This window comes from Helianthus annuus, chromosome 17, assembly GCF_002127325.2.
Source record: "Helianthus annuus cultivar XRQ/B chromosome 17, HanXRQr2.0-SUNRISE, whole genome shotgun sequence".
Classification (NCBI taxonomy): Eukaryota; Viridiplantae; Streptophyta; class Magnoliopsida; order Asterales; family Asteraceae; genus Helianthus; species Helianthus annuus.
The window spans coordinates 110,131,674-110,275,852 of NC_035449.2; the positions used below are offsets into that span (position 1 = coordinate 110,131,674).

The 144,179-nt window shown below is 39.7% G+C and overlaps 5 protein-coding genes and 3 long non-coding RNA genes across 8 annotated transcripts; 7 read left to right on the forward strand and 1 right to left on the reverse strand.

Moving 5' to 3' along the window:
• Positions 1–5,958: 5,958 nt before the first annotated feature.
• On the forward strand, positions 5,959–6,611 carry LOC110921477 (dirigent protein 23). The gene has a single exon (XM_022165804.2). The coding sequence runs from the start codon at positions 5,963–5,965 to the stop codon at positions 6,509–6,511; it is 549 nt and encodes a 182-aa protein (XP_022021496.1). The 5' UTR covers positions 5,959–5,962; the 3' UTR covers positions 6,512–6,611.
• Positions 6,612–7,881: 1,270 nt separating this feature from the next.
• Positions 7,882–8,119, reverse strand: LOC118489167. Its single transcript, XR_004886605.1, has 2 exons — positions 8,056–8,119; positions 7,882–7,929 (listed from the first exon to the last, which is right to left on the reverse strand). It is a non-coding gene; the product is annotated as an uncharacterized LOC118489167 (long non-coding RNA).
• An 8,427-nt stretch (positions 8,120–16,546) lies between these two features.
• On the forward strand, positions 16,547–17,787 carry LOC110922209. Its single transcript, XM_022166517.2, has one exon. It carries the CDS (start codon positions 16,548–16,550, stop codon positions 17,529–17,531), a length of 984 nt encoding a protein of 327 aa, XP_022022209.1. The 5' UTR covers position 16,547; the 3' UTR covers positions 17,532–17,787.
• Positions 17,788–57,892: 40,105 nt separating this feature from the next.
• Positions 57,893–60,530, forward strand: LOC110922524 (peptidyl-prolyl cis-trans isomerase CYP21-1). Its single transcript, XM_022166814.2, has 7 exons — positions 57,893–58,188; positions 58,785–58,863; positions 58,967–59,014; positions 59,153–59,176; positions 59,369–59,551; positions 59,646–59,721; positions 60,199–60,530. The coding sequence occupies exons 1-7, from the start codon at positions 58,087–58,089 to the stop codon at positions 60,374–60,376; spliced, it is 690 nt and encodes a 229-aa protein (XP_022022506.1). The 5' UTR covers positions 57,893–58,086; the 3' UTR covers positions 60,377–60,530.
• Positions 60,531–79,143: 18,613 nt separating this feature from the next.
• On the forward strand, positions 79,144–79,973 carry LOC110923296. Its single transcript, XR_002583940.2, has 2 exons — positions 79,144–79,219; positions 79,696–79,973. It is a non-coding gene; the product is annotated as an uncharacterized LOC110923296 (long non-coding RNA).
• Positions 79,974–89,738: 9,765 nt separating this feature from the next.
• LOC110922906 lies at positions 89,739–90,568 on the forward strand. The gene is made up of 2 exons (XR_002583560.2): positions 89,739–89,814; positions 90,291–90,568. It is a non-coding gene; the product is annotated as an uncharacterized LOC110922906 (long non-coding RNA).
• A 1,348-nt stretch (positions 90,569–91,916) lies between these two features.
• Positions 91,917–94,382, forward strand: LOC110924659. Its single transcript, XM_022168651.1, has 11 exons — positions 91,917–92,069; positions 92,158–92,425; positions 92,544–92,643; positions 92,745–92,851; positions 92,969–93,053; positions 93,128–93,263; positions 93,377–93,564; positions 93,671–93,797; positions 93,911–94,039; positions 94,184–94,252; positions 94,335–94,382. The coding sequence occupies exons 1-11, from the start codon at positions 91,917–91,919 to the stop codon at positions 94,380–94,382; spliced, it is 1,410 nt and encodes a 469-aa protein (XP_022024343.1).
• Positions 94,383–95,297: 915 nt separating this feature from the next.
• LOC110920618 (protein EARLY-RESPONSIVE TO DEHYDRATION 7, chloroplastic) lies at positions 95,298–97,949 on the forward strand. Its single transcript, XM_022164792.2, has 4 exons — positions 95,298–96,281; positions 96,926–97,092; positions 97,190–97,274; positions 97,630–97,949. The coding sequence occupies exons 1-4, from the start codon at positions 95,512–95,514 to the stop codon at positions 97,811–97,813; spliced, it is 1,206 nt and encodes a 401-aa protein (XP_022020484.1). The 5' UTR covers positions 95,298–95,511; the 3' UTR covers positions 97,814–97,949.
• The last annotated feature ends 46,230 nt before the right edge of the window (positions 97,950–144,179 follow it).

Sequence of the window (144,179 nt, forward strand, 5' to 3'; positions counted from 1 at the left end):
GGAACTAAACGGATCTGGCAGGGTGTATGCATGTGTCTACCAGCTGCGTGTTAAATAAAGAATGTCATCCATGGTCGAAGAGTTTAAAAGATGTATCCTATTCTTGGACGGGATACATGTTTCTAAACTCAGGATTATATAAAGTCTTTTGTTGAGTCCATGGGAACTCATTTGAACATGTTATGGTTTGTAACTAATTGGCGACAATGTTTTCAAGACAATGGCATTGTGGTATTTTCTAAACTTTTTTAATGGATGAAAATCTTTTGGTTTTATCATATAGCATTGTTATGATTGATTGCTATGGTATTAAGAAGTCACACCAAATAACCATGCTTCCGCAAAAGTCAGGGTGTGACAGAAATAATGATCATAAGTTGTAAAGATCCATATTCTTTAAAAATGGAGTTTTTAAAAAAGCAATCACACTTTAAAGGGTAACAAGACTTGTACACTAGTAAGTTACTACACGTTTTTATAAATTTTCAAGTTCATGAGGTGGTAATTTATGATTGTTTTAGCAAGATTGGTAAGTAAAGATTGTATAATGTTGATTGAGGATTGATTGTTGTTGATTGTTGAATGAGTTTTGGAAAAGAAAATGATATGCTTATTAGCATGGACGCCTCCGTTTATAAAGGAAACTCTGGTGAAATTTTCTAAAAACTCCAACACATAGAAAATATTTTCTAACAAGTGTTACAAGTGTATTTTTTTAACTATGATCTTTCCACAAAACTCAGAGTGTGACATTTGAATTGTGTGGTAAGTGATAGAAATAGTAAGTAGATAAACCGTACATAGGATACATGTTATGCATGCACGAAAAACTAATTGTTATCTGTACCTTATTAGGACGTGCCATCCTCCATGGGTAGGATACCAATATTAATCCTGCGTATTCTCCTTGGGTAGAATACGTACGTTCTTCCTCCTTGGGTAGGACAACACCTTAAAACTTACTAGACAAAACTCTATCATTAAGTCCCTCATTTTATATCGACTTAATCGCCGAGGCCAATGGCGAGCGAGTCATTAGTTAATAGCGCTATTAGATTTAACAAACCTCACACCGTGCCAGTCGGACGGGCGTGTACTAATGGACTATGGCAAACTGTCAATGATGATAGACATTGACGTAGGGCACAACTTATTTTCGTTAGTAGTCGATATGGTAACGGTCTAGTGGTTCACATGGGGAAGCCCCCACCGATTATGGATATGGTTTGGGTAATAAAGAAGGAACTGGTTAATCATATTTTCAACTATGGAGTAACCCCCACGGCAAGTAAGCCAGCAAAAGACAAACCATGTTTTCGGAAACAACTTAAAACTAAACAACCAACTGTGAACTCACTCAACTTTGTTGTTGACTCGTTGTTACATGCCTTACAGGTTGTTAGATGCTTATGGAGCTTGCACGAGGAAGAGGTCGTTGTGGGATATGGACTGTTATGTTCCGTGCTTAACATTTGAACTTTATGAACTTATAAGACTTATGTTTTGATTTCACGTTTTATGCTTTCGCTGTTTAATTTGAACTTGGTTAACTAGCTTTTGATCACCAATTATATTGTGTGGTTGGATTTTATCTATCTTAAATACATTGTTCAATATGGTTGGTGGCTTGATCCTGGTCATGTCACGCCTCCAAGCGGTGATACTCCGCATGGTGGATTTTGGGGGTGTGACACAAAATGTGGCATGTCCCTCTTTTAGAGGCAACGCTACCCTCGGCCATATTGGTCTGAGTCTGCAGAGATACAGTCCCGTATGGCCGGTTTAAAGTTTTAATAGTAGTTTGTTTATAAGTGATTACAATTCGTTCTTACTTCGCTCGATATGATGCTATCAGATTCAAGGGAAGTCCTAATAAGCTTGAATCAGGTCCTCGCAGGATCTATATATTGAACGAGGCAAGAACTTTACCCAAACCATCCTTCTAACCCCCTTCCAGGCAGTTAACACGCTTTATATAGACCGTAAAGACACGAATGAGTGAATCAACAAAACATGAAGAATGATAGAATAAAAATTCACCTTCAATATAAAAAAAAAACTAGTTATTAAAGTCATTAATACATACCCAATTAAAAAGTGACCAAAGGTCGGAAATCAAAAGTAATACACAAAATATTTTCGTATTCACCAAGTGATATAAGAGATTAGCCAAGCATGGCCATAGTTTGAAAAAAGCTCTTCTTATCGATCTTGGATCCAGAGACTACTCTAACTCTAACTAAAGTGGTGGAAGATGATGATATTGTGGAGGTAGAAGTGAGAGAAATGGTTTGCCAAGGGATGGTTTGCAAGTGAGCCAAGCACCTCTATTTATAGTTGGAAACAGGAGACTCACACGGCCCCGTGCCTGGTGAGCACGACCCCATGTCCTTCATCTTCTATGTCTTCATTTAATGCTCTTGTCAGTTCTTTTGTACATACGGCCCCGTGCTGAGGTGACACGGCCCCGTGTCCCTTGTCGTTTTCTTTTTGTCTTTATTCTCTAAGGAATCTTGACTGGGGCACGACCCATGCCTGGTAGGCACGGCCCCGTGCTGGGCTTCTGAATTGTTACTTTTATTCTTGGGATGAAGCTTGGAGGGTCGATACAGTGTGTCAACTTCCTTTCTTCGTATTTATGTTGGTTTTTTTTCTTTAACTTGTTCCTTTCGTTTATTTGAGCTTATTTCATCCTAAAAATCAAAAGTAAACAAAGAAACACACTTTTTTCCAATATTAGTACTGAAAAGGGTTATTTTTATACCGTATTTGATACAATTTATATGTTACATTTTGTGCATATCAACCACTGACCTGAATCACATATCTGCAATACAATCTATCATACATGCAAAAGAAAGCTACGTTGAGTGAGTTCTAAGAGTTAATTTTAAACAATACAGTTAACATCGAATCACTTTTATTTAAAGATACCGTAACCATATAAGAGCATCTTAAACTCCAGCCCAAGATACAACACACTCGAGCCGGAAAAACGTCTGATGTGGAGGTTTCCAACCAAACCGACCCATTACAAAACTCAACCACTTCATACACGTGACCCGCTTATTACCCTTTCTTAACACTTGTCGTCGTCACAAGCGACTACGCTTCTAGACCTGACTTTCTACCTCACAATGTCGACTCAAGTGCAATACAAGCAAGAATTCAAATCACCAACAATTATGCCATACGATACTTTACCCGCCATAAGTTTGAAAAGGGTGTGATGGGTTTAAAAATGTTGACTGAAGCGGTTAAAGAATGTGATGGGGCCATAAGGTTGGATTCTTGTAATGTGAAAGCTCATCATCGATTGGGGTCTCTACTTGTTTGGTAAGTTTAAGATTATAAAAAAACTTTTTTTTTCGTGTTATGTTTTTCAAGAAGTCTTGAAACCCATTTTTCTGCTAGTGGTGATGGCTGATGGGGGTGGTGGTGATCAGATGGTGGAGGCTGGTTGGAGAAGAAGATGGAGGACATATCAGTAATTTCACACATATACAAACAGAAAAGTTAATAATGTTAACCTCTAGGGACGTCAAGCGTGAAAAAAAATCAAATGACAAGGACTCAAGAAGTGAAGGCGGGATTGAACATGTTAATTGAGGCAAACCTCAAGTACGAAAATTGCAATTTACACTATCAATTAGGTATGTGTTTGACTTAACGTATTTTCCTTCTTTTTAGCAAATTTGCAGGGAACATTACCATTTGGATGTGAGAAGTGGGCACTCCTCGTTAATTGAACTCAAGAAATCCATCAAGGAACTACCACCTAATTTCATCATTTATTTATATATTAAGAGAATAGAAAAAGAAACGAAAAACTAAAGAGCTCTAAGTTCTCACACGTGAAGTTTTATTGGGCCTTAGTTAAGCATATTATGAGCGATCTTATCACATCTTTCTATACTAATAAATAAAATATTTTTGGATACATGTCACTTTCTGGTGCTTTCTCACTTTATTTTTTTATATATCTCTTATATGAAATAATAATAATAATAATAATAATAATAATAATAATAATAATAATTTTAAACAAAAATCAGATAAGAGTAAATATTTGTTTTCCTATAAATAATTTTAAACAAATATTTAGATAAGGATAAACGTTTGTTTTTATTTAATTATAAAGTTATATCCCGAGTATTATGAGTAGATATAGATACTTTGGAGTTCGGTGATTGAAATTATGGTAAATTAGGAATCAAAGGTTCCCGTTTGATATATAGTTAATAATTATATTTTTTTACTAGAATAGATAATTATTTTAGGTTAGGGGCATATGCTACTATCAAATTATACATGTTTTTAGATGCATTGCTATAATGGTTTGAACTCACTATTTAGTTGCACAATTCTTTCAAATGTCAATTCTAGACAACTTAGTTTCATCTTTGTAATGTTAGGCGTACTGTTATAATTGGTTTAAACCTATCATTTATCGTACATTGCATTAACATCTAGGATCAATTTTACGGTATAATTCATAAAAAGATGATGAAATATATAAAAACGCAAGGATCGATCTCCACCTTTTTGTACCGTAAACTATTTTGCATACAAATTTGAGACGGGTGTTTTATGAATAAAATAAACAACTAAACATGAAGATGCATAAAACTAACTAAAATCAGTGTATCTTATAATTTGAATGTATCATAAAAACAGGATTCAACTCCATGTAATACATGTGTTTTTTACCTAATATTAAAAATAAAAAAAAAACAAACTAAAATTTTATAATAAGTAAATAGTACATCACAGTTCGTTTTTAAAAGATAAATCTTGATTACTGTATGTGTTAACATATGACATTATATTTTATTCAACATGTGCAATACACGAGTTTTTTTAAAGATATATCTTTTTTTATTATTTATTATATAAAATTACATTTATACAGTGCGTGTAATACACGAGATTCAAACCATTCATATATAAAAAAAAGACATAGAAGTAGTTAAACAAATTGATAGTTTTTTTTTTTTAACTTTTATTATTGTTAAAATAATAAGGGGACCTAGTAACCAGCCAACAAACCATTGATGTTTTTGACTTTCTGTATATTGGTTCCGGTTAAAGTTTAGTGACCAGTTTCAGTTGACCTACTTTGATCATATATTTGACTTTTTAAACAAAGTGCAAATCTCACGAAGTGATTATTCTACGGTCGAGCTTTAAGGAAAAGATCATACCAGATGTTTCCATCAACAGAAATTTTGACCGATTTCATGGTCAATGGCGGGACCTCAAACCACCACCTTAGTATATTTCATTGCAAATCTTACGTATACACCGTTAACATGGGAGGCTCTTATGGTGTGTGGGGAGACATCCGCAAAAGGCCCGTAATTTCGAGGGGCACAGGATTTAAAAAAAAAAAAATCGATATATATATGTTATTTAAAAAAAATTGTAAACTCATACAAATCCAATATAGTGGCCTATTATCAAATATCTTTTTATTCTTTATAGTTTACCCAATTTAACAGTTAGATTTATTGGGTCCAACCTAATACTAATATGATTTTAAAAAATAAAAATAAAAAAAAAACAATTTTCGTTAAAGCATATGAGCACATTTTTCAAGCTCGAACAGGGTACGTGAATTCTCAGATACGCCACTACGCCACTGACCGTTAAGTATAACATACAATTCATACACCCGATATAATTTATTGTATACCGATCACAACATTAGTATGTGAACATTAGTGAAATAATATTTAATCTAACCTTTCATAATTTAATCATAATCGTGAGCGAAGAGCAAGCTTATGAGGGAAACACGCATCTTAAACTCCAATTGACTCACTTTGAGGACTCCTGATTGTATTGTAGCTGAACCACTATTGAATATACTGAACCAACCGCGGACCAACCCCCTGGCAAGACCACTATAAATAAACAACTTATGGAACTCCATGACACAAAACAAACAATGGTCCAACTCATGGTTACAATTTTCCTCTTTATTCTAGCAACCGGATCATCCTGGGCTCAATCCACCGATGACGTGAGTTGGGCCAAACGCGTAGACACGGGCTCACAAGTCGTGACCACCATGCAATTCTACTTTCATGATACCTTAAGCGGTCGCAATCCAAGTGCAGTCAAAGTGGCTCAACCGCAGTCGTCCACCAACTCACTTGGAGGGTTTGGTAGCCTATTGATGGTCGATGACCCATTGACCGAAGGACCCAACAAGAATTCCAAGCTCATTGGACATGCACGTGGGATGTACGGTCAAGCGGCACAAAATGATCTCGGGTTGATCATGGTTTTAAACTATGGTTTCACTGATGGAGTGTATAAAGATAGCTCGTTTAGCCTCTTGAGTTTGAACCCTGCCATGCAGACGGTTCGCGAGATGGCGATTGTTGGTGGTACCGGACTTTTTCGACTAGCACGTGGTTATGCATTGGCTCGAACATATTGGATTGACCCTAGTACCGGCGATGCAATTGTAGGGTACAATGTTACGATTACTACTTATATTTAATTTTTGTTGATGTTGGTTACCCTTTTAGTACCACGTGTATGTAAGATTACTATTTATACGTATTTAGGATATAGTAAAATGTTGTCAATGTTGTTTGTCACATCTGATTATCAAACATATTTTAAACGGGGACAACGATAAAAAGGTAAAAAAAGAGTTACACCAGACTAGAACCGGCGGGAACGGAGCACATTTACCACTACACCAAAGCCAAATTCATGTTAACACTTCTAATCGAAAACTAATATATTTAATACCATAAGGGGTAGGGGCGCCCATCACTGATCACTCATCACTCACTCACAACTTCCAATTAAATTTCGTCATGTCATAAAACATTATTCAATCATTAGTGATGGATTTTAGTGGAAATGTCCATCACTCACCACACACCCATCTCCATTTAAAAATAACTCACCATGTGATAAATTCAACGTTTTATGAAATCCACGCGTTGTGGAAACCCCCGGCGGTGGTGTATCACGCGGTAAAACGCGTTGTTCCCCCTCCATAACGGTACTACAGAAATGATTTGTCTAGGCGGTGGAAACGAAGGTTATGAGCGGTTTCTGACCGCCCAAACAAAGGTCGCAGGAAAAAATGGGTCACTTAATCTGGGCGGTTAACAACCCGCCCAAAATAAAACCAAGACGCCCAAAAAACCTTGTAAATGTTTAGCACTTTTGTATCATTTTGGGCTACAGTCAAACCGCCCAAAAATATTCAAATGATTCAAGGCTACAATCAATCGCTCAGAAAGAATTAAAAAGGAATTTAAAAATAAATTATAATAATTTCACCAAAACAATATCAATCTAGCCAAAAAGAAAGAAACCCAAACAAATTCATATATAAAATCTGTTTAATTACATTATAACTTGCATAGTTTACAAAACTTGTTCAATCACAATACAGTACAATACAAAACTAACCTAACCGTATCTAGCTACTATCATTAAACTAGCGGATTCAGCCCGCACGTTGCACCCCTTCATAGAGGATTGTTCACCCAAGAAATTGCTTTCCACAGATCAACTAACTGGACATCAAGGTTCTTGTTAGCTAACTCTTCAACTTACCACTAGTGTCGTTGCCAGCCCTGTGCGGCGAATTTAAAGTGCGATGTGCAATGATAAATAGTATGAGCGCGTTGTGGCGATTCTTTGACACTATGCATACATACCTGTTAACCCAAGTTATAAGTTGTTCAAGTGTAAAAAAATGAGCTAGGATTTTGCTTTTGAGAGTTAAAAAGTAAATATATCATTATATGAACTCTTTAGTACTAATTTTAACCTGAGTTCAGTATTGAGTTGAGCTACTCGTTCTCACTTGTTTTGTTTTAGCCTTTTGCTCAGCTTCCTTTTGCAGTTGTTTTTAAGTGCAATCCCATGTTCTGCAGCTATGTAATCTCTTTCCTGTGCATAATCACTATGAAAATCTTATCTTCCAAATCATGAAATCCAATTTAAAAAATAAAATATAAGATATAGACTATAGAGCAAGTATATGTTTATCTGATGTTGAAACTCTTTTACACATACCTTTGCTTTCAGTGCCATGCCAATATATTACTTATCTTAATATCTTGACGGACATAACGGGTCTTTGTATACTATAATACAATATTAAACATCACTTATTTATAAAACCAATGCAAGGAAAGACAATAATTTTTTTTTTTTTTTTGAACGGCAAATTTCTTTTAATAAAAGTCAATAAATGATAACAGGTTGGCCAGACTCCTTTGACCCACAACAACACAATTCGCCACCTCTATTCAAATAATTTAGAGAAGAGGGTCTTAGGAAACAGTTACCTATGCGTCAAAAGCATCTCCTCGTGCGTCTCTTTTTCTACATGGATCTTAGTCTGATTTTCCTCCAAATCTTTTGTCATCAAAATATGTAAACAAATAACTATGAAGAATATAATGGTGTAAGATAACAAAATTAATATACACAGATATAAATCACATTACAGTTCAAATTTAGATCAAACTAACAACAATTGAGCAGCTAATTTGTCTATGTAACTTTTTAATAATAGTCTAATCGATAAGTATCTAGATGAAAACATTAGCATAGTTCAAAGTATGTGAGATATTCGTAGGAATTCAGATTCAAGTTAGCATAGTTCATGTGGGCACTAGGGTAGGAATTCAGAATCAAATTAAAAGCAAAAGGAGGTAAAGAACACATAATGTGTGGGTAAGTCCTGAACTTTGCACCGAAAACCGAGTGAAATAACTAAAGTTCTTCCTAGAATAATTGCAGTTTTGAAAATAATATTAGCGTCAAAGTGAGGCAACAAAACTTAGAGCATGCATTTTGTTTATGGTGCGCGTAACATTATTGTGTGGCAAAAATGTAAACTACTGGATTGTTGCACCGTTAAGCATACATTTGTTAACTTTGTGTTGCAAAAAGCTACAGTACAGTGACTTGTTTATCTACGTAGGAACCAATTAGTGTACTTATATGATTTTTGTATAGCATATGTTAGGGAATGTATAAGAGTAGCAAGTGGATACATAGGATTTTTTTTACTACATCAACCTCACATGATTAATCAAGTGTCCATCCATAAAACACAATATGCTTGTAGTCTTTTGGCGCCAAATGGATTATGGGTTTGCATAATCATAAGCACTAAGCGGGTCATGGATCGCCTTTTGGTTTGGTCGGACGGACCCATACCGATGCCAAACCGTATGGCCATCTTTAACTTTAACTTGATTGTACCGACGACGGCTAGCAATTCCGGGGCGCAATTGCTATCAGTAAGCATATTAACTATAACACTTATAGTTATGTCCAATAGAAAATATATAGAAAAACCAACTATATGCTTAATCAAGATCTAACTCTCTAATATGCAGAAAATTAAAAACAAGACGTTGATAATTAAAAAACAAACATGACTTTTGTCATCAAAAACATATCCATCTGGGGTTTCAAGAGACTTATTTAAGCAATAGAACTATAATAAACTTAAATTTAGTGGCTTTAAAATGTAAAGCTATCTATATGAAATAAGAATGAAAGATCACCTATCAAATTACTAGTATAAAAAGGGCATAATATAATAATAATAAGCCACAAACGAAGATTAAAAGAAAACTTTATTGAATTGAATAAGGAATAACAATGCACTGATACACACATACGTATATTATATCAAAATCAATCAACAAATATAAGAGACCACATGAGATACTGATAAACCCCTAAAAAATATATCAAAATCTGACATAAAGGACCACACATGGAATTATATTCTAGCAAAATCAAACACATTATCGATTTAGGATTCATAAACCGCTAAAAAAGGAACACAAATGAATAAATAGAATATAAATAGAGGTAGATAACATAACCTACAAAACTACTAAAACATCACAAATCTCTTCAAAATAAGCTCCAACACGGATCAACAAACTAAAATTCTAGAACAATAATCAATTTCATTCAAAAGATTACACTAGAAAGGAAAGATATAAGGAAAAAAAGTAGGGTTGTTACCAGTTTCTTCTGCGCTGCGATTTGGGGAAGAGAGGTTAGGGTCTCAAGTCTCTAAGTTTTTTGGAGGATCCATTTTGAGGTAATTATTTTTTAGTGAAATGTTTGGCGGTATCATTTGCCGCATAAAAAATCTTATTTTTCTGGGCTTTCACCAAATTTGGCCCAAAATAAAATAGTTGTTTCGGCGTTCACTGTACACCGCCCAGAATGAGATTTTTTAAGCGATTATTTTTTGGGCTATTAATTGGCAAGAAAATAAATAAAGCAATGTTTTAGGCGGTTTTAGGTTATGAACCGCCCAAAACAAAATATTGAACCGCCCAAACTCTTTCGTTTTCTACTAGTGGCCCCAAGTCCCCTAATGAGATGTATGGGATTAAAATATAATAGCCAATAGTGTTCTGACTTGTGGCCAAAATACTAGATTGATAATGATAATAATAATAATGATAATTGATAATAGATTGATAATGATAATGATAATTGATACATGAAAAAATAAAAATCAAAATATTAACTTTAAAGTTTATTATTTTCTGTTCTGAAATCAAAATATTAACTTATTTAAAAACTCTTAAACAGGCTAACAAGTTAACCCATTTTTAACACGTCATGTTTGTATTGACCTATTTTTTAAACGGTTGTGTTCGAGTTTTACCTATTTTAGAAAACGGATCATATCAGTCGACACAAAACCTGTTTTTTTTCATGTTGTGTCATGAATTACCATCCCAACTATAAAGAATTATTTTGCTGCACAAATTCTGGCGTTTTCGAAACTTGGGGTTCCAAACTACGGTTGGATGATTCTTAAACAAGAAATGAAGGCCTGTAAGATACGTTCGTGTTGCTATATCTCATCTAAAACCGGAGCTGCTAACCGCGATTGTGGGGCCTTTTCTTTAATCAACACTCCTTACGAAACTTGTTTTGTTAAAATTCGTGCTTCCCAACACCTAAGTCACTATTATTGAAAACGAATGATTTTTTTGTTTCATGAAAATGCCTTCTATAAGGTTGGTGTATGTTTAAATCTTTACAAATAAAAGGCTAGATGGTATTTATATGTAAAAATTTATTTAAAAAAATGAAGAAACATTTTTGACACCATTTATGAAAAATATTAGAATCACATCAAACCCCGTAGTAATCTTGTAGTTCTTTGAATCTCTTTTTTTTTTCTTTAATAGTAGTAATCTTGTAGTTCTTTGAATCTCTTTTTTTTTTCTTTAATAAATTACTAGTTTAAGAACCCGCGAGGTTCGCGGGTGGACTAAAACACAAATGAATAACTTTAATTTATTGAAGTAATCGTTTGAATTAAATAACCGTTCAAGTAATAATAAATTAGTAAACTACAATGAGACAACTAATGTAATATCTCGAGATACATGATGATGCAAATTTGTGTAATATTGTGTTTATGGAAGATAATGGATAGCGAATTATAAGTAAACGTACTGTTTATTTATGTATAATTTTAGGTTAATATTTAAGTATGTGTATGAGTATACATGTTTTTTATTACATTAACAAAATTGAGTAAAAAACAACAAAAAATAAACATTAAATGACTTCAAAAAAATGTTATTATGATTTTTTTAGGGAACAGTTACATGGAATGAATGATCGAACGATGATGTATGTAGTTTAATGATTTTACAGGCTGGCGGGTATTTAGTCTTAAAAATATTTCATCTAATTCCAATACAAAATAATAAAAAAAAAAACAATCAAATTTATATAAACTACACCAAAATCTTGATATTTAGACATGGTCTACCTCTAAAGCTTTGCTAGTTATTGCCTTCAACTCCTGCAATTTTACATATTACAGTAGAACCATATAATGAGAAATCGAGAACAAATATACGTATATAAACCAAATATTATCTTTATTACTCTTGACAATTGATGATCGTGATTTACCTCATATGAGTTCGATATACATCACATCTATTCTTGATGGCAATGAAACTTGCGAGCTTTGGTCTCCCTGTTGTTGAGATCGGGGAAAAGGACGCGATAGAGAGTAAATTATTGCATGTCAGTTAAATAGAGTTTCATAACCTGTTCAAGCCGAAAAAAAGGCATATTCAAATACTATCCCATACAAAATGTTTTACTGACAATTATTCAAATAACCAGTTTAAGACATGTAAATAGTCTATATTCTTAATACAATGATCTTCAGCATGCTTTTTTGATATGCCATATTTAAAGAAAAGACCAAAATCCATCTTTACCCATTATCAGATTCATCATCCAAAAGACCAAAACAATAAAAGAAACCATAAATCCTAACCATAACTGAAAATCAATTTCATAGAGAGAAATTCTATTAGAAAATAACAAATTCATCGGGTATCCTCCATAAAGATTCATTAATCGGGTAAGGCTTTTGATACAACTTCGAAGCCCGAGTGAGACACCGTCTCCATGGCAATGGGTCATAGCCCTTGATCATAAGACTTTGCGCTACATTCCAAACATCTTTACAAAACGACCCGATATCATAATCCATATACACTTGAAGCTCTTTCTTAACTGACACACACCCATGCCCTATACTATTATATATCTTCTCACTCCCATATATGTTCTTTTTCCCTACACGATTCTCCTTCGGGGTTATATACTTCCTAATTTCCTCCGTAACAAACGTGTTGATAAACGGATCCTCATTGGTCGTCCCATTTTCAACAGTAGGTAACCGAATCTGCCTAAGAGCGATATAAGCACTATACAGAGGCTGAATCACCTCTTCTTCTATAAACCTTTTATACTCCAACATCGAAACATTCGTTTTCGCCAAAGCAACAAAACCTTGAGCGAAATTCCATAAGCCGACAATCTGCGTTTTGATTTGTTATCACTTAAACATCGCTTAGGTTAATAGTATACTTTAACAGGTCAATCCCCTGATATAGGGAAGACAATTGGCGGTGTAAAACAATCTATTTCCCCCTCAAATTGCAACTTTCTTCATTAAAACACGTAAAACACCCATGAAATCACTCTTCCTAAACACTAAGACCTAGCTTCAGATAAAATAAAAAAAATAATTTCACTTTCAAACAATTATTAAATGATTAAAATATATGCAAAGATGGTCAGGTAATCTGAATAATATGAACATCCACATTTAACACAAGTAGGATTAGTCTACCCCGAAACAATCTAAACATCTACATCACATTCATAACCACGTTTTGCCAAGAACTCATTACTAAAAATACTGGACGTTGAACTAACATCTTCTATGCAAATTATTTAAAAAACAAAAATCTCACCTTTTTTTTTGCTTGACCATGGCTAGAATGAGATCAAATTCTTAAAACTCCAAAGGCCTCATCGAACTTGATATTGATTTGATTTTAATGCCCATTCTTTTAGAGGAAGCTCTGATTCGCGATCTACAGGACCCAAAGACACACAATATGAACCAAATTAAATGATGCTCAAATACCGCACAACTACGACAACTCTACAAACAAACCATTCGAATCTGCAGCGCATAATAACTAAAGATGTGAATAAACAAAAAATAGACATCTTCATGTATAAAACAGAGAAGTACGTTTAGAGAGCGAAAGAGAATAAGTAAACCCGAATGCCATGCTCGAGGCAGTTAAGTTCCCAGTAGGTGTTTCCGACCTAAAGACAATCAAACTGCGTAGATATTAAAAATAAATAAAAAACAATCTTTTAATATAATTTAGTATTATAATTGAAAGCCAATTCCGTCTTCATATCGATATCACTTTAGGGATTCCAGAACTGGGTTATCAGCGTATGAAACGGGTAATCATTATATATAACACTTTAAACAAATGTAATATTTATATAAACAAACCTCCAATCTCTACAAAGATCGATCCGGTTGGATTGAATGAAAGTATGCATTCGGTGACATTAGGATTTTAGAATAGAAGAAAGAAAAAGCAAGAATGAAATCAGGGAAAAAGAAGGTAGCAGGGTTTATATATGGATCCGAATTAGGTGTGTCACTGAAAAAAAGCGGACCCGGAAGTTTGAAGCTTCTACAATTAACTTTTATATAATCTGAACAATATGAATAATCATTTAAAATAAAGGCACCAAATCATAGCAATATTGAAGACGATGGGGTTATTATTGTCTCTCGATAAAAAGTTACATGTACCAACTGATTCTGTTGAATAGGAGGCCTGAAACAGGCTTGATGAAACTGTGTTTGCTCTCATAAAAACCAATCTGTCTTCATATCTTCTACATTTGGCTAGAGCTACAGTCTTTGCTTCTGATTCAGGAAAACGAATAGAAAATACACTTTATCATTATGTTTGTGCCCTAAAAAATTGAATAAGAAACCTTTTACTTACTCGTTCTAGGATAGAATTCACATTTAAACTCAAAATTAAAAAAAAAAAACCGCAATCAATGAATGAAGTGGAAGGTTTGAGATTACAGTTTGTTATATATGATCTTCATATTTGTCTTGCAAAAGAGGGGATCTTCAGCTCTCCCAAGTTCAACAATTTTCTCTTCTGTAGACTTTCCCTTTATCACCCAACCATCACGACTTCTTTGTTCACCAAACATACCTCAACATATGGTTTTTATTTGCGATTGATCTCCCTTTGTTGCCTAACCATCACAAGAATCAGAGTATCAGGCAATTCGTCAAACAACTGGTCTGCAACAAAAACAAAACACCCTTAGATGCAGTTGAAAACACTCAGACATGGAATTCAAGCAGTTTATGAGTATAATAAGGTCAAATAAACGTTAATGAAACCAAAAATCAATTTCATGGAGAGAAATTCTATTAGAAAATAACAAATTCAGAGTTTAAGCTACAACTTTGAGATCGTTTGTTAATATTGGTCTAAATAGTCAAATCCGTATAATTGGACCGAAATCTGAAAGTGAAATCGGAACCTTAAAATATGACTGGCTTATTAAGAAAAGCTTTTAATTGGAAATTTCCTTTCCGTTCACACATTATGTCAACCAGTTGGTATGCAGTAGGTAAGGGTTAGCTTATAATGGCAAATATCATAAATATATAATTCAAATAGAATCCTTCAATACAAAATCACACGGTCAATCAATCATCAAACCATAACTAAACAAAATCTCGAAACGAAACAAACGGAATTATCAAAATTAGGGTTTAAGCTCTTCCTAAATCAACTTCTCACTCAGTCAATTTCACTAACACATAAACTCAACATCCATAAACCGATCAATCAATCATCAAACCCTAACTAAACAGAATCTCAAAAACATATCAGCAATGCCACTGATAAAAACAGAGAGGGTCGCATGCCACTGATAGGTTAGAGCTAAAAATTAAGAACAAACTAAAAAACCCTGAACATTAGTGTTACGGATTTGTAAAAAAAAACCCACAAAATCTACAATTAGGGTTTTAGAACTTTTATAATTCACCAAAATTTATACATACGTACAACGATTAAAGCAATATAACGTAAATGATGTGTGTGTTATAGTCAAGGAAATCAAATAACATATATCGATCAATCATTAGGGTTACAGATTTGTATAACCCCGACAAAATCCACAACGATTGATCAAATCAAAAAGTAATTTGACCTAAAACTAACAAATAAGATGGATTGAGAGCACCTGATAAATTCTGCCTCTAATTCTATAAACCCTAGTTTTTGCTTTCAATCAATTTCTCCATAAAGACGGGTTGCTTTCAATCGCGATTGAAATGAAGAAAGCTTGGGGTCTGGAGATTGCAAATAACAGATTATCTATGGAATGAAGATCTTAGAATATTTGTAAAGAGGCGACAGAGGGACAGAGGAAAAAGAGAGAAACCCTAGAAATATGAGGGAAAGAATAAGAGAATTAGGGTTTTTGAATGATTGAGAAGCCGTGTTTGAGAAGCCGTGTTTGAGAAAATAAAATGCCGCTCAAAATCAATAGAGGAGGAATATCACATTGCCACGTGGCAGAGATTGGCTTAAGTTACTGCCAAGTGACACCAAAGTGTTTTGTTTTAATATAGATAATAGATTACCCATGCTAGGCTCATGACTATTGACTTATGCTCCTATTCATGGTTGTAAAAATCCCGACTAGGCACCGATTAATCCCCGATCAATGACCGATTAATCTCGATTAATTTCCGATTAATTACAATTAATTCCGATTATATCCGATTAATCCCCGGTTAATCCCGATTAATCGCTAGTCCCCACCCCACCGACCGACTAGCAACTAACAATTTCTACAACCATCTACTATTAAAGTGGGAATTTGACATTCTCAAAGTGCCAACCATACAAATAACAAAAATAGATTTTATCTCCCAACCAATAGTTAAATTTAACACCAACCCCACAAAACAAAAACTTCAGCACTCAACTCCCTAGTTTATATCATTCAATAAACTAATCGGTTTTTTTTTTACCAAACATAAATTATAATACCGTAATCCAAACAAGTAATATTATAAAGATGTACCATGTACACAAACCAAATCATCTACCTAAATGTTTTCACCCTCTGTAATTCTAACAATGGGAGCTCAGTGGTCTAAACAGATCGACCGACAAAAGGCGGTCATTGCTGAGAAGAAAATATTGCGAGAGCTGCAAGAAAGATGCGGGTCTGATTACCCCGGATCCAATTGGCATCCAACTGACCGTAAAAACTGGATGTTCGGCCTCGACCATAATAAAGTCCATATCAACATGATAGTGTGGCCCGGAACCCACAACTCCGCCACCAACAAGATTGGAATCAAGATGATTACCCGCCCGTTTGCCCAATGCCAGTCTCTGTCCATTTACCAACAACTTGTATGTGGGGCCCGTGTTCTTGATATTCGGGTCGAAGAGACCGGAAAAGTGTGTCATGGGATATTGACAACGTATAGCGTTGATGTCGTTATAGAAGATGTCAAACGGTTTGTTTCAGAAACCAAGTCAGAAATTGTAATTCTAGAGATCCGGACCGAGTGGGGCCGGAAGGATCCACCTGAGTTCCAGAAATACTTGTGGGAACAACTAGGTGAGATGTTGATCCATCAAGATGATAATGTCTTTGACAAAACAATAGCAGAGATCTTACCAAGAAGAGTTATATGTGTCTGGAAGCCTCGGGTATCACCCGAGGTAAATGTAAAAAGCCCGTTTTGGAATTCGGGTTACTTGAGAGATAACTGGATCGACACGGATTTACCAGCAACGAAGTTTGAGAGTAATATGAAGTATCTGAGTCAGCAGCAGCCCGTTATGGCCCGAAACTACTTTTACAGAGTGGAGAATACGGTAACCCCTCAAGCGGATAACCCGATTGTGTGTGTAAAACCGGTTACAAAGCGGATTCATGGGTACGGAAGACTGTTTATAGCACAATGTTTTCAACAGAATTGTGTTAATCGATTGCAGATATTTTCTATAGATTTCATAAACGCGGATTTTGTTGATGCTTGTGTCGGGCTTACTTGGGCTAAACTTGAAGGGAAAGCTTGAAAACCGTAACAGGTCACCAAAACCAAACTTCCCTTAGAGAGGTGTCACCTTCATTAACTAGTTTAATACCTGTTCGGTGGACGGGTTATTCATTGTCATAATCTCAAAACTACACTTCCTTGCTTTTCAAATGAAAAGAGAACATGTTAAATATGATATTAAGATATTTAACTAAGGTGGGGTTTGGTTTTTAAATGTACTGGCAATGTGTACACAAAAAAGGTATAAATGTTTATGAAACTGTTTGTTTTACAAAGTTTGCAGTTAACACTTAACTTGATCAAATATATAAAGAATAATGTTACAGCTTTCAACCCTCTAAACCCATTGCTCTCACGTGTGTCCGTCTTCCTTTTTCATCCTTGCTTCTAGCGACCCCTTCACTCTCTCAATTGTGCTTTCTAAATTCTTCATTTGTTCCATCCATGTATCATGCCAGTCTCGTAAATAAATCCCTCACAACACTAGATATACAATGCTTAAGAAACTACTGTTTGCAATCCTCTTGTGTATAAATCACGACACTTTCTTTTCTTTATGTATGTGGCCATCTCGAGTTAACTATTTCACATTTATACAAAAAGAATATATGTTATGTATTGAAATTATATATCAAGAATAGATTGATCATACCATGGAGTTTTTGCAAGAAGGTGGAACCTGCCTACTGCGTGAATAACAAATTGACTTTGAGCAGCTAGTCTGTGATGCTCTTCGGAAGTCATTTTCCATCATTTTGCACCCATAAATTTGGGAATTTATAATAAGAAAGTGTGATGTAAACTCATGACATTGTATGCCATGTTTTACCTCAGTTTCAAAAATCTTACGAAAAGATGAGCAATCTATAATTGTTTAAAATTTATGAATGTGTTCTTCAGGTATCTTTACTATTGATATTTGTATCAGGTGTCCTTGATATATGCAAATGTATCTCCTAAATAAGCCTTTCGTTCATGTACCAGGGCATTCTGAAACGCCGAATTAGTCAATCAGAAATGCGTTTTTATATGATTTGGAATGAATTTGGTCACAATCAGGTACGACCAAACTTTCCAATCCGGATCGTGAACCTGTAGCGTTCAGTTCGATTCTATACCCGATTCCGATACGAACGATCTGGTTCGCGGTACGTGGGGGGTTCAACGAATCCTGTGACTACATATAATATTTATGTTCTTGTGTGTTGAGTTACTTTAGTAGTCAATAGTCCACTTACATTAATAGATATTAGAGTAAATTACAAGTTTTGTCCTTTATGTTTACACCAAATTGCAGACGTTGTCCTTTAGCGCAAAAGTTTACAGGCGGTGTCCTTTACCTTTCAAAATCTTGCACGTTTTGTCCTTTAGCCTAAACCCAGTTAGATTTTTTGGTTAAATCTAGTCATGTGCAAGGCACATGAGGGTAGTTGAAGGGGTATGGTCCCAGATCTCGCGTCAGCATGGACCGCGAGTGACCATTACCCTTATCAAAACCCCCACTAACTAACAACCTACTTGTGCCCATGCGGGAACGCGTCGACACAAGGGTTGAATCCAATCTATCTAGTAACAAAGAAGGACTTACATGGAACATGAGAACGGTAGAGTGATGCGACATAGCATCACATCTGGTGTATGAAAACGGAAGGATTCACAGCGAGGCGGCATCGCACCGCATCCAGTGAACACTTCTATCAATACAGGAAAGCCTTACCTTAGGCATAGAAAAAGATGAACGTAGCGGTACGGCTGACACCGCACCATACGGACATTTTCGTCATGACAAGGGATGCAGGCAAGACGACGATGCGGCTAGCACCGCATCTCGCGTATTCCTTGATCACAAGTAGGAGACGCGGTAACTTCAGATGTTACCGCATGTAGCGATGCGGCTTGCACCGCATCCTATGTACTCAATCAAGTGGTACTGACACCACAGTGCAAGTGGCACCAATGGCAGTTACCTGTCAGAGCTACGTAAGCAATGGACTGACGTGGCGTAACCTCCATAACCGACGAGCCTGACACACCTGAAAGGGTGCAGCACGTCGTCAGTCCATCCATCATCATCCTCCTTCACTCCTCGGCTATAAATACCAACCCCAAACCAGGTTTGAGGTATCTTCTCACAACTCTCTCACTACTACTACTATCTTACTTTGCTTCCCAAGCAAACTACTGATTCTCACGCCGGAGAGTGGTAACAAGGAGCACCCCCCACCCCATCCTCCTTGTTACGAGTCACGGCTTGTTTCCTTGTGCAGGAGATCAACCACAGGTGATCCAGCCAGCGATCCTCGAGAGGAAGGGATTAACCCTTCTTGACGAGACCAGTGTGTTAACCCTGCCCGGTTAACCATTGTTTCATCATTGGCGCCCACCGCTACTCTTAGCATTTTCTAAACCATCCTTTTTCCTCTCTCACGATCATGACTGATCACCAAAACAACACTGCGGATAACCAAAATCCTCCAGTCCCAAACCCGGTAGGGGTCAATGCCTCGACCTCCCAACCCGGACACATTGGCACGTCCACACAAAGGAGCCCCTCCTTTATGTTCGGACATGACTTATCACAGTTCCCATCTGTGATCCCACCAGGCATGACCGTTCATGCTTGGTACGAGCAGCAGGCAGCCACGCTGACTGCAGCATACAACCGCGCTTGTACTGAAGCGAATATACGAGCTGGGCTTCCCCCAGCACCGCACACCCCTGTTGAGCGTATTTTACAATACGACGGCAGGATACATTCACGCCCGGCTTCAAGAAGCCGACGTGAAGAACGGGGATCGTCTTACTGTTCGGTCCACACCCTCAACGAGGATGATTCCTCATACGGGTCCCACACCAGAGGACCGGTACATACCCGCCTTGGCCCCCATGGCGAGGACAGGAGGCGATCAACCTCCAGACGCGGCCCAGGCATTCAGAGCCGATTGGGCCCACAACCATACACCGAAGGGTACGGTCATACCGACCCTGACGACCACAGCTACCGCGGTGATTCGCATGACACCAGTAGCAGACCGGGAGGACGCAACTATGTTCCTCCCAGTCATCCCCGCAACACATACCTTAGGGCGGCAAAGCGCCCTGCGAACGAACCATACAGGCCAAAGGCAGCGGCCGAAAATTCCAAGTTCGGCACGCGGATTGCCAACGCCCATGTCACCACGACAAAGTTCCCATTCAACGTTGGGAAATACAGTGGTTCGACCGACCCGGACGACCACATGAACGTCTTCATGGGCGCGGGCATCAACGGCCAGTGGGACGAACCCACTTGGTGTAATTTTTTCCCCCAGACCCTTACGGGCCTGGCCAGGGCATGGTTCGATTCTTTGCCAGTGGGATCACTGGATTCATTCGAGGACTTGCGTACCAAGTTCCTCGCACATTTTTACCAGCAGCGACGCCACGAACGAGATTCGTGTGACGTCATGAACATTTGGCGAAGAAACGACGAATCGCTCGAAGCATTCGTCGTCCGATATAATAAAGAGTGCCTGGAGATAGGTGACGTGGCAGACCAGATGGCACGAAACCACTTCATCCGGGCCGTCAAAGACAGAGAGATGATCATGACCATCTCTGGCAAGGAGGGCTTGCCCAAAAAATGGGAAGACGTCATGACTGCGGTCAAGAAATACGCCTAGACACAGCGGTCACTCGAACCGCATGTGACAAAGGCAAAACCCCAAGCCGAAACATCCCAACAAGGGTCCAAGCGTAACAATAAACGCAACCGGGACGTTGGAAATCGCGATATTTCCAAACCATACTTCCCGCAAACCAACACGTTCGACCCAAAGAACTACAACCCCGCCCGAGACAGTCGGGCGTCAAAAAAAGAATCTCGGGACCGCAACTGGACCGAGATCACCATGTCGCCAAGTGAGGTCCTCCTTGCGGACCCACAGTTCTTGCGACCGGCCCAACCAATGAAGTCCAAGAAAAATCAAGACCTCACACTCTACTGTGAGTACCACAAGAACTCGGGCCACACCACCAACAGCTGCATCAGTCTCCGACTGGAGATTGAGCGCGCCCTAAAGGAGGGGAAACTGCAACATCTTTTGCCAGGTGGGCAAAAACCCACCAAGCGCATTACCCCTCATGGCGAAGGTACCTCCTCCGGGAAGAGAACCATGCACGTGGCTTCCACCCACATGATCCACGGAGGCAAGGGCAGGCCGCGAAAAGCGGCAAGAAGGCCGGAATGTGACTGGAAGGACGAGCAAGTCGTCTTTCCAAAAGTCCGAGGCGGACCGCGCGATAGGCGCGCTGTCGTCATTTCAGGCCAACTGGCACACTACTGCACCGAGCGTCTATTCATCGACCCGGGCAGTACATCTGATATAATCTACGAACAATGCTTCAACCAGTTCGACCAGGAGGACAAAGATCGGTTGCAAGCAGTAGATTACCCGTTAACCGGGTTCGCAGGGGAAACTGTCTTTCCCCTAGGCCAGATTACTTTCCCTGTGCGTCTTTCCAGCGGAAACCGCACAAGGACAGAAGAGGTAAACTTCATGGTTTTACCTCACACCTCCAGATATGACGTACTCCTCTGGAGAGAATCCCAAGGAGATTTCAATATGATTACGTCGGTCCCCCACTCTGCGGTTGGTTTCCCAACCGAATCGGGGGTCGCGATAATCTATGCCCGCAGGGACGTCATGATGTCGGACGAAGTACGTCCGACCAAGGTCACAAGGCCCACCCCAATGACCAGCCAGAAAAATGGGTTCTCAACGCGAGATACCCAGATAAAAAGGTCACATTGGGTCACGCCTTGTCCCCGACCACCAAAGCGCAACATCACTTGAATACCATGCCAGGTATCAAGCCAGTGATCCAAGGCCAACGCCACCTTGGGTCAGCTAAAAATCAGGCGATGCAAGAGCAGATCGAAGAACTGCTCTCCGCAGGCATCCTGCGGGAAGTTAAATACCAGACTTGGTTGTCCAACCCAGTCATGGTAGAAAAACCGTCCGGGGGCTGGCGCATGTGCGTCGATTACAAAGACCTTAACAAAGCCTGCCCCAAGGATTGTTACGCGCTTCCAGAAATCGACGAAAAGGTCGATAATCTCGCACCATTCAGGTGGAAGTGTTTCCTCGATTGCTACAAAGGATACCATCAAGTACAAATGGCAATCGAGGATGAAGACAAAACGGCATTCCGGACTCCCACCGGAAATTACTGCTATACAAAAATGCCGTTTGGGTTGCGCAACGCGGGCTCAACCTACCAAAAGTTGATGAACGACACTTTCCGCGGCCAAATAAGCAAAAGTGTCGAAATCTACATGGACGACCTGGTCGTCATGAGCATGGAAGAAGATACCATGCTCACAGATATTGAAAGAACATTCCAAACTCTGCGAAGCGTTAACATAAAGCTCAATCCAGGGAAATGCTCGTTTGGAATGGAAGAAGGCAAATTCCTTGGGTTCATCGTAACTAAAGATGGATTCAAGGTAAACCCGGAGAAAGTCCAGGCGATCGAGCGCATGCCATCGCCTTCGTCGATGAAGGATATGCAACGGCTAGCCGGCAGGCTAGCGGCACTCAACAGATTCTTAGCCAACCACGCAGCTAAGTCTTATCCGTTCATCAAGACCCTGCGGAGCTGTTCAAAGAAAGAACAATTCCAGTGGACCGCAGAGGCTGAACAGGCCTTCCGGGAAATGAAGGAGTGTTTGATACAACTCCCAACTTTAACCGCACCACGCAAGGATGAGCCACTCATACTATACCTATCCGCCGCGGACAACGCGGTGGGTGCGGTACTAATTGTGGAGCGAAAGGGGGTTCAAACACCCATCTACTACATCAGCAAGATGCTCAACAACCCAGAGACGAGGTACTCAATAATGGAGAAATTGGTGCTAGCATTAGTGCACGCTTCAAGACGGTTGCGACGCTACTTCGTAAACCACGTCATCACAGTGCTAACCAATTACAGGATCGGCCCGATCCTCTCCAAACCCGACATCTCTGGGAGATTAGCGAAATGGGCAATCGAGCTGGGCGCGCACACGATACATTATAAGCCGCGCCCCGCGATTAAAGGCCAGATCTTAGCTGATTTCGCCGCCGAAGTACCGGTGAATCGCATCCAAGAATGCGAAGAAGCACAAACTCCTGCACCAACGCCACCCTCCTCAGAGACATGGGCACTCTTCACAGATGGTGCCTCCAACGACGAAGGGGCGGGTGCAGGTCTGCGACTCGTCAGCCCTGACGGCCAAGAACTTACATATGCAATCCGCCTCGAATTCAAAAGCACAAACAACGAGGCAGAATATGAGGCTCTGTTAGCGGGGCTACGTTTAGCAGTCAAAATCGGCGTGCAACATCTGGAAGCCCACGTCGACTCTTTGTTAGTGGCAGGCCAAGTACGCGGCGACTATGCCGCAAAGGGGGATATCATGATCCTCTACCTCGAGCAAGTCCTGCAACTAAAATCCAAATTCGCTTCGTTCAATATTCGCCATATTAATCGAAGCGAAAACAAGTCCGCAGATGCACTATCAAAACTTGCATCTACCAGCTTCCAACACTTGGCAAAGGAGATACGCATCGAAATCCTGCAAAATCCTTCGGTACCCCTGCGCCAAGTCAACGTCATTCAATACGGTTCAACATCATGGATGACACCTATTATCGCATATCTACAATCAGGTGTGACTCCCGAAAGCAAATCAGAAGCACGCAAACTACAATACAAAGCGTGCCATTATCAAATGGGAGACGGTATCTTATACCGCAAATCATACCTCGGGCCACTACTACGATGCGTCAACCCCCAGGATGCCACATACCTCATTCGAGAGATACACGAGGGCATATGTGGCATACACGCTGGACCACGCATGGTAGTGGCCAAAATCATGAATGCCGGGTATTACTGGCCCGGCATGCACCTGGACGCCGTCAAAGAGTTGCGCAAGTGCATCGACTGTCAACGTCATGCTCCAAAAACCTTGCGGCCAAAAAACAACTTAGTCCCCGTCACAACCGCATGGCCCTTTCAGAAATGGGCAATTGACGTTGTGGGACCTTTCCCTGACGCTCCAGGTGCGGTTAAATTTATCATAGTGGCGGTTGATTACTTCACCAAATGGGTAGAAGCAAAACCACTCGCCTCAACCACTGCTATGATAACAAGAAAGTTCATTTGGGAACACATCATCTGCCGTTTCGGATTACCAATGTGCATTGTCACCGATAACGGCACCAACTTCGCTGCCGACGAATTTCAAAAATGACTAGAGGAACTACATATTGAGCACATATTCTCATCAGTCGCACACCCGCAAGGGAACGGCCAAGTCGAGAGTATCAATAAAAGCCTAGTCGAAGGGATCAAGGCACGGTTGGGAACGGCCAGGCGTGGCTGGGTCGATGAACTCCCAAGTATCTTATGGGCTCACCGTACAAGCCCAAAAACAAGCAATGGGGAAACACCCTTCAGCCTAGTCTACGGTTCAGAAGCGGTGATCCCCGCATAAGTAGGTCTCCCCTCTCCTAGAATGTTGGCTATTGAAAAACTAGACAACAACATGGAACGCAGGATCGATTTGGACCTCTTGGAAGAAAGGCGCGAAAACGCTGCCATCAATGAGGCCAAATATAAATCCAAACTTGAAAAGTACTACAACGCGCGCGTCCGCGTTTGTACTTTCAACCCAGGAGACTACGTCCTACGCGACAATGAGGCATCTAATGCCGAGCGCCCAGGCAAACTCTCCCCCAAGTGGGAAGGACCCTACCTCATCAAAGAGGTCTTAGGGAAAGGCGCATACAGATTGCAAACACTAGAAGGTGAACCTATCGCACGCACATGGAATGCGCAACAGCTTCGACGCTGTTATATGTAAGCCATGTTCTTACATTTCTCTATGTAACCTATCGGGCCGCAGGCCATTTGCAAATAAATAAATACGCAATTTTATACATTATTGTTTGTTATTACTATTACAAATGCGTGTTCCACTTTGCGGTATCCCAAAAACAGATTGGCAAAATCTTCATTCGAGATACCCATACAAAGTGGTAACCACACACAAATATTGTAATAGGCCAGCAAAAGGCAAAAAGACTTGCATGTTCATCCGGCCGGATACACAAGTTTTTGTTAAACACTTGACACAATTCCTGAGCCCAAAAAGGCAAACAATGGAATTGACGCGGACTCATACGACAAAGGTATGGAGTACACTTGACCCCATTCACAAATGGGTAGAGTTCCGGTAATATAAGCTTTTACAAAGCTTAAGCAATTCTAAAACCCTCACACGGTAAATAACAGAATTGATGCATACTCATACAACAAAAGTATGGAGTATACTTGACCCCGTTCATAAATGGGTAAAGTTACGCATACATACGTTCAGACATGCAAGAATTAAAAACACTTGTACAAACTGAACAAAGAAACTTTATATTCAAAAAATTCAAGTGTCCACAGGATGCTTAGTGAATTTACATAAAGTTCCTATGCTATACAAGAGGAATACAAAAAGGAGGCACACTCGCCAACCTAAACCCTATTTTGTACCGCTGGTCCCCGCATCTCCTCCGGCACCACCAGCGGGTTCTTCCTCTTCCACATCCGGATAAAGCATCCGCAAGCGGTCAACATAATCCGCAACCTCCAAACAGTCGTCCAGCTCCCCTACACAGGCAAGGGGCGTATCATAAAAGGAGGCTACGGCCGCTTTCAGACGACCTTCGGTATCCACATCACGGAACCCGGATGCCTGATCAGTATAACCGCCTGCGGATAATACATTGATATGCCCAATGCAGCGGTTATAACCAGCCTTGAATCCAGCATCGCGCGCACATTCCTTAACCAGGTCCAAACCAGATGCGGTCTCAGGGGCATTCATTATAGCCTCAACAATCTGCAATAAAGGGATCATAAGTCTTGGATACTAGCCCAAGCAAATGCAAAGACAACGGATACTTACACGCGCGATGCCGTGAGTCCGCAACCACTCACGGTCAGCTTCCAGCTGGTTAAAAGAGGACACCAAGGCATCCTTGGCCTCAGCAGCGGCGTCAGCCCGTTTCTCCGCAACAGACACGCGGGCAGTAAGGTCTGCAACCGCGACCTCCCGGGCCTGAACCTCAGCCTGTTACAAAAACAGCAAACAGTTCACTCGATAAATATTTTCAAAACAATAAAGGAAATATACAACAGAGGTAAAGAAATATACCTGCAGGCTGGCAACAACTTTGTCCAAACGAATGCGCTCCGCATTCGCCTCTTCAAGAGCCTTAGAAGCACGGCTCTCCTTCTATGCGGCCTCTTCAAGAGCCTTTGAGGCACGAGCCCCGGTTTCTTTGGCCTCTCCAAGCGCCTTCAGGGCGTCGGCCTTCGCCTGCAGCGCTTTAACAGAAATGGCCTCAGCCGCAGCCTTCTCCTGGCTCAAGGTAGCGTTCGCTGCCTTGGCATTTGTCAGCTCCTGCCGAGCATGAAACAGAATGTCATTCTGCTTAGCCCACGATGCATTCCACTTCTTGCGCTCATTGGACATTTTTTCATTCCAACTCTTGCGCTCATCAGCAAGAAGTTTAGCAAGGGTACGCACCTGTTTCAGCTGGGCAGCGGCAGCCCATTTAGAAGTCTGTTTCTGCTGCTCAAAAGCAGCCTTGTCCTTCTCGAGCTGCTCCGCACCCACACGAGCTGCCTCGACCAACTTCTCCGCCTCAGCCCGCATGCGAGCTGCTTCCTCCTCGCGGCGACCCAACACCTTGTAGTCTTCCAAGATGGCATTCGCCACAATAGAAGACCCTACTAACATTGTTGAGAGCTGGTTTATGCGCAGCTCACGGGGCGCAGCGCGGGCTCGCTCAACCTCAAAAGGGGTGCCTAGACCACCCAGAATCTCCTTGCATGCCGACGGGTCATTAGAAATATCATCCCCCTGCATAACAGTCCAGGGGGGTCGATGATACACAGTACTACGACCCTGGGTATAGGTGCGGTAGTAGTACTCCAACTCAGACTCCCCAGGCTGAATTGGAGGCCCATCGTACCCCGCACCACCGGCAGACGAGCTGGTACCCTTATCAACAGGAGACTTCTGCGGCTCAGCATCATGCTGCCGCGTTTCAGCGCCAGTTTTTTCCGGTTCGGCATCAGACCGTTGCTTCCCGGTATCAGCAAACCGCACACTCACATTGTCTCCCTCATTGGGAGAAATCAGATTGTTGGACGAGTCAACAATGTCAAAAATCTGGGTCGCAGCATTCTCTGCGGTACCCTCTGTCCGCACCGTCGACTCCGACACCACCTTGGCAGGGGGTGTCGATGGCACTTCAGTTGCACCCGCATCCGTGGCACGCGGGGGCGACTCCGGAGCATCAAAGATAGAAAAATCTTCATCTTGAGGCTCTACAAAAAACAACGTCAAATAGCTATCAAAACAAGTTACACATAACAGTTAAGACAAGCTAGCATACACTTACCAATAACAACCGCAGGTTTTTTCTGCGTCGGAGCAGACCTTTTGGTTACCAGTCTCCGACGTTTGGTTTCAACACCACCAGCAGCTTTCGGCTCTGGCTTTCTCTTCTCACCAATCACAGGGGGACCCGCAGCTGTCCCTCCCGCGGCCGTCTCCTCTGCCTGCTTCTTCGCAGCACCAGAACGCGACCCCGCGGCTGTACCCAAACCCTCAAGGGTATCAGATACTATCACATAATCCTTGTGGCGACGAAAAGAGGAGTGAGAGATACCTGCCACCTACGGCACCAGATGAGGCACAGTTGTGACCTCCTTTATCTTCTTTTGGCGAAAGCGCACGCCCTTCACAGTTTGCCTCTTTGGCACACCTTTCGCATCGGGGTCCCCTAAGGCCCCAAGATCACCTGCATAAAATCAATCCAAAGGGTGAATCAATAAACCAACATTATCATCACAAGTGAAAAACCTTCCAAATTATACCTTTGCCTGGCGGCAACTCAACTGCCAGTGCGGCCTCAGTAGGCACCCGGAAGTTACTACGGATGATAGCATTATGATCCTCCTCACCATCCGCACAAACTACGGTCTCAACCGTACCAAGAAAATCCAGGGCAAACATCCTCCATGCGGGAGCATCCTCTGATAACAAACATAAAGTCAGTACCGCAAAAAAGAATAGGGAACTCAAACACATGAAAAGTACGTACCACCGCTTTTCTCCCGCACCACGGGCCTCGAGTTTTTGTTCCTCCTCGTCAACATCATACGTAACAACCACAGTTGCGTGTTGGTCAGCTTCACAGACTCAATAGTCTGAAGCTGCGGAAACCACTGCACTGATTTCAAACTGGGCATCGCAATGGTCTCCCCTATGATCGTCTCGGTGACGTCATGTCTGCAACAATGGCAGCAGCCTTGACATCGAAGAATTTCTTTTTCCACATCGTCATCCCCTTGGGAGGAGTCATCAGCTTGGGGTTACCGTCTCGTTGACGGAAAGAAAAGAAACCCAATGACACAGTCATCTGATAAAACCGTCGGAAATCTCCGACGGTAGGCTCTATACCAAGAGCACGGAAGGTGAACTCAAAATTACGAATCCGAATCATACCAAACGGACTCATTTGAGAAATGTGGACCTTGTACCACTCCAAGACATCCACAACGAACACCGTCAACGGTAACCGGAGATTACAGTCACCAAAAAAGTCGGCCCACATGGTCACATAACCAGCCGGAGCGTCAGCACCAGTATCACCCTCCGATGGATACTGAGCCCCATACTCAGGGGGCATTTGGACGTCAAGCATAAGACGATCAAAGGTTTTTCTGGTCCACTTTAACGCCGGTAATCCACTACCGGCAGCCCCCTCCTCTTCTTCTTCAACCACTACCGGTTGTTCAGGGTTTTCACCCTCCACATTGTGTGGATTAGATGGTTCAGCCATCAAGAATATCAAAGAAACAGAAGATAGTGAACAGAAAAACTAGAAACCCTCACTGGAACTTCAAGAAATTTCGTCGGAGAAGACAAAGAACAAGTTTCTCTCACCGGCAAATTTTTGAAAATTTCAAACAAGTGAGGGGAAACCACGAACGGTTTCCCCTTATATACCCATCGCAATTAATGCGGAGGGAGAAAACAAATGATCACGTTCAAAAAGGGCGAATCGTATGACACCACGTGTCGAGCGCCGTTTCCGCTGACGGTTATCACGCGCGCGTGGCCACCCACGCGCCTGACACAAGAGACGTTTACACTCTTCGCTACAGTGCATTTAATGCCTCGGGCAGTGCAAACGTCCTTTCATTTCAGCACATGCCAGGAAGATCTCACCAACTTCCACCAACTCACACGTGCGTCCAGCCACGTATGCAACAAAAAGCGACTACATTATCCAATTATAAGCGGCATGCGGTTTCTCTGGTATACCGCACCATAACCCATACCGCATGTCGTTTTTTAACATACCCCTAAAAATAGGTAAAAATATATATCTCTACACTATAAGGGGGTATAATACCTATCCGCACTACCCACGAGCACACGTGGAATATGCGGACATGTCACACACGAGCCCGTTCAGGTGTGTCAGATGCTCAGAACCAGCGCTGGCCGTTGGACTGAACCGCATCTCAGACACAGGGGAACCGCATTGCCTTCATTCTCTTCAAGCTTCAAATCCCTCCTGTCCGGTTCACAACCGCAGAGGGTACATGAACACCTTCTTTAACAAAAGGAAGGAAGGGAATGCACGCGAACGCACATCAGCAACCCTGTCTCCTGAACCTTCAAGAGCTACATCCGAGCCACACCCGCTTTGAGCAAATGTGGTAATGCAAAACCACAGACACTCACGAGGAGCTACGGACATAACCATAGCTTCCGCAGAGTGGTTGCTACGGAAGAGCCAAGCTCACTCCACATCACCGAACAATGCTACTGCAAAGCAAACTCGGTATTGGAGCGGGAAGGTAAGTGGCTCCAAAACGAACGCAGAACAGCGCTCTAAATAAACCCTCGTCGAATAACAAGCATCCGAACAGCGGTAACAAGTCTGCTTATGACTTTGTTAGCCCGACTATGGGCCGCATAGAATAAACAATGGTGGGCATACCCTTGCCTATAACCATGTTTATTTACCCATAGTACGAATATACATTGTTCGACCAAACATGGCCAACAATGACGCAACGAGGTAACCGCAAAGAACGTGCGGTTACTAGAGAGCTATGACGATAAACACGAAAACCCAACAAAAAAGGGATCGTCGTCTCATAACTCGATGCTGAACATAGAGCTTGAGCAAAGCACTTGCAAGCATCAACAACTTTTGATCCCAGTCTCAAAGATTGGTCCAAAAGTTTCTTTTCTTCTTCATGAACCAATTCAACAATTGGTATGAATAAAAGACCACCTTTAAAGGATGGGAAACCTCCACATACCTTCGAACCACCATCTCAGAGGTTGGTTCGAAGTTTGTGCAGCATTACTAACAAGGTCTCCAAGAGACCTTCGGCACAACAACAGGTGGCAGGCCACCTGGTGACATAAATCGGCTGAGAATCTCGCATCAGACGAGATCCCTTCACCGATACGGAAGAGGCGTCAGATGACCCTTCCGGACCTCCAGCTTCATTTACATACAGAAAAGACCACACATGGTCTAGGATCTTCTCCAGACTCCAAACTACCTTCCAAACACCATAGTCCAGTACTCCTCCCACATACACCTTGTATGTGGCAGCAACACTAGACTGGGGGGACTTGAAGGGGTATGGTCCCAGATCTCGCGTCAGCATGGACCGCGAGTGACCATTACCCTTATCAAAACCCCCACTAACTAACAACCTACTTGTGCCCATGCGGGAACGCGTCGACACAAGGGTTGAATCCAATCTATCTAGTAACAAAGAAGGACTTACATGGAACATGAGAACGGTAGAGTGATGCGACATAGCATCACATCTGGTGTATGAAAACGGAAGGATTCACAGCGAGGCGGTATCGCACCGCATCCAGTGAACACTTCTATCAATACAGGAAAGCCTTACCTTAGGCATAGAAGAAGATGAACGTAGCGGTACGGCTGACACCGCACCATACGGACATTTTCGTCATGACAAGGGATGCAGGCAAGACGACGATGCGGCTAGCACCGCATCTCGCGTATTCCTTGATCACAAGTAGGAGACGCGGTAACTTCAGATGTTACCGCATGTAGCGATGCGGCTTGCACCGCATCCTATGTACTCAAGCAAGTGGTACTGACACCACAGTGCAAGTGGCACCAATGGCAGTTACCTGTCAGAGCTACGTAAGCAATGGACTGACGTGGCGTAACCTCCATAACCGACGAGCCTGACACACCTGAAAGGGTGCAGCACGTCGTCAGTCCATCCATCATCATCCTCCTTCACTCCTCGGCTATAAATACCAACCCCAAACCAGGTTTGAGGTATCTTCTCACAACTCTCTCACTACTACTACTATCTTACTTTGCTTCCCAAGCAAACTACTGATTCTCACGCCGGAGAGTGGTAACAAGGAGCACCCCCCACCCCATCCTCCTTGTTACGAGTCACGGCTTGTTTCCTTGTGCAGGAGATCAACCACAGGTGATCCAGCCAGCGATCCTCGAGAGGAAGGGATTAACCCTTCTTGACGAGACCAGTGTGTTAACCCTGCCCGGTTAACCATTGTTTCATCAGTAGTATTGTAATTTCACCTCCCAAGGACTATTGTGTAAGATAAATTATATCAAGGGACTATTATATAAAAATAAAACAAAATAATTTAAAATATTACTTTTATAACCATATATATATATATATATATATATATATATATATATATATATATATATATATATATATATATATATTTCTGAAATTAGCAATCACCTATCACCACCATCCTCCACCTCCACCACCATAACCAGCCTTCACCGCCACCACTACCACCTCTCATCATCTACAATCACCATCTTCAAATCAACTCACCAACCAAAAATCCCCAAAACTAATAATCCTCAAAACCCCAAAAAATTAAATGAATCATCACTATAAATCTAAACACCTGAGAGAAAGATTATAAACCTAAACTCTTTCTTCAATAGTCTATGCACTTGTAATTTCTACCCATGACATCATATTCTTAAACAAGATTTTTGGTGTTTTTCAGACCAGATATACGAAGTCAAAGAAGACACATTTCTAATTTCTTGCATAGACTATTGAAGTAGATTCGTAATTGACCCAGTCAAAACACCGTTGCTTCTACACACCTTCCACCGTCACAATCAAACACAATTCAACACCAAACACAGTTGACCACAGATTCAACCCCAAAGCACTGCAGATCCCCCCCACTTCTCATCCCCCAATCTTCCCCTTCAATTTCACCCACCGATGGGTTGCATCTGTAGCACCTCATCCAGCACCCACCACCACCAACCCTCCTCATCACACACACCTTAATCTCCCCATCAGATCTAACCTCATACGAGCACGCATGCCCCTCAGATCCCGACATCCAGTCCTTCGACTCATCCCTCCACTATCGCACCACCCGCGTCATCAACTCACTCGCTGTCGATGTTGTGCCATTGGGTTCGATGGGGAAATGGGTGAATTCGTTGTGGAAGAAGTATGAGAACGAGTTGAAAGCGCAGAGGGGGGCGATTAGTTCAATGCGGGTTGGGAATCGGATTGTGATCAAGGATTTGGAAAATATTAAGGTGTTGGTGGATAAGTTGGGGAATGAGATGGAGGAGTTGGTGCAGAACGCCAAGTTTGCGATTAGGGAGGAGGAGTAAGAGGCGGTGGCGGTTGCGGTTGATGAGATGAGGAAAGTTGTGAGTGATTTTGTGTTGAAGAAACCCTAATTTGATGCTCTGCAGAGAGATGATTTTGTGTTGGTGGCTGGTGTGCGATATAAATGAGGAATTAAATGGGGAATTAAATGATTTAAGAGGGAATGACCATTTTATCCTCATGTGCCTTGCACATGAGGTATTTTAACTGAGAATTCTAACCTAGTTTGGCTTAAAGGACAAAACTTGTAAGATTCTGAAACGTAAAGGACACCGCCTGTCAACTTTTTGGCTAAAGGACAGCGCCTGAAATTTGATGTAAAGATAAAGGACAAAACTTGTAATTTACTTTAGATATTAACATGATTAAGATAATTTTTTAGGACTCGGATTTGGTTTGTACTCATCCTTTGTGTGGATAGTGTGCCAGGGGAATGCTATGTTGAGCACATCAATGAGTTCGTATGCGTCTATTGAATTTAGTTGTAAGCAAAAAAGAGTCAAAGTCAGCAACAATTTCCAACATCTATTTATGCAAACAAAATAAAGTCAAAATCAGCAACAATTTTTAACATCTATTGATTTGATGCATAACAAAAGTAAGAATTCGAAAACCGTACCCCTCTCTGTATCCTCCTGTCCTAAGCCTGCTGCTCTATCCAAATGATCGTCTTTATCAAACAAACGCAACATTCCATCTTCCTTAGCGAAAACATCCCCATAAACATTCACGGTTCATCGAACTTCAATAAATTAATCATAGGATTCGGAAACACAAACATAAAATTAAAATTATAAGAAAACCCAATTTATATCTAGATGCTTACTGTATATCAATGTGAATGTAGAAGATAGACAAGCAGGGACCGGTTAGTTCGCTCCATCCTTTGTTCAATGATAAACAACTGGATATGATTGCCTGCTGAGTAAAGCTACCAATGTTTTTTAGAATTTGATTAATATAAACCTCCATTTGTTCATCTACAGGTGGATCTGAGAAAGAAGAAAAAAAGATTGGGGATTCTGAAGAAAGAAGAGTAAGGATGGAGATGATCGACGCATACTGTAAAGATTTAAGATTTAAGGATGGAGGTTACCTACGACCTGGGAGGAAGAAATGATGAGTTTAAATGGCTAAGATTTAATTTCAGCTTGATCTAACGGATGGATGAGAACGATTTGAAGAGTAGTTAGACTTAATGGGATCATTAAAATATATAGAGTTAAATGTGCGGATAGTCCCTGTGGTTTGACATTTTTTCACCTTTATTTCCTAACTTTCTAAAATTACCTCTATACTCTCCAACTTTTCAATTTTCGTTCCCGGATAGTCCCTGAAATGGATGTCAGTTAGTTTGTCCAGTTAAATGTGTGTGAAATGACTAAAGTACACTTACTAATTAAATATAATAAATTAAAACATTAAAATAAATATTATTTTTATAGACCCGCCTTCATTACCCCAACCCACCCCCAATTACCCCCACTTTCATCAACCCATCTTCATCTTCTTTCCTGTGCATACGTATGTCTTCTCGTTAGTTTCAAATCAATTCAACAATCACTTAACCAATTTCTTATTCTCTCGATCAACGGGTACCAACAACAAGGAGTCCTACTACCATGATTTTTTACCTCTGATGGAGGACAAACTGAGAGTGGATTGAAACAAGAACAAGTAAATTTAAGATGATTTCTATTGATTGAATGACAGTACAAAACCATGAAATCAATCGGACAGAGCTTCTCCACTCAAGTCCAAAGTTCAAGTTCAAATGAAAACATAAGACACCTATTTATAGGAATACTAGAACCGCACCAAGTATATGCGGATGGACTAAGTATTTACGGATCAACTTTCATACGGATCAACAGCTTGCGCGTATGGACTTGACTGGTGCGGATGAATAAATGCGGATCCACCTGCGCATCCGTGTGAAACATCTTGAAACCCTAAACGTGCACCTTTGATTCGTGCGGATCAACTTTATGTTGATCCGTATAGACCTGTAACATCTACATCCGTGCGGATTGATCTTTGAACATGAATGTTTTACACTTTAACACCCTGTCTTGTCTCATCTGATAGCTACGATACGTGATTGACGGAAGCGATAGACATATGCACTCACAGTTTCCACCTTTCAGCCCACACTCTCAAATGGGTATGGCAGCGGACAACGCACACGTCCAAAACCAGCCCATTGACGAGTACGCCGAGGGTGAATGCGTTAACGTCGGAACCATACGCGCAAGTGGTACTCGTACCGCCCAAGCTATGTGATGTCTGTCGTTAGTGACATGCAAAAACCAACTAAACCAGTAGATAGGATAAGTCGGATATCGAACCAGAGGAGGATTGTGGAAAGTGTCGTTATGTCAAGTGTTGATTAACTATTGCAGAAAAGTAAATCTTGTTTGTTTGAGAGTTGATTAACTAGCGAATTACGAAAATACTAAGCTGTAAGCAATAGGAGAGAACAATGGTTCCTCCGGATTTCAGGTTTATAGCTAGATTCAATTATGTGTTTAATCGAAACACTCACATAGACATAAGTGTTTAACTTAATTCATCAATTGTGATAATCAACGACTAAGTACTCCGGTCAATACATAACGGGAGGTTATCAAATAATTATCAGTTACAATTACCAACCCTAATCCCATGGCAAATATATCCCAATTACTAGAACTCTCGGGAACTGAATGATCAAAGATTAAAGTTAAATAAAATGCAACCGGTTACAATTGATTAATCAAATCAAAGGTGAAAAACATCGAATGCTTAGATCACCGAGTTATACGATTGTCACAAACACATAAAATTATCCAACTTACAAAAACCCTCCATCCGGAGGAAACCATAAAAGACTAGCTGCTGATGTGGAAGATTGATCGTCAAAGGCTCGAATCACGGTTGAAACCCTGTGAGGTAACTGCCTCCTTCTCTGCCGTCGAAGATGATCATAGATTATATTGTTCCTGACTTCTTATGATAATTTCCTCCAAACCTCAAAACCTCAATGGCCGCCTCAAAACAGAAGTCCACGTGACATGATGATTTGATTTTGGTTATTGGCCCAAGAGACCCCCACAAATAATTTAGTCTATGTGCTCCACAAGTCTCGGCCCACTTGTGATGTTAATATGTTGGCCCAATCCAATAGAAGTCTACCAAAGTCCAATTCCTTTTTCCAAGATGCGCCGCCAAAAGAGTCCACGTGACTCTCTTTCCCTTTTCGATGATGTATGATGTTTATTAATTATAATAATCACCAAAAGTCCTTGTATCCAACTTGTGATTTACGTGACCCAAAAACAAAGAATATTGATGATGAGAGGTGTTGACTTTGTGAGATGGCTCCAATTAATGATTCTGATAAGGATTGATATATTCAAACTAAAGCCCCTCACGTGATGTCCTTTTAATTCTTTGAACCACAAAGTCACGATGCCATTTAATTTCCAACCGTAGCCTACGATTATTACCGTAAGTTACGGTTCGTAAATTCTGTTTCTTGATCCTTTCTCCAACCGTAGGTTACGTTTTCAATCCATAAGCTACGTCTTGTAGCTGCTGACTTAATATTCAACTTTATTTCAACTTTTATCAAATGACCGAATGGCCCCCTGGACTTTAATACTTCCACATCTTGCGTGTTTCCAATCTAATTCTTGACCCGACAACTCCCGAATGATATGATATCTCTCGCTAATCAACCTTGCTTGTTCTATTCCTCCCCGAACACTCTTAACTTTTCCGGTTTAAGCCATTTAACCTGTAACATCATAAGTACGCATAGTTATCACATTCGACGCACGTAGTCGCTTAAAACATAATAAGACACGTAAAATAAGCACGTTAATACGCGGGTTTCACACTCTCCATCACTATGACCCACTTAACTTGGTGTTTCTTCATAACCTAACATGATCGACCATTCCAAAACTCAAATGAACGACGATATACCTCAACAGAATTAATTAATGAAAACAACACTCCTTGTAAAGCAACTTAGAAGCCTTTGCCTCTTTGTTGCCAGCTCAAATACCTACATAGAGTAAAAGTCTTAAATTGGTACTTTGACTTTGTAAACAGATCAATTGCACTATCTTCCGTCTCCCTGTTCATACTTAACTAATATGTAAGAAACAAAACTTTGCCGAAAAAGGTCCGACTTACCATAGTCACCGGTAAATTTCTTAGTATTTTATCATAGTTTCGTATGTATTTTTGAAAACAGAGTTGTATTCACGTAGGCGCTTCTTAGATTGGGTTCTTCCTCCATTTGAGCATGAGTGTGACAACCGGTGATTTACGGCCCTTAATTACGTGATTAACAGGCAATTAACGCGATAATAAATAGTGATTGAGACGAAAATTGACTTAATTAGGCCTTTGGAGTGCCTAGAAACGGCTAACCAGCTTTACAGGGCGTGAACGGTAGTTTACGAAAAAATCCACGGAACATCAAACGATAACGAACTGATATTGTACAAAATATTGACAACGCCGACAAGTATGAATGTTACACGAAAATTTTATGCTTATGAAATTAATTTTGTAAATTTATTGGGCTTCCGTGCGACACTAATGCAAACGTGAACTCAAAACGCGATGGTAGGAAACGCATCGGCAACGAAACGGAAGTGACGGAGATGCATGTCACCTTCGAAACTTACATTTTACGCTATATTTAGCTCCGTAATAAAATCTTAAATAACCATAGTTGAAACCGGATCAGAAACGGAGTAAAACGGTGAACAACCCGTTTTACGCAATTTAGCGCAAACGACGGTCAAACGCACAAACAACGACTACCGACCGTATTTTATGTATTTTAATACAAAAATTTTATCTTTTGACGTTAAACGGAGTTCAGGTTTTGACAACGAGTCTCGTAGGAATTACGGGCCACTTACACATGAGATGGGCTTGTGGGCCCTGGGCCCAAGCCAAAAACCCACAAGCCTAAACCTGCACATAATATATTAGATATTTTCCTTAAAATCTTAGCAAGATCTTACTAAATCTCTTCAAATCTCTACAAGATCTGTACAAAGGATTTTTGTCTCAAGTTGGACACACAAGATCTTATAAGATCTCTTTAAGATATCAACCACATCTCTATAAAAGGGTCCATACCCTAACCTATTCCTCATAAACCACACACAAACTCACAGAGAGGATCCATCTTCTCTAAACCCATATGATCTTTCCCTCTCTCTTGGTTATAATATACATACACAGAGAAGTATTTTCCCCCTGTAGGATCGTATTCGGCCCTGTTTGAGTCGATCAGAAGAATTCCTATCCAAAACAAGAGGCGGAAACTAATGTTTTGTTGCGATTTCAGCCGGATTCACTATACACTGTTGTTGTATTGATCACGATTGCAATTACAAGCTCTAACAACACTTCGGCAGCACTTCGTGGCTTACCGGAAGACAACACCTACAACCATTTATGTGGTTTCGCTCATACAGACTATTTATAGGAGATCAGGTTTCGCTCTTACATACATGTCCTATAAGCGAAACCCCTGAGTTACCATATGAGCGAAACCTGTCTTGACACATGAGCGAAACCTCATGACTGACACATAAGCGAAACCTAGACCAATGACACATAAGCGAAGCCTATCAAACACATGTTTCTAGGATTTCGTGCCCTGTTCTATCTCATACATTACTAGACTCGATATAAGACGTAGTCGACAGACGTAGTGCACCAACAAACTCCCCCTCGGATGTTGACGGAGTCTTCAGTGTCAAGTCTTCAATTGTCAACCTACAGTCTTTATCAGTCTTCGATCTTCCTCTGAAGTATTTGTCATTGCAAGAATCCTCACTCTCTATCTTCATCATCAACGAACTCCTCTCTCTCGAATGTTGATACGATGTCTTCAGACTCCCCTTCTCAATCTGCTGGGATCGTAGTCTGGAATTCACATCTTCATTCTAAGATCGTGATCAGGCTCTCATCTGGTTCAGGATCATCACCTGGCACACATTTACCTGTACAATCTCTACCCACACATAAGTTTCTTTAAAGATTAAACTTTCAAACTTTTAGAAACTTTTTCAAGAAATTACATTTATGATTTTACATTCAGGATCTTTTACTGGCTCTTATCAGACAAACTTAACAACTTCACATACTCTCTCCCAAACCTGTTCTTTCATGTTTAGCACTTGGAACTTCGAAAATTAGCTTTTCAACACCAGTCATCGAAAATCTTTTTGAATTTTTCAAACGTTTATACTAAAACACATTAAAATCTTTTCGGATTTTCTGAAAGAAAGTAACTAACACCACTTGTAAAAAACATAAGATTGCAGAAATGAAATATTTATAAACAATATTTTTGCGAGTTCGTGCAAGAGAATCATATCAGTTTTTGAGACATATCACCAACACCGTTAAGCTTGATTTCATTTTAAGTTCTAAACAATTCACTTAGATTGTCAGTATGTTTTTCCACTTAAATTTTCACACAAAATTCAACTATTTCGAGATACGCAATTAGTGTCTTAATTACTTAAACTTATTTGTGTGTCCCACTACTTGAATATACTCCCGTATCCAGATCCCAATATTCAGTCTTACAGATGAGTATACCACAGATGATATATGTAAAGGGGTTAGGTGCGAGGGCCGTGAGAGCTCAAGTCGATACTTCCGTATACGCAAAGAGATGACGGCTTCGACTTTCGGTGGGTCCCCTCTATAGGATCTTTTATTACAGCAGCAGCGACTATCAATTTTATTGTTTCATCAGCTTGCTGAGGGCGATGCTATGTTTCAAGCATTTTTGCAGAAAGCATTATCCGGGGACTAGGTCAGTACTTCCATACAGCAGAAGTCCCAGGATAATACCCCAGATATCACTGAGCATAAAGACCTAGTATCTCAGTATACAGGACCTTTCAAACAAGATTTCAGGGGTTACCTATATATCCAAGAAGTTTTTAACCCACAGAATAAGCAAGTTTGAAATTTATATTTATATCTCGTTACAGTTTACTAAATGTGTAAAAACCTACTGACACATCCACAGTAAGATTGTTTATCATATTTTCACTTTACATTTCTTTAGCATGTCGTAATAGTCCACAAATGTACTATCATTTCCTCTTTTATGCAACAAAAACTCATTTTTCATTTTATCATGTTTTTGACTTTTTCAAATTTTCTGATGTTTTTGGATTTTCTAAAAATTCTTACTCCCCCTAAAATTCAAATACATCTAATGAGAATTGAAAACAAACTGTACAGAACATGACAACTGATATCGAATCGCCTCAATTCTCCATCCGCTTGGCATAAACAATCAGAACTCCCCCTCACAATAAACTATTTTCCCATAATGATTTCAAAACACTCAAGTTTGTTTTAATCAAAATGGTTTTTCCGGAAAATAAGTTTTGTTGATTTTACCACTTGTAAAGTTGGGGATCAAATCATCACATTGTTTGCCAATTTTATGAATGATAGTTAATTCAAGTTCAATTTAATGATCTTGATTAACCACTTGTAGGATCAATCTGAACCACTTGGAAAAACAACAATCATATATACCACTTGAAGGATTAACAATTAAGCATTTCAAACCTGTTTTTCAACCAATTACCATCTGTTGGTTGAATTCTCAAGGTGTCGATTCCTACTCCTCGCTTACAAACCTAGGAGTTCCGGCAAGTCCTGCAAAACTTCTTAAACACATTATACAAACATGATAAAGAATGATGCCGATTTATGATCCACAATTACCAACTTGGGATCTCCGGCAAGTCAGGTTCTTATTCTTTGAAGAATATATCCACCCAAGCCTGACCTTTCTTGGGTGTAACAACAACTTCTTGATCTTTACTTTTAACGGACTTGTGAATCCCTTTTTTGGCAGCATAAAATTCTTTAACACCTTTAGCCGTACCATTGACCATTTTGCCAAAAATGTGTTTCACATTTTCGTTGAAAGTCTTTTCAACATCAAATTTCTTCTTGTCAGAATAAAATTGATTTGAAATTTCTACCTTTCCCACTTTCTTCAAAAAAATTTCAGCACGCAACGGTGGAAAATTTTCATCGTTCACAGTTGGAACAGATTCTTCAACCTTTCTACCAACACGCGGCTCCTCTGATTTGTGGAATCAGATTCATCACCAGAACTGTTACCTGAACCTTTCACAACCCATTTTTGATTTTTTACATTTTCTTTTCTTTTTAAAGCACTCTTTAAACATTCTCCTTTTTCAAAAGTTGAATTTTCAAAGCCAGTAAACTTTCGGGTTGAAAGTTCAGTTTTCTCAACGACTTTCTCTTTCAGTTTACCAGAGACTCCCTGTTTTGGTTTGAATGTCTTCGGACAATTCCTAGCAACATGACCAACAGTTTTACACTGAAAACAGGTTCTCTTTTCAATCTTCTCCTGAACAACATTCTTCTTCAACTCTTCTTGCTTCTTGGCAAGGAATTCCTGATTTGTCTGCTTTCTTAATGATTGTTCTTTCTCAGCCTCTGTAGTTTTCCCTGAAACAAACACAATTTTTGGTTTATAAACTTTTTCATTTTTATAGTTTTTTGGTTGATTAAATCCTAATCCTTTCTTTTTGAAATTACGATTATGGTTTGGTTTCTTTTGGAAACTATAACCACAATTGTAACCCTTTTTCTTGTTAATTCTTTGTTGATCTCTTGAAGTGTATTGTTTAGGTTTTCCGATAAGATTTAAATCTTTTATTTCAAAGATATTAATTTCGGTTATTTTGAAAACCTTTTGAATCATTTCAAATCTGACACTTCTTATTGGAAAAGCTTCATCAGAATATAAGTTGTCAGAACCTTTCAAAGTATATGCCACTTTGAATGACTCATCATTCAAATTAGATTTTGATAGCAAAAACTCTTTATCATAAACCCGTTTTTCCTTTTTGAATGTTGACTTTGACATATCGGACTCAAACTTTGACTTGGATTTGGACTCCAGTTTTGACTCCTCTATGTCATCTTTATCTAACACCTGATCGACCACACTTTTTATCAACTTTGACTCATGATCAGTGTCAGAAGACGTGTATGTGACATCAATATTTTTCGGCAAGTTATCCGATGGCCCAGACTCCCATTGTAAGTTTATTGTCTTTTCGATTCTTTCTGAATTTGGATTTCGAGGTGAATATCCATTTTCGACCGGGGGCGGACATCTATTGTAGACCACACTTGGTTTCTTACCAGAAGTCTTCACTTTATCTTCGTCTTTTATTACGGATTTCTTTTCTTCGGATGTCTTTACTTCTTCAAACGTCTTCAATTCCTCCATGATCGGATAGATCCTGTCAACAACAAAAGTAGAACATGAATAACTTTCTAATAACTATTTAACTTTCTCAGTTTCTATCTTTTGTGTTGCTAACTTCAACTCCAGATCAACACATTTCTTTATATGAAAATTGGCATCATCAAGCTGTCTCAGGTACGCTCTCTTCAGTGTATTCATTGCCATAACTTGTTCGTCGTTTGAATCAGTATACTTGTTGATTTCTCTGTTCATTGTATCATAGGATTCTTTCAATCTGTTTATATTGTGCAGCAACTCATTGTTCTGCTTGATTAAAGAATCACAATTCATGCACTTTTCAGGAACTTTGACAGGTTCTGCATCAATTTTGACTTCAAATTCAGGAACCTCTTTGACTGTTCTGTTTGATCGTAAAAATTCAGCTCTTCTCTTTTTTTCAGCTTCAGCTTCAGCTTTTAACCTCTCTTCCTCTTCTTCCTCTTCTTCGAGCTTTCTTCGTCTTGCTTCAGCAGCTTCCATTACTTTTCTGCACTTTTCGGCACATTTCAAATCATAGGCATTTGCAATGAAAGCGTTAACATTTGAAGTATTTTTGGACATCTCTTTGGCCATAAGTTCTTGATCTGGGCAAAAATTGTCTCAACAGAAACCTTCAGCCAAGTTTTCATCATCTTGTTCTGCCAAACACACTTTGCTGTTTGTTGGAAGATATTTATCCCAGGTAAAATTATCATATTTGCCCTGATTAACTAGACATGCTCTTTTTGAACCTTCAATCACATCTCTCCCGTGTGCAGTTTGTGCCTGATGCGGTGCTGGAGGTGTGACTTGATGATAAATCGCCTTATTGTGATAATCGTTGTTTCCAAAAGGATTCTGGGCTCCACTAGCTTCACGATTTTTGCATTCCCTCTTGAAATGCCCCTTTTCCCTACAACGAAAACATGTAACTTTAGATTTATCAAAGCCTAAAGTTGAAACATTTGCATCACGGAAATCATCTCTTCCCGTAATTTGTTTAAACTTCTCAGCTCGTCGCAGCACACTAGCCATGCACCATTTAATGTCCATTAATTTCATTTCCTCGGCATCAATTTGATCGTAATCCTCTTTCGTGAGCATTGGATTACCGATCTTTCCGGCCACAAAACTACTATAGGATTCCAACACCATTCCCAACAAAGACATTTGATTTTTAGCAACTTCTTCAGAATAATCTTGATCACTTTCAAGATTTAATACAATATTGCATTGAAGTTTTCTTCCGTTCTTTGTTGTAGAAATGTTTGGATCGAATGATGAAAATCTTGTGCTGCTTGATCCTTGGGATGATTTCTTTTCAGAAGAATCTTTCACACTAAAAGCAGTTTCAGTTTTTGGAGAATGATTTGTCATTCCAGTAACACCACTCTTGTAGTACAAGCCGATGTCCTGTTCTCCATCATAGTTCTTCATCCTGGCGATCTTTCTTTGCTCCATCTCTTGAGCTTCCAGGTGTTTGATGAAATCTCCTAGTGTCATATTTTTATAATCTTTTCTGTTGGATCTCAGCATCATCAGAAATGTTCCCCATGTTTCATGTGGTAGCGCATCTGCAAGTTTTTCAATCAATTCATCAGTATCTTTCTTAATACCAAGTTTTGTCATATTTCTCACCAAGTTACAATATCTATCAATTATTTGCTTGGTGTTTTCAGATTTTAATCCCCGAAACAGATCAAACTCTTTCTTCATGAGAGACATTTTGTTTTTGAGCATATCATCACTTCCAACAAATTTTGCTTCCAATTCTGTCCAGATTGAATAAGCAGTTCCATCATGTTGAAGCAGTATCAAGATATCTTCTTTTATTGCTTGCTGAAGCAGACTCACCATCAATTTCTCACCCCGATATTTCTTTTTATCTTCTGTACTCATTTCTCGAATTGTTAATTGCACACCATTTGTTGTGGGTCTAACATATGGTTCCTCAGTACGTTCCCACGCATCCAAATGATAAGCTTCAACCCAGTTTCCAAACCGTTCAGACCACGCATTATAATCGTCAATATCCATGAGTTTAGGCCGTTTCTGAGACGTTCCGGTTTCATTTTCAAATAAAGCATTCTGTGTGATTGTGATCGGACTAGCAAAGGCGTTATAGAATTCGTTGTCCATTGTTCAAAGTTCACAAGTTCACAAATTTCCAAGCTTAGGTAAAATTGACCTTTCGAGCGAAACCCTTTGTAACTATGAGCGAAACCACTGAAGTGTTCAGAAAAGCGAAACCTTCAAGTGTCACTATGAGCGGAACATCAAGATTGTCACAAAAGCGAAACCTCAAATGTCACTAAAAGCGGAACCCTGAGTTGTCACACGAGTGAAACCACAAGTGCCTTATGAGCGAAACCTCTAAGGTGTCACTTGAAGCGAAACCACAAAAGCGAAACTACTTGATCCTTGGAGCGAAACTACCTGATGACGTCACTTTTTGAACGAGTCTGAAAAAGCGAAACCCCAAAAATCCTATGTTCTAGATCGATTTTAGCTTTGAAACTTTTAAGGGTTTATTAATGCATGATTCCGAGTGCTGTGTGTGAAATTGAGCTGGTTTTACCGTGAAAAATTTTGAAATTTTGAAGAAAGTGTAGAAAATCTAAATAAATGCAGCTGAAATGGCAAGAACTCTTCCTCCTGAGCTCTGATACCACTTGTAGGATCGTATTCGGCCCTGTTTGAGTCAATCAGAAGAATTCCTATCCAAAACAAGAGGCGGAAACTAATGTTTTGTTGCGATTTCAGCCGGATTCACTATAAACTGTTGTTGTATTGATCACGAATGCAATTACAAGCTCTAACAACACTTCGGCAGCACTTCGTGGCTTACCGGAAGACAACACCTACAACCATTTATGTGGTTTCGCTCATACAGACTATTTATAGGAGATCAGGTTTCGCTCTTACATACATGTCCTATAAGCGAAACCCCTGAGTTACCATATGAGTGAAACCTGTCTTGACACATGAGCGAAACCTCATGACTGACACATAAGCGAAACCTAGACCAATGACACATAAGCGAAACCTATCAAACACATGTTTCTAGGATTTCGTGCCCTGTTCTATCTCATACATTACTAGACTCCATATAAGACGTAGTCGATAGACGTAGTGCACCAACACCCCCAAAGCTCACTTGAAGAACTACAAACACTCATCATCTTCTCTAACATACCATCCCCTGTTTATCTTTATCAAGAATGTGACACCCCAGGAAAACCGGTAAACGATACAACTTACCTAGCTTCCTTAGTAACCGCATACTAAATTTCGGGACGAAATTTCTTTCAAGTTGGGGATAATGTGACAACTCGAGTTTCCAAGATTCCTTATTCGCATTTATTGCACGTTGACTGCTTAGTTGTTTGATTGTTGCCTTGTAAATGTTCACTGAATTATAATTCGAGATGATTGTTTGATATGCTATGTGTTTTATATAAAGTGTTTGGTTCATGAAGTTGTAAAATGTTTAAGACTTGAACAACCCGACGAAACACAAGTGTGTTTCGCCAATAACAACCACGACGAAACGGGCGTTTCGCCATTAGACCATCTCGATGAAACAGGATTTGTTTCGTCACCATCATCCCGACGAAACGCAAGTGTTTCGCCGGCCCAGTTTTTCTTGGAAGCCCAAACACTATATTGAGCTTTATAGTGGGATCGGCCCACTTGTTTAGAAATTGGTATTATATGTTGATGGTACGTAATCTCCCTACATCACACACAATTCATAATATAACAAACCCTACCCCCTTCCCTGACTTGCGACGGCAGACACCTTCCTCTCTTTGTTGAAGCTTTTTGCGGATCAGAAGATCTCCTTTTCGTGCACCCTCTATTTTTGTGGAATTGATTGAATTGTTGTGCACAAGTAATTAAGCATACCGAGCAAACCAAGGTGAGTTCACACTCTTACCAAGGCATGGGATTCCCGGGGTTGGGAATGGGATTGAATGAATACTTGTATTTACATAGTTACGGGAATTACGTACCACTGACCTCGTAGGGGAAGGTCACTTATAGATACTGCTAGACTAGTAAAAACCTGGGGAAACCCCCCACTACTCTTCGCACACATGCCTGGAATGGCCGTGATACCGATACTAAACTTCGCACACATGCCTGGAGGGCCACGATACAAATAAAACTAGTCTACAATACATAGGAAATTCCCACTAATCTTCGCAAACATGCCTGGAGGGCCGCGATGTAATTGTAAACGATACATGGGTTACTAAACAAACAAACAGTTTACGAAATGAACATTATTACTAAACAACCCACAGTGAACTCGCTTAACTAGTTGTTGACTCTCTGTTACATGCCTTGCAGGTCGTTAGGTATACATGGAGCTTGCACTGGGAGGCGCGGTCGTTGTGGACAAGGATCGTGGATGTTTTGTTAAACACTTATGGCAGTTGAAAAACTTAATAATTATGTTGGATTTTCATACTATGCTTCCGCTACTTAAACTATGTTATTTGAACACCTTTCATATTGTTGGTTGATATACATTTACGTTTACTATTTACTTATATGTTCAATATGATTGGTGGCTTGATCCTGGTCAGTCACGCCTCCAAGCGGTGGTACTCCGCGTGTGGATTTTGGGGGTGTGACAGATTGGTATCAGAGCCATTGGTTATAGAGAACTTGGTTTTAATAAGGGGGAAAAACGTTTTTATTAAAACCAGACTATAACCTGTACAGTGCTCAACGATCCACAACGACGCTTCGCTCCACGTGCAAGACTCGACACCATAGGTACTACTATTCATGTTTACATTGCCTACTTGCTAGATTACATAGAACTTTGCTTATGGCATGCTTAGAATAACGTAATACTTATTGCTTGAGAACACTTGCGTGCTTACTCTCTTCTGTCATCGCATTTTATTTCGCGAACCTCTCTCACTTATGTTACATTTGCTATGAAGATCATGGCTGGACGCATTAACTTGACACAAGCCCAGTTGATGGCTCTCATTAACGAACAAGTTGCTGTGGCACTGGCAGCCGCACAAGCAGGAGGTATACCCTACAGTCGTAACTCACACTAAGATCTTTGATCCTACACTTCTAGACCAACTCTTGTTTTTAACCTTGTCCTGTTCTTATATACACAACAGGTCAACACGCTCAGCCACCTGTTTGCACTTTCAAGAATTTCATGGACTGTCGTCCTAGCACATTCAGTGGCACGGAGGGAGCAGTTGGACTCCTCCATTGGTTTGAAAAGCTCGAGTCGGTGTTTGAGATGTCTGAATGCCCTAAGGCTCGCAGGGTGAAGTACGCCACTGGTACCCTAGAAGGAATTGCGCTGACCTGATGGAATGCGCAAGTTCAGATATTAGGGCTGGCAGCTGCTAACGCCACCCCTTGGAACGATTTCAAAGAACTGATTAAATGGGAATACTGCATACGTGATGACATCCACAAGCTAGAAGTGGAGTTCTTTCATTTGAAAATGACTGGATCGGAAATTGAGGCATATACTAAACGGTCAAACGAGCTGGCTGTCCTGTGTCCAACTATGGTGGACCCCCCCTATCAAGCGTATAGAGTTGTATCTCAAAGGGCTAGCACCAGAAATCCAAAGCCACGTGACATCGGCCAACCTTAATAACATCCAGGATATTCAGCGTCTTGCTCATCGCCTCACAGATCAGGCAGTGGAACAGAACAGGTTGCCTAAACGTATCAGTGCTACCGGTACTACTACTTCCGCTACTCCCAGTGATAACAAGTGGAAATGGGATGGGGATTCCAGTAAAGGTTCAGCTACAGCTCAGTCTCAAGTTCAGCAGCGCAAGACTGATAACTACCAGAGCCCTGGTCAGCAATCTTCGGGTAATCAAAGACAGGGTGGATATCGAGGAAATCTCCCACGGTGCAACACTTGCAACAAGCACAACAACGGCCAGTGTAATAAGGGTTTGTGTCAGCGGTGCCTCAAGATGGGTCATGAGGCTAAAGATTGCAGAAGCTCACGACCTGCAAACCAGAATCAGCAACAATAACCACCTGCTCCACGAAACCAGCAGCAGCAACAGCAGCGAGGCAACAGGGGATGCTATCAATGTGGCGCTGAAGGCCACTTCAAACGTGACTGCCCCTAGTTAAACCAGAACCAGAACAATAACAACAACAATAATCAGGGCAATGGAAACAACGGCGCTAGGGGTCGTGCATTTGTGCTGGGTCAGGGTGACGCAAGGAACGATCCTATTGTGGTTATGGGTAAGTTTCTTCTCGATGACTTTTATGTTACTGTACTATTTGATTCGGGTGCGGATACCAGTTATATGTCTCTGAAAGTTAGTAAAATGCTCATGCGCACACCCACACTTCTGAACACTAAACATGTCGTAGAGTTAGCTAACGGTAAAAGCCTAGAGGCCACGCACATAGTTCAGGGTTGTAATCTTATCCTCGCTGGTCAGACTTTCTCTATCGATCTCATTCCCATAGCTCTGGGTAGTTTCGACATCGTCATTGGAATGGATTGGTTGTCCCAACAGCAAGCAGAGATCTTATGCAAGGAGAAGATAGTTCATATTCCCCGTTCTGGTAAAGAACCTCTCGAAGTTCAAGGTGACAAAAGTGGTGTCGTGGTGGGCATCATTTCCTTCCTGAAGGCCTAGAAGTGTTTGCGAAAGGGTCACACTGCCATCTTGGCACTCGTTACGGGCGCGTCAACGAAAGAGAAGAGATTAGAGGATATTCCAGTTGTACGCGATTTTCCTCATGTGTTTCCTGAAGATTTATCTGGGCTACCGCCTCATCGCCAGGTCGAATTCCAGATTGAACTAGCTCCTGGAGCAGCACCAATAGCTCGTGCACCATATCGATTAGCTCCAACTGAACTAGAAGAACTGTCCAAACAATTACAAGAACTCTTGGATAAGGGTTTTATTCGTCCTAGCTCTTCGCCTTGGGGAGCTCCAGTATTATTCGTGAAAAAGAAGGACGGCACCTTCAGGATGTGTATTGACTATCGCGAGCTCAACAAGGTGACGGTGAAGAATCGCTATCCTCTTCCACGCATTGATGACTTGTACGACCAGCTGCAAGGGTCGAGCTACTACTCAAAGATTGGTCTGAGGTTAGGCTACCATCAACTGAGAGTCCGGGATGGGGACGTCTCCAAAACAGCATTCAGAACTCGCTACGGCCACTATGAGTTTCTTGTCATGCCATTTGGGTTAACAAACGCACCGGCAGTCTTCATGGATCTTACGAACAGGGTGTGCAAGCCTTATCTAGACAAGTTCGTCATCGTTTTCATCGACGACATTCTGATCTACTCTAAGAGTCAGGAAGAACACGAACAGCATTTACGACTTATCTTGGAACTTATTCGAACGGAACAACTGTACGCCAAGTTTTCAAAATGCGATTTCTGGCTTCGTGAAGTCCACTTTCTAGGCCACGTGGTAAACAAGGATGGGATTCATGTTGATCCATCCAAGGTAGACTCGATTAGGAACTGGCCTGCACCACGTACACCAACGGAAATACGCCAATTCTTGGGTTTGGCGGGTTATTACAGGAGGTTCATTAAGGACTTCTCAAAGATTGCACAGCCACTTACACTACTGACACAGAAGGTTGTTACTTATCGTTGGGGTAATACACAGGAAACAGCTTTTCAGCACTTAAAGGATAGACTATGCAGCGCACCTATACTTTCATTGCCAGAGGGCACAGACGATTTTGTGGTCTACTGCGACGCATCAATTCAGGGTCTTGGTTGTGTATTGATGCAACGAGATAAAGTCATTGCCTACGCATCGCGCCAACTTAAAGTTCACGAACGGAACTACACTACGCATGATTTAGAACTGGGAGCTGTTGTTTTCGCGCTTAAGATATGGCGACATTACCTGTGCGGTACCAAGTGCACCATCTACACCGATCACAGGAGTCTCGAGCATATCTTCAAGCAGAAGGAATTGAACATGCGTCAACGTCGATGGGTTGAGCTACTAAATGATTACAAATGCGCCATCAAATATCATCCAGGCAAAGCCAATGTTGTGGCTGACGCTCTCAGTCGGAAGGATATTACGCCTAGGCGTGTACGTCAGGGCTGAAACCTTACGCGGTTCAAGGCAGTGATTGGAACAAAAGGAAGACGGCCCTACTATGTAACGGGCATATTTGGGTCCCATTATATGGCGGTTTACGAGAACTTGTGATGGATGAAGCACACAAGTCTCGCTACTCGGTACATCCAGGTTCGGATAAAATGTACCACGATATCAGAACAACGTATTGGTGGCTTAGCATGAAAGCTCACATCGCAACATACGTCGGCAAGTGTTTGACCTGCGCGAGGGTCAAGACGGAATATCAGAAACCATCAGGCCTACTTCAGCAACCAAGGATACCACAATGGAAATGGGAGGAAATTTCCATGGATTTCGTTACTGGCCTGCCTAGATCTCAACGTGGGAATGATACCATTTGGGTGATCGTGGATCGACTCACAAAGTCTGCTCACTTCTTGGCTATCAAAGAAACAGACAAATTCTCTACTTTAGCAGACGTTTACTTGAAGGAAATTGTGTCGAGACATGGGGTGCCAACCTCTATTATTTCGGATCGTGATGCACGATTCACTTCAGAACTGTGGCAAGCGATGCACAAATCTTTTGGCTCTCGTTTAGACATGAGCACAGCTTATCACCCTCAGACGGATGGGCAGTCGGAGCGCACTATCCAGACTCTAGAAGACATGCTTCGGGCATGTGTTATCGATTTCGGCAACAGCTCGGAAAAACATCTTCCGTTAGTGGAGTTTTCGTACAACAACAGTTACCACACCAGCATTCAAGCCGCTCCATTCGAGGCATTGTACGGGCGTAAATGTCGATCACCTCTCTGTTGGGCAGAGGTGGGCGATAGTCAGATCACAGGTCCAGAACTTGTAGTTGATGCTACTGAGTGGATTGCACAGATACGACAACGAATGGCGGCAGCTCGTGACTGTCAGAAAAGCTACGCTGATAAGCGCAGGAAACCGCTCGAGTTCCAGGTTGGGGATCGAGTGCTACTCAAAGTCTCGTCGTGGAAGGGTGTAGTTCATTTTGGCAAACGAGGCAAACTCAATCCGCGGTATGTCAGACCATTCGAAATCATAGAAAGAATAGGCAAAGTGGCCTATAAACTGAACTTACCAGCAGAACTCGGTGCAGTTCGCAACGTTTTCCATGTGTCGAATCTGAAGAAGTGTCTGTCAGATGAGACCCTCATAGTTCCTTTAAAGGAGCTCACTATCAACGAACAGTTGCATTTCGTCGAAGAACCAGTTGAAATCACAGACCGGGATGTTAAGGTCCTCAAAAACACCAGAATACCTCTTGTTCGAGTTCGATAGAACTCCCGTCGTGGCCCAGAGTATACCTGGGAACGAGAAGACCAAATGGAGCTCAAATATCCCCAGTTATTCTAGAACAATGCAACGACTACTGAGGCTGAAGCTACCACAGAATTTCGGGACGAAATTCCAAATCAACGGGGGGATGATGTGACACCCCAGGAAAACCGGTAAACGACACAACTTACCTAGCTTCCTCAGTAACCGCATACTAAATTTCGGGACGAAATTTCTTTCAAGTTGGGGATAATGTGACAACTCGAGTTTCCAAGATTCCTTATTCGCATTTATTGCACATTGACTGCTTAGTTATTTGATTGTTGCCTTATAACTGTACACTGAATTATAATTCGAGATGATTGTTTGATATGCTATGTGTTTTATATAAAGTGTTTGGTTCATGAAGTTGTAAACTGTTTAAGACTTAAACAACCCGACGAAACACAAGTGTGTTTCGCCAATAACAACCACGACGAAACAGGCGTTTTGCCATTAGACCATCTCGACGAAACAGGAATTGTTTCGTCACCATCATCCCGACGAAACGCAAGTGTTTCGCCGGCCCAGTTTTTCTTGGAAGCCCAAACACTATATTGAGCTTTATAGTGGGATCGGCCCACTTGTTTAGAAATTGGTATTATATGTTGATGGTACGTAATCTCCCTACATCACACACAATTCATAATATAACAAACCCTACCCCCTTCCCTGACTTGCGACGGCAGACACCTTCCTCTCTTTGTCGAAGCTTTTTGCGGATCAGAAGATCTCCTTTTCGTGCACCCTCTATTTTTGTGGAATTGATTGAATTGTTGTGCACAAGTAATTAAGCATACCGAGCAAACCAAGGTGAGTTCACACTCTTACCAAGGCATGGGATTCCCGGGGTTGGGAATGGGATTGAATGAATAATTGTATTTACATAGTTACGGGAATTACGTACCACGGACCTCGTAGGGGAAAGTCACTTATAGATACTGCTAGACTAGTAAAAACCTGGGGAAACCCCCCACTACTCTTCGCACACATGCCTGGAATAGCCGCGATACCGATACTAAACTTTGCACACATGCCTGGAGGGCCGCGATACAAATAAAACTAGTCTACAATACATGGGAAATTCCCACTAATCTTCGCAAACATGCCTGGAGGGCCGCGATGTAATTGTAAACAATACATGGGTTACTAAACAAACAAACAGTTTAGAAATGAACATTATTACTAAACAACCCACTGTGAACTCGCTCAACTAGTTGTTGACTCTCTGTTACATGCCTTGCAGGTCGTTAGGTATACATGGAGCTTGCACTGGGAGGTGCGGTCGTTGTGGACAAGGATCGTGGATGTTTTGTTAAACACTTATGGCAGTTGAAAAACTTAATAATTATGTTGGATTTTCATACTATGCTTCCGCTACTTAAACTATGTTATTTGAACACCTTTCATATTGTTGGTTGATATACATTTACGTTTACTATTTACTTATATGTTCAATATGATTGGTGGCTTGATCCTGGTCAGTCACGCCTCCAAGCGGTGGTACTCCGCGTGTGGATTTTGGGGGTGTGACAAAGAACTTTCAAATACCCACACAAAATCAATCACAGACAAGATACATAGGGGTTATTCCTTGAAAACCGTATTGAAACCTGAAGCCTTATCACTCAAAAACACTGCTCTCCTCTTTTCCCTCATCTCGATGGCTAACAGCAGTCACATCTGGAACCGGCTTTGATGCCGGTGGTCTTCTCCGACGAACAACCACCCGACACCCCCCTTTTTTTGGTTAAACAGTCGGCCACCACCATTTGGTGGTGGCGTACGGCGGCACGACAGCGAGAGAGAAAGAGGAGGGAGGAACAGAGAGATAGAAAGGGGCGACGAGACGGAGAAAGGGAGTGCGACGGAGGTGGTAGTGCAGCAGGTTGCTGGCGGCGGTGGGGTGCTGTGGCGGCAGTAAGGCGACGATTCGCCGGTGACGATGTTGCAGCAGGGCTCCGGTGATCGTTTCTTGTTCTGTTTTGGGTAAACATATCGATGTATGCAGAACTAATGTTCTTTCATTTAATTTTATTCTCATTTTGGTGTGGGTTATGTGCCTCGAGTAGGTTCGTGGATGGTCGGAGAGGAACAAGACCACCGCACGGCGGCTGCCAGCGGTGGTGGTACATGTGACAGTGGTGGTGCTCGACGTGGAGGGTCACGGGTCACGACAGTGACAGATTCAGTTACGGTTGATTCGAGTCTTGTTACCTTGCGGGTTTTATCTTGGTTCGGTCAACAGAAGTCAAGACTAGTCAACAGGATATGTTTCAGGTTTGAATCAAGGTGGTCGACGGGTCAACTCAGCTTCTGTTCGGGTCAACCCGGTCAAACCGAGTCAACTCGGTCAACACCCAAGTCAACTCAGGTCAATAGTATCAACGCCCGGTCAACTCGAAGAACCGGTAACAAATTTAGATATAGATTTTTAGATTTATACGCGAACCGAGCTCGACCCGACTAACGGTTTTACATTTAGTGATTTGGTTTCATATTTGGCGTTTTGATATATTTCACGTAAATTTCATATATAATATGTGTTGAATTGTTGAATTTTGACAAAATAACGACACTTTAGTTGTCGGGACCGTCCAAAAACAGAGGAAACTCTGCCCGTTTTTCGAGAAAATCCGTAATTCCGTTTTGTTATAAAACAAACTATCGGATTTAAAGTAACCTTTTATAAAAAAAAACGAATACAACTATATAATTACTTGCGACAACGCTTTACAACTTACAATAAACGACGATTCGGAAAATTATTTACAACGATAAATATAGTTATCTTAAACTTCAAAATTCGAAAATTCTTTTACAAGATTAATATAACTATTTGTATTGTTTCAAACGCCGATAATACGACTTCTTTTATAAAAATAAATATACCTTATGTGTTTATTTCAAATACCAAACAACACAAATTCGTTTTATAAACGAATATAGTTTATACATATGTTTCCAATATCAAGCAACAAGATTTCGTTTTATAAAATAAATATAGTTTTATATATTTATTTCAAATGTCGAACAACACGAATTCGTTTTATAAAAATAAATATAGTTTGTATATTTATTTCAAGTATCGAACAATACGGATTCTTTTATTAAAATAAATATAGTTTTATATTTATTTCAAACATCAAACGACTCGTGTTCGTTTATAAAAATAAATATAGCTATATATTTATTTTAAACATCAAATAACTCGATGATTCTTCCGTAGAAGTGAAGATAACTTTTTATATTTATTTTAGACGCCTAATCGGCATATACCTATGTTTTGTTAAGTTATCATACAAGGCGCGATACACAATACGAGTTGTTATGGTTTGTTTTCATATAAATATTATTTATATATCGATGTACGACATCTCAAGACGACTAACGCGCTTTTATCAATATATTTATGTATTTGAAATTTCTCGAAAACTAAGTCTTTCAAAGACTTATTAATTGTTACCGACATTAAACGAAACTTAACCAGTATAACTTCTTCGCTTCTTTCAAGTTAACAACTTACCGTCGAATCGTTCGGTTAACGATTCGGTAGAGCTCGATGACGCGTAGTTTTAGTTACTGCGTTTACTTAGAAACTTATAAGATATTCCATGTTAGGAATATTGTAGAATGCACGCTAGCAAGTCAAGTCTTGGGAACGACATCACGAAGTCGTAATTAGCTAGCTTTGCACAAGACAATTCAGGTGAGTTGATAACCCCACCTTTTTACGGTTTTACATTTTTATAAATGTTTTCGGGGTGGAAAGACATGCACGTTTTTCAGAAACACATAAAGTTTTCGACTAACAAAGACTGTATATTTTAGACAAAGCACGTATTGCAAGAACATACAAAGTTTTTGAACGAACGAACGAAAACTCATATTTCTAAATCATATTACGAATGGATTTCGAGGAACTCAAATGGTTTACGAATGGATCATACCAAATATACCGGTTTTTACAAAACAAAAGCGTATTATCGAAATGTGAATGATTTTAATGACTAGGGATGGGATCGTCTAGTTATAATAATGGGACTGGGTTGGTCTGCGTTTAAGAAACGGGACTCCCAGTGGGTACATGTTACAAAATGATTACATACAATTACAATTGGTATGGTTAGCTAAGGAAGGGTACACCTAGATCATGTGAGTGGTGGGTACAACACTTAAGGCCATTAATCCTGATTGTAGGACCGAGGGACATGAGTGATAGATCTATTTGGGTGTAGCGAGCCCACACCCATGCGGACCAGGGTGGCCCATGTGGTGACTATGTCTTCATCCTGGAGACAAATTTGCTAGGTTTGAGTTTTCCTGCATCACTTCACACATACCATTGGCCTTGCAAACCATTGGTGATCTGTTTTCCTTGTTGCTTTCATATCGGGGTTTTACAAATTACATACCATGTTTTATACAAATTCAAAGCATATGATTATGCGGGCATGAAGTCAAATTCAGGGTGGGCATTGACGGTTATACAAACTTTACAAATACAAGAGTTTACAAATACATGGTTTTACGAACATAATGCGTTACAAATACAAAGTTTCCATATAACTTGACAAGAAAATGATTTCTAAATTCGTTTTCTCAATAATATTTCACAAACCGGTTATTTAAAAGATTTATTTCAAATCTTTTACAAACAAATTATGAACTCGCTCAACTTTATGTTGACTTTTGCGCATGTTTCTTTCTCAGGTTGCATTTCAAAGTTAAGGCACGACTAGAATAGGAGAACCATGAAGAGTCGAGTACTTAGTGGGCGTTCAATTTCTAGAAGTCTTAGCTTATTTTGCTTCCGCTGTGCAATGAAGATACCAGTCCAGTCACGCCAGCTCTGATAATTTCGGGGTGTGACAATGAGGTAGTGAGTAATAATGTAAAGAGGTTTGGGCTTAATGGGCTCTTAATAGGGCGACTAACATATATACAACTAGGGCTGTTCAAATTGCTCGACGCTTGAGACTCGTTCGATGTTCGATCGAAATTTTCTCGTTCGATTCTGCTTGATTGAAAAAGGCGACCAGTTCAAGTCGGTTCGGTTTGAAATGAACCGAGCATGAGCAAAGGTCCGCTCAGTTCGGTTCGAATCGGTTGGCTCGAATTATATTTTAATATATATATATGTATATATATTAATAAAATAACTAGAGGCGTATGTTTAATAATCCAGAGTAATTGAGTCAAATTGTCAAAATACCGAAATGGCAAAATGTGAAGCTGATCGATTCTCAAGTGTCAACCCTCTGTTCAATTCAGAAGTACATAATCCTAATTAAAACCTCGCATCAATCATCATTATTCAAATTCTTCGTCGCTAAGATACCAACTCTCTAAGGTTTTGCTTCAATCGGTTCATTCAATTTCAAACTTCTCATAGATCAAAGGTCAGCTTCAATCAATCGACGATTCATCTTTCCGCTCAGATGATTTCGGAAGAACCATTTGAGTATTTTTTCTATTCCTTGTTATTTGAGTTAAATGCTTGGTTGGTCCCTGTGGTTTACAAAAATTTCATACTTGGTCTTAGTGGTTTACTAATTACACGCGTGGACGAAATCTTAGGGACGAAAACTGCACTTTACTCTGAAAACCAACAACCCTATTGCCACTTTTCTATTTGTTATGTGACGCTCGATACTCGTTCGACGTTCATTCGAAAAATACTCTAATCAAAAGTCGACGTTCATTCGACTTTGGCTCGGTTGAAAAAACGCTCAGTTCTGTTCGATTCGGTTTATAAACGAACCGAGCACGAGCAAAGGTCCGATCGGATCGGTTCAGTTCGACTCAACATCCCTACGTACAACAATCTTCCTTCCGCTATCCACCCGTCTTTATCGCAGAGACGGTTAGTCAATAGTCAAACAAACACCTGCAATCTCCAGTGGATACATGACAAAGAAATCAATCATTTTCACGTTGATCATCTAAACAAAAGTTTTGTCCGCCTAGGGTTTTGGCCGAATGTATGAGAAATAAGAATCAGAAATGGCTCGAGAGAAGTCGAATCTTGTACGGCCGCGATTCCTGATCTTCTTCCTAATTGGTTCACTTCTTATCTTCATTGTCTTCTCCTCCTTCTTTCACCAGGTACTCTACTCACTCGCAATTCAAGGGTTTTTTTTTTTTTTTGTAATGACGTTTTTAAATTTTCCGTACACTGTTTTGAATATAATATGTAACATCTTGTTTGTTTGAGAAATTTGTCTCTAATTGAACTCAAATAATTAATCTTTGGTTGGATAATGATGACTTTTACCTGTGCCCGGTGATCATTATTATTATTGTATATATATAACTAACCTAAAGAATAATTTGGGATCATTGCCTTTGGTTGGGTTTGGGTATGATGATATTTAAAAACCCTGTCCATATCACGATCAATTTAAAACTCTCCCCATCATTTTTGTATATGATTGATAGCCTCAAGAATACTCTTAGGATTTTTGTTAAAAATGGCCTTTGATTAGGTGTAATTCTTTAGAAGATTATTATTGCCGCGGTGCTATTGACTTTTAAATTAGTTTATTTGAAATTGATGGAGATTGGAAAGAAAATTTAATGAGTTTTAGGTTCTTAAGTTTGCAGTCTAGACTTTAGAGTTAGTTAAACATAATGTATTGTAGTATGTACTCCCCTGTGGAATCTTATATTCATTCTCAAGGCACTACGTTTTAATCTTTTAGGAGGAAGAGGCAGTGGAAGAGGTATACGACGTTACACATAGAGTATACCTGGATGTGGATGTTGATAAGCAACATATAGGTATCCTTTATCTTATGCATCTAACAATATTATACATTTCTTTTTATAGAAATATATATATATTTTTTTTTTATAAAAACTACTCATAAATTTCATGCTGCAGGAAGAATTGTTATCGGATTGTATGGTGATGTTGTGCCAAAAACTGTTGGTAAGCTTTGACTTCTTTTCTATCTTGTCTTTGACCATATTTCTTGGTTGTTATTTGGCGGTTTAAGTATCCAGATGCTCTGAATTTCACAAAATTAGTAAATTTTCTATCAACTAATTTGTTTTATCATCTTTGCAGAAAATTTCCGAGCTCTATGCACAGGTGATTATGGTGTCCATCTTTAATTTTATATTAGAGCTTCCATCTTTGCAGAAAAACCACAAAGATGCATATAATTTAATTTACGATAACCAACCTATAAAAAAGATTTAAGGTGGCCAAAGTGCTGACATGTCGGTTGAGCTGGCTTCTTGGTAACATGTTGACCTGAAAATTGGTTGTGTTGGTATTTAGGGGAATTGGGAAAATGTGCTAGTGGTAAACCGCTACACTATAAAGGAACACCATTCCATCGGATCATTGTCGGCTTCATGATTCAAGGAGGAGATATTGTCTACCGTGACGGGCGTGGAAATGAATCCATATACGGTGGCACATTTCGTGATGAGAATTTTAAAATCAAACAGTCACATGCAGGTTTTTAATTCTTTGATTGTGTATATTATTTTATCCTTTTAATTAATTCTCTGATTGTGCATTTTGTTTATTCTTTATTTGTGTATTTTATCAGGTATGGTGGCTATGGTGAATACGGGACCAGATTCCAATGGCTCACAATTCTTTATCTCCACAGTTAAGGCCTATTGGTAAGTTTTAAGCTTGATGACTGTCGAAACTGGTTTATTGGGGTATTAGATAGTCGGTTGTTGGGTTGGGCTGCCCTTACTAGGTTTTTTGTTCTTTTTTCCGTCTATTTATATTTATAAATTATAAATGTATCAAATATGATTACAAAAACTATATCAGTTAAGATAATATATGTTCCAAGTACACTGATATTATGCGTCTTTTGACCGTTGACCCATATAATTTTTTTTAACACCGTTACTTTTGAGACTAGAAATATTTTTTCCAGTTTTCCCTTATGAGACTAGAAAGTGCTATATATATATGATGAAGGGCAAAATGGTCTATGGACTTTTTTTTTGTTGGTGTACATTGAACCTATTTTTAAAGATAATACATGAAATATGAATAATTCATTTTTTATTTTGGAATTACGTCTTATTGCCCGAAAATGGGTCCAGATACTTAACCTTTAAGGTATTTTGGACTGATACCAGGTTGGATGGGGAACATGTTGTGTTTGGTGAAGTGATTGAAGGGATGGATAATGTGTGGGCGATAGAAGGAATGGCGGGCACTTACAGTGGCAAACCTCGTAAAAAGGTGATCATTACTGATTCCGGTGAAATCCCAAGAAGCGAATGGAATGTCGTCGACACCACTAGTGAATCATGACAGTTGGTTGCACAAAAAAAGTAGCTAGAGTTTTGGGTTTTACTTTTTAGATAGCTTGATCAGTATCATCTCTTTTTGACCTCTGTTACTGATACATCTCCATTTGAAGTAAATAAGGGTTGAATAATAATTATATTTTAGGTTGCTCTCTCCATGAGGGATGATTTCCAGTTTTGTAGTTTGGTAATCACAGTTGGTTGCACAAAAAAAGTTGTTACTTTCCTAGTATCGGTTAAGGCTGTTCTTTGGGTTTGAACCAGCCCAGGACCGAAACCGAAAATACTGGAAAATGGAAACAGAGGAACGGACCATTTATGTTTGGGTCAGTCTCAGGTTTGTTGGTCGGGTCTACTGCAACAAGTCACTAGTCATTAAAACGTAAGTTGTGCCCGAAGCCATCCGGTTTAGGGCAGAGGCCCGGAGCATCACATAAAAAGTCCCGTTGTAATGGGTGGCAGGCATAATTTTAGTGTTTACATACAACACTGATAAATCAAATGGGGCTGCATCAAATCGAGTTGAATTTATTTGGTATGGCTTGTTAAGTTTCCAACAATCACTTCAAGTATTCAAACAAAATCCATCCAACTTTAAACATTGGACATAACTAATTAAATATAACCCTGATAAATCAAAACACAAGAAGTCTTCTACAACAATCAAACGATGAATCAAGTTTAACTAACTTAGACATAATTATTGAAAGTTTAACTAACTAAATAATGTCTTATAATGTCCAAAGTTTAGCTAACTTAAAAAAAATAAGGTTTCAAGTTTTCAATATGTTTAGATAAAAGGTTTCTTATTTATTATTTTTTAATATAATCAAAAGAACACGAACAAACGTAACCGAACATGCTACCGAACGTTCACGAACGCAATCGAACGAACGAGACATGTGTTCGTGTTCGTTCGCTAAGCTAAGCTAACCGAACGGAATTTTTTGTTCGTGTTCGTTCGTTAAACTAATCGAACGAACATAAACGAACTTCCTGCTGAACGTTCTGTTCGTTTACGGCCCTACACAGGGCCGTCTCCGACAATGAAAAAAAATTTGGCCCTGTGCGAGATAAAAATTTGGGCCCTATTCGCAAAACCGTTGATTCGATGTTCCAAAAATTCCTACACCGCTGATATCGTGGTTAACAATGCCCAGTGCCCTCTAATGGGTTTGATTTGAAATATGTTTGTTTATTAACCTGGGCTATTAAATTGTTATACTAAGGCAGACCCACTTCAATTGGGTTTATTCATTTCTTGTGCTAACACCCATACACTAGTTCATTTAAACACAGGCCCATTTAAACTTAATAAACAGGCCCTGTAACACTTAAACACGGGACTAATAGTTTTGGGGTTCTTGCACTGGAAATCGTTTCAGGAAGGAGTAATATGATATATCGGCCAACTGAAGAATCTATTTGTCTTGTTGATTGGGTAAAAGCGCTTTGACTGAAAGTACAGTTTTAAATAATCCTACCCACAAATCCCAGTTAACTCACAATCTTATTATCATTATATTTCTTCCATTCTTAAGGTTGTTTCTCTAAAACAAAAAGGGAAGTTTGATGGACTTGGTGGATCCAAGACTGGATTCTGATTTCAACAAAAGAAGAGTTTGATGGACTTGGTGGATCCAAGACTAGTTCATTAACACAGGCCCATTTAAACTTAATAAACAGGCCTTGTAACATTTAAACACAAGCCTAATAATTTTTTTATAAAAACATACATAATTTTTTTTAAATATATATATATATATATATAAAAGAAATTTTTGGGCCCTATATTGGTTTGGGCCCTGTGCACAGGCTCATTCTGCACTTGGTCATAGACGGCCCTGACCCTACACATTAGCGTACAAGTCAGCAAAAACTAACTGGGTTAGACCTCGTTAAAAATGTTCGATGTGGGTAAAATGTTTTTTTGGAATTATTGGAAAAAAACTTTCCAAATTAAGATTATTATCAACTATGGGATGGTTCAAAAGAAAACCACTGTGAAAACTCAAAACTAACTAAAAAAAGCCTAAAAAATATACCAATTTTTTTTTTCAATTTTTTAATAAAAATCACAGGTTTTTTATATAAAAAAAATTCAAATTGTAGTACACGTGTTTTTTTTTTTTTTTTGAAATTTTTTTTATATATTAAAGATGGTGAAAATTGGTATGCAAAAAAAAAATTGGTATGTTTTTTTGGGCTTTTTAATTAGTTTTCGAGTTTTCATAATAACTAATGGTTTTCATTTGAACTTTCCTCTTATCAACTAATAGGTGAAACTTAAGATTATTAAAGTGTAATATTTAAAAAAAAGTTATTACATAACGTTACATAAAATCTCATAAATGTTTTCTGTACCTTAAAATATTTAAAAGATAATATCTATATATCTAATAAAGCAAACCATTGGGGGACACATGTCACCCAATGGTGCAAGCCAACTAAGCAGACATGTCAGCATCTATGTGGCACACCTCATAGTTGAGGAATGAAGGAGTGTTTCTCATTTACGCTCCTCACAATCTCTCTCCTCTCAAAACCCTAAATCAAACTCTCTCTCATTTTTCTTCTCTGAACGAAACGGCAAACACAGGAACTATAATCGATCCAATAATTTTGTTCAAGACTCATCGGATTTGAAGTCAGATCATCTACGGTACTATCTAATTATAGTATTTCATGATCGATTATATGTTTTAATATGGCTAATTTTGCAGGAAATCACATCGGCGGCGATCAAATCGGTGATTTAGTGAAGAGGTATAACCAATCTTTTTAGGTAACTTTCTTCGTCGACGGTCATGGTTGTAAAAGTCGCTAGGCGCTCTCTAGTCGTTCGACCAGGGAGTTGAGAGTACTCGGTCTATGCGGAGAGTACTCGGGGAGTACTCGGACATGTAAAATTAGAAAGAAATTAGTTTTTGGAAATTAAATATATGTCAAATAATATAAATTTACTAATATCTATAACAAAATACGTGAAAATGATATTCATTTTTTAATATGGTAGGCATAATAATTATGTTTTATTATTTTCTAAGTCAAACTCGGCCCGAGTTGACCTACTAGATACAATTTTGGCCGAGGTTGACCGCGTTTGACCGATTCCAAGTAATTAGGCGGAGTAAAAGAAAGTCGACTCGGCAGCCTACCTTGTAGCGACTACTCGGGGAGTACTCGGCCTTGGAAAACTTGTTTTACAACCATGTCGACGGTATTCATGCTTCATTCCGATATCCCCATCAGTTACATAAGATTTAGTTTTCTTTGATTCGATTTTCGGATTCAATGGTTTTGTTAGATTGTTCGTTTGTGAGTAGTTGATGTTACTGATTGTCATAGCCGATTAGGGTTTGAATTCATTTGTACGGTTTCTTTTTTATGGTCTCTAATAGTCGATTTTGATGTTTGGGTTTTTTTGTGTTTTAGGGTTTTAAATTCGTTGTTCATGTATTGTTATTTGTTGATGTTACTGTTGTTGGTAGTCGACTATGTCACACCCCCAAATAACCACCTAGGGCATGTCCCTATTGGAGGTGCAACGATCCAACAAAGAGCCACCAATCATATCAAACGCAAGTTATAATGTAATAAAATACCCAATTGAAAGAATTGTATCGTTTGAAAAGTTTAACCAAAACCCAAGTATTGAGCGGAAGCATAAAAGTATAAATGTTTAAATGTGTCGAAACCCAATCAATATAAATGTTTATCATGACCATAACCACTCCAGCAACATCAGACAGCAAGTTCCCAAGTTCCTTTAGTAATTACCTACAAGCATGAAAACAAGTGTGTCAGACTACGCTGGTGAGTTCAAGGTTTGTGTTTGTTTACCAAGTTGTGTTACCGATCGAGTGAGTAAAACAGTTTGCAAAATGATGTGTTGTTTGTTGTTATGTTGTTTGACGTTTTGATGTTGTTATTACTCGAGTACCGAATGGCCATATGATATGTGATTGCCAACCCCAATGCCTCTATCAAAGCATTGGTCATGTTTTAAGGTAATTAGTTCACGCCCGTTCCCCTTGAACGTCGTGAGGGTGCCAAACCTAATAGCGCTATCAACTAATAACCCCCGTTGCCCTACTAGCAACGTGCCGGTAGATGTAGTGGTCTTACAATGATAGAAAAACTGAGTACAATAACCAACATCCCGTTACCCATGCATTCCTTATCGGAACGTTACCCGTTAACCCTTCACTGGGATCCATGCTTGAGAAAAGAGCAATGAACTCACCTTTGATTTGCTCGGTAAATTACGTGTTCCAAGTTAATCAACCAAACCCTAAGGTGATTACCAATGCCAGTCAGTTTCTTATACACTTAGGTCACATATTTCTTGCATACATTAAACAAGTATCAAGCATACATTACACATATCACATTCTAACAAATCGTAACAGTTAGTAACTCCACATACAGTTTACCGACATTAAGCACCTAGCATGCCAGTTATTCACAATGCACGGCCAAAGAAACATAAGACTCAACTTAATTCATATACCCATAGTTTATTCACAACCACATCAAGTCCAACCCTCAAACATGTTTGGCCCAAAACTTGAACAATTTCGTTGCACCCGTTGTGTGGGCCGATATCATCACTTTACAAGACTACTTTGTGTTTGCTATACTATACATATTAATGGCATCGAATATAGTTGTTTTGTATGGTCAAAAGGTGAATGGGTCAAACAGAATAGTCACTCTTAATGGTTAGAACTTAGAACTAGGTTGTTTTACTCCTATGATGATGCTACACAAAACTTGATAAAACAAAAGTAAAGAAGACGATTTCAGCATTTGCAACTCACAACAATCAATTGTATATAGAACTGTCCAGCCAAGTGAACTTCTGGGTCAATCATGCGACTTGTTTCTTTAAGGCCCGTCGAAGACATGTGTGAGCCCAACAGTTCAGGCCCAAAGGTGTGTTTGGCTAAAACTAACATGCAAACCTCATGCACTTCAATTACTTTAATGCCATGTTTATTTATACAGCCAAGAATGATTTGTTTCATTTAAATTAATCCCAGCCGCCACCCCCCATTGGACCTTTGTTTGGTCCATTTATTGCATGACAACACATCCCCTATATAACTTTTACTAAATCAAATACTCTTATCTAATACATTGACCACCGATAACACTTAATGCAGACCATGGTTCGGCCCAATCAAAAGCAAACAGTTGTTTATAAAAATAAATATATACATATCCATCATCATGTTGTCATGTGTTTATAATCAGTTGTTTATAAAACTAAATACTATATTCGGTGCAATATTTGACTATCTCCAAATACCTACACCCACATGGCCGCCCCATTGGACTTTTGATCGGCCCAACAATTTCGTGCCATCTCAACCTATGGTTGAACATGGGCGGCAACATTAATTTTTATACTAAAACAACAGTGGGCGGCAGAACATGAATCTTCTATTGATTGAACATGGGTGGCAAACAGTATATAATAAACATCAGTCATTTACTATAATTTGATTTGATCAATTAAATTATTTACAAACATCACATGAAAACTCAAGATTCGGTCCAATGGCAACAAGGGATTCTTTTATCTATCAACCTATAGCCTTTGATCACACATCATCACATAGGATAATCATACAAATATGTATATAATCAATCAAACATTTACATCAAACAAAATCAACAAAGACTTAGAGTAGTTTTACTAACCGGAGGTCCTATCGAATGAACGGATGCTCGAAGGGAATGAGACTGTCGCCGGTTTCCAAGAACGAGAGGGGAAAGAGTGTTTCTCGAAATCAAAGGAGAACAAGTTGGGGTTGTTGAGTTTTTAAGCTAATCCTAAATCTAATACGTATATACTACGAATAGTTATTAGATAAGGATTTGGTAATTCGATCTTCTTGGCCGGATTAGGCCCAGGTCCATGACAATAACAATTACATGCATTACCTTAAACCCAATAGATGTGTATCGAAATCAAAGGAGAGTGTGTGAGTGTGTGGGCCGAGAGAGTGTGTGAGTCGAGACTTGATGGCGGCCCAATCTTCATAACTTGATGGCGGCCCAATCTTCGTAACCTTGGCCCCATTTAACCCACTCAAGTAAGACCCGATACGCTTTACGAATAGCATTTAATCAAAACGAGCATGCGAAAGAAATGTAATAGGGAATCAGGATTACAAAACTAACCTGAATATTCGGGTTGTCACATCATCCCCAACTTGAAAGAAATTTCGTCCCGAAATTTGGCAAGTAAGCATTGAGGAGTGAAGTGAGGAAATCAAGATTGCTGCGGATTTTGCTCAGGTGTGACATCATCCCCAACTTGAAGGAAATTTCGTCCCGAAATTTAGCAAACAGTCGTTGAGGAAGCTAGTTTTGTTAAGCGTTTTCGCGGGGTGTCACAACATCCCCTACTTGGAAGAATTTTCATCCCGAAAATTGATCTAAAACAATGGCTTGAAGTGAGTTCCGACGAACTCGATCTATAGATACTTTACAACGCCTGGGGGCTAATCTTGTGATCGGTAAAAATCATGGTATGGTGGTTAGCGTTTTGTTATATCGGTTGCCAATCAAAGAAACAGGGAATTAATGAGGTTCGTACGAAGATTCGAGCGAAACAGGGGTCCATTAAACATCCGAAGGATTTGGCCAGTAAATTTGTTGTCAAAAGTAATTTCCAGTAGTGGTGCATGGCGGCATGGCACAACAGGGAGGTTCGTCACATTGCGGTCGCGCGAGTGTATCATTTGTCCAAAACAGAGTTTGGTGGGTAAAGGTTAGTGTTGCAAAACGACATACGCGTGTAACTGTGACTGCTTCACTTCTAGCGGCGATGACAAGTGAAAGTGATAAGGTTCGTCTACAGGGATGCGTGGGTATAGTTCTTCTAATCCCGTGTTCGTTCGGAAGTTCCATTCTAGCGATGCCTTCACATGGTTAGCTCTATTGAAACAAGGGTGCACTGGAGGCCCTTGTGATCGGTCTAATTGGTGCATTCGGTACCGTCCAAGTAATGTCTCCCACTTAAATGCAATGACCACGGTTTCCACCGGAGGTTGTAGGTCGTGCAGTTCCTCTCCGTAACACCATCATGGTATATCGCTGGATCATCGGTACCCTCGGATAGAAGCGATGCTTCGCGTGTTGTAGGGTTGGGTTTCAAAAGCTGTAAGGACGTTCTCCGATTTTATTTCTCAGGAATTCACAGCTCCCCGCTATGTTAAAGGGGTTGAAGTTGCGAACCTTCGAAAATCCTATGATGAAGCTGTGATAGTATCTAGCAAACCTAAGGGATTTCTGTTTCCCATAAGGAATCTGAAATTGCATAAGGTCAACCTGAAATTCCGCCTAACGATGTGGAAGTAAACCAGCTCACTCTTCAGGAGGCATGTCAGAAAATTCATGGATAAGTGGAAGACACTCGATCTTCCTTTCTTAAAGCGGCAAATCGGTGACAAGAGTTAGTATGGCAGGGTAGCCCTTCCGTAGACACTTCTGGGCTTTCATGACTGTGACAATGCCAACAACGGCACCACTACGATGATCTTAAACTGATAAGGATTCCCTACTGGGGAGAGGGGACGCACGATTTTCTGTTTGCAGAGAATTTTCCGCTTGATACCTAGATAACCAAGTCCATGCCAACGACCATGTCAAAACTTACAAGAGTGTCGCATCAACCAATAGAGGCATTGCATCAACCCATAGGCACCGGTTAGTACAAAGGCCAGCGAGAGGTTTACCATAATTAAGGTAACTGTGACTCTTGTGGTGCAAGGGTAAAAAGAGGTAAGGTGACGACTTAGTACAAGAAATATCCCTTAAACGATAAAATAAGAAATCCATTCAAATTAAACCATATAAGTCACTACATCGAATATTCGCAAAAGTTTTAATCACCATGATTGTTTATACGAAAACAACTGAAAGAAAAAAAAATAACTAGATAAACGATTGAAAGACGAGTCAGTCGTCCACGTCACCATCCCCGAGGTCACTACCATCATCATCGTCTCCGTCATTATCCGAGACCTCCTCTGGCTCTTCTTCCTCCTCTTCCGGCTCTTCCTCCTCCTCTTCGGGCTCTTCATCAGACCCTTCCGCCTCTGGTTCGGGAGGTGCCGGGACTGGGGCTGGCTCGGGTTCAGGTGCGAAGCGGGCTTCCTCCAACTGATGGACCCTCCAATCCATCATACCTATCATTTCGGCATGCGAGTTAAGCCTTTCATGATCCACTCGAGCGTCTCTCAGTATCAGACCTTGTACCTCACGCCCTTTTAGGGCTTCTGCCTTCAAGTCAGTAGTCCTCCTAATAAGTTCCTGTATCTGCTTCTCTTGAGCTTCCAATCGCCCTCCTTGGGTATCAACCTTTCTTAGTAATTTCTGATTTTGCTCCATTAAGACTTGGTTTTGTTCTATTAGAATCTGGTTATAATCTCGAAGGGCCTTACTCACAGCCGACTCGGCCTGAGCGCTGAGGGAGTTAACTGGTAGTGCATGCGTAGGTCGGGAGGACGACTCCCCGCCCTGTGCGAGTCTCTTCCTATAAGCAGCACGCGTCTCCATCTGACGCGGGGGTGAGGGAGTATCAGCGGGTGCCTTCCCTGGCGCCCGGGATTGGTCGGAAGATGCGGACGGTGTAGACATGCCTGTCGAGTTGATGACGTAACGCAAGTTAAACGAAAGAATGCACACTCACAACGTTCCAAAAGAGGGTATTAACGCAGAAAGGAAAAAAAATGACAGAAAGAGTAAGCACACAAGGTTTCAATCAATAGTTGCTACGTCCGTTTCCTCGTCCACTCATGTTTCTATATATGGAAATGAACTAATTTAGGGGTCGAAAACGAGGAAAGTGTTCAGGTTTATCACGTTGAGAACGATTAACTACCCTGTTCATACACATACAGGGAAGAACCCCTCTTACACTCGTTAAGCCTCATTGGGATTCGCATGCACCACGCGTTATTATTATGTGTGCACCCATGATAATAAGGCGGTTTGCATGCTCCTCTCGATGCTTCTTAACTTATGTTTGAAGTTTCTCCCACCCCAATCAACACAAAATATGCACTACCAACAAGATTAGGATTTACTAGATGCAAGCGTTATGTTACTCTATCAATGTGTCATGATGTCTACCATGTCGTATCGTGTATGCTATAAATATAGTTACGTTTACTAGGCATATAATGTGTAAACTAATGAGGAACGAACCTTGCAATCTGAAGCTGAGTGTCATGGTCATCGTTTGGATCAATTCGGTTATAGTCTGGTTTTATGAAAACAATTTTTAAAACCGAGTTCTCTATAACCAGTGGCTCTGATACCAAACTGTCACACCCCCAAATAACCACCTAGGGCATGTCCCTATTGGAGGTGCAATGATCCAACAAAGAGCCACCAATCATATCAAACGCAAGTTATAATGTAATAAAATACCCAATTGAAAGAATTGTATCGTTTGAAAAGTTTAACCAAAACCCAAGTATTGAGCGGAAGCATAAAAGTATAAATGTTTAAATGTGTCGAAACCCAATCAATATAAATGTTTATCATGACCATAACCACTCCAGCAACATCAGACAGCAAGTTCCCAAGTTCCTTTAGTAATTACCTACAAGCATGAAAACAAGTGTGTCAGACTACGCTGGTGAGTTCAAGGTTTGTGTTTGTTTACCAAGTTGTGTTACCGATCGAGTGAGTAAAACAGTTTGCAAAATGATGTGTTGTTTGTTGTTATGTTGTTTGACGTTTTGATGTTGTTATTACTCGAGTACCGAATGGCCATATGATATGTGATTGCCAACCCCAATGCCTCTATCAAAGCATTGGTCATGTTTTAAGGTAATTAGTTCACGCCCGTTCCCCTTGAACGTCGTGAGGGTGCCAAACCTAATAGCGCTATCAACTAATAACCCCCGTTGCCCTACTAGCAACGTGCCGGTAGATGTAGTGGTCTTACAATGATAGAAAAACTGAGTACAATAACCAACATCCCGTTACCCATGCATTCCTCATCGGAACGTTACCCGTTAACCCTTCACTGGGATCCATGCTTGAGAAAAGAGCAATGAACTCACCTTTGATTTGCTCGGTAAATTACGTGTTCCAAGTTAATCAACCAAACCCTAACGTGATTACCAATGCCAGTCAGTTTCTTATACACTTAGGTCACATATTTCTTGCATACATTAAACAAGTATCAAGCATACATTACACATATCACATTCTAACAAATCATAACAGTTAGTAACTCCACATACAGTTTACCGACATTAAGCACCTAGCATGCCAGTTATTCACAATGCACGGCCAAAGAAACATAAGACTCAACTTAATTCATATACCCATAGTTTATTCACAACCACATCAAGTCCAACCCTCAAACATGTTTGGCCCAAAACTTGAACAATTTCGTTGCACCCGTTGTGTGGGCCGATATCATCACTTTACAAGACTACTTTGTGTTTGCTATACTATACATATTAATGGCATCGAATATAGTTGTTTTGTATGGTCAAAAGGTGAATGGGTCAAACAGAATAGTCACTCTTAATGGTTAGAACTTAGAACTAGGTTGTTTTACTCCTATGATGATGCTACACAAAACTTGATAAAACAAAAGTAAAGAAGACGATTTCAGCATTTGCAACTCACAACAATCAATTGTATATAGAACTGTCCAGCCAAGTGAACTTCTGGGTCAATCATGCGACTTGTTTCTTTAAGGCCCGTCGAAGACATGTGTGAGCCCAACAGTTCAGGCCCAAAGGTGTGTTTGGCTAAAACTAACATGCAAACCTCATGCACTTCAATTACTTTAATGCCATGTTTATTTATACAGCCAAGAATGATTTGTTTCATTTAAATTAATCCCAGCCGCCACCCCCCATTGGACCTTTGTTTGGTCCATTTATTGCATGACAACACATCCCCTATATAACTTTTACTAAATCAAATACTCTTATCTAATACATTGACCACCGATAACACTTAATGCAGACCATGGTTCGGCCCAATCAAAAGCAAACAGTTGTTTATAAAAATAAATATATACATATCCATCATCATGTTGTCATGTGTTTATAATCAGTTGTTTATAAAACTAAATACTATATTCGGTGCAATATTTGACTATCTCCAAATACCTACACCCACATGGCCGCCCCATTGGACTTTTGATCGGCCCAACAATTTCGTGCCATCTCAACCTATGGTTGAACATGGGCGGCAACATTAATTTTTATACTAAAACAACAGTGGGCGGCAGAACATGAATCTTCTATTGATTGAACATGGGTGGCAAACAGTATATAATAAACATCAGTCATTTACTATAATTTGATTTGATCAATTAAATTATTTACAAACATCACATGAAAACTCAAGATTCGGTCCAATGGCAACAAGGGATTCTTTTATCTATCAACCTATAGCCTTTGATCACACATCATCACATAGGATAATCATACAAATCTGTATATAATCAATCAAACATTTACATCAAACAAAATCAACAAAGACTTAGAGTAGTTTTACTAACCGGAGGTCCTATCGAATGAACGGATGCTCGAAGGGAATGAGACTGTCGCCGGTTTCCAAGAACGAGAGGGGAAAGAGTGTTTCTCGAAATCAAAGGAGAACAAGTTGGGGTTGTTGAGTTTTTAAGCTAATCCTAAATCTAATACGTATATACTACGAATAGTTATTAGATAAGGATTTGGTAATTCGATCTTCTTGGCCGGATTAGGCCCAGGTCCATGACAATAACAATTACATGCATTACCTTAAGCCCAATAGATGTGTATCGAAATCAAAGGAGAGTGTGTGAGTGTGTGGGCCGAGAGAGTGTGTGAGTCGAGACTTGATGGCGGCCCAATCTTCATAACTTGATGGCGGCCCAATCTTCGTAACCTTGGCCCCATTTAACCCACTCAAGTAAGACCCGATACGCTTTACGAATAGCATTTAATCAAAACGAGCATGCGAAAGAAATGTAATAGGGAATCAGGATTACAAAACTAACCTGAATATTCGGGTTGTCACAGACTAGGTGTTTAATTCCTGTGTACAGTTTCTTTTATTTAGTATCTGTAATAGTGTATTTCGATTTTGATCATTTGTTGGTTTTAGAAATGGTTGATTTTAAGATTTTTGATTTGAGTGTGTTTAGCTGTAAGCCTGCCCTTCTTACTTACCCGCCTGAAGTGTGTGTTATAAAAAAAAAGAACCAATTGATGACTTAATTTAAGTGTCTGATGATTAGGTGCCTAATGCGGTTGCTGCGCCTGTATTTGAACAGAGTGTTGATGACGAAATACCGGTTACTTTTGTTGTTGACAACGTTTATGTAAGTTTTTATTATTTACTTTTTCATAATATTAATGTATGTTTTCTAAATCCAGCTGAAGTCATTAGTTGTAGGAAAACCAGATTTAATGGTATCTATTATTTAATTTTATATTCTGATTTGTTGTGACAACTGGCAAAAATAATGGTAATTCCGTACAACTTAAGCACTTGATTTAACGTTTAATTACGTTCATTACGATTCAGTTATTGCATGATTAGGTCGTACAAAGTCTAAAAATCATACGACATGGTTAAATATGCTAAACCATATTGAAACATTCACTGCGTCACGAGAAAACTGCAAACCCTGTCCTAATATGTTGGCAAAATGCTGAAAACATTATTCACTTGAACACACTATTCATGCCAGCAAGTTTCGAAAATTGTCGGAACGAGCGACGAAGGACATGAATGCACTTGGTAGATGAAATACAAATAAAAATCCCTAATTAGGGACGCCAAATACAAAAACACTTTAACTTTCCGGAAAATACATGTCGCTAAATTTCGTCCGAATCGCGCCAAAACTGTAACAAAAATAAATGTCCGCAACACTAAAATACATCATTTTAATATCCGTAGAACTTGTAAATAATATTTTACACCCTAAATAAACTTGAGGATATCAAGGGGATACCCGGAACGTATGCTCCCGGTGTCACGCCGCAACTTGTACACATCCGAGCCGTTAGGCGAACAAACAATATTTCCGCCATCTAAATGCCTAAACGAATAATCTAGTGAACTAGTTAGCGATATTTTGGTGTCGTAAACGCCTTAAATAAATGCCATAGCCTTGATGGTAAAATAAAACCATCGCTCTCGGTATGATATAACACCTTTTATATAACACCCGATATCGAACCGGTGAGCAAACTAGTGGTATTTTTACCATCCAAAACTTATACCCAATAAACTAGTAAACTAATTAGTCTTTATTTATAACCCTAAACTACCATTAACCCCTAATTACTATAATTAAGTTAATTACCAAAATATCTACCAAATTAATATATAAGTCTCATGATTAGAAAAAAAAAACAATAATGGTCATGTGTAAAGACCATGCATTCGGCCATACCCCCTACATCACCATAATTGATTATGAAAATGTATGGAACAAAGAATGTGAAGTATGACATTATATATATAAAATCTTTGACCAAATATTGAAAGATATGAAACATTAAACCACTTTATCTCATTCCATAATTTTCCTTACACTCAAAACTTACAAACATCCCTTTCCTTCCTATAAAACTAACGACAGCCAACACCCCACCCTAATCCACCTTTTTCTTTCATTTCTCATACACCCCAGTTCTAAGCATAAAATTTCCATATCAAGAAGGTTTGAAGAGTTTGCAAACTTGGAGAACCATTAGGGATTATTTTGGAGCTTTCTTATCATCCTAATCTTCATCTAAAGCTTATTAAATCATTTGCAAAGTTGTAAGATCATCTATTTCTAATTTTAAGCTTCTTATATTATGTAGTTTACTAAAGTACAAGTTGATCATCTTGAACCCTACAACAAAACCAAGCTTAAAAACTCTAATCTCACATAAAAAGTCTACTAATGTGATATATTATGTGTAGATTATGTTTTTTTTTGTGCTAGATGATACTTATGTTTATGTTGATTATGTTAAAGTAGGTTATTTACATGAATGATCTTGCATGTTTAAGAACAAAAATAAAGATTTAAACATTTTGATGTTTAAATCTAACCAAGATCATCAATCCTATGATCCATGAACTTTACTACAATCGAAAAACTAGTTACAACATATATGTGATTTTTGTAGAAATTAAAGACCATGATTTTTACTAAGAATATGTTAAAAAGGGTGGTCTTAACAAGTTGTTTAAAAGAAAGAACAACATGGAAATTTTCTTAAGAAATAATATGTTTTTTTTAGGATCTTGTTAATATAATTTAAAAATGACACTATAAATTTTTAAAAGTGTGTTTAAAAATATACAAAAAGTTCATGGAAATAAGGATATTATTAGTAGGATTCTTCATGAAAAGTTGATGGAATGAAACTTGGTTTGGATGGATCATGATTAAGGGTGTTAAACATGCTTAAAAACGCGTTTTAAAACGTGGGGAAAACGCCATAGTTTCGGGGAAACTATGGCGAAATTTTTCTAAGATATTAATTGCGTTTAAAAAGAGATTAACGGGGTGATTAACATGGTTAATCGCGATTAGTAAACTTAATTGTGATTAACGACCCTAATCATGATTATACAAACCCTAATGACGATGGTTAAGTCTTAACCATCCAAGAGTTTATATAAACTCAAAAAGATATTTTTATAACATAAAAGAAGTAAAATTATAAGTATAACAAATAAACATAATTTTTTTTTAGAAAATTATATGTATAAACTTCAAATACTTTATTTGGTGCATAAAGTGTGTATATTACGTGTATGTACTAGCTTTAGGAATACATACAAAAATGTTACATATAATGCACATGAAAAATATACACTTACACCACGACGAAAACCTCACGAATATTCGCGAATATAACAACGGTTGCGAACCTTCTCGCTTACTAAGAGTATACACTTGTGGGATACCAAAACTCAAGGCGCAAACATAGGACGATGAATCTCGAACGGCGGACATCGGACGACACCTTATGCTTTATCGACGAAACGGACGTGGCGACACCTCGAAAGGTTACTACGACGCTCGACAACTTCGACAGAAAAACTATATATATTAACCGGTCGTTATGACAAGTCTAAAAATAAAATAATTTAGACACTTCATATATATATTAACGACAATGAAAGATCGGAAAGCTCAATAACAAAAATAACACTAAGTGTGATTATTATACTTTTACTAGTATGTTACTCAATGCTTAATGAAATATTACAAAAATTCAACAACATTAAAAATTGGGCCAACTTACAAATATTGGGCTAAAACATGAAATATTGGGCTAGGCCCAACATCCTAATTAAATGGGCAAATGCCTATTTCAATAAACAAATACATAAGCCCAATTAAAACATATAACATGGGCTAGGACCAAATACAATAATAACATGAGCTAGGCCCAATGACAAAATGTGTGAACTAAGCCCAATAACACAAAAGTGGGCTAGGCCCAATGAAAAATACATGTATATTTTTAATAAAATATATTGTAAAAATACATTACAAATACGGTTTACCTACACGTAGAAATACGGTATACCACACGTATAAATACGGTATACCTGTACGTATGAATACGGTATACGTATACATATGAAATACGCGAATACATAACGATGTACTCATATACACTTGTTAAAGTGTACACTCACAATGAATACCGTACACGTACATTACAAAATATATACGATGTTAAAAATAAATATTTTTAACAACTATATCTTGAGAAGATATACATATACATATATATTTTTCGAAACAAATATATATACCTAAAACAAACCGATCATACGTATACATGTGAACGACGTTCACCGAACTTAAAGATATATATTTTTGAGGAATATATATGTCACACCCCCAAAATACCACCCAGGGAATACCCCACTAGGCGTGTGACAAACCAATAACGAGCCACTATTCAAGTTGAACTAATAACAAGTTTCTAATTAAATTCATCCATTATTAATGAAAGGTACCATCAATAAGTTTTAAATGAAAACCAACATGTTCAGCGGAAGCACTAACGAAACCATAGTTTAAATACTCTCGAAGCAAATGTACGAAATCATTGAACCCATCACGTATATCCAATCAGAACGACCCATGACCACTCTAGCCACTCCGGACAGCAAGTTCCCAATCCAAGACATCTATCGACCTGCGAGCATGCAACAAGTGTATCAGACAAAGCTGGCGAGTCCACAGTTTAAGAAAACGTTTGTTACCAGCTGAATGTAAAACAGTTCAATAACCAATGCAAGTAACTAATACCCGATGAGGGACTTACAAAAGATGATAGGTGAGAATATTAACCAATATACCCGTTTTTACCCAAAGACTTATCCCCCTATGGGATACCCACTGACTGTCCCCAACCACTGGGACACATGCTCGAATGTAGTGAACTCACCTTAGAGTGCTCGGTATGTTATGATACGCTACCAGTTCCAATTGCTCAACCAAACCCTAATGTGGTTACCAATAGCAGTCAGTTTCATATGCACATTGAACACGTATTCTCTACACATACCACACTTGTAGCGCACACAGATTTCACATAACATTATACAAGTCACCACGGTAATTCATGCAACACGCTAGTTCCTTATCATCATATATTCACATAGCATATATATTCAGGTCATGTACTACTAGGTCTCATTGTTAGTTCATGTTCAATAAACACCCAACAGTCCACTAATTCTCATCATAAAACTATGCGGCCCATTTACATAGTTTAACCTAATGTAATGTGTGGTTCCACTAATTCATTTTTGGGCCTAACTACACTACGTGGCTCAGTATAGTATACAATCTACATAAAGTGTGCGGCCCCATGGTTTCTTAAGCCCAGTTTGGTGGGGTGCGGCCCAGTACGAAGTCACAGTCCAAATTAAAATGAGACACAATTTTTAATGAAATGCAACCTGTAATAAACCCGCTCAACATAACAATCTTTTGTTACTCACGTTATAGTGATTCATGCATTCTAATCCAGAATATAGTCTAAATGAATGTGCGGCTCGATGTGCATTGGCGGCTCAACGCCTTGTGTAAAATCCAACAATTATTCAACCCATGCATTTGGGCGTGTGCGGTGCAACCTATACCCGGCCCAAGTGCATGCATCCCTAATGGCTGTGTTCAATATTGATACTTATCATGTACTCGGATATAGGCACTCCTATCACCATCATTAGCAACTGTTTTGTTTCCATAGAGTCCTAACCCATTACCCCTTAAATCTTATCCCACTTTTTCTTAATTACATAGGCTTCACTCAATATTAAAGTAATTCTTTAAACTCTTAGTCAAAAGTGGCACCTACTATGCTGCTCCTAATTAATGTTACCCATGTGATCATAACTTGATGATTCAAATATCATCATCACACTCACACGTGACAACCTATATTATTCATTCTCAATTTATCATTTACATGCAACAAAGAAAGTTTGCAAGCAACACATTCATCATTAATCATATAATAGATTAATCAAAGCCTTATTTCAATCGGTTGAAAACAACAGGTAGTTCGATCTACAAGAACACCACAATTTGACCCTAACCTCTTGTACCCCCAGTTATCCATACTCTCATTATCATTCAATATTTAGTTCAATTTAGTTAACATCACCTAATTATGTTTTTTTTTTGTTCGCTGCTACCCTGCTACAACCATCTACTCCAATTCATTAATCTCGGTCTTTCCATCATATACATCAATATTCTCATTAGTTTTTAACATTTAATATTTAGTATGTCCCCTCGATCTCGACATACTAGTTACCCTCTGAAATAAGAAAAATTGCTGTCATCATATGATTGATTTGGTGTCACCTCTGTTATTATGATACCACGGCCAACAATATTTTATCAATGATATGCCTTAAACCCTACACCGATGCACATAAACACACAGACCACACACTCATGCATGTAAGCTAAAACCAAGTAAAAGCATACTAACCTATTTCTATCATAAGAGATGTGAGGGGATCCGCATGGAAAAACTTCGATCAAAACAAGCTTCTGTCAATCAGAGAGAGAAGGCGAGAGTATTAGGGTTTATTACTTCTTGCAGAAACCATGTAACCCTCTACCCGCCCTTCATGTATGCGCATAACACATATTGGGCTTCGGGCCTGATCTAATCATGTGGGCCGAGAGGATGAGGGGTTCATTGACCAAGAAGTATGTGTGTGTGACTCGAGAAAGTGTGTGACCCCTTAGTTAGTAACAAGTTTCAATGGTTCTATAATAATTAACCAACACATATATTAACATCCAATGGTGCACGAGTGTAGCCAACCAAGTCTCACATGGTCGTAACGTATAGGTAAATAAGACGTAAAGATATGAGCCAAAGGTTATGGAGTTTAAGTAACGCTAACCTGAAAGATTCGGGTTGTCACAATATATTTCATACAACAAACATGCGTCGTGCACGGCACAAAGACGCTATTGGACTTGGTCCACTTATACTTGTACGACACAAGGACTTATACATGCTATACCCACATATACTCGTGCGAAGCACGTATACTTACAAAGGGCGATGCCCGTTCCAACACATTATGAACTCAAGAAGTGTATATATATATAATAAAACGAACATACAAAACAAATGTCAACATATTTAAAATACACAAGGGTTCCATATACAAATAATGTTCAAGATGAGCAACGTGTACATAAATTAGCATAAACCCAAGTGTCTAATGAGTTAGAGCACTTGTAGGTTATTACGCGCTAATTGGATACCCGAACTGCTAGCATACATACGGACGCAAACTTGTGAGTTCATGTCCCCCTTTTCTTTTAAACGTTTTCGGTTTTACAACTCTCGGGGGGAAATACATGTTACTATGGTATGGTTAAGCAACAAAATGAATTAGTAGATCACGTGCGAATAGGCTGATACTTAAAGCACCATTAATCTTGTTTAAGACCACGGAACAAAGGGGGTAGATCTATCGGGTACAGGGCGAGCCCCACTCATGGGTCCTTGTGTGGCCACATGGAGTTTCCTTTGTTACCCTCGCCGGGTGGACCGGTACTAAATCGCTTACGGGTTGGTGGCTTCCTATGTCGGCACACATATTAATGTCCTAGCTACACATTAATGATCAACATGTTCATTTACGCTTTACATACCAGATTTCGATACTTGAACTTTCAAATGTTTTACAGATTCATTTGATGATTACGAACTTAAAACACATGAACTCGCTCAACTTTTGTTGATGTTTTCAAACTTACATGTATTTCAGGTAACTAAGTGGATCTTGGTGCAACAAATTATGAAGTTTCAAGTTTACTATGAAGACGATGTCATCCGTATTTTGGAGGGTTTGATCCATATATCCCGTCTTCGAACGGGACATAGGATGCAAAACCTCGTTATTTCAAAAACTTTATTTTGAACAAGTCTTGTTTGTAAAACTTATAAACTTATGTTGTCTTTTGCTACAAAACAACTTTTGACTTGTATCTTTACATTATGGAATGGATGAACATCGTGTATGTTTTATATCATATAGTTTGTTTACTTACATCGTATGCTGTGGAAACCGATCAAGTCACACTACGCGCTTCCGCCTTTGACACGGGTGTGACAGGTTGGTATCAGAGCTTCGATTGTAGTGAACCAGGATTCCTTCTCGAGTCTAGTCTACAATCACTAGGATCCTCTCATGAAACGGATTTACAAAATGCATGGTTTTCATTGCATACACAAAGCACAAGATCCACTACCCAAAACGTATTTCAAAAATAAATAAATAGATAATGTCCTCGCATTGTTTAGGCGACATTAATTGGGGCTTAGTCTATGTGGGATAGACTTGATAAACTAGATCGACTCGCACAACTTACGTGGTTATATTTGACAAACATAAAATTGTACATACATATATATATAATAAATAATGAGATTATTTATTGATATATATACATACATGTTGTACGGATTATTATTGCCGGGGTACTATAGCTTCATCTGCTAGTATTGGTGGTTACGACGACCCTGACTTTATGGATACCTCTTTGGACTAGTTCATGCACTTTGCGGAAGACGTCCCTGTGGAGGACGATGTTTTAGCCGCGCCACTCCTGTTCCACGAAAGCATCATTACTGGCCATTCCGATGGCGATCATCGCGTAGCGATATTGCCAAATGTTGCGATCCACCTAACTGTTGCTCCCTTTATTATGGAGTTATTTAATGACGAGGACGAGATCCCCACCTTGCAGCTATAGGTTGAGACTCTCTGTAGGGGAATCTGGAGATGGAGCGTCATGCTGACGCAATGCCATCATCACCCCTAGCCTACCATCCACCATCTATTCCACTACCACCACACCATACCTCACCTGTTGACCTTGACATCTTCATTAGAGCACACGTCTTAGCGCTCTAACAGCAGACGAGTGCCCTTTCTTGCAGTATTTGTTTTTAAGCTTGGGGAGGAGCGTACCTATCTTCATAGTCTAATCTTCCCTACCCCTCTCCCATCCCCCTACCCTTAAAGTATTTATTTGCAAGCACTTATGCTTGGGACTAGAAGACCCACTCTTGTGGGATATATGAAGACTATGTACTAGCTACGACACTTGAAGACCTTGAAGAACAATGTGGAGAAAAGTATTTTGCCACTTTTATATATATATAAACTTGCACGACCGGGGTAATGTAGCCTCGTGCTCTTTTGTTTTCTTCACAAAACAATGTAACAAGTTGTCGATGTATATATATAAAAGTTCAGTATTATATTTTCTTTATTTGCACATTGTGCTTTATTCTATGCGTGATTGATTAGTTGTGGATTATTGTTGGGTTGGATGGTGTGATGATTAGTATTTATTTTTTTTAGCCGACAAAATTTATCATTATTAAATATTTGTCTAACCCGTTCGTTACTTGTGTGTGGAAGACTATGGCACCGAAACGGAGGAACCTTAGGCGCGACACCTCAGACCCTATGCCTACTACACAGGCAGAACTGAATCAGCTCCTTGAAGAGCGAATCTTGCAAGCAATCGCCCAATATGAGGCAAACCGCAATGAACACAGTGGCGGATCTGGCGGAACTGGCGGCCAAGGTCAGGGAGGCACATCTGGTGGCAACACCACAAATGGGTGCACGTACAAACAATTTCTCGACTGCAAGCCTCTCAATTATGATGGTACTGGAGGTGCAGTGGCATTTGTACAATGGACAGAGAAAACTGAGTCCACTATTCGCATGAGCCGATGCACTCCTGAACAGACAGTGGTTTACGCTACAGGGCTATTTGTGGACGAAGCTCTAACTTGGTGGAACCTTCAGGTTCAAACTATAGGAGACGTTGCAGCCTACGGGCTAACTTGGGAAGAATTAAAGGAACGAATGAGAGAAAAATATTGTTCTAGAGCTGAGCTGCAAAAGCTGGAGACAGAATTTTGGCACCTTGAAATGGTAGGTGCCGACGTTTCAGGATACACCCAGAGATTTCATGACTTATCACGAGTGATTCCGTATATGGTCACTCCGGAATTCAAAAGAGTCGAACGATACATATGGGGTCTTCACCCCGCGATCAGGAGTCTAGTTAGCTCGGCACAACCTACCACCATAACTCAAGCTGTTACCTTAGCAGTGAGCCTCACTGAGGAGGCAGTGAGAATGGAGAAGATTCCTGCGAAGGGTTCGGAAAAGAAAGAGACTCACGTAGAGTCTACTAGTGGTGGAAAGCGAAAATTTTCACACTCTAACAAGGGTATGCGTGTGAACAACAACGACGGCACCAATGCTAACAAACGAAGGGAAGTAAACCCACCAAGAGGTGGCAAGGCTTTCACAGCAACCAACGACACTAGGGGTAAAGGCTATTTAGGCACCCTGCCTAAATGCGACAAGTGTAAGTATCATCATGAGGGCCGTTGTGCAAAGTGTGATAAATGCGGTAGGATAGGCCACTATAAGGAAACATGCTGGGTAGGAAGGGGAAAAGGAAACACAAACCGTGGAGGAAGTGGTAACAACAATCAAGGTAGAAATGACAACGGGAATGGAACTGGAAACAGAAATGGAAACAACAATGGCAACGGAAATGGAGCTGGAAAGGGGCAAGGATGTTACAACTGTGGTGACAACGGGCATTATAGGAAGGATTGCCCTAAGGAAAACCAGGCTCGTGGGAGAGCTTTTGTGATCGGAGCCCGAGATGCACGACAGGACCCGAACGTTGTTACGGGTACGTTCCCTATAAACCAACACTTTGCATCCGTTCTATTTGATACTGGCGCAGATTTTAGTTTCATATCTATAGAATTTAAGAATATACTTGGCCTAGATTCAAGTAAACTAGATGTCCCGTATTCTATAGAATTGGCGAACGGAAAATTAGTCGAAGCGGATGAGGTTATTAAGGGTTGTACACTCGATCTTGGGGAGCGAAAATTTTCTAGCGACCTTTTACCCGTTGGGTTGGGTAGTTTTGACGTAGTTGTCGGAATGGATTGGTTGTCTGACAACCGGGCGGAAGTAATTTGTCATGAGAAAACTATCCGCATCCCACTCCCAAATGAAGAAACGCTTGTAATTCATGGGGAGAAGCTTGAGACACCCCTACGAATCATTACATGTATGAAGGCGCAAAAGTGTCTCCGAAAAGGCTGTATAGCTTTCCTCGCCCACGTAGTCGACAAGGAAACCAAAGAGCCGAAGCTAGAAGACATCCCTGTCGTGAAAGAATTTCCAGAAGTCTTTCCAGAAGACTTACCTGGACTGCCTCCACAACGCCAAGTGGAGTTTCGAATTGATTTGGTGCCAGGAGCGGCACCAGTGGCGAAATCACCATATCGGTTAGCTCCGTCAGAAATGCAGGAGTTATCTACTCAACTGCAAGAGTTACTAGATAAAGGATTCATTAGACCGAGTTTCTCACCTTGGGGAGCTCCGGTACTATTTGTTAAAAAGAAAGATGGTAGCTTTCGCATGTGTATAGATTATCGGGAATTGAACAAACTTACTATTAAAAACCGTTACCCGCTACCGAGAATCGACGACTTGTTCGATCAACTACAAGGCTCAAGTTATTACTCCAAGATCGACTTGAGATCGGGATACCATCAGTTGAGAATACAAGAAGAAAGCATCCCTAAGACGGCTTTTAGAACTCGTTACGGACATTACGAGTTTCTCGTTATGCCATTCGGCTTAACAAATGCGCCAGCGGTGTTCATGGACCTCATGAACCGCGTGTGTAAGCCGTATTTGGACAAGTTTGTGATCGTGTTTATTGACGACATCCTAATATATTCACGGTCAAAGGAAGAACACGAACAACATCTAAGAGCTATATTGGAGCTTTTAAAGAAGGAACAATTGTACGCGAAGTTTTCTAAATGCGAATTTTGGATTCGCGAGGTGCAATTTCTCGGACACGTGGTGAACGAGAAAGGAATTCATGTCGATCCGGCTAAGATCGAGGCGATAAAGAACTGGGAAGCGCCTAAGACCCCCACCGAAGTACGACAATTCTTGGGATTAGCAGGCTACTACCGAAGATTTATAGAAAATTTCTCAAAAATTGCTCAACCGCTAACGTCCCTAACGCAAAAGGATAAGAAATTTGACTGGGGAGAGAAACAAGAGGCGGCTTTTCAGCTACTGAAAGATAAACTTTGTGACGCACCTATTTTATCCTTACCTGACGGTACCGATGACTTCATGGTCTATTGTGATGCATCGCATCAAGGTCTCGGTTGTGTGTTGATGCAACGGGACAAAGTCATCGCGTACGCGTCTCGCCAATTGAAGGTGCATGAGAAAAATTATACCACGCATGATCTTGAGTTAGGTGCGGTGGTATTCGCGTTAAAGATCTGGCGTCACTACTTATATGGTACTCATTGTACAATCTTTACAGATCACAAGAGCTTACAACATATATTTGATCAGAAGGACTTGAATATGCGGCAACGACGATGGGTCGAATTATTGAACGATTATGACTGTGAGATAAAGTATCACCCGGGCAAGGCGAACGTCGTGGCGGACGCCTTGAGCCGCAAGGAACGTGCAAAACCTCTGAGGGTGCGGGCCTTAGAGATGACCATACAAACCGATCTCACCTCTCGGATTCACAATGCACAACAAGAAGCGCTTAAACCAGAAATTATACAAGCCGAATTTTTACGAGGAATGGAGGCACAATTGGTGCCAAAGGAGGATGGAACATTGTACTTTATGGGACGAATTTGGGTTCCCTTATTCGGTGACCTACGAACGATTATACTAGACGAGGCTCATAAGTCAAGGTACTCTATACATCCGGGATCGGATAAAATGTACCAAGACGTAAAAGGATTTTATTGGTGGCCTAAGCTTAAAAGTGACATTGCTACCTATGTTGGAAAATGCCTTACATGCGCCAAGGTTAAGGCGGAATATCAAAAGCCTTCAGGATTACTGCAACAACCTGAAATTCCCGAATGGAAATGGGAACAAATCTCGATGGACTTCATTACTAAGTTACCCCGAACCTCAAGAGGTCACGACATGATTTGGGTAATTGTTGATCGACTTACAAAGTCCGCACATTTTCTTCCGATCAGTGAGAAGGATAGCACTAAGAAATTGGCTGAAATATACCTCAAAGAGATCGTGGCACGACATGGAGTGCCTGTTTCTATTATATCGGACCGAGATGGTCGGTTCGTGTCAAGGATATGGCAATCATTTCAAAAGGCCTTTGGATCACAACTGAATCTTAGTACGGCCTTTCACCCTCAAACGGACGGCCAAAGTGAACGAACGATACAGACTTTGGAGGACATGTTACGCGCTTGTGTGATGGATTTGGGTGGAAATTGGGATACCCACTTGCCCTTAGTGGAGTTCTCATACAATAATAGTTATCACACTAGCATTCAGGCCGCCCCGTTTGAAGCTTTGTATGGACGAAAGTGTCGATCCCCGCTATGTTGGGCGGAGACCGGGGATAAACAACTCCTTGGTCCGGACTTAGTTCAGGAGACCACAGACAAGATCATTCAAATACGAGACCGTATCAAGGCGGCTCGCGATAGACAAAAGAGCTACGCAGACAAGGGGCGCAAACCATTAGCTTTCGAGGTCGGAGACATGGTATTGTTGAAAGTCTCGCCTTGGAAGGGCGTAGTAAGGTTTGGTAAACGTGGAAAGCTGAACCCACGCTACATTGGACCTTTCGAAATACTGGAAAAGATCGGAACAGTTGCTTACAAATTGAAACTACCAGAAGAGCTTAGTAGTGTACACGACACGTTTCACGTGTCTAATCTCAAGAAAAGTCCTACTCAAGAAACGGTCATCATCCCAGCGGACGAGATACACGTTAACGACAAACTCCAATTTACAGAGGAACCTGTTGAGGTTACAGACTGGAAAGTGCACAAGACACGGAGGAGTCGTAGGAAGTTGGTTAAAGTTCGCTGGAACTCGCGTCACGGACCCGAGTATACGTGGGAACGTGAGGATCAAATAAAATCCAAGTACCCTCACCTGTTTCAAGACTCCCCTGCAACCGGTAACACGACTTGAATTTCGGGACGAAATTCTTCTAACGGGGGGAGAATGTGACAACTGGCAAAAATAATGGTAATTCCGTACAACTTAAGCACTTGATTTAACGTTTAATTACGTTCATTACGATTCAATTATTGCATGATTAGGTCGTACAAAGTCTAAAAATCATACGACATGGTTAAATATGCTAAACCATATTGAAACATTCACTGCGTCACGAGAAAACTGCAAACCCTGTCCTAATATGTTGGCAAAATGCTGAAAACATTATTCACTTGAACACACTATTCATGCCAGCAAGTTTCGAAAATTGTCGGAACGAGCGACGAAGGACATGAATGCACTTGGTAGATGAAATACAAATAAAAATCCCTAATTAGGGACGCCAAATACAAAAACACTTTAACTTTCCGGAAAATACATGTCGCTAAATTTCGTCCGAATCGCGCCAAAACTGTAACAAAAATAAATGTCCGCAACACTAAAATACATCATTTTAATATCCGTAGAACTTGTAAATAATATTTTACACCCTAAATAAACTTGAGGATATCAAGGGGATACCCGGAACGTATGCTCCCGGTGTCACGCCGCAACTTGTACACATCCGAGCCGTTAGGCGAACAAACAATATTTCCGCCATCTAAATGCCTAAACGAATAATCTAGTGAACTAGTTAGCGATATTTTGGTGTCGTAAACGCCTTAAAATAAATGCCATAGCCTTGATGGTAAAATAAAACCATCGCTCTCGGTATGATATAACACCTTTTATATAACACCCGATATCGAACCGGTGAGCAAACTAGTGGTATTTTTACCATCCAAAACTTATACCCAATAAACTAGTAAACTAATTAGTCTTTATTTATAACCCTAAACTACCATTAACCCCTAATTACTATAATTAAGTTAATTACCAAAATATCTACCAAATTAATATATAAGTCTCATGATTAGAAAAAAAAAACAATAATGGTCATGTGTAAAGACCATGCATTCGGCCATACCCCCTACATCACCATAATTGATTATGAAAATGTATGGAACAAAGAATGTGAAGTATGGCATTATATATATAAAATCTTTGACCAAATATTGAAAGATATGAAACATTAAACCACTTTATCTCATTCCATAATTTTCCTTACACTCAAAACTTACAAACATCCCTTTCCTTCCTATAAAACTAACGACAGCCAACACCCCACCCTAATCCACCTTTTTCTTTCATTTCTCATACACCCCAGTTCTAAGCATAAAATTTCCATATCAAGAAGGTTTGAAGAGTTTGCAAACTTGGAGAACCATTAGGGATTATTTTGGAGCTTTCTTATCATCCTAATCTTCATCTAAAGCTTATTAAATCATTTGCAAAGTTGTAAGATCATCTATTTCTAATTTTAAGCTTCTTATATTATGTAGTTTACTAAAGTACAAGTTGATCATCTTGAACCCTACAACAAAACCAAGCTTAAAAACTCTAATCTCACATAAAAAGTCTACTAATGTGATATATTATGTGTAGATTATGTTTTTTTTGTGCTAGATGATACTTATGTTTATGTTGATTATGTTAAAGTAGGTTATTTACATGAATGATCTTGCATGTTTAAGAACAAAAATAAAGATTTAAACATTTTGATGTTTAAATCTAACCAAGATCATCAATCCTATGATCCATGAACTTTACTACAATCGAAAAACTAGTTACAACATATATGTGATTTTTGTAGAAATTAAAGACCATGATTTTTACTAAGAATATGTTAAAAAGGGTGGTCTTAACAAGTTGTTTAAAAGAAAGAACAACATGGAAATTTTCTTAAGAAATAATATGTTTTTTTTAGGATCTTGTTAATATAATTTAAAAATGACACTATAAATTTTTAAAAGTGTGTTTAAAAATATACAAAAAGTTCATGGAAATAAGGATATTATTAGTAGGATTCTTCATGAAAAGTTGATGGAATGAAACTTGGTTTGGATGGATCATGATTAAGGGTGCTAAACATGCTTAAAAACGCGTTTTAAAACGTGGGGAAAACGCCATAGTTTCGGGGAAACTATGGCGAAATTTTTCTAAGATATTAATTGCGTTTAAAAAGAGATTAACGGGGTGATTAACATGGTTAATCGCAATTAGTAAACTTAATTGTGATTAACGACCCTAATCATGATTATACAAACCCTAATGACGATGGTTAAGTCTTAACCATCCAAGAGTTTATATAAACTCAAAAAGATATTTTTATAACATAAAAGAAGTAAAATTATAAGTATAACAAATAAACATAATTTTTTTTTAGAAAATTATATGTATAAACTTCAAATACTTTATTTGGTGCATAAAGTGTGTATATTACGTGTATGTACTAGCTTTAGGAATACATACAAAAATGTTACATATAATGCACATGAAAAATATACACTTACACCACGACGAAAACCTCACGAATATTCGCGAATATAACAACGGTTGCGAACCTTCTCGCTTACTAAGAGTATACACTTGTGGGATACCAAAACTCAAGGCGCAAACATAGGACGATGAATCTCGAACGGCGGACATCGGACGACACCTTATGCTTTATCGACGAAACGGACGTGGCGACACCTCGAAAGGTTACTACGACGCTCGACAACTTCGACAGAAAAACTATATATATTAACCGGTCGTTATGACAAGTCTAAAAATAAAATAATTTAGACACTTCATATATATATTAACGACAATGAAAGATCGGAAAGCTCAATAACAAAAATAACACTAAGTGTGATTATTATACTTTTACTAGTATGTTACTCAATGCTTAATGAAATATTACAAAAATTCAACAACATTAAAAATTGGGCCAACTTACAAATATTGGGCTAAAACATGAAATATTGGGCTAGGCCCAACATCCTAATTAAATGGGCAAATGCCTATTTCAATAAACAAATACATAAGCCCAATTAAAACATATAACATGGGCTAGGACCAAATACAATAATAACATGAGCTAGGCCCAATGACAAAATGTGTGAACTAAGCCCAATAACACAAAAGTGGGCTAGGCCCAATGAAAAATACATGTATATTTTTAATAAAATATATTGTAAAAATACATTACAAATACGGTTTACCTACACGTAGAAATACGGTATACCACACGTATAAATACGGTATACCTGTACGTATGAATACGGTATACGTATACATATGAAATACGCGAATACATAACGATGTACTCATATACACTTGTTAAAGTGTACACTCACAATGAATACCGTACACGTACATTACAAAATATATACGATGTTAAAAATAAATATTTTTAACAACTATATCTTGAGAAGATATACATATACATATATATTTTTCGAAACAAATATATATACCTAAAACAAACCGATCATACGTATACATGTGAACGACGTTCACCGAACTTAAAGATATATATTTTTGAGGAATATATATTTCATATAACAAACATGCGTCGTGCACGGCACAAAGACGCTATTGGACTTGGTCCACTTATACTTGTACGACACAAGGACTTATACATGCTATACCCACATATACTCGTGCGAAGCACGTATACTTACAAAGGGCGATGCCCGTTCCAACACATTATGAACTCAAGAAGTGTATATATATATAATAAAACGAACATACAAAACAAATGTCAACATATTTAAAATACACAAGGGTTCCATATACAAATAATGTTCAAGATGAGCAACGTGTACATAAATTAGCATAAACCCAAGTGTCTAATGAGTTAGAGCACTTGTAGGTTATTACGCGCTAATTGGATACCCGAACTGCTAGCATACATACGGACGCAAACTTGTGAGTTCATGTCCCCCTTTTCTTTTAAACGTTTTCGGTTTTACAACTCTCGGGGGGAAATACATGTTACTATGGTATGGTTAAGCAACAAAATGAATTAGTAGATCCCGTGCGAATAGGCTGATACTTAAAGCACCATTAATCTTGTTTAAGACCACGGAACAAAAGGGGTAGATCTATCGGGTACAGGGCGAGCCCCACTCATGGGTCCTTGTGTGGCCACATGGAGTTTCCTTTGTTACCCTCGCCGGGTGGACCGGTACTAAATCGCTTACGGGTTGGTGGCTTCCTATGTCGGCACACATATTAATGTCCTAGCTACACATTAATGATCAACATGTTCATTTACGCTTTACATACCAGATTTCGATACTTGAACTTTCAAATGTTTTACAGATTCATTTGATGATTACGAACTTAAAACACATGAACTCGCTCAACTTTTGTTGATGTTTTCAAACTTACATGTATTTCAGGTAACTAAGTGGATCTTGGTGCAACAAATTATGAAGTTTCAAGTTTACTATGAAGACGATGTCATCCGTATTTTGGAGGGTTTGATCCATATATCCCGTCTTCGAACGGGACATAGGATGCAAAACCTCGTTATTTCAAAAACTTTATTTTGAACAAGTCTTGTTTGTAAAACTTATAAACTTATGTTGTCTTTTGCTACAAAACAACTTTTGACTTGTATCTTTACATTATGGAATGGATGAACATCGTGTATGTTTTATATCATATAGTTTGTTTACTTACATCGTATGCTGTGGAAACCGATCAAGTCACACTACGCGCTTCCGCCTTTGACACGGGTGTGACATTTGTAGAGTTTGAAGAAGAAGTGGACACAAACTCATGGATTGGATCGAAAGATGGATTTGACCATCAAGGACAGCGCTGGTCAAACTTGGAATATGGCTATTGGTAAGGAGTTCTCACAATGTTGTCTGCGATTCAATGTTACCGGTATGTGAGAGTTTGTTAGAGACAAACGGTCCGGTATTTGGTTCTTCGTTTCAGATGGTTTTTGTTAAAAGTAAAGGTATGTTGCTTTATAACTGAGTTGGTGAAAGTACATGGTATTATTTGGTAGTATTTTTTTTGCATACACTGTTCATCGTTAGAATACATTTAGTGGTATGTTTTTGGTGTGGTTGTTACGTAGATCTGATGTCATGATAGATGTTGATGATACTTTTTTGGGGCCTTTTATATTTGTGGCCAAAGTACTTAGTTTTGAATGCTTATATGACTAGACTTTGTTTCTGTTTTTTTTTTTCTACCTGTTTTTTATTAGTATCCTATTTTTAGTGTAATCAACATTTTTTTTGAAATTTTATGTTTCTTAGTTTGATAATTAAGAAAATTAGTGATCATATTAAACTTTATTAACGTAATTTGTTTTAAAAAATTGTTTATGCCGTCACTTTTCAAAAAGAAACTGCTATAAAAATAAACTTTCGTATGATTTTGTTTCCTATTTTAATTTTGTAAATCTAATAAAATATATTTAAAAAAAACGGCCACATTCTATAGGATTACCTATAATTAGGTTGAATTTATGCTGTTTCCTTTTTTACACGCATATATAAACTTAAAAATACTTTCCATTTAATTTTTTTTTATAAAAATAAAAAAATGTTGGTTATTGAAATTAAAAGGTTTGAAATTAGAATATAGTTTTTTTATATTTGTGTTTGAAATTCTAAATTATATTTGGCCGTTTTATTTAATTTTTTAATAAAACATTCCTAAGTTTTGTTTTTAATGATGGAAAGTAAGAATCGTTTTTTAATATTTTGTATTGAAGTTTTGTAAACCATTACAATCATGTCATATTTAATTAATCAATTAACTTGAATAAATAAATTCCTAAATCTTTAAGATGATTTGTAGTTTTTTTAGAAATGTAAACCCATTTCTAAAAATAATAATGTCTTTAATTTCGGCCAAAATTTTGTTTTCTAATAAATTTTTTAACCTTACAAAAATAAGTAAACTAAATTTGTGTATATATATTTAGTTAATACATTAATTTGATTTCATTACGAATTATTTTCTAACATTAATCATCTTAGTTCGTTTCAAATATCATACAAATGGATGAAAATAATGTTACTTTCTTAAACAATCTTGATTGGAAATCCAAGTTGTTTACCATCAAAATCAAGGTGTTAAGACTTTGGATTCGTGTGAATCCAAAAAGAGAAGGAGAAATCCTTGGTACTGAAATGGTGGTCATGGATGAGCAGGTTGGTTTGAATATCATTTGCTTTTTAAAATGTAGCTTATTTTTTATATTTTTGTCTATACTTACCAATTTTTTTCTGTTTTTATTAGGGTACCAGGATGCAGGCAACTGTTTGGAGCAAGTTTATGAAAAAACATGAAATTTTGCTTAATGAAAACGAGTCTTATTACATTTATAAATCTCAACTTTCTGTCATTAAGTCAAATTTCAAACACTTTGATAAGGAACATGCTATTAGCTTAAACTTTGATACATCTGTTAAAAAGTGTGAGAACTTTGATGGAAGTTTATATGGTATTCGGTTAGCATCTTTTGAGTCCATTAAAGGCGGTGAAGTCGATGTCAAGTATCGAGTTGGTTTGTACTTCATCATATATAACAACAATATGCTAAATTAAGAAATATATAAATATAGATTAATTTTTATTTTATTTTTTTGCTGATTACATTATTTATTAATCAATTTTTTTTTCAGATTTTATTGGATATGTAGATGAGTGGTCTGAACCAAAGATGACCAAAACGAAGATGGGAAAAGATAGCAAATACATGAACTTGCAATTGCTGGATGAAGAGTCTGTTAATAAAATTCTAAATTTAAGCTTATTGTAACTTTAGTGTTATATATTTTTTATTACATGATATCCTCTGATATGTTTATTTTGTATTTATGTAGGGGTATCAAGTTAAACTGCACTTTATGGGATGAGTATTGTGATGAGATGTTTGGTTACATTCAGAGTCATAAAGAAGAAGTTCATGTTGTTCTGCTTGTGCAGTTTGGTAGTTTCAACAAGTATAAAGATATTAATTCATTAAATACTTTTTTAATTTTATAAAATTTTTATATCATTTACGAAGTTGAATATCCTAATATCTGATATTATTTTTTTTACACAGGGAAGACGACGTTATCTAATGCTTTCCATATAACAAGGCTGTTTATCAATGCTGACATAGAGGAGATTCGTTTATTTAGAACAAAGTAAACAGTTTCTAAAATAATATGAACTACTTATTGATGTTGTTAAATTTGTTTGCTTCCATTATTGTAATCAGGTTTGTTGAGAAGATATGTAAAACATCTTCTAATGGTCAGAAATCAATTGGTTCATCTGGAAGCATAAGCGTTGCGGATGACTTTTTAGTGAAGCATCCGTTTTCCAATTTCTGCGATATTACGCTCTTGGATAAGGTTTGTGTCTACTTTTTATTATTTTAAATAAATACATTACACAAAATTGTTTCAAAAATTCATTTTTATAACTCTAATGTCTTACATATAATTTCAGCTTTGCGAGGTCATAGTTCTTGATCATGGGTGTGGATGATAAAGATGATTGGTACTACCTTGGTTGTGAGGAGTGCACTCGGAAGGTTGAGACAACTATGGTCATTGAGGATGCTGAAGACGGTGCTGAAGAACCGAAGTTTAAACAGGTTTTAGTTTGCTCAAATCAAGATTGTCCTAAGGAGGTTGTGGCTGCGACTCCGATGTAAGTTACTAATATTATTTGTAATTATATTATATTTATGATTGCTTTATTTTACTTTAGGAATGTAAAATGTATTTATTTTGTGAATTACTTTTTGTGCATTTAGTTTTAGGATTCCAATAAGAGTACAAGATTATGCAGCTATTGCCTCTTTGACTTTGTTCGACCGTGAAGCTAGAAAAATGTTTGGTATGACTGCAATTCAATTGCTTGAGAAGTGTAAAGTGGATCAGGTAACGTATTTCACATCAGTCCTTTCTTTAAATTCATATACAAGTTACATATTATTAATGTTTAAATGTTATTTCTATGTTGTTTTCAAAAAATTTTGATTCATGTATATTAGGCATCTTTGCAAGAGAAAACCATTCCCTATCAGTTTAAATATTTGAATGATAAGAAGTTTGCCTTTAAGATTCAAATTAGTCAATTCAATATTGACAACCATATTGATGGTTATGCTGTTCATAAGTTGGTGAATAATGCAGCAATCATTGAGTCCTTAGAGAGCCGAATTCCAGCTGATCTAGGTTAACACTTACAAACCTTAGAATTATAGTTATGTTACAACATTTATTAGTTTTATTGTGTCTAGCCTTATTATTTTTTTGAATTGTAGGGTGTGGACGAGGCGTCTGCTGATGTTTCACTTAGTGATATGTCAACTCAAAACCCTTTTGCTCTAAAGGTATGTATTTTAAGTTAATGTTACAAAATACCAATTGTTTTAAACATTTTATATACTTTCTAATTTTGAATATATCATTCAGGATGCCGTGGATTCTATTGGTGATAGCTTCACACCCGATTGCATTTGAAATATCCAGTTTTCTCACATGGTCAGCTTTATGTTGCGTTATCAAGAGTTAAAAGCAGAGGTGGTGTGAAGTTGCTTATACTAGACAAAGATGAGAATGTAACGAGTAAAACAACAAATGTAGTCTACAAGGAAGTTTTTTCCGGAACTTGAATTGTTTTTTTTTCCTTCCAATATATGCGTATATACAAAATATTATATTTCAAAGGAAATGATATGATTTTGGCAGGGCCGGTTATTAGTATGGGCAGGTAGGGCATTGGACCCAGGCCCAAACTTCTTGAGGGCCCAGAGTTTTTAAAAAAATTCCTATATACTGTATGTTTATGTAATATGTTATTGGATTGTATGTTTATGTTATTATGTAGCCCAATGATAAGCCCAAAAAGAAAACCCAATGTGAAAGAGATTGAGGGCACGGTCAAAAAAAAAATAAAAATTAAACAAACTGCTTCTACCTGGGGACGACTGGACGAGAACAACAGAAGAAACAAAAGAGAAGAAAACGCAGGTGCGGGCGTGCGGCTGGAGACGAGAACGAGACGAGGCTGGGCTGCTCTAATCGATTAATCGACTTCAACTCTTCAAGGTATGTGTTTTTTTATCTTTAGGTTTAAATTAGGGCTTCAATTTATGTTATTTAGGTTTAAATTAGGGATGAAATTCGACCGAATTTTTGCCCTAAACTTGTTATTATAATCGACCATTCGGCCTTCATCTTTGATTGACGTGAATACTAATGAGTGATTTATTGTCTAGTTTATAGTTGTAAATTGTTCAAGTGTGATTAGAAGTAATCGCTTTGTGCTCAAGTGTGATTCGGGTTGTAATCGCTTTGTGTTCATGTGGGCCCGATTTATTTTTAGTGGCTCCAGGCCCAAAATGTTTCGAGATTTCTCGGAGACGGCACTGGATTTTGGATAGCCTAATTATTTAATAATCCAATAACTTTGGCGTGTCTCTCATCCACACTATATCCACGTACACACGCTCTTCGTGTAGACACTTCCGTGCGTGCTACGTGCCCTCAAATACTCGTCTTCTTCTACGCTTTCTTCATTTCGAAGTTACAACCCCCATTAAATATCACAAAAAAACCTGCAACAAACACATCTCAAATCTCAACAACAATGACCACACAAACCCCCAAATCTCTCTACCCTCAAGTCGATCAATCCAGTCCAGACTCACACTCTTCATTCTCATCATCATCCCAGTCCATGTATCCATCTGTAGAAGAACCCAAAGATCTCGCCGAGAAACTCTTCCCAGACACCTCCGATCAACAACAACAGATTTCTTTCGAATCATCAGAAGAAGTTGTCATCAAAATCCCTAACTCTATCGTCCACTTAATCGACAAACAACAAAGCATCGAATTAGCCTCCGGTCTGTTCGAAATAATCCGCCTCCGTCAATCCGGTAACGTCGTCGCCGTTCTCGCTCGCATCGGCGACCAGATCCAGTGGCCGTTAGCCAAAGACGAAGCCGCCGTTAAACTTGACGGATCTCACTACTTTTTCACACTCCGTGTACCGGAGGATGTTATAAACTACGGTTTGACGATAACTGGAAACGACGGAGAGCAACTGGATAGGATTTTGGATGAGTACAGTGCGTTTTCGGTGAAGGAAGTGGAGAGAGTTGTGGCAGTGGACGGTGGTTCGGCGGAGGCTAGGGCGGCGGCGTATTGGACGACGTTGGCGCCAAATGTGGAGGATTATAGCGGGTCGGTTGCGAGGATGATTGCGGCCGGCTCGGGTCAGTTGATTAAAGGGATATTGTGGTGTGGGGATGTGACTGTTGATAGGTTGAAGTGGGGGAACGACTTCCTGAAGAAGAGGATGAAAGCTGGAGAGAAGGCGGAAGTTAGTCCCGAAGCTTTAAGGAGAATGAAAAGGTATTGACTTTATAAGTCAACTCTTTTGATTCATGGTTGACTATTGACCTTATATCTCATTATTTAGGGGCTGTTTGGTAGCATCTGAATGGTCGTTAAGAGGCTACCTCTTAATGGAACCAATAAGAATTTTACCAATGAAAATGTAGAAGAATGTGACATGTGATGATTTACCATTCAGACTCTTAATGGAACCAATAAGAATTTTACCAATGAAAATGTAGAAGAATGTGACATGTGATGATTTACCATTCAGACTTGAGGTTACCTCTTATTCATTCAGAGGTTTTAAACCATTAAGTGTGGTAGCATCTGAATGATCATTAAGAGGCTACCAAACAGCCCCTTAGTGACTCTTTTTATTTCTCTTTTTTGTGTTATATACATTTGAACACCCCTAATTACCCCACCCCCTTGAAAGGTTTATGATAATCACATGTTAATTATGAACCACTGAAGAGAATGAACAGGTATTGACTTTGACTATCAATAGTCAGCCATACAATCTGTAAACTTTCATTGTAACTATAGATTTGGAGATTCAAAGGAACCTGTTTGTGTTTCTGTGTTTTCCTTGATGTTTATTTAACATCCTTAAAAATCCAAGTTGTATTAAAATTGGACCCTTGATTTTATGTTGCAAGGGTGAAGAAGCTGACCAAAATGTCGGAGAGCGTAGCAATGGGGCTCCTTTCAGGAGTCGTGAAGGTGTCCGGATTCTTCACGGGTGCCATTGTGAACTCGGCACCCGGAAAGAAGTTCTTTAACCTTCTTCCCGGGGAGATCATTCTTGCTTCCTTAGATGGATTCAGTATGTACTCTTTTCTGATATCTTTGATGCCTATTATCTATTTCACAGTCATACCCATTTGTGAATTGAAATGTTAAAAAATGGTTTTCTTGTACAGACAAGGTGTGTGATGCCGTTGAAGTGGCAGGGAGAAACGTTATGTCAACAACGTCAGTTGTTACAACCGATCTTGTTACTCATAAGTAAGTGTTTCGACCCATTTTATGTTGAAGAGAGAACTAAAACTTCGACTATAACGTTTCGGTCAACCTGACAGTTTATCAGTACGCAGAAGTCGCTATCTAAGATAGCAACTAAGCCAAAATTGAAAACAAGAAGAGATTCTTGCGTAGTTGCTATCTTAGATAGATAGCGCGACTTCCTGTTTTGGGTCAACCTGACAGAAATCGCTGTCTTAAGCAAAGAAAGTACACAGAAGTCGCCATCTAAAATAGATAGTTGGCTTCGAAGCTATCTGATGGCGACTTCAATTCCACTTTGCCACCATATTTGTAAGAAAAAGATGTCACTTCTTAGATTTTCATGCTAATGGAACAGGCATGGTGAAGATGCCGCGAAGGTGACGAGCACCGGGATGGATGCTGCAGGGCATGCAATCGGGACAGCATGGGCGGTTTTCAAGATCCGGAAGGCTTTGAACCCGAAGAGCGTTGTGAAACCAACGACTCTCGTCAAAGCTGCAGCTTCTAAGTCGGGTTCTTCCAAATCATCGTCATCATAGTTGTTCTGGATATGATATGGCTGTCGGATTGTTCTAATTATTGTTCTGTTGATGTAGTGAGGTTTATATATAAAAAATATTTTATTGTCAAAACTGATGTTCGGTTTGTTGTGAATACTTGTGTTGTTGCTTCTTATTGCATTAAATTAAAAAATTGGATAAAATAGTAAATTGCATTAAATTAAAAAATGGATAAAATAGTAAATTGTTACTATAGTATATTATACTATAATTAGTACCCGTCGCGACGCGGCGGGGTTCTTACAATTTCCGTATCGTAGTTAACAACATCATACATGAGCCAGATCCAATGGGTTAGTTAACATTAACAACTTAACATAATACATGAGATAGATCCACAGAGACCACAACCGAGAGACCCACTTTCTTGCAAGTTGCATAATTTACATAAAAGAAGTAAAGCGATGTCTCTAACTTGTACTCTGTCAAACAAAGCTTGTACACTGATCTACTTGTTTAATTTAATGGAGTTATCTATGCAGGGGCAGCCTATCTATGCAGTGAGAATAATAAAATACAAAACTAAAAAACTAATTTAAGATAATAAAATACAAAACTTAATTTAAGAACAAATTAGACATACCAAGACTATTAGTTCAAAAAAGAAAAAGATTCATTAAATGCTTAATTATTACAAATGATAAAACCCCATTAAAAATGGGAATCAAATTAAAATTCAAAATAAAAAAATATACATATAATATTTCATCACTTGATCTTTCCCGTTATTTCAACAAACTTATTGCTATTGCTGACTATGTATTTATGTAGTAAACTTTGCCAAATTCATGTGCTTCTCCTACACCATCTGGGGCTAGTCACATTGGTTCAACTTTTTCTTCATGACCATCTATCCACATTCCAAATATCTTTCAAGTTTCACTGAGCAAAAGTCAAAAAACAATAAAGGGGGCATTCCCTCTAAAGAGCTTTTTGACCCATCTTCTCATACTTTCTTTTGGGATGATACCTTGAATTGATCAACATGTTGGGAGTCTCTTAGGGTATACGGGGCGCAATCGGGGAGGGCCTCGGTGAACCATTTCCCCGATCGGGAACACCGCCGCCATCCCCGCGGGGTCCCGAATCGGGGCTGGAAATGGGTGGGGGTTTACCGCTTGGAAATGCACGATGATCGAGATTTGACCGTTTACAAACGGTCGAATTTTTTTTAAAAAAAAAAAAATCAATTTTTTTTAAAACAATATATATACTAACCAATCTTAATCCATTTTTTACCACATTCACAACAAACCAACACCAAAACTCTAAAACTTTTATATCTTTTAAACACAAAATGGATTCCAAGTTCCCGTTTCTTTCTCCCATACCCGACTTTCCCGACGATGACGATACGTCGTCAAGCGGTAGTAGCTTAGTTTTCTTCCAAAATCTCATCCAACAAGCGGAGCTACTAGACACGGCATCGTCTAGTAAAAAAAAATATGTCCGTCGGGATCGTGTGGGGGGCCACGAGACACTCATGGCCGATTATTTCGATGAAAATCCAAAATTTAGTGAAGATACTTTTCGTCACAGGTTTCGTATGTCCAAGTCGTTGTTCCTAAAAATTGTTAGTGACGTGGAAGCGTATGACGAGTGGTTTCAAGAAGGCTTAGACGGGAGAATGAAGAAAAGCTTTACACCGTTGCAAAAGGTTACTTCGGCAATTAAACAACTTGCAACCGGTAACCCACCAGACGAGGGGGACGAGTATTTAAATATGTCTGAAAGGACCTCTCGTGAGTGCCTTGAATATTTCTGCGAGACGGTTTGTAAAAGGTATGGCGGTGAATTTTTTTTTTTTTTCTAGTTCGAATGTTTTTTTTTAATTTAATGAAATGTCTTTTATTTAATTTTTATTTTTACTAATCTTTTTTTAATTTATAAAACATGCATTCTTTTAGAATAAAAAAAAAAAAAAAAAAAAACAACTCACCTAATAGGTGAGTGCCGCCATCAAAACAAGGTATTAGGGGAGTGTATTAGGGGAGTTGACGTGGCTTGATCTGATTGGCCATGTGTAAGATGGGGGACTCACCTATTAGGTGAGCACCCCTTACACCCTTAGGTTGGGTGGTGTGGTCTTGCGTCTCTGCCACCTTATCATGTATAGCGCCCCTTCCCTCATTTTCTAGGTGCCAAAGGGGGTGCTATCATTTGGCTTCGCCAAAGAGATAGCGGGCGTGAAGGGCTGTGATGTATTGCAAAATACATCTATTTATCATGTAAGGTTTGATAGTTCGCGTCGTTTTTAGTTAGAATTAGTTACCGCTGATAGATGTGTGAATGACAAGTCTCGGATGCTGAAAATGCTGAAAAACGAGGTAAATATGTTAAACGAGAAGAAGAACCGAGAACCGGGTTAGATACAATTGAACAGAAACTGAAGAACGAAGAAAAGCTGGAAAATACACCTGCCGCGCTATGCGACCACAAAGTAGATGCCCTCTGCGCCACGCCACGGGAATTAAAAAGAAAAAAAAATAAATACGTATCGCATCGCTTAGAGAATACCTTTTTATCGTCATCTTCATATTGTTCAAATGGAATTTCTTCTTAGTTATCATTTTTAGGCTTAGTATATCTGAATTTTAACAAAAACCAACTTTCATAAGCATAAGCTTTCACCCAATTCTCAAATCTGTCTTTCCACCAATTATATTATTCTATATTCATTAGTTTAGGTGGTCTTTGATGAGTTTTGTACACATTATCAAAGTTCAAACTTTCAGAAATAGCACTTGAAATGCTCTTTGGTGTGGATGTTGTTTCGGATGTGAAAGCATTGTAGAATTCGTTGTAAAGTTCCTCTTCCATGATTGTGAAATACTTGAGAATCACCTGCAAACAATCAACACAAGATCAGATAACTTTGAAAAGCAAACAACTTTGAACCTAGATCCGCGCAAGGAAACAATATTGATTCGTGCGAATGAGGGGTTGTTGATCCGTGCGAATGGAGGAATATGTTGATCTGTGCCTATGGACTCTGATTCTGGATCCGCGCGAACCAGTAACAAACTAGATCAATGTAAATGAAACCCTAGATCCAACCCTAGGTCCGTGCGAATCAACTAATACCAGATCCGTGCGAACAGACTAAGTCACACCCCAACCGATGGCGGAAACATCGAGGCGTGGCACTGAGCGAAACAGATTGTCCAGAAGTTTCCATAACAATTATCATTACCAATCAATTTAAAATAACACGTCCCATACCATGTCTCAAAAGGCAAACAAATTATTACAGACAAAATCTAGGCAATTAGTTCTGTTCCGACAACTCAGATTCAAATTGTACAGACAACTATTTGTTGGCCTCTAGGACCTTATTCTAGCCCCGCTTTCCTAGCAGATAAGCATCCTAAACACCTGTCACGTACGTTAAAATAAAGTCAATACACATAGTGTAAAGGCGAGTATACAAGTTTGATAATAGCATATAAAGTTCGAAATAGTTTACGCATAACCAGCACGTACACAGAGGAAAACGAAGCATGTTAGTTATCGACATGAACCTATCGATACCAATGACTGCGAGTTGACTGCCCAAGGCAGTTCGTAATACATGATCACCACTGTAATCCATGCAAATAATTATCCTTAACAACCCCCGTGTGAACAGGTGCTGAGTCCAAACTATAGTACTATCGTCGTTAAGGCAGGTAGACAACATTCCATGTGTAAACATAACAAACAAGCATTCATTAAGTCACGTATAACATGCGGTCACGGTTAGCGTTTAAAGTATTGCGTAGTGTGTTCGATTCCGATTTTGTATAAGTAACGTATGTAACACCCAGATGTGCATAAGGCAAAAAGGGATCGAGTATACTCACAGCAGTTGATGGATTGAAGGGAGCGCTTGAGAGTGAGGTTAGCCTGAATAGTTCGATAGTGTCACACCCTAACCGATGGCGGAATCATCGGGGCATGGCACTGAGCGAAACAGATTGTCCAGAAGTTTCCACAACAATTATCATTACTATTTAATTTAAATAATACGTCCCATACCGTATCTCAAATAGCAAACAAATTATTACAGATAAAATCCAGGCAAATATTCTGTTCTGACAACTCAGATTTAAACATAAAAATTACTTATCTGCTTCTAGAGACTCATGCTGCAAGATCTACAGACAACTATGCTCTAGACGCTTATTCTAGCCTCGCCTTCCTAGCGGATAAGCATCCTAATTGCCTGTCACATACGTTAAAATAAAGCCAATACATAAAATGTAAAGGTGAGCATACAAGTTTGATAATAGCATATAGAGTTCGAAATAGTTTACGCATAACCAGCACGTACACAGAGGAAAACGAAGCATGTTAATTATCGACATGGATCTATCGATACCAATGACTGCGGGTTGACTGCCCGAGGCAGTTCGCAATACATGATTACCACCGTAATCCATGCAAGTAATTGTCCTTAACAACCCCCGTGTGAACGGGTGCTGAGTCCAAACTATACATGTGGTAAGGCAGGTAGACAACATTCCACGTGTAAACATAACAACAAGCATTCATTTAGTTACGTAATACATGCGGTAACGTTAGCGTTTAAAGTAATTGAGTAGTGTGTTCGATTGTGATTTAGAATAAGTAACGTATGTAACACCCAAAAGTGCTAAAGCAAAAAGGGTTCGAGTATACTCACAGCGCTTGATGGATTGAAGGGAGCGCTTGAGAGTAGGGTTAGCCTGAATAGTTCGATAGCATAATGATAAGCAACGCGTAAAATGGAAACAAGTATTGGAGGGTCGGACAGCTGGTCGATCGGACGGTAGTCCGATCGGACGGCTGACCGTTCGGTTGACAGTCCGTTCGGACAGTCTGTCCTATCGGTCGGTAGACCGATCGGATGGCTGTTCGAGTGGATTGTTTCTTCCTTTGAGTGAGATGTGTTTGTGTATGATGGTTTGACTTTTGAGGCTTTTGTTGCAGTATTTGAAAACATTGAAGTATCTTTACCTTTCAGGTCGGTAGATCGGACGGCTGTTCGATCGATCGGCAGCCCGATCGGTTAGGTACTTCAGCAAACAAGTTCTCAGCAGGGTGTCACCTGATCGGACGGCTGTTCGATCGGGTGGCACTCCTAGCGCGTTAAACATGTTGAAAAATCGATTAAGTGTTGAAGCATAGTATCTCATGATTCGAAGAGTAATCCAATCGGACGGTAGTTCGATCGAACAGCAGTTCGTTCAATACTAGGCTTCAATGAATTGTTCAAGTGTGGGGCCATGTGCTAGCCGATCGGCTGGCCGATCGATCGGCTGACTGTCCGATCGGCTTCCTGTCCGTTCGGACAGCAGTCCGATCGGTCAGCATCCTGACCTGATCAGCCTGTTCGTCTAACACTTGGTTGTTCTGATTGTTTGTCGTTTTATCGAGGTATTTTTTTTGGAGAACGAGCTGAACAACAGAAAACTCGCCTTTACTTGGTTCTCCTGATCGGACAGGACTCACCCAAACCCGGTCAGTGAACTGTTCGGGACGGTTGTTTAATATCTAACCCGAAATCGGTGAACCTCGTGGATAGAATCCGGATCTTGAGCCATGCAACCACCGGAATAATTAGCAAGTCGGCACAAGCCCCGTTTCTATCGGTTTTGAAGGCCTTAGTGTAAAAGAGTTGAAAGAAAGTTGGAAAACCATATTTCAATCCTTTTCACCGTGTAAATGTTTAGATCTATAACAGATCTTTGTTTGTTTATGTGGAAATCGGCTAGATCCAAGTTATTCTTGGTGGATTGAGGCCAAAACATGAAGTTCTTCAAGAACACCATGATGACATCATCCTAGAACACTTGAATCTTGATGATTTCACGGTTAAAAGTTAAGATTTGAAAGATAGAAAGGTGTAGGAGTGCGTGTAGATCAAGAAAGTACAAGACTTAGGATGAGATCTTATCGGAATCGAGAGAAATCTGAGAAAAGGAGGGGAGCACGAGCTGGTCGGACAGAGGTTTCCAAAAGTAGAAAGTTTGAGAGTCACAAGGGGTATTTATAGGATGCCAAATGAGGAAAGGGCTGGCCGATCGGCCAGGCAGCTCGATCGGACAGCCTGTCCGATCGGACAGCAGTCCGATCGGCTGGCTGTTCGATCGGCTGGAAGCCTGATCGTTCAGCTGCCTGATTCGAGTGTTCGGTGCAATGATTTTTGATATTTCGATTTCGATTGAGGACGATGCGAGTACGATAGGATTTCCTATTCAAATTACTTTTAATCCCAACTACTATATCTAACATACAAGCATCTATATCTCGCACTATCTCTTCTCCACCTATTATCATAATTCGATTTTGATTGAGTTCAATTGGGTTTCGATTTCGATTCGAGTTTCGATTGATTACCACACATAACATAAAGTAAACATGCACAAGTAACACATAAGGCACACACACATGTATAATACACCAAAGTTGCATAATTCGAGTTTCGAGTTTGATGATGATTAGATTAGCTCGATTACTGATTAACTGACTTTATCGCATTGTTACTTCCTATTATTCACAGTCGTAACGCGTTTCGCAATGATAAACATTCGATTACTTCGATTATTAATACTTACTCCACATAATACAACTAACGTAAACATAAAATAGACTAATCTACAGTCAAAGAAGTCAAAACAGTAGTTGAACAAGGGGCGATAGATTGAAATCAGCGATCTTCTCTTCCTTTGAATTCAATCTTGACTTTGACTTTTGAAAACACAGGGTGTTACAGCCTCCCCTTGTTTAGGGAATTTCGTCCCGAAAGTAGGCTGAAGCTGCACAACACCGTGAATCACGTTGAGAACTTTCTCTCTCTAGACTTTATTTAAACAACTGCGGGTACTTCGCCTTCATGTCGCTTTCGAGTTCCCAAGTGAACTCTGCGCCACGTTTGCCTTCCCACCGGACTTTCACGATAGGAATGCGCGAGCGTCTGAGTTGCTTGGTTTGGCGATCCATGATTTCGACAGGCTTCTCCACGAAGTGTAGCGTTTCGTTTATTTGTAGGTCATCGAGAGGTACAATCAAATCATGCTCAGCCAGGCACTTTCGGAGGTTTGACACATGGAAAGTCGGGTGGACGTTCCTAAGTTCCTCCGGTAGTTCGAGTCTGTAGGCGACTTTTCCGATTCTTTCCAGAATCTTAAAAGGTCCAACATATCGAGGCGCTAATTTCCCTTTCTTGCCGAATCTGACCACACCCCTCCAAGGTGATACCTTTAGGAGTACGTAGTCGTCAACATCAAATTCAAGGGGCTTGCGTCTTCTATCGGCGTAACTTTTATGTCTACTTCGAGCTTTCAACAAGTTGTCTCGAACTTGGAGGACTTTGTCAGTCGTTTCTTGCAGTAACTCGGCACCGGTTAGTTGCGAGTGACCGATCTCGTACCACACAATAGGCGATCGACATCTTCTTCCATATAAAGCCTCGAATGGTGCCATTTGTATGCTGGTATGATAACTGTTGTTGTACGAGAATTCGACTAACGGCATGTATTTATTCCAATTACCACCGAAGTCTATGACACACACACGGAGCATATCTTCAAGAGTACGGATCGTTCTTTCAGTCTGCCCGTCGGTTTGAGGATGGAATGCGGTACTTAAGTTAAGCGACGTACCAAGAGCTGCTTGAAACGTTTCCCACAATCGCAAGGTAAACCGAGCATCACGGTTAGAGATGATGTCGCGAGGCGTACCATGATTACAAATGATCTCGTCTGTGTAGATTCGGGCTAATCATTCTACCTTGTAGTCTTCTCGTATTGGCAAAAAGTGGGCTGATTTGGTCAAACGATCAACGATAACCCAGATGCTGTCGTGACCTGATGGCGTGGGTGGAAGCTTAGTTATGAAATCCATAGCTATACTCTCCCACTTCCATATAGGGATTAGCGGTTGTTCGAGCAAGCCAGAAGGTCTTTGATGTTCAGCTTTGACTCTTGCACAAGTCAGGCATCTTCCGACATAGAGAGCGATATCCCTTTTCATGCCCGGCCACCAGTACTTGTAGCGAAGATCCTGGTACATTTTATCGGCACCGGGATGAATAGAATATCGGGATTTGTGGGCTTCATCCATTAGAATCTTTCGCAATTCGGTCCGCCCAGGGATCCAAATTCGATCCAGAAAATAGAAGATCCCATTTGATTTGCTTACAAGCTGAGCTCCATCGTATAGATCCTTTCCTTCTTCAAGGTGCGTTCATTAAAACAAGCATGCTGAGCTTCGCGGATGAGGGTTTCGAGATTGTATTGGGCTTGAATATTGCGAATACTGAGCAAGTAACTCCGTCTACTGAGCGCGTCGGCAACAACATTTGCCTTGCCTGGGTGATAACGAATCTAATAGTCGTAGTCGTTGAGAAATTCTACCCATCGGCGTTGACGCATATTAAGTTCTCGCTGATTAAAGATGTGTTGTAAACTCCTGTGATCGGTGAAGAACACTTGGTACCATACAGGTAGTGTCGCCATATCTTTAACGCAAAAACAACCGCGCCTAGCTCGAGATCATGGGTCGTATAGTTCTTCTCGTGGATTTTGAGCTGACGAGATGCGTAAGCTATAACCTTGTCCCACTGCATAAGAACACAACCAAGACCAAGGTTGGAAGCATCACAATAGACAATGAAATCATGGTTTCTGTCGGGCAATGTGAGAACAGGAGCATTGCAAAGCATATGCTTGAGGGTTTGAAAAGCAGACTCTTGTTTGGTTCCCAAACAAAAGGTTTGTCTTTATGCGTAAGAGCGGTGAGCGGCACAACAATTTTAGAGAATCCTTTGATAAATCGTCGGTAACAGCCCGCTAATCCGAGAAAAGAACGAACTTCAGACGGGTTCTTGGGCATAATACAACTCTTAACTGCTTCAATCTTCGCGGGATCGACATGAATACCTTGACTATTAACGATGTGCCCCAGAAACTGAACCTCCTCTAACCAGAATTCGCACTTGGAGAACTTGGCATAGAGTTGATTCCCCTGGAGTAATTCGAGAACCAAACGTAGATGTTGCACGTGTTCGACTTTCGACTTGGAATAGATCAAGACATCGTCGATGAACACGATGACGAAACGGTCTAGAAATGGCTTACACACGCGATTCATCAGATCCATGAAAACCGCGGGTGCGTTGGTTAAACCAAAAGGCATAACAACGAACTCATAGTGGCCGTATCGAGTGCGAAAAGCGGTTTTAGGTATATCTTCTTCCTGAATGCGTAGTTGATGATAACCTGAGCGTAGATCGATCTTCGAGAAACACGTAGCGCCTTGCAGTTGATCAAACAAATCATCGATACGAGGCAGGGGATAACGGTTCTTGATGGTCAACTTATTCAATTCCCGATAGTCAATGCACATCCTGAATGACCCATCCTTCTTTTTAGCGAAAAGGACTGGCGCGCCCCAAGGAGAGGTGCTCGGGCGAATAAAGCCGTTTTCAAGTAATTCCTGGAGTTGGTTCGAGAATTCCCGCATTTCGGATGGCGCGAGTTGATAAGGAGCTTTGGCAACAGGGTTAGCTCCAGGAATGAGGTCGATACGAAAGTCGATATCACGACTTGGCGGTAGTCCAGAAAGATCATCAGGGAACACCTGAGGAAATTCACGGACCACTGGTACGTCTTTGACTTCTGTCTTCCTTTTCTTTTCCTTCCCCGCTACTACAATGTTAGCCAAGAAAGCTCTGTCTTCCTTGCGGAGGTACTTTCTAGCTTGGACACATGACATGAGCTTGAGACCTTTCGAACCATTTTCACCGTACACACATAACAAATCACCATTCGCGAGCAAGAATCAAATCATCTTATCAAAGCACACAACTTTAACATGGTTTTCGCGAAGAAAGTCCATGCCTACTATGATATCAAAACTCCCGAGTTGCATCGGAATGAGGTCGATTGGGAAGATGTGATTGTTGAGCTCAAGGGTACAATCACGGAGAATAGAGTTAACGGCGACAGTTCTTCCAGTAGCGACTTCAACTTCGAATGACGAGGGGAGATATGTGCGCTTACGACTAAGAAGCTACTCGAATTCAAACGACACAAAGCAGTTATCGGCTCCAGTATCAAACAAACACGATGCATAAATACCATTCACAAGGAACGTACCATTAACTACGTTGTTGTCAGCCTGGGCTTGGCGAGCATTGATGTTGAAGGTTCTGGCGCGTGCTGCTTGCTGCTGCTGCTGGGGCTCTTGTTTCACAACCCTGTTTGGGCACATGTTTGCAAAGTGGTTAGGATCACCACATGCAAAGCAGACTCGAGTACTGATCGCGGGTGCCTGAGCTGCGTGTTGGCCTTGCGGGGCTGGGAGTAGAGCTTGATGAGCAGTGGCAGGAGCTGCGGTGTTTCGGGGACCATAACGGCAGTTGGCAGTGAAATGACCGTACAAATTGCAATGTGCGCAGAAACGACAGGCGAGACCCACCGGATGATGATAGGAACATGTCGGGCAAAGCGGGTGGGGACCTGTGTATGCACGCTTTGCTGGCGGTGCATATGTCACTGGTGCCGGTCATGGTGAGACTGTTGCTGAGCCGGCACGGCTTGCAGAGGAGCAGCAGTGGTAGTGACAGCACAGTTCTTGTTGCTGGAGCTGTTGTTGTGCTTCTTCTTGCGGCGCGATGACTTGGATGATTGAGTAGTGGGGTATCGGCGGTCGGTGCAGTGGTAGCTTGATGCAGAGACATGGAGGGCTTATCCCAGAAACCAGCTTTTACTCGCTTGTCGTTGATCTCGGCGGCAAGCAAGTATGTCTCTTCAATTGATGATGTCTTTACGGCGTGAACAAAGTCGGCAACACAATCGGGTAGAGCTCGAATGTACTTCTTGATTGCCATGTCTGGCGTCTTGACTTGATCGAGACAGATAATGCTGAGCTGCTTAAAGTGAGCAGTCAGGGCAGCGTTGTCTCCATCCTTCTGCTTAATGTTCCAAAATTCGTCCTCCAGCTTTTGGCGTTCATGGGGAGGGCAAAATTCGTCCATCATAATGGCTTTCAGCTCTTCCCAAGTCAGCTCATAAGCTGCATCATTTTCGCATTTGTTTTGTTTGGCCGTCCACCAGTCTAGAGCTCGGGACTGGAAGACGCCGGTTGCGTTTAGGGTACGGAGATTTTCTGGACAGCCGCTTTGGCGCAGAGTGACTTCGACGGAATGGAACCATTGAAACATAGCTGTAGGGCCATCTTCTCCGGTAAATTCCTTTGGTCCGCATGCCTTGAACTGTTTGAAGCTGAAAACAGTCTTGGTAGCATCTTTAGGAGCTTCGGTTCTCGACTCCTCAGATGATTTGCTGACGTTCTCATAAACCTCACTCACAGCTGTTGCTACTTGTTTGGCGATGATAGCAGCAAGACGCTTGTCTCTCTTTTCTTGTCGAGTAAGTAGGTGTCGGGATCCAGACGACATTGTCTGCAACAGACAGCGTCACAGGACTCAACACATCATAATCGAATCTCACCTCACACGTCTAACCCTAACTAAAGCTCAGGAACATGATAAGGCATGTATCACAAAAACACATAGGCATGAAATCACAAATTCACTTAATCAAAGAAGCACATAGGCACGTAGAGCACAGAATCACAGAAGCACATAAGCACATACGCATTTAATTACAGAGGCAGGTAATATCACGTAATCCTCCTATCAGCACACAGTAGCACATACAGTATCCTGACTGCCTCAAAGTTTACGAGTATTCGAATATAGCGATCGCGCATAGCATATCGATTAGTATAGTATAAGCGTATAGCATAGCCTAAGGTTGTCCATATTGTAGCGACTTGTCGGTGTTTTGAGATAGAAGTGCAGTGCGAGTCGTGCGTATCGATCGAAGTGGTAGCAAAATTGAATAATTTACAAAATTTTAAACACGTAAGCAGTTAAACACATATAAACACATAAAATCAACGAGTCATCAGAGTCAGCAGTTGCGGGCTCAGAAACGAAACGTATAAAATCGGGAAATAGATTGTCTGCGGCTATTAGACATTGACTACCCAAAGCGATTCGACTATTCTCAAGGACTTGTCATCACATTTCGACCTTTAGAATCGGCCTCTGCCTCGATTCTTGGGCATCCGGCACGTATTCCTCTAGTCATACTTGTGAGTTCAGGTCGTTGGAGTCCGTCGAGGCTTTGGTGAGATAAAATAAAAGTCGGAACAAGTTGTCAAGGTTAGGGTTTCACCCCTAGCTTAGCAACTTCTTCCTTGTTTTTTTTAGTAATATTGAGGAGATTATTCATCAAAATATGGATTTCACTCCTGATTTGGTATAATTCTCCTCGTTAAACAAACGTTCATTATTGAAAAAGAATAATGAAGAAATCATTGATAAGTTTATAAAACAGCATTGATCAAGCAATTTAGTCAAGAGTTTGCGGTTTTCACACCTAATCTTGACTAAATCACTCGACTTTATTTGAAAATTCGAGTGCAGTGATAGTGTAGTACAGGCGGGAAATAGCAGGATATAGCACATAAACTTGGTATGTTGGTTCCTAACTATAGTCTAGGTCTCTGAGACATCGACCCGGACTAGGTCGTGTCTAGCCTAATTCCCTATAGTTATGGCTCTGATACTAATCTGTCACACCCCAACCGATGGCGGAATCATCGGGGCATGGCACTGAGCAAAATAGATTGTCCAGAAGTTTCCACAACAATTATCATTACTATTTAATTTAAATAATACGTCCCATACCGTATCTCAAATAGCAAACAAATTATTACAGATAAAATCCAGGCAAATATTATGTTCCGACAACTCAGATTTAAACATAAAAATTATTTATCTGCTTCTAGAGACTCATGCTGCAAGATCTACAGACAACTATGCTCTAGACGCTTATTCTAGCCTCGCCTTCCTAGTGGATAAGCATCCTAATTGCCTGTCACATACGTTAAAATAAAGTCAATACATACAATGTAAAGGTGAGCATACAAGTTTGATAATAGCATATAGAGTTCGAAATAGTTTACGCATAACCAGCACGTACACAGAGGAAAACGAAGCATGTTAATTGTCGACATGGATCTATCGATACCAATGACTGCGAGTTGACTGCCCGAGGTAGTTCGCAATACATGATTACCACCGTAATCCATGCAAGTAATTGTCCTTAACAACCCCCGTGTGAACGGGTGCTGAGTCCAAACTATAGTACTATTGTCGTTAAGGCAGGTAGACAACATTCCACGTGTAAACATAACAACAAGCATTCATTTAGTCACGTAAAACATGCGGTAATGGTTAGCATTTAAAGTAATTGAGTAGTGTGTTCAATTGTGATTTAGAATAAGTAACGTATGTAACACCCAAGAGTGCTAAAGCAAAAAGGGTTCGAGTATACTCACAGCGATTAATGGATTGAAGGGAGCGCTTGAGAGTAGGGTTAGCCTGAATAGTTCGATATCATAATGATAAGCAACGCGTAAAATGGAAACAAGTATTGGAGGGTCAGACAGCTGGTCGATCGGACGGTAGTCCGATCGGACGGCTGACCGTTCGGTCGACAGTCCGTTCGGACAGTCTGTCCGGTCGGTCGGTAGACCGATCGGATGGCTGTTCGAGTGGATTGTTTCTACCTTTGAGTAAGATGTGTTTGTGTATGATTGTTTGACTTTTGAGGCTTTTGTTGCAGTATTTGAAAACATTGAAGTATCTTTACCTTTCAGGTCGGTCGATCGGACGGCTGTTCGATCGGCCGGCAGCCCGATCGGCTGACTGTCCGATCGGCTGGCTGTCCGACAGCAGTCCGATCGGTCAGCATCCTGACCTGATCAGCCTGTTCGTCTAACACTTGGTTGTTCTGATTGTTTGTCGTTTTATCGAGGTATTTTTTAGAGAACGAGCTGAACAACAGAAAACTCGCCTTTACTTGCCTCTCCTGATCGGACAGGAATCACCCAAACCCGGTCAGTGAACTGTTCGGGACGGTTGTTTAATGCCTAACCAGAAATCGGTGAACCTCGTGGATAGAATCCGGATCTTGATCCATGCAACCACCGGAATGATTAGCAAGTCGGCACAAGCCCCGTTTCTATTGGTTTTGAAGGCATTGAGTGTAAAAGAGTTGAAAGAAAGTTGGAAAACCATCTTTCAATCCTTTTCACCGTGTAAATGTTTAGATCTATAAAAGATCTTTGTTTGTTTATGTGGAAATCGGCTAGATCCAAGTTATTCTTGGTGGATTGAAGCCAAAACATGAAGTTCTTCAAGAACACCATGATGACATCATCCTAGAACACTTGAATCTTGATGATTTCACGGTTAAAAGTTAAGATTTGAAAGATAGAAAGGTGTAGGAGTGCGTGTAGATCAAGAAAGTACAAGATTTAGGATGAGATCTTACCGGAATCGAGAGAAATCTGAGAAAAGGAGGGGAGCACGAGCTGGTCGGACAGAGGTTTCCAAAAGTAGAAAGTTTGAGAGTGACAAGGGGTATTTATAGGATGCCAAATGAGGAAAGGGCTGGCCGATCGGCCAGGCAGCTCGATCGGACAGCCTGTCCGATCGGACAGCAGTCCGATCGGCTGGCTGTTCGATCGGCTGGAAGCCTGATCGTTCAGCTGCCTGATTCGAGTGTTCGGTGCGACGATTTTTGATATTTCGATTTCGATTGAGGACGATGCGAGTACGATAGGATTTCCTATTCAAATTACTTTTAATCCCAACTACTATATCTAACATACAAGCATCTATATCTCGCACTATCTCTTCTACACCGATTATCATAATTAGATTTTGATTGAGTTCGATTGGGTTTCAATTTCGATTCGAGATTCGATTGATTACCACACATAACATAAAGTAAACATGCACAAGTAACACATAAGGCACACACACACGTAAATTCACCAAAGTTGCATAATTCAAGTTTCGAGTTCGATGATGGTTAGATTAGCTCGATTACTGATTAACTGACTTTATCGCATTGTTACTTCCTATTATTCACAGTCGTAACACGTTTCGCAGTGATAAACATTCGATTACTTCGATTATTAATACATACTCCACATAATACAACTAACGTAAACATAAAATAGACTAATCTACAGTCAAAGAAGTCAAAATAGTAGTTGAACAAGGGGCGATAGATCGAAATCAGCGATCTTTTCTTCCTTTGACTTCAATCTTGACTTTGACTTTGAGTTTTCAAAACATGGGGCGTTACAGATAGCATAACGGTAAGTAACGCGTAAAACAAGAGCAAGTGTTGATGGGTCGGTCAGCTGGCCGATCGGATGGTAGTCCGATAGGTCGGCTGGCCGTGCGTGTGACAATCCGTTCGGACGGCTGGCCGATCGGACAGCCGTTTGAGTGGATTGTTTCCTCCTTTGAGAAGGATGTGTCTGTGTATGATGGTTTGACTTTTGAAGTTTTCGTTGTAGCATTTGAAAACATTGAAGTATCTTTACCTTTCAGGTCGGTCGATCGGACGGTCGTTCGATCGGCCGGCAACCCGTTCGGCTGGTACTTCAGCGAGAACAAGTTCTCATTAGGATGTCACTCGATCGGACAACAGTTCGATCGGGTGGCATTCCTAGTGCATTGAACATGTTGAAAAATCGATTAAGTGTTAAAGCCCAAGTAGCTCATGATCTGAAGGGTAATCCGATCGGATGGTAGTCCGATCGGTTAGCAATTTGTTCAATACTCAAACTTCAGAGGTTAGCAAAAGTGGTATCAGGCTAACCTCACTCTCAAGCGCTTCCTTCAATCCATCAACCACTGTGAGTATACTCGATCCCTTTTTGCCTTATGCACATTTGGGTGTTACATACGTTACTTATACAAAATCACAATCGAACATACTACGCAATACTTTAAACGCTAACCGTTACCGCATATTATACGTGACTTAATGAATGCTTGTTTGTTATATTTACACATGGAATGCTGTCTACCTGCCTTAATGACGATAGTACTATAGTTTGGACTCAGCACCCGTTCACACGGGGGTTGTTAAGGACAATTATTTGCATGGATTACAGTGGTGATCATGTATTACGAACTGCCTTGGGCAGTTAACCCACAGTCATTGGTATCGATAGGTTCATGTCGATAACTAATATGCTTCGTTTTCCTCTGTGTATGTGCTGGTTATGCGTAAACTATTTCGAACTCTATATGCTATTATCAAACTTGTATACTCGCCTTTACACTATGTGTATTCACTTTATTTTAACGTATGTGACAGGTGTTTAGGATGCTTATCTGCTAGGAAAGCGAGGCTAGAATAAGGTCCTAGAGGCCAACAAATAGTTGTCTGTACAATTTGAATCTGAGTTGTCGGAACAGAACTAATTGCCTAGATTTTGTCTGTAATAATCTGTTTGCCTTTTGAGACATGGTTTGGGACATGTTATTTTAAATTGATTGGTATTGATAATTGTTATGGAAACTTCTGGACAATCTGTTTCGCTCAGTGCCACGCCTTGATGAAGTCGATGTTTCCGCCATCGGTTGGGGTGTGACAGATAGGTATCCGAACCATAACTATAGGGAATTAGGCAAGACTCGACCTAGTCCAGGTCGATGTCTTAGAGACCTAGTCTATAGTTTGGGACCAATAGACCTACTCATGCATCTCCAGTAGGGATTATGTATGAGCTTACTTACTATTTCTCGATATTCTAGCTTACGCTACACAATCACTGTACTCGAATTTTCAATTTTAAATAAGCGATTAAGTCGAGATTAGGTGTGAAAACCGCAAACTCTCGATTAAATTGCTTGTTTGATCTGTATTTATCTATAAAACGCGAGAATTCGCGTTGAACCAGGAGTGAAATCCATACTTTAGCGCGAATTTTCGTCGCCATTTTGTTAAAACAGGAAAGAAGTTGTTAAGTCAGGGGTGAAACCCTAACCTTGACGACTTGTTCATGATTTTACAAAACTCTCACCAAAGTCTCGACGGACTCCAACGACTGGAAATCACTAAATGACTAGAGGGATGGGTGCCGGATGCCCAAGAATCGAGGCAGAGGACGATCCTGAAAGTCAAAATGTGTACAATAAGTCCTTGAGAATAGTCGAATCGCTTTGGATAGTCAATGTCTAATAGCCGCAGACAATCTATTTCTTGATTTTTATGTGTTTCGATTCTGAGCCTGCAATTGCTGACTCTGATGACTCGTTGATTTTATGTGTTTATATGTATTTATCTGTTTATGTGTTTAATTTTGAGACTTACTCGATTTTTTCTTTCGCTTCGATCGCCACACACGACACGCATTGCTTATCTATCTCAAAACGTTAACAAGTCGCTACTACCATAAAGAAACGTCGTACGCTCGGACGCTCGCTATACTATACGCTTATACTATACTAATCGCTATGCTAAATGCAATCGATGTACTCGAACGCTCGCGAACTTTGAATAATAGGTTTCTGTATTCTGACTGCTTCTGTGTGCTGTTAGGAGGACTATGTGCTTACATGTACTTCTGTGCTTCTGTGCCCTACGTGTCTACGTATTTATGAGCTTATGTGAATCTGTGATTTCGTGCCTATGTGATTGTGTGATTATACGTGTCCTTGAGCTTTAGCAGTATTAGACGTGTGAGGTGAGATTCGATTAAACTATGTCTGAGACCTATGACGATGTCTGTTGCAGAATATGTCGTCATCTGGACACCGACACCCACGACTCACTCGCCAAGAACAACGGGACAAACCCCTTGCTGCCATCCTCGCTAAACAAGTGGCCAAGGTTGTGCCCCAGATCGTGAGTGAAATTTACGAGAACGTTAGCAAGTCGTCTGAGGAGTCTAGAACCGAAGCTCCTAAAGTTGCTACCAAGACCGATTTCAGCTTCAAGCAATTCAAGGCATGCGGTCCGAAGGAATTCACTGGAGACGATGGCCCAACAGCTATGTTTGGTTCGATTCCATCGAAGTCACTCTCCGCCAGAGCGGATGTCCTGAAAATCTCCGTACCCTAAACGCTACCGGCGTCTTCCAGTCCCGCGCTCTAGACTGGTGGATGGCCGAAAGAAACAAACGCGGGAATGATGCAACTTATGAGTTGACTTAGGAAGAGTTGAAAGCCATCATGATGGACGAATTTTGCCCTATCCATGAACGCCAAAAGCTGGAGGACGAGTTCTGGAATATCAAACTGAAGGAAGGTGACAACGCTGCCCTGACTGCTCGCTTTAAGCAGCTCAGCATCATCTGCCCCGATCAAGTCAAGACGTCTGATATGGCAATCAAGAAGTACATCCGAGCTCTACCCGACTGTGTTGCCGATTTTGTGCATGCCGCAAAGACAGCAACGATTGAAGAAACTTATCTGCTTGCTGCCGAGATCAACGACAAGCGGGTAAAAGTTGGTTTTTGGGATAAAGCTTCAAAGTCTCTGCATCAAGCTACCACCGCACCAACCGCTGACACCACCACCGCCGCTCAACAGTCAAAGTCCTCACCCCGCAGGAAGAAGAACAACAACAGCAGCTCCAGCAACAAGAACTGTGTTGTCACTGCCACTGCTGCTCCTCTTCAAGTCGTACCGGCTTAGCAGCAGTCTCATCACTGTCCAGCACCAGTCACTTATGCACCGCCTGCAAAGCATGCATACACAGGCCCCCACCCGGCTTGCCCAACATGTTCTTATCATCATCCGGTGGGTCTTGCCTGTCGTTTCTGCACCCACTGCAACATGTATGGCCATTTCACTGCCAACTGGCGTACTGGTCCCCGCAACACCGCAGCTCCTGCCACTACTCATCAAGCTCTGCTCCCAGCCCCGCAAGGCCATCAAGCGGCTCAGGCACCCGCGATCAACGCCAGAGTCTGCTTCACATGTGCCCGAACAGGGTGGTGAAACAAGAGCCCCAGCAGTAGCAACCTCACCAGCAGCAGCAGCCGCAGCAATAGCAACAAGCCGCACGCGCCAGAACGTTCAACATCAATGCGCGCCAAGCCCACTCTGACAACAACGTGGTCAATGGTACGTTCCTTGTGAATGGTATTTATGCATCGTGTTTGTTTGATACTGGAGCCGATAATTGTTTTGTGTCGTTCGAATTCGAGGAGCTCCTTAGTCGTAAGCGCTCCCATCTCCCCTCGACATTCGATGTTGAAGTTGCTATAGGAAGAACTGTCACCGTTAATTCTGTTCTTCGTGATTGTACTCTTGAGCTCAACAATCACATCTTCCCAATCGACCTTATTCCGATGCAACTCTGAAATTTTGACGTCATAGTAGGCATGTGTTGATGCACGAATGTTTGTTAACATTGTCTTTATAGAGTCTTGTAATGATCTAGATAGATCAGGGCACGCAAAACGAGAAAACAATGTTATAGGTAATTCCGCTTGAAAGGTACCTGAGACATTTCAAACGGAATTAGCAAGTTCAAGCGATATTACTAATTCCGCACGGAATTAAGTAATTCCGCGTGAACTGATAATTCCGCATGAGATTGTTTCAAGCGGAATTAGCTCTCCTATATATACTGTTGTGCCTGTGTCATTTCATACGGAATTAGACCATTGTATCTGAGCCGAGGTGCTGTCCATTTGCCATTTGAATTGTAAAAAGCTCAGGATTGATCAATAAGAAGATAATTAGAAGGAAACAAGTTGTGTTACATCAAATTCACTGATTCCGCCTTTGTTTTTGATGATGAACTACTCAGATTGACTGTTTAGGGTCACACGACGATCCAACAAGTGGTATCAAAGCACACGATGAGGAGTTCATACCAATTCAGCTTGATTTCATCAGATTCTCTCACTTCTACACCTTCTTTTCTGATTTGAACAAAATTTAACGGTTGAAATGGCTTAAAATTCACATATATCAAGCGAAACACAGTTTTAAGTAATCCTTGAAAGATTTGGACTTAAAATCAATCAAAAACTGATAAAATCGTTAATTCCGTTTGAACGTCAAATCGAAAATGCTGATGTCATCGTAATACCGTTTGAAATCTTCACTGTAATTCCGCACGAAATTAAACATTTGGCTTAATTCCGTTTGAAATGATCTGTTGATTTCACACAGAATCTAATTTCGCTTGAAAAGACCAAACGGAATTACTAATTCCGTTACCAAGAGATTAATTTCGTTTGAAAGTGACTTAATTCTGCATGGAATTAGATCTGTTTGGTGATATCGTTTGAAAAGCCTATTTCCGTTTGAAAGGTTATTTCGTGTGAACAATCTAATTTCGTTTGAAGCAATTCTGCTTCAACTAATTCCGTTTGAAAGAAGATTTTCAAAATTGCAAAAATTTTTCTAAGTATTTGTTGACTTTTCAGGTACTTGAAAGATGGACGAGTTCATGAATCCTTTCAGTGATATGTTTGCCTTTGTGGGAAACACCGGAGATGATACTTCAAGCAACACCAATGAGAACACTCCGAGTGCGAAGAAAACTTTGTTGGACGCTTTAAGTGTGGAGAGTGCGTATGGTACATATAACAAACCTCCAAAGTTGATGGCGATTGAAGAGTATAATAGGTGGGCCAAAAAATTTGAAGAGTGGTTAAAGGCATTTGCGTATCCAAGCTGGAAAAGTTTAAAGAATGGATACAATGATGGAGGACAACATGGTGAAAATCTGACACAAACTGAAGATATAGAGAATTTTGTTGCTGAACAAAAGTGCATCGCATTGCTGCATTAGTCTGTCAGAGACGACATAATATCTTTGATTGAGTACACAAATGCTACAGATCTTTGGGAAAATTTAAGAGTGAAATGCGTGGGTAGTGCTGAAATAGTAAAAAACAAAAAAGAAACTGTTAAGAAAAGAGTTTGATTTATTTGGCTGTTTAAAAAATGAATCTGTTTCTAAGATGATTGAGAGGTTCGGGCATTTGAAGTTGGAGCTGGCAAGACTTGGGGTTGTATATTCTCGAGAAGAATTAGTGGACAAATTGTTTGACTCGTTGCCGGATGAGATGGATTGGCAATACTTTGCCTTGATGTTGAAGAATACAATCAAGTCTGAGGATCTTACGGTTGATTTGTTGATTGAAAGATTGGAGAGTCACGAGCTAGAGATAAAGAAATCAAACAAAGTCAATCATTCCTCATATCAGCAGAATGTGGAGCTGTACTATCCAAAAAGTATGATTCCCAAGAATGTGTCTCCCAAGATAGCTTTTTCTGCTGAAAATTCCAACACATCAAGTAAAGAGAGTTCGAGCAGTGGTTTTCACAGTGGTTCTTCGTCAACTACAAGTCAATCAGCCTCGAAGAACTTGTTTCAATGCAACATTGCTGTGGATTTAAAGAACACTCAAAATTTCAGCGAGGAATTAGCAAAACAGCAGATGGTGTTCTTAGCTTCTGTGCTAGAATCGTATGAGAGCCTTGTGGCAGGCAAGATTGGAAACACCAACCTAACAAAGGAAGATTACGATCAAATAGACCCTGAGGAAATGGAATTGATCGATATAAGGTGGTGTATGGCAAGTGCAGTTCGACGAGCACAACGGTTCATGGAGATTACTGGTAGACATTCTACCGGAGGGCCGTCCACAAAACTTGGCTTTGACAAATCAAAAGTCACGTGCTTCAGGTGCATACAAAAAGGACATTTCAAAAGAGAATGTCGTAACGCACCAGCTGATGATACTGCAAATCCGTTTTGGAGAAGATTACTACAAAAGAGCAATCTATCATCAGAACAAATCAGAACCGCCTAGAATAAAGCAGCTTGAGGATACCCCCAAAGCAAAATCCAGAGCTCTTGCTGTGATTCATGAGGATGAAGGTTTTGACTGGAGCGAATTACTACTAGAAGAGGATGTAGTAGGATATGCGTTTGTGGCAAAGCCTGTTCAGCCTGTTCCTTTTAAAGACAACAGAAATGAAAAAGAGAAGTATGTCAACAGAAAGATGAAGGCTCAAACCAGGATGATCAGAATGTCTTCTACATTCAATGAAGCTAAAAAGGCAAAGAGATGGGATGCAGACAGAGAATGTTATCTTGATCCCATAGGAAACATTGCTGTTGATCCAAAGTCCATCAGTCTTGATACCATGATTCAACAAATTGCTGAAGAAGAAGAGGGTTGGCAAAAATTCTGGTGGGGAGGAGGAGAAGCTGATGCGAAAGAAAAGGAGAAAGAAAAAGAGCAGCAGCCAAAGAAGATTGATGATGGGATCATTGATACTTCACAAGAATTTACCGCTGAAAACTTGAAGAAGATGGCTGATAAAGTTCTTGCTGCAAAAGAACTTGAGGTAGATTCTGGTTCTGGAACTGAGTCTAAAGATAAGGTCAGTTCAAATGATACACATGAGTCAGGTAAGAAAGTTAAATCTAAGAACGACTGTAAAAATTGCATGAAAAAGTGCAAAGTTTGTAGTACAATCACTTACCTCAGTGGTAAGAAAGTTGAAGATCTGGCTGGTAGAGTCAGAAGTGTTGAAGATCAGATCTTAAACCGTGATAAACTGTTGAAAGCTTCGAACGACAGATTAAAAGAATTAACTGACAAAATTGAAAATGATAAAAATGACATAGAAAGAGTTAGGAAAGAAAACGAAAAGTTGATTCTTGAAAATCGTCAGATTTCAGAAAAATTTGAGAAGCTAAAACGAACGGTTAAAGATTCTGATGAAAGAAATGGTAAGACAACCAAAGAAAATCTTCAACTGTCAGAGTTCTTAGAGTGAAAGAAGAGTTAATCAACCAGCAACTAGATGAAATTGCTAAGTTGAAGCTTCAGTTTCAAGAGGCTAAAATTGAAAATGAACGCATCCAGTTGAAACTGAACTGTTACAACTCCGCAAGCTTTGTTTTGCAACACATTGTTCCTAAACCCATCGGGAAAAACAAAGAAGGCGAAGATGTCTTTTCGGATGGAACAGGGGTGGGGTATCATCAAGTTCCACCACTAGTTGTAAACAATTATTCAAAGAAACAATCAGGGTTGGTTAATGATGAAGATGTTAATGAAGTGAAACTTCCGGACACAATTGATGTCACATTCACTTCATCTTCCGATGACGATAGTGTTCAACCTGAAATTGTTAAAAGCATGGCTGAAAATGTTTTGAAATCGGAAAATGACACTACTGAGGAAGATGAATGTTTCTTGGACAAATACATTCTGAAACCAAAACCCAAAAACAACTTAAATGAAGAACCTACTTTTGTCATATACAAGATGTCGGGATCGGATAAGTTGTATTCGGATTCTGAGTTTCCACTGGAGAATGTTAATGTTGCAAAACTGACAAAAGTGTTCAAGTTAATTGAAATTGATGTGTCGGAAATTGAAAGTTTGAAACAAACAAAAAGGCAAATGAATTTTGAAAAAGATAAAGCTTACTACAAGAAGCCTGTTGTTCCACTGCGTTTTTATAACAACAAACAAAACAAATGGTCGGGTGGTTATCAGGGTGGTAAGAATTATCAAAGAAAGAATGTTCAAAATAAGAAGTATGCTGAGAAGAAAGTGTTTGTGAAAAGTTCGAGTTCAAGTTCACTTTCTGATGAAGAGTCTAATTTTTTTTTCAAAATCAAACAAAGAGTTCTTTGAGAAGAAGGCCTCACAGCCTCAGTCTGAAGGCACAAGTCAGGTAGTTGACACCTGAACATGCTTCAAATGTAATCAAGTTGGACATATTGCACGAAAGTGTACCAACTTGAAGCCTAAGACTGAAGTTGTTGAGATTCAAAAGAGGAAAGTTGATGGGAAAGGAAAAGCTCCAATGATTGTTGAGAAAAAGGTTTTGAAAACTGAAAACATCAAAGTCAAAACTGAACCTGTTAAGAATGTGGTAACTAAAAATGACAAATTTTACAGACGGGTTGCGTCATCTCAACAAACATGGAAGCCAAAAGTTGTTGAAAAGAAAACAAGTTCTCCAAAACCAAAGGTTTTAAAGTCGGAAAAACAATCATATTCTACCACATCGGTAAAGATGAATGTTCCTTTGGATTTTTATGAGAAACTTAAGAAAGAAAAATTGATTTCTGAAAAGAAATGGGTGGTGAAGAAAGACCAACCATCTGGTCAACCTCCGAAAAATGAGTTTTTCTTATACAAAGAGGTTGAGGTTGGGTCTGAAGAAAATCTGAAAATGATAGATAAAAAATTTTCACCTTTGATCATCAAAAGAACTGTCATTAATGTTGAGTTACCTGAGTTAAAAGAGGCCTGGGTAGCATCAAAATCTAACTAAGTGTTTTTGAAATGTGCAGGAGCTTCCGAGATCCGTTTCGCGATGGATTATGGATAGTGGAGCTTCTCGGCACATGACAGGGAAGAAGACCCTGTTGTACGATGTTCGTGGATTTAATGGAGGTTATGTAGGTTTTGCTGGTAATCAAGGAGGTAGGATAATTGGAGAAGGAACGTTATCCAATGGTAATATAACGTTTGAAAGAGTTAACTACATTGCCGAGCTGGAGAATAATCTACTGAGTATTTCCCAGATCTGTGATAGGATGTATACAACGCACTTCAAAGACAAAGAGTGTTTGATCTTGAAACCAGGATTTGTTGTTCCCGAAGAATGGATTATTATGAGAGCACCAAGAGTCAATGATCTGTACGTGTTGGATATGAGCGTTGCTACTACAACCACGGGTCAGGCTCATTGTTTTATGTCTAGAGCAATAGAGAAAGAATCACAGTTGTGGCACCGAAAAATGGGTCATATACATTTGCGAAAAATGAATCACCTGGTGCACAAAGATTTGGTTACTGGTGTTCATATAAAAGGTTTTCGTCTGGAAGGGGAGTGCATTAGCTGTGTCAAAGGCAAGCAGAAGAAGAAATCACATCCTCAAAAGAAAGTCAATTCAGTCTCAAGACCTTTAGAGAGACTTCATATGGATCTTTTTGGTCCAGTGTACGTCAAAAGCATAACCGGTGATCTCTATTGTCTTGTAGTAACTGACGATTATTCCAGATTTTCTTGGGTATCTTTACTGAAGTCTAAAGATGAGACGTTTGAAAGCTTGATGGCATTGTTCAGAAAAATTGAAAACTTGTACCAAGCACGAATCAGAAGAATCAGAAGTGACAATGGTACTGAGTTTAAGAATAGCAAGATGGAAGAGTATTGTGATGAGAGAGGTATATTGCATGAACTCAGTGCTCCTTACACTCCGCAGCAAAATGGAGTAGCAGAACGAAAGAACAGGACGCTAATTGAAACGGCTAGGACGATGCTTGCTGATTCAAAGCTACCAATCAATTTTTGGGCAGAAGCAGTGTCAGCCGCTTGCTATACTCTCAACAGGGTTCTCACTTTCAAGAAATTCAACAAAACATGTTTCAAGCTGATCAATAACCGCAAACCGAACCTGAAGTATTTAGAACTGTTTGGGTCTCCCTGTACAGTTCTAGACCTTTTGGGAAATTTGGTGCAAAGAGCATTAAAGCAATATTTGTGGGTTACTCAAGTCCATTAAAGCGAGTTTTTGTTCCACGCTTGAAGCGGATTATTGAAGCACATAATGTTGAATGTCAAGGTTACACAATGCCACCGCAGAATCCAGGCGACTCATGGCATTTTAACTACGATACTTTGTGGGATTCGTTTAACATGGAAGAAGAAACAGAGGAAGAAACAGAGTTCTTTGACGAGTTGGATATTCTGAGAGAGTATGAGTCATCAGGAGAAAGATTTCCAGCTGAGTATTCTAGGCGACCACAGCAAACTTCAAATAAAGATGAAGCCGGTCCAAGTAATGCTGGTGAACATGATGATAATCAACAATCTTCGGAACAAGCTCCTGAAAATCAGATGGCAGTTAATGAAAATCAAGAATCTGATGATAGACCAGTATTCGATCGTGGAGATTCAGATTCTGAGGGGGAGCAGATCCAGAGTTCAAGTCAAACTAATCCAGTTGGTGAACACGATGTAAATCAGAATATCACGAATTTGGAAGGCGAAGTAGATGTTCCAGGCGAAGTGATGCCAAGAACACTTTCATACCATCCAGAGGAATTGATCATAGGAGAATTGCAATCATGCGTTCGCACAAGACGTCAAATTGACCAAGGGCTTACTTGTTTTTATTCTACAGTTACTTCTTTACAAACTGATTTTTCACATAGTTATTTCATTTCGCAGATCAAACCAAGAATATACAAAAAGGCATTAACTGAAGATTCTTGGGTCAATGCTATGCAAGAAGAGTTAAGTCAATTCGAAAAGTTAGGAGTGTGGAAGTTAGTAGATTTGCCTGATGGTCACAGGAAAATTAACACAAAATGGGTGTTTAAATGCAAGAGAGATGACCGAGGAGTTGTTGTTCGAAACAAAGCTCGACTTGTAGTCCAGGGTTTTAGTCAGCAGGAGGATATAGATTTCACCGAAGTATATGCTCCCGTGGCTCGACTAGAAGCAATTAGGATGTTTCTAGCATTTGTATCATGGAAAAGTTTCAAAGTTTTTCAGTTAGATGTTAAATCGGCGTTTCTCTATGGGAAGGTTAAAGAGGAGGTATATGTTGGACAGCCACCGGGCTTCACCGACCCAATCCACAAAAACAAGGTTTATTTGCTGGATAAAGCGCTGTATGGTTTACACCAGGCCCCGAGAGCTTGGTACAAGACATTGTCTCAACACCTGCTAGCCAACAGCTTCATCCGAGGAAAAGTGGATGCCACTCTCTTCACCAAAGAGGTCGAGGGACATCTTCTGATCGTTCAGATATACATGGATGACATCATATTTGGGTCTACGAATGAATATTTGTGTAAATAATTTGAATCAATTATGAAGCAAAAGTTTGAAATGTCATCGATGGGGGAGATGAAATTCTTCTTGGGATTTCAAGTTGATCAACTACCTGAGGGAATTTTCATACATTAGACGAAGTATGTTCATGATATCTTAGAGAAATTTGGGATGTCAGGATCTATTCCAGCTTCAACCCCTTTAGCAACAAATCATGGGATAAACCCAGATCTCACCGGCGACAGGGTAGATGAAACGGCGTATCGTTCCATGATCGGATCGTTGATGTACTTAACTGCTTCAAGACCCAATATCATGTATCCGACATGCCTCGCAGCACGGTTTCAGTCAAGCTCTAGAGCTTCGCACATGGTGATTGTGAAAAGGATATTACGCTACCTGAAAGGAACTCCTTCATTGGGGTTGTGGTATCCAAAAACAGGCGATTTCATGCTCGAAGGGTATTCTGATTCCGACTACGGAAGCTGCAAAGTTAATGCAAAATCAACAACATCGGGTTGTCAGTTCTTTGGACCACGTTTGGTCACCTGGCAATGTAAGAGGCAGACCTCTGTGGCTCTATCCACATGTGAAGCTGAGTATGTATCTGCTAGCAGTTGCTGTTCTCAGATCTTGTGGATCCAGCAACAGATGCGCGACTACGGTTTGCAATTTCTTAACACCCCTATCTTTGTTGATAATGAGGCCGCTATAAGTATTACGAAAAATCCTGTTCATCACGCTAAAACGAAACATATAGAAATTCATCATCACTTCATCTGAGATTGCTTCGAGAAGAAGTTGATACGAATAGAGAAAATCCACACTGACGAACAGAAAGCTGACTTACATACCAAAGCATTTGACAAAACTCGTTTTAAATATCTTTTAAAACTAAATGGTATGAAGCTTTTATCGGTGTCGGATGGGATTATCGGCGTTGATGAGGATAACAATGTAGATGATGATGTTGAGAAACAATCTGCAATGGTTTGTCGATTTTTTACTTGTTTTGGTATTTAGGGGAGTAGATATATTTTTAGAAAATACAAAAACAGTAAAAAATTCAAAAATCCAAAAACATGAGAGAATTTCAAAATCCAAAAACAATATAGAACTGAAAAAGAGCTTGTGTAAAAAGGGAAAATGATAGTACATTGGCTTAACAGTTACGGTACGCTAAAGATTTGTAAAGTATAAAGTTTTTAAACAGTCTTGCTGATGATATGTCGATAGGTTTTTATACATTCAGTAAATCTTGTTTGGGATATAAACCTAAAATTCGAACTTGCTTATTTTGTGGGGAACAAATCTTGAATATATAGGTAACCCCTGAAATCTTGTTTGAAAGGTCCCTCTTTCTGAGATACTAGGTTTTATACTCACTGATATCTGGGGTATTATCCCGGGACTTATGATTTTGCGGATGCAATGGCCTAGTCCCCGTATAATACTTTCTGCTTGCTTGAAATAAAAGCATCGCCCTCAGCATAAAAATGATGAATCATTGAAAAATGTTAATCATGTGCCGTTGAAGAAAAGATTCTCTAAAGGGAACACACCGAAAGTTGAACCGTCATCTCTCTGCTGAACGGAAGTTCTGACCTGAGCTCTCACGGTTTCGCATCTAACCCTTTTACAGATATCATCTAGGTATACTCACCTGTAAGACTGAATTTTAGGATCTTGATACGGGAGTATATTAAAGAGGTGGGACACACATATGAGTTTAAGTTCTTTAATTCACGTAAATCGTATCCTGAACAGATTGAAGTTTGTATGAAAATTTAAGAGGATCAGCATATCGACAATCTAAGTGAATTGTTTAAGACTTAGAATGTTATCAAGCTTAACGGTGCCAATAACTTGTCATTAGCTGATATGATTCCCTCACATGCTCACCAAAAATATGTTTGTAAATAGTTTACATACTGCATTTTAAATTTCCGTATTTCATTTTCTAGTTTAGAAACTTTATAAAAATCTAAAAAAGATTTTTCATTTCTGCTTTATTTTAGGACAAACCAAAGTGGAGAGTTGATCTTCAGATTCAGAAGGTTGGAGCAGATGCAGAAAGATTCTAAGCTGGATGATGAGTTGGGAGCTTCATATTTTAAACCTGAAAGATGGAAAGTCTAATCAAGTTCATTAATTTGATACTTGTAATTTTTCAGAAATTGTTTGAAAAGTTGAACAAAAATCAGTTTTATTTTGTCACAGATCAACCAAAGTCATTGAGTTGGACTTGGTAGATAAATTGAGTAATCAGGGTCATTAACTTGGACCTGAATACTTGAGTGGATTTCTAAAACTGATGAACAGTTAAAAAGTGTTTAAAGATTGAATAGATTATAATGTTATATGTTTGAGAAACAGGAAACAGGAATCAAGATCCCCATGGTAAAGAAAATGTCAAAGTTTGAACCAGAATTAGTCCCAGCTTATCGAGAGGGGGAGTCTGCGAAAGGGGGAGTCAGAATTTTGGATCAACATTCAAAGGGGAGATTGAAGATTAAAGAATTAAAGGATGCTTTTACAATGTCAAAACAATTCAGAGCAGAGAACGTTAAATCAAGACTAAAGACTGAAGACTGGATGCTAAAGACTTCGTCAACATCTAAGGGGGAGTCTGTTGATGCACGGATGTCTGTTAACTTCGTCTTTATAGAGTCTTGTAATGTTCTAGATAGATCCGGGCACCCAAAATGAGAAAACAATGTTATAGGTAATTCTGCTTGAAAGGTACCTGAGACATTTCAAACGGAATTAGCAAGTTCAAGCGATATTACTAATTCCGCACGGAATTAAGTAATTCCGCGTGAACTGGTAATTCCGCATGAGATTGTTTCAAGCGGAATTAGCTCTCCTATATATATTGTTGTGCCTGTGTCATTTCATACGGAATTAGACCATTGTATCTGAGCCGAGGTGCTGTCCGTTTGTCATTTGAATTGTAAAAAGCTTAGGATTGATAAATAAGAAGATAATTAGAAGGAAACAAGCTGTGTTACATTAAATTCACTGATTCCGCCATTGTTTTTGATGATGAACTACTCAGATTGACTGTTTAGGGTCACACGACGATCCAACAGCATGGACTTTCTTCGCGAAAACCATGCTGAAGTTGTGTGCTTCGATAAGATGATATGATTCTCGCTCGTGAATGGTGATTTGTTGTGTGTTTATGGTGAAACTGCTTCGAAAGGCCTCAAACTCATGTCATGTGTCCAAGCTAGCAAGTATCTCCGCAAGGAATACAAAGCTTTCTTGGCTAACATTGTAGTAGCAGAGAAGGAAAAGAAAGGTAATCCGGGAGTAGACGACGTCCCCGTGCTGTGTGAATTTCCAAACGTGTTCCCCGAAGACCTTCTAGGTCTGCCGTCAAGTCGTGATATCGACTTCCGTATCGACCTCATTCCTGGAGCCAACCCTGTTGCCAAAGCTCCTTACCGACTCGCGCCGTCCGAAATGCGTGAACTCTCGAATCAACTCCAGGGATTACTTGAGAAAGGCTTCATTCGCCCAGCACCTCTCCTTGGGGGGCGCCAGTCCTTTTCATCAAAAAGAAGGATGGGTCGTTCAGGATATGCATCGACTATCGGGAATTGAATAAGCTAACCATCAAGAACCGCTATCCCCTACCCCGCATTGACGATTTGTTTGATCAGCTACAAGGTGCTACGTGTTTCTCGAAGATCGATCTACGCTCAGGCTATCACCAGTTGCGCAAAGGAAGATATACCCAAAACCGCCTTTCGCACTCGTTACGGCCACTATGAGTTCGTTGTTATGCCTTTTGGTTTAACTAACGCACCCGCGGTTTTCATGGATCTGATGAATCGCGTGTGTAAGCCATTTCTAGACCATTTCGTCATCGTGTTCATCGACGATGTCTTGATCTATTCCAAATCGAAAGCCGAACACGCGCAACATCTAAGTTTGGTTCTCGAGCTACTCCAGGGGAATCAACTCTATGCCAAGTTCTCTAAGTGTGAATTCTGGCTAGAGAAGGTTCAGTTTCTGGGTCACATTGTAAATAGTCAAGGTATTCACGTCGATCACGCAAAGATTGAAGCAGTTAAGAGTTGGATTACACCGAAGAACCCGTCTGAGGTCCGTTCTTTTCTCAGACTAGCAGACTATTATCGACGATTTATCGAAGGATTCTCAAAGATCGCTGTGCCGCTTACCGCTCTTACGCATAAAGACAAGCCTTTTGTTTGGGGAACCAAACAAGAGTCTGCTTTCCTGTCACACCCCGACCCGCAGCGGAAAGATACGGGGCATGATGATTGCCCATAGCTCATGACAACTAATTATTGTTTCAATAGTTAAAGCATGTCCATTTAAATAGTCACATATCATATAATAATCAAAATTGTTCATACATTGGTCAAACTAACATATCAAGATTTCAATTTATTTTCCTAAGGCCCATGCTACGTGTCCACATCACTTGATCATCAACTTTGAAAAACCTGCACCACGTTAGAAAAATATATTTTTGGGTCAACAAATAAGTTGGTGAATAATTTCCTCCGTTTTATAGAAAACAATTTTATATTTATTTCTTTTTAAAAAATATTTTTAACATGCACCTCAAGGTTAGTGTGTAAATGGTCTCATATCAACATAGTAAACATATCCATAAATCCAAATTTACCAAACAAGAATACACCACTAATAACAACACAAACAACCAAAATAAATAGACTCCTGATAATAGCGTGCATTAGGCTCAAGCCCCGAGGAGCGAGTCTAATACTGTTGGCGATACTAGGCTACAACCCATGGCCGTGGGGAACCTAGTCAGCCGTGTGGATCCACTAGAATAATAGCATGCAATAGACTTGACATCAGATAGCATATAGAATAATAGAATACACATAAGACGTTCACATAATAACACCTGATCATAGCATGTTAAATAAATCGAAAAGTATAACGTGATGCACCCCAAAATTTAAAAAGTTAAAAAGGGGAAAGTGGAAGAGATTACTCACGGGTTGCGAAGAGTTTATCCACGAGAAATACCGCACGAGTACACAAGGTGGGACAAATGACTAAATCACCCTATAGTAAGTATAAAAAAAAAATTTAAATAAACGGAACGGTAACAATGGGTCTAGTGCTTCGAGTCCTTGATTTGAGGACTTTTGTATAGCGTAATTTAAAAACCATAATCTAAAGAAAATAAGGTTATATTAATAGTCAAAAATAAATAATTATGATTACAACGAGATTAAAACATAAGTATATATTTATAGTCTAAAATTTAAATAATCAAGGGTGGGCTAGGGCTAGTTTATACCATTTATTCCTAGCCACAATATGTATATATATTTTAGATCTATTCTTAGATTTATAAATTTAAAAAAAAAAAAATCCAAAACTGGATAAGTAACTTATGGTACAAAATAAAACATCTTATGTATTCTTATTTTATACATAAAATATGTTGTTGGTGATTTCCTTAACTATGTGTAATGTTATTTAAAAGCAGCTCAAAACTTAATGATTTATTAATTAGCCAATTAAGTTGAAAATAGTAACAATAATAACTTTGCTACAAATTGAATCTAGTCATTTCCCATCTTTTCGTGATTATGATTTTCAATACTAGTAGATATACTAGTAGAGATACAGTGAAATTCTTTAGTTGTAGTGATCATAATTAGAACACATTTTTAGTGAAGTAAAAAAAAGGTGTCTTATATCTCGACACTAGATTAGAATGATGTGATCAATAATACTAAAAAAAAAGAACAAAGACTTTAGTTGCCATCAACTGTGGAAGAGGATAGTGGCTATTCTCCGCAACAACGGAACCGAACGGAGAATACATCTTTGAATAAATGGGACAAATAAAATAACACATGGGAAGGATTTGGTACCTGCGTCGTTTTTCAGAATTTGGACGGCATACGTTCAAGACTGCTCAGAAAGTCGAACTATACGTTATCACCTCTTACAACGCTTCAAACCATAGCTTTATCGGGTGTGAGACTTCGGTGTATCTAGTTGTGTAAAGCGCCATTCGTCGGGTTGCTAGTCGCGAAGAAACACGGTGGTACATTGTATTTAAGCCAACGAATATGAGGTTGATGGAAAACATTTACAAGAAAACGATGGAGAGTGTAGTATACAAAATAGTAGTGGTGATGGCATGACGGTCGTTCGAACGGCTTCAACTTATGGCTGGTGTAGTTGATCGCAACTGTTAATACTAACAAAGGGTTGGCATGCTACGGTAGCAACCAATGGCGGAGACATGGTGGTTTCTGCGCAACGGAGTTCGGAACGGAACAAATGGGCGTGTGGTCATTAAAGGTGGTTTACTTTCAATGATTTGAATTACGATTAGATACAAATAAAACGATCGGACAATTCCACTATTGATGTGTGGCCGGTTACATGAATTCGAACCAACAGGATTGACGTTTCCATTTTGCAACTTCCAAGTCTTCATAGAATTTATTACATATTTCCAGTTTAGTACCTTGAACTTATGGATTTTATACAAATACAACCAAACTTTTGGTTTTCTTTTATATAATCATATTAGTTTTTGTATAAAACTTTAATCACTTATATATTTTTATAAAACCTATTTTTGAGTAGTAATTTATTCTATAAATTATATATGTATATAATCATTTAAAATTAAAGATATTTTGTTAAATAAAAATAGTCTATTATCTATGTATAAAAATCAAACGAAGTAGAACATTGACGTGATTAAATAAATAAATAATATTTATAATAATAATAATTCTAATTTTAATTTACTGACAAGGGTGCGGTTTTACAATCCTGGTTGGATTTCAAAGGTTCGATTTTGACGGATGTTACAGTCTCCCCAACTTTTGGGAATTTCGTCCCGAAATTAGGAGGAAACAGATTGTATGGAATGATGTGTAGGGTCTTCCATACACTTAAAAGATATCGATTTGATTTGATAATAGTATTAGGAACTCGAATCTTGGGATCGGAATGTCCCTTAGAAAGGTCAGGTAAGTAGTGTGAAACACAAGCCCTAATGTTGCTGAGAATACACAAGCCCTAATGTTGCTGAGAATGCGCTCGAACTAGGACATATCAAGAGGTATAGACTTATTGAGGCGGTAGCGTTCCTGACAAGGGTTACATACTCAATTATAGGAATCGCTTTCAAATGTCAAGGATGCAGAAAATGAAGGGTGTTAACTGTTATGTACAAGATAGTCGGTTATAGGCTCTACGATAATTACAATCACGAAGCCCAAATTCGGCGTATCGAGGATGTATTGTAGCTAAAGAGAAAAACACGTCCGAAAGATGGCTTATGACACGGGAGAGTTTGCAACCGAGTCGCATAGGATACTCGTGATGCCAAAACTACAATCTGTGTCACGACCTAGGATCTTGATGTATTTCTCATAAATGTGACAATTTGAGTTAGAATAGGGAAATCATAGAATTTGAATTCTCCAATCATAAAACCAAAACAAACTAACTAAAACACTCATGATTAGTCTAACGCTGCTTTTGAAAATTTGACAGACACACTTATATATAGGAAGTACCAGCGGCGTATCCACCATGTCTCTATCAAATTTTCAACTACCTCGTTATTCAAATCATGACTGACGACTCAAACCAACTTCTCATGACCAGTCTAACGAGGCTTTTGATACCTTGATAAGAACACTTATATATAGAAAGTACCAGCGGCGTACCCACCATGTCCTTATCAAGTTTCATCGGCTTCGTTATTCGGATCATGACTGAGGACATAAACAGAACTTACATAGAACTTCTCTCGACCAATCTAACGAGGCTTTTGATAGTTTGATAAGAACACTTATATATAGGAAGTACCAGCGGCGTATCCACCATGTCCTTATCAAATTTAATTGGCTTCGTTAGCGGTTTTGATTGGTTCTATGCGACGACTCAACTTACTAATTAAATAACCACAACCAAACCACAACCAACTAATGTATGAGTCTCGAACCCAAAAAGGGTGTGACTAAAAGGTGGCAGTACCTACATCCATAGTTATGGGGAAGAGGGTCAGTCTATGAATAAGTGAGACGATACCCACGTCACATAAACTATGAGGAAGGTAAGCCGTGATGAGTGATGATGTGAAACTGCAACAACATGAAATAGCAATAAAACATAATATAAATGCATAACATAGTGATGCATAAAAGCGTCCAAGTGAAGGACGAAAACGACGATAAATAGTAACGTTGAAAGTGTGACAACGACACAAGCTATTAACGGTACTGATTAAGAGTTGATAATTGTACTGATTGGCGTTAGTGCGAACGTCAAGGATACGAAGTGAGAGTAGCAGGTAAAGTCGTTAATGAGGGAAAACTAAACGTGAAGTCGAATGGCGGAGGAGATGAAGTAGCAGCATTGATTTACACTCCCACCAGTCGGGCGATAATTACGATTCGGACAAAAGTAGAAGGGTCCTAAGATAAAAAAACCATAACCTTGTTAACTTAACTCATGTGCATTTCGTTTTGTTAACTATTTTTACACTTTACCAAGTGTAGCACATTGGTATTATAAATTGTTCATGTACAAAAGCAACTTAGTTTATTTAGAAAAATATTTCGTTAAACTTCAGGGAAATCATTTTTTTGGCCTAAGGTAGAACATTTACAGTATATTTTTATTACATTTTATTATTATTTTATAAAACCAAATTGATTAGGAAAAAAAAATTATCGTCACCATGTGCCCTCGACTCGAATTTTCTAAGCTCTGGGCATAGATTACGATATTGGTTAGGGTTTTGACGTTCAACTCATATTAGACGACTTGTTAAGGTTCAAAACATACTTTATTTGATTTAATGAGTTCAAAGAAACTCCAAACGTTTCATTCAAAGTAGACTCATCGCATAAAAACGTTGTCGTGCTGCTGACCGCATCCTGGTTGTCTTGCAACTGGATGATCGCTCGTTCGCGTGCCTTCTAGTTTTCGTAATCTTCTAGTTCGGTTTGATCGGCTCGATCGTAAGGAACAAGTTGGGTGCCATAAAGTATGGTCGGTTGATCCATTAATGGAGCATCGGGTTGGACATACGGTTGGATCATAAGGTGGGTGTTTGGTTGGTCAAATAGAGTTGTCACGTGTTGTACACTAAATGGTGCTATAGGTGGTTCTGTTTAAGGGTTATAGCGTCAACAGGTGTCGATTAAGTGAGCATAAAGTCCACAGTAAGTGCAAAGGCGGCACAAAGTGTCGGTTGAGTGATGTTTTTGACAAGTGGGGCATTGTGGAAAATGTCCGCGATAAGGTTTTCTGTCAGGTACAGGATTAAGAGCAACATGGTTTAGCGGAATAGCTGATATGGCGTAATCGTGATTGGTTTCACACCTTTGATGGTTGTTATCGGGTGAAGACGATTCAGCTTCAGCCTCTTCGATTTGATTCGTGGAGACGTGGGCGTTTGAGTGCCTGTTGAACTTGGACGACAATAGTAGGAATAATTGCAGCCATTTGTTCAGCTATCAAAGTTGTCATTCGTCGGTTGGAAATCTTTGGTTGACGACGACGACGATAAGGTGGCATCTGTGAGGGACAACTTAAGTAAGATGTATAGCCCATAACGAGGATTGATGGTCAGATGGTTGGGATTCATAGATTCGTGAAATCATGGAACTTAGGGAAAATACCATGATTCAAGAATAAAAATTTCATGAAAATATTATGGAGTATCAACAAAAGTCGAACCCTTCGACAAGGTACAACAGATAGGGTGATTTGTTTAAAGAAAATTCATTAGAATCTCGTGGAATATTTAAGGATTTATTCTGGTGGGTTATATATGAAACAATATAATAACCACATTGAATAAGATAAAATAATAAAACTTATGATAAATTAATATTTCATCATAAAATATTGAAAATCATAGGTTTGGTACATCATAGGGTTTAATATGACTTCCATGCGTCACTTACGTAATTACGTGTGCACCCGCAATTACCGAGCTTTCGCATGGTCCTCTTATGTCTACCCATTGACGTACAACTTAACCCGTAGAAAATCGTGAATCAATAAATAACTCGAGTTTTGGGGTGCTGTAAAACGGTGTTTAGGATAGCATCCATGAGTTAACACGGACATGTTTGACATATCAAAGTGTTGTTAGTTCACGTGACGTTTGGTGTGACATGCTTTGGCCTAATAGGTATCGGTACTCTCATCGATAGTCCCCAGGTAGGCAAACTGGTCCATTAATTGGATTTATACGAATGCCAGCCTAGACAGGACGTCCCGACTACCGGTACGTAACCCTTCCAGTTACTACATGTCCGTCACAAGAACTCACTTTGATGAGAGTGAAATATCAAATGAAACTTGAAAACTCATAAATAAAATGAAATCAAACTTATGAATAATTGAAATGCATTAAAGAGAATGATTTGATTCAAGACTTTAGATATATAGAAATAAGAATTAGAATGTTGAATATTCGCATATAGCTTAAGGTGTGTGCGACGTGACATGGAAAAGAAATAATAAACTATAGATTAATAATAAGGTATATGTTGTCATTTACGGCATATAATACTTAGCATATAATAATTTGATGTGCTCACACGCATATGTGTGTGACACTAGAAAATAGAAATCATGGGCACGTTAAATATTTTTTTTTTAGCTAAGACAATCAAACAATTAAGCACATAAGGTACCTAAGGTACCTGATCAACTATAGACTAAGTCTAAGGGTCTAAAAACCTATCTTAATTCCCTATAGTCATTGGCTCTGATACCAATCTGTCACACCCCGACCCGCAGCGGAAAGATACGGGGCATGATGATTGCCCATAGCTCATGACAACTAATTATTGTTTCAATAGTTAAAGCATGTCCATTTAAATAGTCACATATCATATAATAATCAAAATTTTTCATACATTGGTCAAACTAACATATCAAGATTTCAATTTATTTTCCTAAGGCCCATGCTACGTGTCCACATCACTTGATCATCAACTTTGAAAAACCTGCACCACGTTAGAAAAATATATTTTTGGGTCAACAAATAAGTTGGTGAATAATTTCCTCCGTTTTATAGAAAACAATTTTATATTTATTTCTTTTTAAAAAATATTTTTAACATGCACCTCAAGGTTAGTGTGTAAATGGTCTCATATCAACATAGTAAACATATCCATAAATCCAAATTTACCAAACAAGAATACACCACTAATAACAACACAAACAACCAAAATAAATAGACTCCTGATAATAGCGTGCATTAGGCTCAAGCCCCGAGGAGCGAGTCTAATACTGTTGGCGATACTAGGCTACAACCCATGGCCGTGGGGAACCTAGTCAGCCGTGTGGATCCACTAGAATAATAGCATGCAATAGACTTGACATCAGATAGCATATAGAATAATAGAATACACATAAGACGTTCACATAATAACACCTGATCATAGCATGTTAAATAAATCGAAAAGTATAACGTGATGCACCCCAAAATTTAAAAAGTTAAAAAGGGGAAAGTGGAAGAGATTACTCACGGGTTGCGAAGAGTTTATCCACGAGAAATACCGCACGAGTACACAAGGTGGGACAAATGACTAAATCACCCTATAGTAAGTATAAAAAAAAAATTTAAATAAACGGAACGGTAACAATGGGTCTAGTGCTTCGAGTCCTTGATTTGAGGACTTTTGTATAGCGTAATTTAAAAACCATAATCTAAAGAAAATAAGGTTATATTAATAGTCAAAAATAAATAATTATGATTACAACGAGATTAAAACATAAGTATATATTTATAGTCTAAAATTTAAATAATCAAGGGTGGGCTAGGGCTAGTTTATACCATTTATTCCTAGCCACAATATGTATATATTTTTAGATCTATTCTTAGATTTATAAATTTAAAAAAAAAAAATCCAAAACTGGATAAGTAACTTATGGTACAAAATAAAACATCTTATGTATTCTTATTTTATACATAAAATATGTTGTTGGTGATTTCCTTAACTATGTGTAATGTTATTTAAAAGCAGCTCAAAACTTAATGATTTATTAATTAGCCAATTAAGTTGAAAATAGTAACAATAATAACTTTGCTACAAATTGAATCTAGTCATTTCCCATCTTTTCGTGATTATGATTTTCAATACTAGTAGATATACTAGTAGAGATACAGTGAAATTCTTTAGTTGTAGTGATCATAATTAGAACACATTTTTAGTGAAGTAAAAAAAAAGGTGTCTTATATCTCGACACTAGATTAGAATGATGTGATCAATAATACTAAAAAAAAGAACAAAGACTTTAGTTGCCATCAACTGTGGAAGAGGACAGTGGCTATTCTCCGCAACAACGGAACCGAACGGAGAATACATCTTTGAATAAATGGGACAAATAAAATAACGCATGGGAAGGATTTGGTACCTGCGTCGTTTTTCAGAATTTGGACGGCATACGTTCAAGACTGCTCAGAAAGTCGAACTATACGTTATCACCTCTTACAACGCTTCAAACCATAGCTTTATCGGGTGTGAGACTTCGGTGTATCTAGTTGTGTAAAGCGCCATTCGTCGGGTTGCTAGTCGCGAAGAAACACGGTGGTACATTGTATTTAAGCCAACGAATATGAGGTTGATGGAAAACATTTACAAGAAAACGATGGAGAGTGTAGTATACAAAATAGTAGTGGTGATGGCATGACGGTCGTTCGAACGGCTTCAACTTATGGCTGGTGTAGTTGATCGCGACTGTTAATACTAACAAAGGGTTGGCATGCTACGGTAGCAACCAATGGCGGAGACATGGTGGTTTCTGCGCAACGGAGTTCGGAACGGAACAAATGGGCGTGTGGTCATTAAAGGTGGTTTACTTTCAATGATTTGAATTACGATTAGATACAAATAAAACGATCGGACAATTCCACTATTGATGTGTGGCCGGTTACATGAATTCGAACCAACAGGATTGACGTTTCCATTTTGCAACTTCCAAGTCTTCATAGAATTTATTACATATTTCCAGTTTAGTACCTTGAACTTATGGATTTTATACAAATACAACCAAACTTTTGGTTTTCTTTTATATAATCATATTAGTTTTTGTATAAAACTTTAATCACTTATATATTTTTATAAAACCTATTTTTGAGTAGTAATTTATTCTATAAATTATATATGTATATAATCATTTAAAATTAAAGATATTTTGTTAAATAAAAATAGTCTATTATCTATGTATAAAAATCAAACGAAGTAGAACATTGACGTGATTAAATAAATAAATAATATTTATAATAATAATAATTCTAATTTTAATTTACTGACAAGGGTGCGGTTTTACAATCCTGGTTGGATTTCAAAGGTTCGATTTTGACGGATGTTACATTTCCAAGCCCTCAAGCACATGCTCTGCAATGCTTCTGTTCTCACATTTCCCGAAGGAAACGACGACTTCATCTAGGCGTGGCACTGAGCAAAACAGATTGTCCAGAAGTTTCCATAACAATTATCATTACCAATCAATTTAAAATAACATGTCCCATACCATGTCTCAAAAGGCAAATAAATTATTTCAGACAAAATCTAGGCAATTAGTTCTGTTCCGACAACTCAGATTCAAATTGTACAGACAACTATTTGTTGGCCTCTAGGACCTTATTCTAGCCTCGCTTTCCTAGCAGATAAGCATCCTAAACACCTGTCATATACGTTAAAATAAAGTCAATACACATAGTGTAAAGGCGAGTATACAAGTTTGATAATAGCATATAGAGTTCGAAATAGTTTACGCATAACCAGCACGTACACAGAGGAAAACGAAGCATGTTAGTTATCGACATGAATCTATCGATACCAATGACTACGGGTTGACTGCCCAAGGCAGTTCGTAATACATGATCACCACTGTAATCCATGCAGATAATTGTCCTTAATGACCCCCGTGTGAGCGGGTGCTGAGTCCAAACTATAGTACTATCGTCGTTAAGGCAGGTAGACAACATTCCATGTGTAAACATAACAAACAAGCATTCATTAAGTCACGTATAACATGCGGTAACGATTAGCGTTTAAAGTATTGCGTAGTGTGTTCGATTGTGATTTTGTATAAGTAACGTATGTAACACCCAAATGTGCATAAGGAAAAAAAGGATCGAGTATACTAACAGCGATTGATGGATTGAAGGGAGTGCTTGAGAGTGAGGTTAGCCTGAATAGTTCGATAGCATGACGATAAGTAACGCGTAAAACGAGAGCAAGTGTTGATGGGTCGGTCAGCTGGTCGATCGGATGGTAGTCCGATCGGTCGGCTGGCCGTGTGTGTGACAATCCATTCGGACGGCTGGCCGATCGGACGGCCGTTCGAGTGGATTGTTTCCTCCTTTGAGAAGGATGTGTCTGTGTATGATGGTTTGACTTTTGAAGTTTTCGTTATAGCATTTGAAAACATTGAGGTATCTTTACCTTTCAGGTCGGTCGATCGGACGGTCGTTCTATCGGATAGGAATCACCCAAATCCGGTCAGTTAACTGTTCAAGACGGTGTTCCAAGTTTAACCCGTAATCGGTAACCCCCGTCGATAGGATCCGGTTCTTGAACCAACACAACCACAAAAATGAGTAGGAAGTCGGTACAAGCTCCGATTTATCGGTTTTGAATGCATTGAGTGTAAAAGAGTTGAAAGAAGGTTGGAAAACATTTTCTCAATCCTTTTTCACCATGAATATGTTTAGATCTATGAAAGATCTTTGTTGTTTATGTGGAAATCGGTTAGATCTAAGTTGTTCTTGGTGGATTGAGGCCAAGACATGAAGTTCTTCAAGAACACCATGATGACATCATCCTAGAACACCTCAAATCTAGTGATTTCACGGCTGAAAGTTAAGATTCAAAAGATAGGAAGGTGTAGGAGTGTGTGTAGATCAAGAAAGTACAAGATTTTGGACGAGATCTTACGGAAATCGAGAGAAATCTGAGAAAAGGTGAGGAGGGCGTGCTGTTTAGTCAGAGAGTTGCCAAAAGTAGAAAGAATGAAAGTGACATGGGTATTTATAGAGTTCCAAAAGAGGAAAGGGCTGGCCGATCGGCTAGGCAGCTCGATCGGACGGCAGTCCGAACGGATGGCTGGTCGATCGGCTGATTGCCTGATCGATCGGTCGCCTGTTTCTAGTGTTCGGTGCGACGAGTTTTTGCTATTTCGATTTCGATTGCGAGCAGTGCGATGCGATAGAGTTTCTAGTCATATTACTTTTAATCCCAACTACTCATATCTCGCGCTATCTCTTCTCCACTAATTATCATACTATATCAACATACAATCATCCTTATTTCATATTCGTTTTGCGTTGGCGATTCGATTGCGATTGAGTTCGATTGCGATTCGATTGATTATCACACATAACATAAATAAACATGCACAAGTAACACATAAGGCACACACACACGTATAACAATAACCAAAATTCGAAATTCGAGTTGCGAGCGTGATGTTGATTAGCTTAGTTCGATTAGCGTTTAAATAACTTTATCGCATTGTTACTTCCTATCGTTCACAGTCGGAACGCGATTCGTAGAGATAATATTCGTCGATTACTGCGATTTTGATTAATTACTGCACATAATACAACTAACGTAAACATAAAATAGGCTAACTATAAGTCAAAGAAGTCAAAACAGAAATTGAGTAAGGAGAGACAGATTGCAATTAGCAATCTTTTCTTCCTTTGACTTCAATCTTGACTTTGACTTTGACTTCGGAACACTGGGGTGTTACAGCCTCCCCTTGTTTAGGGAATTTCGTCCCGAAATTAGGCCGAAGCCGTAACAAATAGTTGTGGGTACTTCGTCTTCATGTCGCTTTTGTGTTCCCAAATGAACTCTGCGCCTCGTTTGCCTTCCCATCGGACTTTCACAATAGGAATGCGCGAGCGTCTGAGCTGCTTGGTTTGGCGATCCATGATTTCGACAGGCTTCTCCACAAAGTGTAATGTTTCGTTTATTTGGAGGGTCATCGAGAGGTACAATCAAATCATGCTCAGTCAGGCACTTTCGGAGGTTTGACACGTGGAAAGTCGGGTGGACATTACTAAGTTCCTCCGGTAGTTCGAGTCTGTAGGCGACTTTTCCGATCCTCTCCAGAATCTTGAAAGGTCCAACGTATCGAGGCACTAGTTTCCCTTTCTTGCCGAATCTGACCACACCCTTCCAAGGTGATACCTTTAGGAGTACGTAGTCGCCAACGTTAAATTCAAGGGGCTTGAATCGTCTATCGGCGTAACTTTTCTGTCGACTTCGAGCTTTCAACAAGTTGTCTCGAATTTGGAGGACTTTGTCAGTCGTTTCTTGCAGTAGCTCAGGACCAGTTAATTGCGAGTGACCGATCTCGTGCCATACAATAGGCGATCGACATCTTCTTCCATATAAAGCCTCGAACGGTGCCATCTAAATGCTGGTATGATAACTGTTGTTATACGAGAATTCAACTAACGGCAGGTATTTATCCCAATTACCACCGAAGTCTATAACACACGAACGGAGCATGACTTCAAGAGTACAGATCGTTCTCTCAGTCTGACCATCGGTTTGAGGGTGGAATGCGGTACTTAGATTAAGCGTAGTACCAAGAGCAGCTTGAAACGTTTCCCACAGTCGCGAGGTAAACCGAGCATCACGGTCAGAGATGATGTCGCGAGGCGTCCCATGATTACAAATGATATCATCGGTGTAGATTCGGGCTAATCGTTCTACCTTGTAGAATTTTCGTATTGGCAAAAAGTGGGCTGATTTGGTCAAACGGTCAACAACAACCCAAATGCTGTCGTGACCTGATGACGTGTGCGGAAGCTTTGTTATGAAGTCCATGGCTATACTCTCCCACTTCCACATAGGGATTTAGGGTTGTTCGAGTAAGCCAGAGGGTCTTTGATGCTCAGCCTTGACCCTTGCACAAGTCAGGCACTTCCCAACGTAGAGAGTAATATCCCTTTTCATGCCCGGCCACCAGTAATTGTAACGAAGATCCTTGTACATTTTATCGGCACCGGGATGAATAGAATACAGGGATTTGTGGGCTTCGTCCATCAAAATCTTTCGCAAATCGGTCCGCTTAGGGATCCAAATTCGGTCCAGAAAATGGAAAATCCCATTGGATTTACTAACGAGCTGAGCTCCATCGTGATAGATTCTCTCCTTATTCAAGGTGCGTTCATTAAAACAGGCATGCTGGGCTTCGCGGATGAGAGTTTCGAGATCGTGTTGGGCTTGGGTAGTGCGAATGCTGAGCAAATAACTTCGTCTGTTGAGCGCGTCGGCAACAACATTTGCTTTGCCTGGGTGATAACGAATCTCACAGTCGTAATCGTTGAGAAGTTCTACCCATCGGCGTTGACGCATATTAAGTTCTTTCTGATCAAAGATATGTTGTAGACTCCTATGATCGGTGAAGATCGTACACTTGGTACCATATAGGTAGTGTCGCCAAATCTTTAACGCAAAAACAACCGCGCCTAGCTCGAGATCATGGGTTGTATGGTTCTTCTCGTGGATTTTGAGCTGACGAGATACGTAAGCTATAACCTTGTCTCGTTGCATAAGAACACAACCCAGACCAAGGTTGGAAGCATCACAATAGACAATGAAGTCGTCGTTTCCGTCGGGCAATGTGAGAACAGGAGCATTGCAGAGCATGTGCTTGAGGGCTTGGAAAGCAGACTCTTGTTCGGTTCCCCAAACAAAAGGCTTGTCTTTATGCATAAGAGCGGTAAGCGGCACAACGATCTTTGAGAATCCTTCGATAAATCGTCGATAATAGCCTGCTAGTGCGAGAAAAGAACGGACCTCAGACGGGTTCTTCGGTGTAATCCAACTCTTAACTGCTTCAATCTTTGCGGGATTGATGTGAATACCTTGACTATTTACAATGTGACCCAGAAACTGAACCTTCTCTAGCCAGAATTCACACTTGGAGAACTTGGCATAGAGTTGATTCCCCTGGAGTAGCTCGAGAACCAAACGTAGATGTTGCACGTGTTCGGCTTTCGATTTGGAATAGATCAAGACATCGTCAATGAACACGATGACGAAACGGTCTAGAAATGGCTTTCACACGCGATTCGTCAGATCCATGAAAACCGCGGGTGCGTTAGTTAAACCAAAAGGCATAACAACGAACTCATAGTGGCTGTAACGAGTGCGAAAGGCGGTTTTGGGTATATCTTCCTCTTGAATGCGCAACTGGTGATAGCCTGAGCGTAGATCGATCTTCGAGAAACACGTAGCAATTTGTAGCTGATCAAACAAATCGTCAATGCGGGGCAGGGGATAGCGGTTCTTGATGGTTAGCTGATTCAATTCCTGATAGTCGATGCACATCCTGAACGACCCATCCTTCTTTTTGACGAAAAGGACTGGCGCGCCCCAAGGAGAGGTGCTCGGGCAAATGAAGCCTTTCTCAAGTAATCCCTGGAGTTGATTCAAGAGTTCACGCATTTCGGACGGCGCGAGTCGGTAAGGAGCTTTGGCAACAGGGTTGGCTTAAGGAATGAGGTCGATACGGAAGTCGATATCACGACTTGGCGGTAGACCTGGAAGGTCTTCGGGGAACACATTTGGAAACTCACACACCACGGGGACGTCGTCTACTCTCGGATTACCTTTCTTTTCCTTCTCCACTACTACAATGTTAGCCAAGAAAGCTTTGTATTCCTTGCGGAGATACTTGCTAGCTTGGACACATGACATGAGTTTGAGGCCTTTCGAAGCAGTTTCACCATAAACACACAATAAATAACCATTCACGAGCGAGAATCGTATCATCTTATCGAAGCACACAACTTCAGCATGGTTTTCGCGAAGAAAGTCCATGCCTACTATGACGTCAAAACTTTCGAGTTGCATCGGAATAAGGTCGATTGGAAAGATGTGATTGTTGAGCTCAAGAGTACAATCACGAAGAACAGAATTAACGACCACAGTTCTTCCGGTAGCAACTTCAACGTCGAATGTCGATGGGAGATGGGAGCGCTTACGAGTAAGGAGCTTCTCGAATTCGAATGACACAAAACAATTATCGACTCCAGTATCAAATAAACACGATGCATAAATACCATTCACAAGAAATGTACCATTAACCACGTTGTTGTCAGCCTGGGCTTGGCGCGCATTGATGTTGAACGTTCTGGCGCATGCGGCTTGTTGCTGTTGCTGCGGCTGCTGCTGCTGGTGAGGCTGCTGTTGCTGGGGCTCTTGTTTCACCACCCTGTTTGGGCACATGTTCGCAAAGTGGTTGGGATCACCACATGCGAAGCAGACTTTGGCGTTGATCGTGGGTGCCTGAGCCGCTTGATGGCCTTGCGGGGCTGGGAGCAAAGCTTGATGAGCAGTGGCAGGAGATGCGGTGTTGCGGGGACCAATACGCCAGTTGGCAGTGAAGTGGCCGTACATGTTGCAGTGGGTGCAGAAGCGACAGGCAAGACTCACCGGATGATGATAAGAACATGTTGGGCAAGTCGGGTGGGGGCCTGTGTATGCACGCTTTGCAGGCGGTGCATAAGTGACTGGTGCTGGACGGTGATGAGACTGCTGCTGAGCTGGTACGGCTTGCAGAGGAGCAGCGGTAGTGACAGCACAGTTCTTGTTGCTGGAG

Bases quoted from the DNA above. Each gene is read 5' to 3' on its own strand.
- LOC110921477 (XM_022165804.2), top strand. From the start codon at position 5,963: ATGGTTACAATTTTCCTCTTTATTCTAGCAACCGGATCATCCTGGGCT.
- LOC110922524 (XM_022166814.2), top strand. From the start codon at position 58,087: ATGGCTCGAGAGAAGTCGAATCTTGTACGGCCGCGATTCCTGATCTTC. The intron at 58,189-58,784 runs GTACTCTACTCA...TTAATCTTTTAG, and splicing joins TCTCCTCCTTCTTTCACCAG to GAGGAAGAGGCAGTGGAAGA. The intron at 59,015-59,152 runs GTAAGCTTTGAC...TCATCTTTGCAG, and splicing joins TGTTGTGCCAAAAACTGTTG to AAAATTTCCGAGCTCTATGC.
- LOC110924659 (XM_022168651.1), top strand. From the start codon at position 91,917: ATGGATGAAAATAATGTTACTTTCTTAAACAATCTTGATTGGAAATCC. The intron at 93,054-93,127 runs GTAAACAGTTTC...TATTGTAATCAG, and splicing joins ATTCGTTTATTTAGAACAAA to GTTTGTTGAGAAGATATGTA. The intron at 93,798-93,910 runs GTAACGTATTTC...CATGTATATTAG, and splicing joins AGAAGTGTAAAGTGGATCAG to GCATCTTTGCAAGAGAAAAC.
- LOC110920618 (XM_022164792.2), top strand. From the start codon at position 95,512: ATGACCACACAAACCCCCAAATCTCTCTACCCTCAAGTCGATCAATCC. The intron at 96,282-96,925 runs GTATTGACTTTA...TTATGTTGCAAG, and splicing joins GCTTTAAGGAGAATGAAAAG to GGTGAAGAAGCTGACCAAAA. The intron at 97,093-97,189 runs GTATGTACTCTT...TTTCTTGTACAG, and splicing joins TGCTTCCTTAGATGGATTCA to ACAAGGTGTGTGATGCCGTT.
- LOC110922209 (XM_022166517.2), top strand. From the start codon at position 16,548: ATGTTTTCACCCTCTGTAATTCTAACAATGGGAGCTCAGTGGTCTAAA.